Source organism: Pecten maximus, chromosome 12, assembly GCF_902652985.1.
Source record: "Pecten maximus chromosome 12, xPecMax1.1, whole genome shotgun sequence".
NCBI lineage: Eukaryota > Metazoa > Mollusca > Bivalvia > Pectinida > Pectinidae > Pecten > Pecten maximus.
In genome coordinates this window covers 2028758-2150653 of record NC_047026.1, presented here as the reverse complement: position 1 = coordinate 2150653, position 121896 = coordinate 2028758, and the positions used below count along the sequence as shown (strand labels likewise).

Below are 121896 nucleotides of genomic sequence, written 5' to 3'. Positions count from 1 at the left end.
AATCGGCTATGTTGAAAACCTGGGAGGGTGGTCTCGATCCGAGAGACGAAAAGCAATGGAACTATACCTAATATATATACCAGGCCAAAATCTGGAACCAAACCAGACCAAAAGACGGGACTAGAAAAGACCAATACCTGAGACCAAACTAGACCAAAATTTGAGATTAGGACAATTAGACCAGACCAAGTCTTGTTTTAAAGCATGCCCTAAAGATCATAGCTTGGTCAAAGTGATAACGCTCAGACAGTTTGCAATATCGGCTTTTGAGACGCCCCCTTAAAATCCCGTTCGGTCTCCCTGAAGTCGAGATTATAGCAGGCTAAGGGAACACTGTTAGCCTATAGCTATATGATATTATGTTAGGTGTGTCACAAATGACCAATGGCGATTCAGGGGCTAAACACAACTCCCACGTGCGCACGAGAGGTCGGATCTGTATTTATAGGACATGGTGGTAAGTGTTTCGTAACTTAATTTTACGTTACGCTGTCAGCATTATGCATCTCTTAATTACCTGTATGAAATTATAGTGTGTGTATCAAATCTGAAGCTCACGTGTGTTGTTATATACATATATATATCATTTACATATTGTCTGTACCTACATCGGCTATTTATTACATCTTAGCTTCCAGGTCAGTAACCCCGGGCTATACATGTATCTGTGTTGGTGCCCGCGCCATTTATTTTGCCTTCTGCGTAGGCGTGAGTTTGTTTTTGTGTTTAGAGAACACAAATAATACAATTATGATGTCATTGAATTTAATTTCATATATACAATTAATATACATAAATTTCAGAGTGATTATCTCCCCTTTCCCTTTCATGCACCATTAAAGCAAGGTGTCTTAATTAATTTGAGGCGTACATGTATATTATATAAATATATATAATTCTCGAATTTATTTTGACACTTATCTTCTAACTATGGAGACTTTTCATGTTGTTTAAACTCTTGGGATTTTTTGTTGTTTTATTTTTCTGTTTATGTTTTTGTCTGTTCCGTATATAGGGATAGCTTGACATAAGGTTGTAAATAAAATTGATGTTTATTGTTTTGTTTTCGAGAATACAGTTGATTATTACGGGAGTGCATTAGGACTATGTATAAAAAAACCACTTCTTTTTCGTGTTAATTACTCAAAATGTCGAGACAATAACTCGAAATTTCCACTAAATAACTCGAAATGTCGACTTAGTTTGTAACATTAGACGAGGCACAGGAACAAAAGAATAACTATCCCCATATTGTCAATAATCAGGTGTTGGCAGTGAGGTTTCATATCGTTTACTTAAATTTCTAGTAAGAATGATAATATATTATACAACATTTGTATTAATCATCAGATATATATTACTATAATACATATTCAGAATTAAAAGGACGTTTATTTAAGGGGTGTATTTTTAGGTCGGTAGATATATTCAAGGGGTGTATTTTTTAGGTCGGTAGATATATTTAAGGGGTGTATTTTTAGGTCGGTAGATATATGTAAGGGGTGTATATATTTTAGGTCGGTAGATCGTCTTTACAGTGTATGTATCAGGAATCATATATATGTAGGATGAGTTCACTTAAAAACCGTAATTCCAAAGTACGATTCATGAAATGCGCGAGCACACACATGTGGGTTTTTAGAGCACTTTTAAACATCTGTTCATTGTGAGGTTATACTTTGCATCAAATTCTTTTGTGCTATAATGACTTGGTGAATATTCATGAGTCATTGATGTCTATGGCTATAATACAATATATATATATATACATATATATATATATATATATCTGTATTGATGAAGTTATGATTTATCGTCCAACAACAGCAAATCAACGTGTGTGTATAGGGGATGTGACAAAAATAGTTAATAGCAAATATCCTAACAATGTTTAGGGTAAACATGTATGATGGCAGAAGTCAAAACTAGGTGTAACTTCATAGTGTAGTTAGTAACATATTAACCAACATAGTATAAAGTGTGTGTTACTTCAGAGTGTAGTTAGTAACACATTAACCAACATAGTATAAAGTGTGTTACTACAGAGTGTAGTTAGTAACACATTAACAAAGTATAAAGTGTGTTACTACAGAGTGTAGTTAGTAACACATTAACCAACATAGTATAAAGTGTGTTACTTCAGAGTGTAGTTAGTAACACATTAACCAACATAGTATAAAGTGTGTGTTACTACAGAGTGTAGTTAGTAACATATTAACCAACATAGTATAAAGTGTGTGTTACTACAGAGTGTAGTTAGTAACACATTAACCAACATAGTATAAAGTGTGTTACTACAGAGTGTAGTTAGTAACACATTAACCAACATAGTATAAAGTGTGTTACTACAGAGTGTAGTTAGTAACACATTAACCAACATAGTATAAAGTGTGTGTTACTACAGAGTGTAGTTAATAACACATTAACCAACACAGTATAAAGTGTGTTACTACAGAGTGTAGTTAATAACACATTAACCAACATAGTATAAAGTGTGTTACTACAGAGTGTAGTTAGTAACACATTAACCAACTTAGTATAAAGTGTGTTACTCAGTGTAGTTAGTAACACATTAACCAACATAGTATAAAGTGTGTGTTACTACAGAGTGTAGTTAGTAACACATTAACCAACATAGTATAAAGTGTGTGTTACTACAGAGTGTAGTTAGTAACACATTAACCAACATAGTATAAAGTGTGTTACTTCAGAGTGTAGTTAGTAACACATTAACCAACAAAGTTTAAAGTGTGTTACTACAGAGTGTAGTTAGTAACACATTAACCAACAAAGTATAAAGTGTGTTACTACAGAGTGTAGTTAGTAACACATTAACCAACAAAGTATAAAGTGTGTTACTACAGAGTGTAGTTAGTAACACATTAACCAACATAGTATAAAGTGTGTTACTACAGAATGTAGTTAGTAACATATTAACCAACATAGTATAAAGTGTGTGTTACTACAGAGTGTAGTTAATAATACATTAACCAACACAGTATAAAGTGTGTTACTACAGAATGTAGTTAGTAACATATTAACCAACATAGTATAAAGTGTGTGTTACTACAGAATGTAGTTAGTAACACATTAACCAACATAGTATAAAGTGTGTGTTACTACAGAGTGTAGTTAATAATACATTAACCAACACAGTATAAAGTGTGTTACTACAGAATGTAGTTAGTAACATATTAACCAACATAGTATAAAGTGTGTGTTACTACAGAATGTAGTTAGTAACACATTAACCAACATAGTATAAAGTGTGTGTTACTACAGAGTGTAGTTAATAACACATTAACCAACATAGTATAAAGTGTGTTACTACAGAGTGTAGTTAATAACACATTAACCAACATAGTATAAAGTGTGTTACTACAGAGTGTAGTTAATAACACATTAACCAACATAGTATAAAGTGTGTTACTACAGAGTGTAGTTAGTAACACATTAACCAACATAGTATAAAGTGTGTTACTACAGAATGTAGTTAGTAACACATTAACCAACATGGTATAAAGTGTGTTACTACAGAGTGTAGTTAGTAACACATTAACCAACATAGTATAAAGTGTGTTACTACAGAGTGTAGTTAGTAACACATTCACCAACACAGTATAAAGTGTGTGTTACTACAGAGTGTAGTTAGTAACACATTAACCAACATAGTATAAAGTGTGTTACTACAGAATGTAGTTAGTAACACATTAACCAACATAGTATAAAGTGTGTGTTACTACAGAGTGTAGTTAGTAACACATTAACCAACATAGTATAAAGTGTGTTACTACAGAGTGTAGTTAGTAACACATTAACCAACATAGTATAAAGTGTGTTACTACAGAGTGTAGTTAGTAACACATTAACCAACATAGTATAAAGTGTGTGTTACTTCAGAGAGTAGTTAGTAACACATTAACCAACATAGTATAAAGTGTGTTACTACAGAGTGTAGTTAGTAACACATTAACCAACATAGTATAAAGTGTGTGTTACTTCAGAGTGTAGTTAGTAATACATTAACCAACATAGTATAAAGTGTGTTACTACAGAGTGTAGTTAGTAACACATTAACCAACATAGTATAAAGTGTGTTACTACAGAGTGTAGTTAGTAACACATTAACCAACATAGTATAAAGTGTGTTACTACAGAGTGAAGTAAGTAACATATTAACCAACATAGTATAAAGTGTGTTACTACAGAGTGTAGTTAGTAACACATTAACCAACATAGTATAAAGTGTGTGTTACTTCAGAGTGTAGTTAGTAACACATTAACCAACATAGTATAAAGTGTGTGTTACTTCAGAGTGTAGTTAGTAACACATTAACCAGCACAGTATAAAGTTTGTGTTACTACAGAGTGTAATCACCAACAAAGTGTAAACTGTGAACGTGACGAAAGTGTTGTGAATTATGTTGAAATTGGAGTAATTTGGTCGAAATATTTCGAGTGAGTAAGTCAAACTTTCAACTCGCTATCACGAAAAAACAAAAAAGAAATTAATTTTCAATCTATATGGCCCTTTTGCTCTTCCATACATTCTAGAGGGGGATCCGGTAGTTTAAGAATCGTGCTGATTCTTTTTTTTACACACTCGCTGGCAGCTGGTCTGTGTCTTAACCTCGTGTAATAGTTTGAGTTACCAGCACTCGGCATACCTACATATGTTGCCTATGACCAACACAACTCTTACAATCGGGTTAAACCACGAAACATGCCCTAGATTTTGTAACGAGCTTAATTTCCCGCTTGCTTGACAATTAGGGTTAGAACATCCATGACAAAAAATTATAAAGGTCAGTCTTTTTTGTAATTCTAATATTAAATGACAGAGGCCAATATAAACAGACAAATGTGAAATGCTATTATATTGATTCGAGGACTAGAAATAGGATGTTGGAGAGTGGCGAGGGTAAGCGGCAACGACCCTTTATAAACATCTGGGCCAAAATGGTTGAAATTGAGTGGCATATTATATACATCATGCACGTGCTACAGGGCAGTAGGTCAACGTCCGTCACAGACATAAGCTTTCCGGAAATAGCCGCAACTGTTTTGAGCATGCGCAACCAAGGCAACCTGCACACAGGGACCTGGCACAATTTTCAATCCACGTCTGAATATATATATATGAACAATTTGTGTTTGTATATATAGTACATGTAATAATCTGAGTCTACGATTGTACATAAGGGCTTGGCACAATTTCTCAACACAAGTCTATATATAAATTCATGTACAGTCCTTGACGAAATATTTTTTACGTGGGCGTGGGATTTGTGCCAAGTCATTGTGCACTGTGCATATCATGGTTCCAACCAAAAACTTATAGGTCATACAACGTGAACTGTATGTTAATCATTTACAAATAACGAAAACAGTAAATGTCTTTAAAAAAGATAAACGGCATAGTTTTAATGCTGGTGGTTATAATGTAAAACTGCTGGTGAAATAAATCAACGAACTAATGCATTTCAGCCCGGATAACAAAATCATATCAGTTTACATCATTTTTGGTGATAATAAGACTGCATTTGAATCAGGAATATAATATTATCCATATGTCATTTGAAAAGATACATCCACTTATTCAGCTTGCATTCAATCTTAACTTTGGTTCGTTTTTAACTGCATATCTGCATTTTGCATTTACCGCTACATTGACCAATCACATACTTCATCTTGACCAGTAACGCCACCTGTCGCATCATATCCGGGGCCAAAAGAATATCATACGGCTATGCCAAAAAATCGTCAAATTTAACGGACACTTAGTATTCCATGCTGTGATACAGCCCCCCTGCGACCTTGTACAGAGCCGGACGTTCAGCGAGGTATTAAATTACAAACCCATTAGGAAGTTAACACGCCGACACTTTTGCTACAACTGTCTTGAAGACTAATATCGGTTGTTTAGATAGCCGTAGACTAGAGGCCAGTTCTGAAAATGAGGTACATGTTTTAGAAATGTAAACATAGCCATGATCATACATTTTATACCGACATGCGGATACAGTTACTGCATAATCCGATTAGATATTTTGTAAATTTTATAATATAGGTAAATTTTGAAATTTTTCGTCATCATTTTATCTTTTAAAAAGAGATTTATGGTCAAATGAATATTTGATTATGTATGTTTTACTGGGGAAGACGGGTCATAACTTTATAAACGTGTGTCTGATCCCATTTGTATAAAAAAACGTAGCCAGTTAACGCAGCATATTACCTGTACAAAAGTAAAGTATACCCTGTAATTGAAATATAGTTGTGAAGGATAAGTAAACTTTTTTCCCTGTTTTTCAGACCTGTGAATATTATCCAAATCAATAGACAACAAAATGCTTAATATTCTAATGTTTGGCCCAAAATGACGGAATATTCCATACACAATTTCTTTTCTGAAACCTGCCTGTATTTGAAATGATGTCAGAATCAATCTTGTTTAAACATACACATTTAATTCATCATTAGGATTTTCTGCTATTTCATCTCGTCTGCTAGGTATAATAAAGTGATCTTTTCCTGTGTAAACACACTTACGAAAATCCGGAAAATTGTAATCTCGAACCCATTTGTTATTATTATCTAAAAAAAGTGAATCCTATAAAATATGCACTATGCATATACATGTACTTCATATTGAATATACCAATTATGTTTTTTCCTACATATCATAATACAGGTGTTGTTTGCTGAACACAAAAATATCGTCATTTTTTAAAGTTACGAGGCTGCTTGTGAAATAAATATATAGACTAAATGTTTTGATGTGACATCTTGGTATCATTTTCAAGTCAAATATCTCTATTTTAAATAAAAACTTTCACAATTGAAAAAAGATATTGCCTAATGAAATGTTGGCTGCCTGATGAAATGTTGGCCATGCTTTGAATGAAATTATCCAATTTTGCACAATGGCGAAGTTCGTTGCCTCTCTCTATATCCAATGTAGGATGTCATCATCGGATAATTTGACTAACGAGCGTATTAAAGACCTTTGCTTAAACTACTAAAAAAAGACCTGCAACTTGTAAAGTAATGTTTTCATATGAATATAGAGTTGAAAATATTTGTCAGAGGAAAAATAATTAGCGAATACATAAATAAGTTAAGCCTTATGACGAGATGGTATACCTAACAGGCAAACTAGTTAAAGGGTGTGCATAAATGACGGGTTAATCCTCCTTAAAAGGACAAATGTATACGAGGAAAATATTGGGACATTCTTCCTTAAAAATAGAAATATTATCTTGAATTTGGCTAGTACCGAGAAAACAGTTGTTATAATGTTCCGTAATCCATGTGATATCAGTAAAGCTCCGTTTCCTTTTTTAGACAAGCGGATTGGCTAATCATTGTATCACTAAAGTAGCGTCCGGAGAATTGTTTCCTCATAAGTTTAACTTGTGTATTGGCTAACTATAATTTAGCAACCCAAATATTCCACGCCAGTTTATTGATGCCCCAGTACTCATTAAAAATGAAGCCAGTATATGAATTCAAGACCACATTTGTTCGGGTAAGTTTTATTATTAGTAAATATTTGACCAAGCCTTCACGACTGGAGGTTGTCATACACTTAATAATCTTTTATTTACGTCCTCCACTGTCGCTGGCAAAACTGCTTCACAGACATAAAGATCATAACGTCTCGTATCGTTCAACCAAACTTGCTTTCAGTGCAATACACTTTGTTATACCTTTAACATTTTAAAGCAGATATCATTTTTTATTGTATAGACATGAAATGTATTTAACTCAACTATACTTGGTCTGATTGTGAATTTATGATTTCCTTTAACATTTTAAAGCAGATATCAATTTTATTGTATAGACAGGAAATTTAGTTAACTCAACTATATTTGGTCTCATTGTGAATTTATGATTGAATAATTTGATACAACTGTAGCGGGACTGGACTGGGTCGATCATCGGTGACCAGGTAGCTCAATTGGTAGAGCATCCGGCTAGTGTTCGGAGGTCCCGGGTTCGAACCCCGGTCTGGCCGCTACATTTTCTCCTCTCCTGTTACAAAATTGGCGCCCAACTAAAATACCCGCGGTGGTGGTATAAGGGTCTCGTGTGTCTTCGAGGGCGAAGACTTGGAAAAAAGGAGGGAGGTGTGTAGCGGGACTGGACTGGGTCGATCATCGGTGACCAGGTAGCTCAATTGGTAGAGCATCCGGCTAGTGTTCGGAGGTCCCGGGTTCGAACCCCGGTCTGGCCGCTACATTTTCTCCTCTCCTGTTACACAACTTTCATTTGTTTAATGTTCATCCGTATCGCACCGATCCGTATTTTAGTGTGTCCCATCCTCGATTGCTACGTCATAGTTCAAATACGTCACAAGTAGGCTAATGTTGCCATGTTGTGATCAATGAAACGGTAACTGCACGATGGAAATCTCTTGGGGAATGTGTCTGTCAGCGAAGAGGTAGGCCTTATGTTACATTACGAAACGTTAAGCACAGGGACCTGAAAAATCTTAGAAGCTAGTATATTCAACCACATGGTTTATTCAGACACAAGTAAGTCGTTTTAAAGATGACAACTAACGTTACTTCAGAAGGCTATCGGATCAAAAAGGGCCTAAAACAGTAGCTAGATCTGCTATGTACATCACGGGAAAGTTCTGAATGTGGCCATTTCAACAAGAAGTGCTCGAAACGTAGCGTCTATGCACATGGGTACGTTACAATAATAATGTATACATGAAATGATTAGAAATGTATGTGGGCCAGTGTAAACTTAACACTTCTAATCCTCATCTACTGGTACATTTATTATTGTAACGCGCCCCTGTGGTCTATGTAAGGGTCAACTTAAATGCTACCTCGGACAGAACCAAATGTGTGCACTGATGTGTATCATGCATTGCAAGAGGTATTTTTCATGTTTAAAATTATTAGAATCTAATATTTTATTAATATTATCAAAGGTTTGCTACTTTGCTGTCAGTTTGGAAGCGACAACATTTAATTACAATTTCAAAATCGGTTTTATCTCTTGACTTAGTATGGCCGTGGTGGCCGAGTGGTTAAGGTGTCCCGACACTTTAACACTAGCCCTCCACCTCTGGGTTGCGAGTTCGAAACCAACGTGGGGCAGTTGCCAGGTACTGACCGTAGGCCGGTGGTTTTTCTCCGGGTACTCCGGCTTTCCTCCACCCCCAAAACCTGGCACATCCTTAAATGACCCTGGCTGTTAATAGGACGTTAAACAAAAACAAACAAACCAAAGTTTGTGATAGGCTCACTTATTAAATATGCTGAAATATTTATTTATTTATTTATTTACAGTAAAGACGTCTACATCTAAAATAAACATTCATTTCTTTTTTAAATTAAATATTTTTTTTTTATTTATATTTGATTATTATCTAAAATTTATGTAGTAGTTTATTTATTTGTCTTTTTAAAGTATAGTCTAACCTTTTGGTTGGGAACATTATTTTAACTTTTGCTTCTAAGACTGAAACAAATTCTCGGGTCCTGTAAGTTGAGGATAACGTCCATGTTCATAGGCCCGGCATTAAAGAATCGTGTTAGCTCATTATAGTAATTATAGTACAGAACAATCATTTGTTATATTCTACATACAAAATGTATATATAAAGTTTTGTGTAATCTCCATAACGCATAACATGGGCCAAAACAAAGAATACAATTTTTTTCTTTCGACAGCTGACTTACAACTACAAATGTAATATGTCTTCGGTTTTAAAATTGTTTTCTTCTCTCTCTTTCTGAATGGACGGTTGGTTGTGATTTTTTTATTGTATTTGTTTGTTTGTTTGTTTGTTTGTTTGTTTTTTTAATTCACTTATTTTTATAATAGCAAGGATTTACACACGAAATTAAACCCCGACCCCAATTGCAATCATCTGTGAATATAAAAGTGTGCATGTAACGCGAACAGGAAAATAACTATATGTCAGATAAAAAAAAATGACTGGGCATTCTACCTTAAAATGCTATATACTGTGCCAACTACACGTCACTTGTTTTTTTTATTTCCCGTTGTCTGATAGTGGCATCTCATTGTTATGTTCTACTTCCTCATTTTAGATAAGTGACGCGGCCAAGCAGTGTATGTCGAAAGCTGTTTTCTATGGTAGCTGATTACTGCCATCTCGGGTTGGTGTTTGGCGGCGCGTTCTCAAACCGCGCCAAAGCGAGATTTAAGAGATAAAATGTGGTCTTGTCGCGCTCTAAAAGGTGCCAACACGTTAAAGCGACATTTTACCGCGCCAACACGCGTACGCCAAAGCGCATTTTACCGCGCCAAAGCGCGAACGCGAGATGGCTTAAATCAGCCCCCACAGTAGAGTACACAAAGACAAAATTATTGTTTCTGGACAAAGTTTTCGTTTGGATTGATTCTTTTATTTTATTTTTCAGATATCATTATTTGAATGACATGCGTACCATCCCGACTCCACTTCCGCTAGTCCAGTTCCGGTTTTCCGAAAGCACTCATCCCTGTCTTCGTCTCTAACCCTGCCGGCCATTTCCGGTATCCCCATGATGCAAACTTCATCTAACGGGTATTTCTTCCTCGAAATCCCTCACGTAATTCTCCTTGCCACCTACAGTATTTGGATTTTTACCTACGACAGTATGCTATCAATAATGAAGGGAAAACGGAAGTCACAAAAACAAAACCGGAAGTTGATCATGCTTGCAGTCTCTACATTGTTTGTAATGTATATGATGTCGAAATATACACTGACACCAAGATTCACTTTCACAAATGAAAACGTGTATGGAAAGTGCATAATACCAAATCTTAATCCTTTTGACGAATCTATCAAGAAATTTGAATGGCACCCGAATAAGATTAAATGTGAAAGTAGTCCGACATTTGTATTTGTGGATGACGATGGATTTCTCCAGTATAATGAATCAGCCGTCCATCAGGGGAATTTGGCGAAAGTCACTTGTGTATATAGCGTCGTTAGTAGACAGAAGGGTAACGACGACTACGTGGACTTTGGACCGGAAGTAGTACTCAAAGAACCAACAAGGGTCATCGGGGATTATTTCCGGGTTAAATGTAAAGATTCTAGTTCTAGAAACGTTTACGATGTCATGCATTACCAAATTGATTCAAAGACTGTGCAAGACAGTAGAAACATACAACGCGAAACCGATGAAAAGTTCAGCATTTTAATTCTTGGTGTTGATGCTGTTTCGAGGTTGGCAGCTATAAGGAAGCTGCCGAAAACATTCGCCTACCTCCGTGATGAAATGGGTGCATTCGAGTTCAAAGGTCATATGAAGGTAGCTGACAACACATTTCCAAATGTCGTACCGATGCTAACTGGGAAAAAGGCGTACTCGAACGAGCTTCCTTCTGATGACGTCAGCTCGGTGAAATTTGACCGTTACCCATTCGTGTGGTATCCCCTGGCCAAAGCTGGGTACGCTACGCTTTTCTCAGAAGACTATGCAGACATCAATATGTTTAACCTTGGCAAGGCAGGCTTTAACACCCAACCAACTGACCATTATATGCGGCCCTACTGGCGGGGAATAAAGAAAATGGACCTACTGGGCACTATCATCAACTCCGCTTTAATGGGGTTCGAAGATCAGAAATTAAGTCTGAAAAAGACTTCAACACTGTGCTACGGAAATACACCAAAACACGTCTTGTCTTTGAATCACAATAAAGAATTCATCAAACGTTATAGTCAAAAGTTGCGGTTCAGTTTCACGTGGCTTAACGAGATAAGTCACGATTATGTTAATTTCCTAGAATTAGGGGATGACGATTTTAAAAACTTCTTTCAGTGGATCAATGAGAATGGACATTTCGATAATTCATTTGTGATATTTCTAAGTGATCACGGATCTCGAATAGATTCCATTCGGAACACTTACATCGGTCGTATAGAAGAGAGAATGCCATTACTACAAATCGCAGTCCCGCGTAAACTTCGGGAAAAATATCCATCACTAGTAGAAAATATGCAAGATAACACGCAACGTTTAACCACACATTTTGACTTCCATGAAACATTACTTGATATCATGAATTCCAATTTCGGTTCTAATTATGTGGCACCGGAATCAGCAAGGGGTATAAGCCTCTTTTCACCAATTCCAGAATCCCGGTCCTGCGCACAGGCTGGAGTTCCAGAACACTACTGCGCATGCTATGGATCTGAAGAAATACCCGTTGCATTGCCAATAGTGAACAAAATAGCTTTATTTGTAGTTGATGAAATCAACACCCTTTTGAGCGTACATAGTGATTTATGTGAAAAATTAGCATTAAAAGAAATTAAACACGCCGAAAGGATCGAACTAGGCCTGAAAGCGAATGGCGATGTTGAGTTTTTCTCGTTTCGGCAGTTTTTTGAGGAGCCTGAGAAACGAAAGGATGAGAGATACTTAGTTCTAATAGAAACCTTTCCTGGAAACGCTCTTCTGGAAGCAACAGTTCTTGTTCGAAATCACAAACGATTTCAGTTACTAGGACAAGTGAGTAGAACAAATAAATACGGTAAACAGTCGCATTGTGTGAAGGAAGATTCTCTTAGGCTGTACTGTCTCTGTAAACAGGCCGCAACATGAGCTAGTATGAGCCTCGATATGAGCTAGTATGAACCTCGATATGAGCTAGTAGGAGCCTCGATATTAGCTAGTAGGAACCTCGATATGAGCTAGTAGGAACCTCGATATGAGCTAGTAGGAGCCTCGATAGGAGCTAGTAGGAGCCTCGATAGGAGCTAGTAGGAGCCTCGATAGGAGCTAGTAGGAGCCTCGATAGGAGCTTGTAGCAGTGTTCTGTGGCGGTCTGACACGATTTGTAGAACCTAATCTTCCTTGGCGGATTTAGCTGATCCTTCTAGATGAGGAAATCTCACAGACTGCAGACTATATAGATTGGAGTATTTAATGCTTTAGAATGTGTATAATAATCGAGATTTGTTAAACATGGAAATCTTTCTTCGACGGAGTCACATCCTAACGATTTTCATATATATAGTTAGATTATATATTTTCTACATTCTAGCTGAAAGATTTTTTGCTGAACACATGAGAAGAAATCTCAACAGTTTAACTCGAGCATTGTCCTCACTCACAAGCCCATGTGAGTATTTGAAGCATTGTAATGCTTTAGACTGTAATAATCTTGATTCGATGCAATAATATTCATTTCTTTCATGCGTCGAATATTCAATTATCATTGCATTCTTCTACCGGAAGTTAAATATTGTTAACCGGAAGTTTGATCATTATTGCAATTTTCTACCCAAAGTCGAATCCTCGTTTCACTGTTCTGCCGGAAGTTGAATAATCAGTTTATTGTTCCACAGGAAGTTGGAACTGGAATTCGTTGATGCATAATTTTATTTTGTTTCCTAGGTACAAAGAGTATCGAAGTTAAATGTGATTAGCTTATTTTGTATGAATCGCACTGTAATTATTGTTAATACAACGCCGACATTCCTCTCGTTTATTTGTTTGTTTGTTTGGGATTTTGTTTTGTTTGTTTGTTTGCTTTTTGTTTTAGTATTAATGATATTCTGTTGACGAACTCTCATCCATCTCGATCGTGTGTTTATATGATTTAGGTGCGTCATTTAGCATTTAATAGTATATATTTTATTAAGATTTTTCAATAAGTTTGATCCTTTGTGGTGCTGAGCCGGCGTGTATTTTAAGCATAAGTCTTGTATTGCTAGTCCGTGGTTTTGTGTGGAAAGTTTGTGTCCGTACATGCGTTTCTTTGGTTCTTCGAGGCCAGTGTGTGTCCGTGTGATACTTATGTCCAACCATACAGTTCGTGTGTAATTGAAAACATACGGACTGTGGTGTCGGGAATGTGTACCAAGTCAATGAGACTGGTCCGACGTACATTGTATGGAGTCTGTGCTGAAATCATTACTTTTATCATCATTTAATCAAGATCGTTTTTTTATTTTTTTGTAATTGTTTTAATTGGAAGATTGTACTACGGTATTCTGTGTGCATTCATCAAATTAATTATGTCGTCTGATAAAAATATTTTATTAAGCTCGGTTATATTTCCATCAGAGTTACCTCCCCTCGTTTGATTTTCGCTTTAAATGGGACCATTTGATATTTTTTTATTCGATACTGGAAACACTTTATTAAATACAAATTAAATATTTGGCATCATTTCATACATTTAAATATCTAAATGGCCTGGTGTATTTAAATAGTTTAGATAAAAGTATTGGGCGATACGACCTAAAAGTAGGTGGGAGTTTGAAAATCCATCTGTTGTAGTTTTTAATAATTATTAATGTACAGCATTATTTTCTACTTTGTATTGAAGCTGTTGTTACATGTTTACAGATATGTTTACAGATATGTATGTTTCTCATTGTTTTTGTTTGATAAAGTTTTATAATTGGCTTGGAAGATTATTTTGTAATTTAAATAAAAGATCATAATTATGTCACACATTCAGTATCCAGTAATAAATGAATATGTCAATTCAATGTTGACCTGGATCAGATGTTATGACGTCAGTTTTCGCTGATCTACGTTACGCCAACAATTAGAATGTCACCTCAGACAATAGGTTATGGCTTAACATCAATCATTTATTTCCTAGAAATAAACAAGCTATCCATAAAAATATGTCGCATGTCAACCTCACGTGCTGTCTGTCTGTATATCGCCCCGGTTAATACCATAGTGTAGTGTTTGTAAGCAGAGGGTTATGAAGGTTAGCACAGGGACTCGAGAATTATTCAGTCTTGGTGCAGTAAGCACAGGGACCTGGGAATTATTTAGTCTTGGTGCAGTAAGCACAGGGACCCGATAATTATTTAGTCTTGGTGCAGTAAGCACAGGAACCCGAAAATTATTTAATCTTGGTGCAGTAAGCACAGGGACATGGGAATTATTTAGTCTTGGTGCAGTAAGCATAGGGACCCGATACTTATTTAGTCTTGGTGCAGTAAGCACAGGGAGCCGAGAATTATTTAGTCTTGGTGCAGTAAGCACAGGGACCTGAAAATTATTTAGTCTTTGTGCAGTAAGCACAGGCACCTGGGAATTATTTAGTCTTGGTGCAGTAAGCACAGGGACCTGAAAATTATTTAGTCTTTGTGCAGTAAGCACAGGCACCTGGGAATTATTTAGTCTTGGTGCAGTAAGCACAGGCACCTGGGAATTATTCAGTCTTGGTATATTTGGACAAATCCTAGTGTGTAGCACATTTTACTCGTTTAAGACGGCTAGGTCAGTATTCGATTAAAACTATATCCCTCGATTTTCATGTTACCCCTTATACATGTAAAACTGTGATGGACACTATAGGATATGTCCAAATACACAAAGACTGGCTGTAACAATCCCAGGTCTCTGTTTCTGTAATTGTGATTTTATAACAATAAAGATTAAATTGCATATGAGATTACTTTAATAAATTCTTGTTTTTAAATGTGTGCGAGTTGTTTTGTATATGTATATGTATTACATGTTTCTATATTTCATTAGGCTTATCCAAAAATGACACTGGTTTGCTTATAGTCCCATGTGACAGAAATTTCTTTGTGATATTTTTTTTTTTCATATGGAAATGTGAATAGGTCACTGAATATGAAAACCGGTCACAATTACAATTAAAAATTGTGAGCTTCGATTTTTTTATGTGAACTATTCTATTCTGTATCCTTATCAACCGAAAACAGAAAATATTACGGATATGTCATTTTCTTCCGTGAGCTATTTTTTCATGTAAAAAAATAAATTTGATAGCTGTTGAAGTCACGATTTACACTTGTGGACAGGAGTGTGATTTTTATTAAATAAGGCGAGATATGATTTTAAGGACACTAGTCTATAAGGATTGTGTTATAAACTTTTAAAACTAAGCATCTAATTGCTTTAAAACGATTATTCCATCTCACTCACCATATTTAATGAAAAAATACACTCCTGTTCACAAGTACTCAGGACAATATATACATAAATTTACAATTTTATTTGGTACAAGTTTGATCCGTATTGTGTTGATCCGTATTTTAGTATGTCCTTCCGTCCTCGATTGTTAGGCACCTACGTCATAGTTCATAAAACACTGAGAAGGATCTACGTCACTAGGTAATGTTGTGGAGAAAGAAACTGTACGGTCGAAATCTCTAGACAAAAGTGTCCGCCAACAGAGAGATTATTTCATTGTCAAGGTAAATTTATTGTCTATGAGCCGTGATATATTTGTATCTAAACCGATTTTTGTGTAGTCTACTCGACTAGGCCTACTTAACTGGAAATTGTTTTCCAGCCGTTTCCATCAAGACGGTATTCTTGCTGCTGAATAGTAGTACAGCTAACCTAATCTCTTGAGAAAGGCTTACAAGATATATGTAATCGTTTTTGAGTTCTCTCAGTAACTAGGGCATATAGAACTAGGCCAAGTGGTAAGGAAAGTTCTGCCGGTGGCCTTTTTCAAAAACCATTTAAATCTACTCGAAATTTGAAATGTGCTTACTACACTATTTTAACAACAGGTATCCGCGTATGTACTGAAAGTTACAGATTGAATACCTGTGACAAACCAAATGCAGCCATATGCAGTGCTTTAAAAAAAAAAGAGTACATTTCCACCGCTTGGAAACCCGTTACAATTTCAACTTCCGGTCATTTTAATATTTGAAACGTTACCAAAGTTTCCGGGTCAATTCAAAGGAGGTTGGAGATTATTTCGTGAAATATTTAATTTTGAATTTTCCATTTGAAGTTGTGAACTTTCAAAATTATTACAACTTGGATAAGTTATTTATTATCAAATGATTGACAATATGAAATATTTAATATTAGATCATGACCAGTTTACTAAAAAAAAAATTAATGCAAGACATACCAAGGGAAGTAACTCGTCTAGCTTTTATCTCCAGTTTTGATTTGGCAGATGACACCATACCCACTAGGATAACATACAGTCATGCCGAATGACATTTATCTAGCAGAATAATGTTTTTTGTTACATTAATTTTAATAAATTTTCCACACATGTACAGTAATAATTATATTACACTAAATTTTGTGGAAATTTAATATTTCTAGATTTTAGATTATCCGCTGCGATGCTACCCACAGTGAGTACTGTCCGGTATCTACTTTAAGGTTTCTGAGCATATTGAGAACAATGTTTATAAATTTTTTTTTAAAGCAATGTAACAGGGATCAAATATGCTAAACTCTTTTAATTTCTCCTGTGTAGCTATGGTCGTTTTCATTAATCGCTGTTGGACAAGAGTTCTGCCATTTTGGGCTAGTAGCGATTTAAGAATGTCCCCCTATTTCTCCAAGTTGGCCCTGGCCCTCCCGCCCCGATGAACCACACCCTCAATTTAAATACAACACCAGGTTTCTTCACTAAACAACGCTTTAGATCTTTGATCAAAATCTATTCACAGGGATCACTTTGGGCAGAGATTTGGGGGATTTTTACCCATGTTTTTCAAAAAAATCTCATTAAAAATTCAAAATTGTACCTCTTTATACAAACAAATCTCATAGGAATTTTGCTAATCTCATAAAATCTCCCATAGGTTTTAAGGGCCAGAGTTACTAGTATCCCTGATTATTCATTCGTTTAGGACGAAAAGTTGACGGACGGTAGACGCTGCATGTGCCATGGCATAAACTCACCGTTTCTCCTTTTTGTCCTCATAATAGAACAGGCCACCTGCTTCACGCGTGTATTTCAGTTGTGAAACATTCTGATAGTCACAGAAGTTGTTTCTTTTTTGTTTCTGTAATCAATGAAATGTATGTAATCCACTGTCTATTGCTGTACATGCAAGTCGATCTTGATTTTCTTTCTTTCTTTTTCCCCCCAACAGTTTGGCTATGATATCTGAAGCACAGGCGCTTGCATAGAAAATGTTAATTTTAAAAAATGATATGACAGCAGTAACTTGTAACATGTACTGAAGAAATCACAAACCTTCACTTTTACACAGTATACATACCACTGCTACCATTTTTTTTAAAGTCACACATTTTCTATGCAAGCGCCTCTGATATTTTTTTTCTAATCACATTTATCTATGCAAGCGCCTGTGATAATTTTTTTAAAATCACATTTTCGATGCAAGCGCCTGTGATCTATGAATGTGATCTGTGAATTACTGTTTACACTGCCAGGCGAGTTTAGCCGACACTTCACTTCAGTAGAAGTGTTGTGTGGTTACCACTCCAGAACCCGGGCCCGATCAATTTTATCTTATTTGTCTGCTGAGAAATACAATCCCAAAGTCCTGCCTCCATATTTAAAAAAACAATATCAATGATCCTTGATCCTTGATGAAAATAAGAAGTAAACATTTAAAAGCAACATATTCGCTTAAAACTTTGTCGTACTTGGACATCGAAAGCTTTGGGACGACATTCTAGTTGCGGGCACACGTTTCACACATAAGCCTTAACTATGCTTACGTCAAAATAAACACAACGATCTGATTTCTGGTGCATTCTTTTGTATACATGAACATTTGCGAAAAAAAAAAGACAAGAAGGGCTATATATAACTCTTAAAAATTCTGTAAGCCCTCATACATCAGATTGTCATAGGGAGGGCGGGGGAGGGGGGGGGGGGGGGGGGGGGCAATGTTGACAGGATCAGGATACAACTGCCGATTTCTTCTGAAGTTTTGAACCCAGAAAATAGAAATTCCAAACCAATTTCTGATATTTAGTTCTGATTGGTCGGATGGCACAGTGATAATACTGTATCTTAGGTGATCAGGGTTCGATTTCTCGATCGTAAAAAGAAAACAACTATTTATATATTGGTAGTGGTGGTGGTGGTGGGGGTGGGGGGGCGTCACCTCCCCGACCACGTGACTTTCTTTTCCCCCTGGTATTCCTGTTCTCTCCCACAGTAAGACATCTGACGCGCTTCCATCCGGGCCAACAAGCGTGATTAACATAAGCTGATAAACACATTGTTTGAAAAATTAAATTAAAAAAATTAAGTACAGTTTACATACCTAGTTTTACAGATAGCTGGTAATAGTTGGCGACAAATTACAATGCTGGTTTACTAGTAAGAACTTCATAATGCCTGTCGACTGCCACGCATATTAACTTAAACAAATTCTGCATCAGGTAAACACAGCCAACGGGATATGTGATTTCGGATATTGTGTACCGAGTGTTGCCTCTAACATTACACACAGGGTCGACATACGCATTAAAAAATACTTACTTTCGGTAGTTACATGGAGACCCAACAAATTTTCGAATTTCTCAATCGAAACAAAATCTCGAAAATGCATGGTTGATTGATAATGATGTGTTGACACGTCACACATATGATTTTATGATAATTGATAGAAGTTGTATCAATCATTCGCAAGATTTATAGCCAATGTAAATTTTAAACACATGTGTACCACAATTACGTGTCCTGTTTCTAAACCTTCTGCTTCCGTTTTTCCAATACATGTATATTTACAATGTATACTTGTAATTAACACCTATATGTCCGGACCGTACCTACCTTTAAATTGTTTCAACCCTAGTATTAGTAAGGACTATTATATAAAGAAACAATATTTCTGTGCGTTTAATTATGCCTCGTCGATACGGGTTACAATGGATGTATTAAAGTATTCAATTGTCATGCCAGAAAACCGATATGTATCAGGCAAACTCTATTCATTACAACGCTATTATCTTTACCGCGCTACTGCCTCTATCTATCTGAAAAGACCACGAACAATATGTCTTAAACACAACCAACCTGTCCGGGATTGAGGTAAGACATCAACAAATTAATATTTATTTTCATTTAACGGTCTATAATACAATAAAAATGGAAAAGACATCTTTTCTCAATACACGTATTTCATAAAATGTTAATAACTTCAATTCATGGCGTCTTTTGAGTACTTGGCAAGACCTGGCGCGGTGATTTAATTCAATGTCCCGTTAACCCATGCGGACATTCGACCGTACACCGGCTCGAGTGACATACCTGCTTTAAACAAATTATAGGTATTGGTTCTGGCAGGTAAATAATCTTTATCGAAGTCGATTGGTCTAAATTCTTTGATGTAGAATCACCTGGTAACCGACGATTTATCTTCTTTATTATAAGGACAGGATTATAGTACTGTAATACCTGTGTAGAATACAGGTAAATCCAGGCGTATACAGGATTAACTTTATATAATATACCTCAATCTACCATGCATTGGATACACTGTGTGCCTTGAGTTTTGTTAAATTGATTTTTGACTGCGGAATTTTTTGTTGTGATTTTTTCACCTGAGGATATTGTGAAATTTTGTGTTCCAGAAGTTGATGACATGTGACCTTAACTGGGGCTTGCTGTTTGGATTTTAATCATCATTCACACATTTGTTTTTCTCGGAGTCAAAGGATAGTACAGTGAACATGTCGAAACGTGGAAAGGTAACGTAGGGTTGATATGTACTTTTTTTAGAGGGCCGCTATGCCGAGGACGTGATCGTTCAAATGAAATGTTTAATTTACTAAATTAATGATTTAATAATAGTGGATCACAGGCTTTCGACATATGAATTAATGATTTAATAGTACAGTGGATCACAAGCTTTCGACATATGAATTAATGATTTAATAGTACAGTGGATCACAGGCTTTCGACATATGAATTAATGATTTAATAGTACAGTGGATCACAGGCTTTCGACATATGAATTAATGATTTAATAGTACAGTGGATCACAGGCTTTCGACATATGAATTAATAATTAATTTAAATAGTACAGTGGATAACAGGTCTTCGATATGTATCTATGTATATGTATTTACTGGTCGCTCGATAATTTTTTTTTTTTTTTTTTTTTTATTCAGACTGATTACAGACTGAAATTAGTAATGTGAAACGCGATTGTGAATAGTTACATTTTATCTGATCTTATAATCTTAAAATGTTTTTAAATGATACAATTCAATTCAATTTATTTTCAAATGCTACATAGCTTATAGGATTCCAAGATACATATATATACATATATCATGTAACAATTCATGCATACAATATGGCGGAGAACACGGTCGAATTAATTCTGACTAATACAGAACCACACAAAAATTATAAAATACACGTAACATGTCTATAATATGCTAATTACACTATGACTTTGTTGGCATTATATACATATCTTGCTAACTTACGAGTTTTGCCAATATTATTAACGCACAGTAATTGGATAAGTTTATACGTTGACGGTTTGCCCCAGTAAAATGGTTTGATGTACTTTTTTTTTCTTAAATCATGAAGACTTTTGCATACTAGAATAAAATGATACTCGTCTTCAATATCTTGTTGACATTTAGTACAAAGTCTTTGTTCTCTTGGTAAGTGAACATATCTACCTGTCTCGATAGCTAAATTATGAGCAGATAAACGTAATTTCGTTAAATAGGATCTATATTTTACGGGTATATTTTGTTATGGTCATAATGACATGATAGCACGTGCGTAATATATGATAATCTCATTTTGTTACACAGTGCATTTATTTATTTATTTATTTATTTATTTATTTATTTATTTAATTATTTAATTAAATCGTGCAACTTTTACACTAGATGGAATCGTATACATCTGGAAAAATTATATTTGAAAATCGTAAGCTATAATACGATACCAATTGGAATAGATAGGCTTAAACGTTTTGTGAGGGATAAATGTGAATGCTGTCTAATATTATAAATCTTATTTACGAAATGATTCAAAAGCTTGCTAACACTTCTTCATAAAGGAATTCTTACGGAAATTTGATGATAGCACAACCATATTACGCGCAGTCTTAATTATCATAGGTTCAAATATGCATACGGGATGTCATATGCAAAAATAGCCCGAGTTTCCTCACCAGACATGGTGTCAGGGCCAGAGGAAACTCGGGCTAATGCAAAAATTACGTGCATCTGATCATTTGACTTCGTTTAACCAAGATGAAATAAAATTTACATTACCAAAAAAAAGGAGTATCAAATGATCATTAATTAACAGCGTTCTAATTTCTATAACCTATATATTATTCTGAAATCACTAGTAAATTCTAACATCAATATAAGTAAAAGAGAAAGAATGACCTCATTATATGTATAATTCATATATTATAATTTAAAAAAAATCCGATAAGACAGCATAGGTACTCTTGGCTTACTATGTCGGAGGTTTGGTGATATATATACTTGTACATGATCTATAAAAATATGTTGTCTAATCTCTTTGATCAACAACAATTAATTGGATTATCTACGAAAATATAGCCCCCAATTTGTTATTATTGTTCGTTTAACCAAGACCACATAAGTCTTTATATAAACATACAGATAAATGTATTATATCATTTTATTTATAATATACATACAACTTGTAGAATGTACACAGGTTATTTTGCTTTCTGGTTTTCAGTCGCGAGGAAAAGACAAGGGAAAGAAGCAGGTAAGAACTTTTTAGAACTCTTCAGTGTAGAGAGTAGGAAAGTGAAACCGTACATAGCAACAACAATGGCGGCGAAAGGCCAAAAAGTTGGTGGAAAGGGAAGCAGAAGCACCCTTTCTAACTCATCACAGGCGAAAGGCGATCCTAAAAATAAGAAAAAAGTTACCCTCGAAGGAGTAAGCACTGCATAGTTTATAAATGGATTGTTTATCTCTAATGAACTCAGTGCTGTCAGTATTTGTAAACATGACCCCGAATGATTCTGCATTGCACTCGAGCACAGTGTCAATAACATACTGACAGGTGCTTGTTCATGATCTTAATATGGTCGTTAATTAAAAAAATAAATCTTCATTAGAAGTAAAATGTATCCTGATATAATAACTATTGATATTTACGAAAATATAATCTTTGAAAACCAAAAAGTCATCCCGTCATTCGGGCAACATATGGACGCTTGTTTACAATACTTCAAGTTCAAAAAAGATTCTAGGGTGGAAGAGAGCCAGGTGAAACTCATAAAACAGAGCTTGCTATTATGTGTAGGGTGCTATGTTAATTGTCATAGGGATATTTATAACTATATTATAACTAGCCAGAATTTCCTCTGGCACTGACATCAGACTTGAGAGACAGTTTGTACTTTTGTATGTGTTTTGTTGGTAATTTTTTGCCTATTAAAGATACAGCGTTTAAAATATGGCAATTGTTTTGCAGTATTTAAGTTAAACATGACACGAGGCTACCAGGTTGTCATTTTAACTGTCCAGTATAATAGATATAAAAGAAATTGTATATATGCACAATATATACACAACAACATGTTGCAAACATGTATGAAATCAAATCATTAGCTGTTTATTCATTGTGTGACAACCATCAACATCATGTTAAAATTGTCATTCAGTAATTACTTTTTTTTGTATCCAAATTTATTTGTTCTGTATAATGTAAATGTACTACAATGACTGTATGACAGGTATTCAGCCAGAAGTCAAAAAAAAATTAATAATTTATACATTCTTATCAAGTCATTGTCTATGCACCTTTTGTTATTGTTTTTTTGTTTCTGTGATACCCATACATTGTTCCTGTTTGAATGAAGGCAATTTTTTTAAACTGTTCATCCCAGATGTATCATATTTTCCTCTAACTTACAAATAATGCATGATCAATTGTTTTAAAAGAAAAGGTAGTTTGAATGTAGCATGTTCATCATAATGATTAATCAATACTGGTAGCTACTCATTCAATGTTTGCGATAGTCATTGTAAAAAGGTTATTGTTGACTTGGACATTATGCTGTGTGTATGAAAATCAGTAGGGATTCACAACATACTCAGAGACTAAGTACATGCAGTGCTAGACTAGAATAAGACTTATAAGTTGCTGCATACATATTATAAGTTGTGTTTAAAAGTTGTTGCTGTGATGTACAGTACTAAATAACTGTGATTCGACATTATATCACGAACTGTTTTTAACAGTGACAGTGTTGACTGTGGTGTAGCATCAGCAGATAACATTATGGACTTAGAATATTCCGGTGACTTTTGTGTAAGATCAGTTCAGATACTATTATTGGGAAACAGGGGCTTTTTGAATTAAGGCACTTATGTTTCTGGATAAGCATATCAAATAGTGGAATTACAAATATATATATGTACATGTGTAAAAGAATTGACAAAAATTACCCATAACTTCTGTTTGTGATTTGTAATACAAAACTGTGAAGTATCTGAATAATACAAATTTTCATTTTTAGGATGACGAAACTGATGAGAAAGAAGGAAGCTTAGCGTATAAAGTTCTGTCTGAAGATCAATGTAAAACACTTCTCGGTCAAGATGTTGTCGAAATGCAGACGTAAGTTGTTTATTTTTTATAGGATGGTATCAAAATGAACCATTTTTGGTGTATGGAAATTTAACTAGGAAATTTTATAATAATTTCTGGCTAAAAAGGTGATGTATATCATTTAGATGAGGTTTAAAAGTTGCCACCATTTTACAAGATTTTTTAACCTGGATTTATAATAGTAATAGTAATTAATAACATTTGTTTAAATATATTTTTCAGAACGTTATGTGATATTTTTAAACTACACAACTACACCACAGACCTGCGTGATGCAGGAGTACTGGATTATTATACAGGGGCAGTTTGGTGGGGAAAGGAACAGGGTTTCCAGCCTCAGCAACTGTCTGGCTTCTTCACCGTCATACACACACTATTGGATAATGTAAAAGGTAGGTGTCAAATGATCTTTTACTCGGGTGATAGAATGTACTAATTATCTCTCCTGTCACATTGTAATGTAATAATGGTGTCAAGTTTCCTTCTTAAGTCATGCTGGATTGTAATAATGGTGTCAAGTTTCCCTCTCATGTTATGTTGGATTGTAATAATGGTGTCAAGTTTCCCTCTCATGTCGTGTTGGATTGTAATAATGGTGTCAAGTTTCCCTCTCATGTTATGTTGGATTGTAATAATGGTGTCAAGTTTCCCTCTCATGTCATGTTGGATTGTAATAATGGTATCAAGTTTCCCTCTCATGTTATGTTGGATTGTAATAATGGTGTCAAGTTTCCCTCTCATGTCGTGTTGGATTGTAATAATGGTGTCAAGTTTCCCTCTCATGTCGTGTTGGATTGTAATAATGGTATCCAAGTTTCCCTCTCATGTCATGTTGGATTGTAATAATGGTATCAAGTTTTCCTCTCATGTTATGTTGGATTGTAATAATGGTGTCAAGTTTCCCTCTCATGTCGTGTTGGATTGTAATAATGGTGTCAAGTTTCCCTCTCATGTCACATTGGATTGTAATAATGGTGTCAAGTTTTCCTCTCATGTTATGTTGGATTGTAATAATGGTGTCAATTTACCCTCTCATGTTATGTTGGATTGTAATAATGGTGTCAAGTTTCCCTCTCATGTCACGTTGGATTGTAATAATGGTGTCAAGTTTCCCTCTCATGTCGTGTTGGATTGTAATAATGGTGTCAAGTTTCCCTCTCATGTTGTGTTGGATTGTAATAATGGTGTAAAGTTTCCCTCTCATGTTGTGTTGGATTGTAATAATGGTGTCAAGTTTCCCTCTGATGTTATATTGGATTGTAATAATGGTGTCAAGTTTCCCTCTCATGTCGTGTTGGATTGTAATAATGGTGTCAAGTTTCCATCTCACGTCGTGTTGGATTGTAATAATGGTGTCAAGTTTCCATCTCACGTCGTGTTGGATTGTAATAATGGTGTCAAGTTTCCATCTCATGTCGTGTTGGATTGTAATAGTGGTGTCCAAGTTTCCATCTCATGTCTCTTTTGATTGTAATAATGGTGTCAAGTTTCCCTCTCATGTTGTGTTGGATTGTAATAATGGTGTCAAGTTTCCCTCTCATGTTATGTTGGATTGTAATAATGGTGTCAAGTTTCCATCTCATGTCGTGTTGGATTGTAATAATGGTGTCAAGTTTCCATCTCACGTCGTGTTGGATTGTAATAATGGTGTCAAGTTTCCCTCTCATGTCACATTGGATTGTAATAATGGTGTCAAGTTTCCCTCTCATGTTGTGTTGGATTGTAATAATGGTGTCAAGTTTCCCTCTCATGTTGTGTTGGATTGTAATAATGGTGTCAAGTTTCCCTCTCATGTCTCTTTTGATTGTAATAATGGTGTCCAAGTTTCCCTCTCATGTCACATTGGATTGTAATAATGGTGTCAAGTTTCCCTCTCATGTCGTGTTGGATTGTAATAATGGTGTCAAGTTTCCCTCTCATGTCTCTTTTGATTGTAATAATGGTGTCCAAGTTTCCCTCTCATGTCACGTTGGATTGTAATAATGGTGTCAAGTTTCCCTCTCATGTCTCTTTGGATTGTAATAATGGTGTCAAGTTTCCCTCTCATGTTGTGTTAGATTGTAATAATGGTGTCAAGTTTCCCTCTCATGTCACATTGGATTGTAATAATGGTGTCAAGTTTCCCTCTCATGTCGTGTTGAATTGTAATAATGGTGTCAAGTTTCCCTCTCATGTCTCTTTGGATTGTAATAATGGTGTCAAGTTTCCCTCTCATGTTGTGTTAGATTGTAATAATGGTATCAAAGTTTCCCTCTCATGTGATGTTAGATTGTAATAATGGTGTCAAGTTTCAGTGTTTGAAAGTATGTATGAAAATTCCTTAGACAATTGGTCTACAGAAAAGTCATTTTTCCATTGACCCATTTTGTAAACACATTGTTTAAAGTAACATAACTGCATCACGCAAAAGCTTGCATCATCAAGTTCATACTCACTTAAATGTTTGAAGCCAATAACGCGATATTCTCAGTAAAAACATCTTGATTGTAAACTCCGATTTCTTATGATCGTTTGTCAGAAAATATAGGAATGTTGTTTACATAAATTGAAATGTATGTCAGGACCAAAACCTTTCATAGCCAATCGGGCCAACATTTGGAAATTTTACATAGACCGTCCAGGTCATCGGACCACCTTTATTTTCGAACACTGAAGTTTCCCTCTCATGTCGTGTAAATGATTGTAGTAATGGTATTGATTTTTCCTCTCGTTTTGTGTTTGATAGTTATAATGGTGCAAAATTTCCCTCCCAAGTTTATCTACAAGCTTTAAATTTTAAATTGATAAACTGAACTGCCTACGTTCTCTTCATTTATTGCTTCGTGGTTATTAAGCTACATACATAATATGTACATGGTTTATTCCATTTTTTATGATATCTAATTCTTTATCATGTGGAATAGAATTGAAGTTAATCCTTAAATGAAATTTGAGAATCAATGTTCAGACTCTAATTGACTATTAATTTAAATGAGGTTCTAATACTCGCTTGGGCATTACAGAACTTTCAATTAATTTTCTGTAAAGTACCATTAACAATATAATTAAGACTCTGAATGGATGGTGGACATTTTGTTGGCCAGCACACAAGTAGACTTTAAGTTGTATTCATGAGATAATTACAAAATCTTTTGTACTCGTTCATGATCAGTATGTGAAAGACTATCATACTACATGTAATACCAAACAGACTGGTACTCAAACTAATAATATGTAAATTTATTAATCCCCTGTCGGTGAAACTCTCACGTATCCTCCTGAAACTTCTGTAGATAAACCCCAGCACAAATGAACTTGACAGGACAAATTAGGTTCTTTGAGAATTTCTTCATTTGGAGATTTTTCTCTTCTGGTTAAATGAGATGTGTTTAGGTAAAAAAGATAATACAAATTTAATTATTTACCATACAAAGTACAATTCACGTATACTGTATATATAATGTGTGTTGTAAGTTGCTGTAGGGGCCGCGGTGGCAGAGTGGTTAAGGTGTCCCGACACTTTAACACTAGTTGCTGTCAATCTGACTTTGACTAACCATGAAATTTTTAAAGTTTTTTTTTTGTTGTACTAGCTAGCTGTGTTGAAAATGAATGTATACATATGTAAATTTGTCAGTGCTATTTTCAGAATCTTCTATTTAATTTCTTGAGCCAAGCATTTTAGGTTTTTAAGCTTGCTCAGTACATAATAAGGATTTGGTACAAAGTTAGTGGTAGAAAGTCACGATAACATAAAAAAGGGTTAAATGGTTGATAACACTAAGAATCAATTTAAACCCACTTAGGAGATTCAGCGCTTCATTTAATATTCAATGTATAATTGAAATGTATATTATCAGTGTTTAAATTTTACCAGCTTTCCACAAACTGTACTAGATGAACATACAACAAAGTTAAGGAAATCCTGTAATAGATTTGTTTAATTTATCTCCGTGGCTATATCTACAATTTAATTTACCCGGTAAATGTCTGTCTGAGGGTAATTATAGACGGGTAAACTGATCTATCACAGTCACTTTAAATGTATTAAATTAATTCTATTTTTACCGTGTAATATAATACTGCCTGTCATGACCGTGCTAGTTTAAACAAGAGGCCCAATGGGCATGTAACACTCGCCAGCTTCTAATGAAGCTTTGATTACCACTTTATTCGAATATAAGGGTAGGTTATGTTTATTCATTTGAATACCATTTGTGGCCCTTGGTTACAGCATACAAGTGGCCCAATATCAAGCCTCTGGGTGACTCTTGATCATTATGAAAGCATAGGTTAAAATGTTTTAACACATTTGACCACTATGATATTTGAACAAACTAGGTAGCTTATTTAATCAATGTGACCTTGAAAGTATTACCGTAGTAGGTCAAGTTCATTCATTTCAACAAACCCGAGAACCCTTCACCCCAGCATACTACAGGCCCAATATCAGGTCTCTGGGCTACTTGGCTATTGAGAAGAAATCATTTTGAAGATTTTAGCCTATTCGTCCCCTGTGACCTTGAATGTACAGTAGATCAAGGTTATTCATTTGAACAAACTTAGTAGCCTTTCATCCCAGCATTATACAGGCCCAATATCAGGTTTATAGCCTCTTGGTTATTGAGAAGATAGGTTGTTTAATATAGCAATGTCATATCTCACTTGCCTTTTGGGCAGGTGAGCTATAAATAGAGGCAGAATTATTTGATTTTGATATTTAGCTAGTAAAAATTGTCATTAGACAATTATTTTCATACAAAGGGGTCTAATGCCAAGCAGGCAGAAATACACAATTTACTGTTCTGATATACTCAGGTACCAAGCATGCGCCATTTATATCAATTCCTAATGAACAGTCAGCTGCTTTCCATTTATTTCCATAAAAAATGGTCAGGATAATGTTTAGCTAATTATTTCTGTCTGGTTGAAAATATATTTCTTTCTCCTTTAAATTATCCAATAGGATAAAGATAACAAAAACACGTGAATGTATTTCACAGCGACAGAGGTACCGCATGATTTTAATAAAATCAAACACATATATAATACATATGTATACAGAAGGCAATATTTAATGCCTGCTCAACGAGATGTACATACTCAAGATCAATTACATACTTTTTAACATCACCCTAACCCACAAAAAAAAAAAAAAAATTTGCACGTGTACACACCGCTACCTGTGTCGCCTGAATGACCAACCCAGGTACGACCACGTGTAGGCCGATATTTGCACCACTCGCACGTGCAAATATACACACAACGCCACCTATTGGCGTAAACATACCAAGGAGAAAATAATTTCATCCTAATACCGTAAACGGATAAAATTATATTTCTCCTTTAAATTATCCAATAGGATAAAGATAACAAAAACACGTGAATGTATTTCACAGCGACAGAGGTACCGCATGAAGAATAAAGAACGGGCAAGAGTCCGATATTGAGAAGCCCCGAAGAAACATGACCTAAATAAAATAAAAAAGTTCCTAGGAAAAACGTTTACAGATTTAAATGCCTAGAAACATTCAACCGCTCGCGAAAATTGTCTTCAATATAGCCATCTTTGGCTGTTTCCGACTTCCATCGTCCATGCCGTTTGAATAATCTATCCGGTATCCCCGCATTAGCTGCGGCTGATGCTCCTCCAGCACGAAGACTATGCAAACCAAACTTCTTAATATCCGGAACCACTGAAGAAAACGTTTCCATAAAAATCTCCCTGAACCTCGAATATGTCATGGGCTTATTTAACTTTCTTAACACATATGTATCTGTATTCAACCTAGTGAGATTCCTGAACACAAACTCCTCGGAATCATCCACTATAGATGCTAACTTCAAATATAATTCGAAATTACCCACCGGACACAATCGGGAACCACATATCCTACTCACAATGATCCACGAACCATCACGATATACATCAGTCTTGGAGTGCTCCACGAAAATCTCCATGTGGGATGCGCGTATCTGTATGTCTGATCTCCTTAACGCGAGTACCTCTGCGCTCCTCATGAAACCTGCATAAGACAATAAACACATAGTAATAGTTCTCTGATTATACAGATTGTTTTTATCAAAAACTTTATCATAAACATTCTGAAGAATTGAAATAGTAACTGCCTGTTTCTTCTTTACCGGTTTAGCTAATAACCTTTTCGCTCCCTCAAACACATTCCTCACTAACAGGGACATCGTAGGAGATATTTTCCCCACTATATCGTGCGCCCATTTAACGCCATACATAGCATCTGACAAAGAACCAATATTTGCATTGTTTTTCACCAAAAACGATAAGTATATACACATATGAAATGGCTTTATGGGAAAGATGTTTTCCTCCTCGAAATGATTCTGATTAGCCCACTTCCGCCAGCGTAAGAATCCGTAGCAATACTTTCTAACCGTACTGTCAGCTTTACAGCTCTGAAGAAGGTCGGGGACCCCCAAAGCTAATTCTTTAAGATGCTCCGGTACCATAGCGTACTCATCCCGCAAGGCATATGAAACTAATCGTATAAAATAAAAAGAAAATCGAATATTAAAATCGTTATATATATGCATGTATATATAATTAACAGAAACAAATGATATACATTATAAGCAAAACCAATGTGGTGATTAAAAGACATTTTGCTGGATGAAAAACATCAGCAACACAATGCTGGAAACAAACAAAAACTGTATAAACATCAGCAACACAGTGCTGGAAATAGACAACAAATGACGTAACAACATCAGCAACACACTACTGGAAATCGACAACCACTGTCATATCAACATCAACAACACAGCTGAAAACCGACAACAAATGCATCAACATCAGCAACACACAGCTAGAAACCGACAACATAAGACGTATCAACATCAGCAACACACTGCTGGAAACCGACAACATAAGACGTGTCAACATCAGCAACACAATGCTTGAAATCGACAACAGATGTCATATCAATATCAGCAACACACAGCTGGAAACTGACAACATATGTCGTAACAACGTCAGCAACACACTGCTGGAAACCGACAACACATGTCGTATCAACATCAGCAACACACAGCTGGAAACCGACAACACATGTCGTATCAACGTCAGCAACACACTGCTGGAAACCGACAACACATGTCGTATCAACATCAGCAACACACAGCTGGAAACCGACAACACATGTGTCGTATCAACATCAGCAACACACAGCTGGAAACCGACAACACATGTCGTATCAACATCAGCAACACACAGCTGGAAACCGACAACAAATGTCATATCAACGTCAGCTGGAAATTTATAACGATGTCATATGAACATCAGTAACACCCTACTAGGAAAAGGCAACAATGTCATAACATCAACAACACAATGCTAGAAACCGACAACAGATATTGTAACAACCTAAACTGACTACGAAATTATGGAATCATCAGCAAACACATTGTTTGAACATAGATAAATAACATACCAACAATAATAAGAAATCAATTTATGAATCGCAAAATAAAAACCAATAATGTAAAAACCAATCAAACTAACCATGAACAACTAATAGCTGACCAAATTTGTACAATGTATACATAACTAATACACGTACATTGTATGTCCATACGTGCAAGATTCTATCGACGAAAATCTAACCGCAAAGCAAGCATTCGGAATTTCAAGTCAACATTCCCAAACATTCCTTTTCCTGAACGAGAGGGAACATAAAATGACTTCCCAGTTTCCAAAAACTTATACTCCTGAATGCCACCCATAAAATGCTTACCATCTGGACAGATACATGGCCAAAATCTCCCAGACTTCCAGAATGGAACAATCAGAGTACCGTAAGCTCCACACATTTGCATATACCTAACAACCCTTGAAATAAGGTATACAGGTGGGTTAAACCACCCATTTTTACCCGACCAATTTGACGAAAATGCGTCAATACCCTCGGATCCCGGATTCCAGTACCTGGAATAAAATGGGTATATTTTTGCATTGTGCCAAGAAGCAAACCAGTCCACCTCATAAGGACCCCAGACTTGATTTAAGTCCCGGAATACACAATCAGCCACAGCCCAATCATCGTAATCTACCAACTTACTTATAAAATCGGCTCTCTGGTTTTCCTCTCTCGGAACCCATTCCATTTCTAAAGAAATATGATTCTGAACCATCAAACGGTAGATATCAAGAGCTATGTCCTGTAAATCAGATTTCATGCTACCTTTTTCTACAATCTTCACAACAGCCTGATTGTCCGAGAACCATTTTACTCTAGATCCTCTTAACACATGCGTTAGAGACAATAAAACTCTATAAACAGCTGTTAACTCCCTAAAAGTTGAACTTTGACCTGCTTCATACGGTGACCAAGACCCGTGCGATACCCCTTCCGGTGACTCTACACAATAACCACCGTACCCAGTCCCACTAGCATCTGAATACACAATCCTATTACACTCAGGTGTGTAACGTATTTCTCTTACATTGATACAAACAAGATGATTCAACCAAAACCTCACTTGAGCAAGACATGCTTGATCTAGCATAATTTTATCATTCCATGACTGTGCCTGTAGCATGCAAATAGATAAACATCTAGTCATCAATTGGGTAATGTTGCCAAGCACAATACCCATCGAAATAATCTGTCCGACAAAACTAGACACTGCTTTCACGTGCACTGCCTTTCCACTGGAAACAAACTTCAACATGTCTGTAATACATGCGCGCGCCTTCTCAATACGGCGCTCGGGTATCCTCAACACTCCTAAAAGAGTATCAATATCGACTCCTAGAATATATTATATAGACACTGAACCGGATCCCACATAGATTTGTCAACTTTCGGAACAAAACCCGACTCGATCAAGTCACCTTTGACCTTTGCACTCTGTAACACTAACTCTGACCTACAGACATTGTGACATAAACCGTCATCTAAATACATTAATATCTGAAAACCCTGACCTCTCCATTTTCCAATTAACGGTCTAGTTACTTTAGTAAAACAGTAAGGAGCAGTTGATAAGCCAAAAGGCAAAACCAAAAATTTAAAATATACCTTTTCTGAACCAAATATCCACGAAAATCCCAAATATTCGGTATGTGGAGAAAAGATATCTATATGATGATAGGCCGAATGAATATCAAATTTAATAAGCCAGCCCTGTCTCTCAATAAAAATCAACGCCGTTCTAAGATCATCGTATTTGACAGACTGCTTCCACAAATGCATATTAACCTGTCTTAAATCTAAAATCAAACGTTTCTTTCCGTTACTTTGTACTGAAACAGTTAATGGATTTACAACCAAAGGCACTGATTGACATCTTTCTACTAAATCACGTTTTTCCAAATCTAAAATAGCTTCCTTAACAAAATCTTGGTTTCTAAGTGCGGATACATTGTTAACCATTTCACTACTAACAGGTTCTGAATAAAAAGGTAACTTATAACCATTATCAATAGTGTCCAATACAAACTGTGAACTTTCTATGGACTTCCAAAACGAAATGTTCCTTTTTAATCGACCCCTCACTTTGATGTCTATTTGACCTTGTTCATATTCGAAATATTCAGAAAATAAACTGTCATCATGGGTATTGATATCATCAGATATAAAATCATACTTATCTTTTACCACCTGTCCGTCTTTGATATCCAGCTTATTAGGAATTTCCGGGCCTGGAGATCTTTGGGCAGTCTCTCCGGATATGGCCGAATTCACCACACCCGAAACATCCTCGTGATCCGAAACTCTGTTGGCCACGAAAAAGCTGCTTCCCACTATCAGAGATAGGACGAACATAACTATCTTGTCCTGCCGAGCCCGTAGCAAAACTGGGTCTCCCATAGTTATACCCGTTTATACGTGTACGTTTAGTGTCCTTTGTCTTTTTCTTCTTATCTTTCAGCCTTTTAACTGCTTTGCTGTCCGCTCTAGCTATTTTCCGGTCGTCATCAGAATCACTCGCTAATGGATTAGCTACATATTCCTTAACCACTCCCCAACCAGCCTCAGAAGTGTCCGCTATCCGGATTAACTTGTTACGCCTAGTCAGCTTACATGTTAACTCCTCAAGAAGTTCAACCGCGTACTCCGTTTTACCGGCATTAACAGCCCATAGAACCTGTTGAACTTCCTCTAAAATTTCTGAATTAAACTTAAACTGTTCTTGTTTCCCTCACGCTTCCAAACTGTGTCTTTTTCCTCCTTCAACTTTTGAACTTGCTTAGAAACATCTCGAGTTTTATCAAGTACTGACAGCCTGGAGTCCAAATAACTTCTAAGCTCCCGTTTCTGGTCCTTCAGCTGACTTAAAATGTCGTTGAGGGAAACCTCCGCTGACTTCTCAGTAGAAACTTCTGTGTCGACTTCCATTAAATTAGATAATTTACACTGTACAAACGGAGACAAAATTTGCACGTGTACACACCGCTACCTGTGTCGCCTGAATGACCAACCCAGGTACGACCACGTGTAGGCCGATATTTGCACCACTCGCACGTGCAAATATACACACAACGCCACCTATTGGCGTAAACATACCAAGGAGAAAATAATTTCATCCTATTACCGTAAACGGATAAAATTATATTTTCACAACCTTTATATTGTAGTACATACAGACCTGTTTATATTAATGAAATGTTCACATGTTTTCACTTTCATGTATGATTTCAGCTATTTAGCATAAGTTTAAAATAATTCCCAAATTTCCAAAGGCTACGTGTCTCAGGGGCATAGCTGGGCACTTGATTTAGTGGATTCATGAGTGTCGTAGGTGGGAGTCCGAAAATTTTGGAAAGTTTTGAAGTTCAAACAAAGTTGATGGTCCGGTTTCCCCCCAGTAAACTTTAATTTTTATTTCTGTTCCCGATGTGTCAGTGTAACTATATGTCTACTATGTATACAAGGTGCATTGACTTCATATTGATACATTTTTTTTTATTTTTTTTTTTTTCATGAAAAAATATGTGGATTCACCTGCGTACCTGCGTACAGGCAGCTATGCGCCTATGTCTACAATAAACAGTAGTTCTAAAGTATCGTGACTATACATTTTAACATCAATTTATTTCCCTTTTTTCTGTTTCACAGAACAACATATGGCAATGATAGACAATCTGAGGGAGTTCAAGAAAATGCTTATTGGCATCGACCCAGAATATCAGGAAATTAAGTCAGCCGGTTTAGATTTCTTCAACACACAACAGGCTAAGGCCTTAACAAACTATGTCACCACTTGGTAAGTTCTGATAGGTAAACCAGTAATTATCAATTCTAATATAAAAAAATATTGTAATATATAATGTATATCATTGTATCTTACTGCCATGACACAGGGACCTGGCACAAATCTCAACCCACAGTCCATATGAATTATTCTATAACATGTATACATATGGACTTATATGGGTTGAAAATTCGCACCTATGTGCAATAACTTGCTACTGATTTTCTATCAAATTAATTGGTTTCTAATTAAAGAAGGTATCTATTATACAAAGTAGATATCTTCTATTAATTGAGCCATATTCAATACATGTAACTGAAATTTGATATTTTTGATTACAGTCCAACCCAGTTATGACGAATTTCTGGGGACCCCTCAAATGTTTTCGTACTATACAGGGTTTTGTACTATATATGTGGGGTCGTATTTCCAATGTGCCACACCATGTATCACATGTACACTTCGTGCATGTTTGTATACACAAGTTTCATGTTACACTTCTCTCACTAAAAATAAACAAAACTGCATTTTAATTTAATTATTTAATATCAAAAATAAAACGTTTAAAACATTGTACATTGTAAGTGTGTGGCGTTCCGTCTTTGGTTATTTACAGTTGGTCTACCAATACACAATGGGCCGTAACAACGGCTACGTAATGTCATATCACGATCGCGCTAATCACGTTTTGCAGCTGCGAAAAAATCACTGACCCGAGTGTTTGTTTGATTCTTTCTGGGCTGACCTTACTTACAAATATATCCAGGTCTGAGAGATTTTTGAAAACACAATCTTGAACATGATAATGACATTTTGATTTCAACTTGTCAAGGTATTCGCGGGCCTCACGATCTTTAACGCATGTATCCGGGTCAGTACCATCATCATCGTCATCAATGCTCTCGTGGAGTTCTGTTCCTTTCACAGAAATGATAATGTCAGCCTCAGTAATCTCCAATGGTGAACATTGCTTAATTGAACACGACTAATTTACCTGTATACCTGCCTACAGCTTTCACTTATACACTCTTTGCATGGGACGGTACAAGACAAAGGTCATGACTCTGACTTTGACACTTCGTATCATGTGGGTTTAAAACAATGCAAACAGTGGTCAAGGGACCCTGGCATGTCTGTGTATTACCCGGGTTTTCGTCGTAATCGATTCATATTAACCCTTGTGGTGCTGAATTGTCTTCCATTAGGATGGCATTAAGTGCTGATTTGTTTCAAAAACAATTTTTTACAAACCGTTTTTTTTTTCTTCCTGCTAAAATATCAAGAATGATCCAAATGATGTATTCCAGACATTCAATGGCGGTTTGAATATCAATTTTATGAAAAAAATTAGCACTTCATCAGCTAAGCCTGAAAAAGTGCAAACTTCACATGAAAAAACAACAAAAGTCCAATAAACACAATTAAAAATATTATTTAATTCTTTAAGATATCTTTTATCTATATGAGTACACAATATATATCTTTTATTTTATCAATAACAATAATTATAACTGAAATGATTAATGGAATCTGAAATGTTATCACTCAAGGGAGATAATTTGAAATTATTTTACTCATGGGAGATAATCTTAAATTTTGTTACTGAAAAGAAATGACCAATGTCCTATCCAGGAAGTTGCATTTCACAGCGTTTTCAGCTACAAGAGCTATTACTCCTCCTCCTGACTCCTCTGACACTTGTAGGCAAGCACAAATTCTGCAGTTGTATGGAATAGCTCAAAGCAGGGTTCAACACACAGAGCTACCTGACACTGCCTGCACTGAAAACATGTCATCCTCCCACAAGATTTCGGCACTGTCTCACCAGGATGCTGGGACCTGAACAAATCGGTCTCTGCTGGACCGCAGACAATACATTTCCTGCTGGCATGGGCTTTCCTTCCTGTTGATGGAGAGTAGCCAATGAAATGCCGCGCTGTCAACCTCTGAAGCACTTCACATTTGTAACACATCAACTTTTTTCAACCCAGTGCTGACTTGGTCAGGCGAAAGTTGGTCAAAATCTCATCAGCTGATTAGGAGGAGTAGTTTTAAAAGGAAAAACTATTGATACATATTTAGATGCATTGCATGATGGTTGAGCTCACATATAGGTTTTCTGGAAATGTACACTCAAAATTGAACTGTGCAAACAGTCTTTTTTTCAGGCTTTGATTATTTGAATTTTATTTCAAATTTTTTCTCAGCAAACTGTTGGGATACAATTGTATGTGTATTTATTCCTATACAGTACTGTTAAATTTTCTTTATTTTTTCCAGTCTATTTCAACACTATAAGCTGTATGAATTAATGTTTACTCAAACCCAAGCTGAGGAAATCATCGGTACCGATGTGAGTATGACAATGATTCATATAACATGTTTATATATCCTGAGATGTATAATTACATTGAAATTAACAAACTAATAGAATTAACAAAAATTTATTCAGATTGTAACTTTGAACAAAATAATGTCAATATATAATGTTGACAAATATTGACCAACCTTTGCACCAAAAATGACCCCTTAATTCAAACACTCGGATAACTCGAAGTTTTCTTGTGGTTCCGTTGAGTTCGAGTTAACGAAGTTCCATCGTATATATATTGCCTAATTTTGACTTTTATTCATTATAATAATTATTTTTCAGCTGGAGATCGAGACAGCTAAGCCCGCCAATGTACCATTCCCCCCGCCACTGGATGAGGGCGTATCGCAGGAGATGTTTGCCTCCTACATAGCTACCCCTCCCCCAACACCCGAACCTGAGGTATTTTCCACTTTACCATATCTAAACATATATATATTACCTGTTACATCTTGTGTGAAAAGCTAAATAGTGTTTACATGTGCAATTCACAACAGCAGGATATATAATATATAAGCATTTCCCACTTAGAACTTAAGACACTGTTACATTGTCAAATTTGGATCATTTCACTTTTACACAGTAAAACGAAATTTCACATTATCATTAATATCACACTACAGAATATCAGGTTGTCTTTTTAACACAAATATCTTAATCTTGGCACAAATTCATTAAAACAAAATGTTATCCTTCAGAAAACAAAAACATTATTTGGATCTTAATAGATTTTAAGCTGAATTAAATTCAGTGTAGTTTTGAATTTTAAATATCCAAATCAGGAAAATATTTGTTTCACCTCACTTCTGGCAATAGAAGTAATAGATCAAGTTATGGATTAAAGATTTACACAAAACGGTCCGATAAACAATTTTTGTGGTTTCTGAAGGATGTACATTCAGTTAGGGTATCACAGATATTGTATGTGTTTGATATAATTTGTATATTTCAGAAATTACAACTAAAATTTTATAACAATAATCTGATAATTCTAAACTCTTAATTATCATTTATTTGTTGTTTTTATTTTGTCACATATTACTGTAGTAGATGTCTCACACTTTTGTATGTTGTCCGTGACGACTAGATAAAATGGAGGAGTGGTGGAGGGAGACACTTATTATGATAATATTGGGTGATGGTGTCTAAAATATCATTTTTCTGAATTTTACAATGTTTAATAGCTAGCGTGGTTCCAAACTAGTATCTCAAAATTATAGCACATCGTTGAACCAACTTCAAGTAAATTTAATTCAAATTTGTGCAAATTATCTGAAAAACTTTTCACAGAAATATTTAAGTAAAATATTTAACAGAGAGTTGGCCTTATAAAGATGTTTGATCTGAATAAGTGTCTCCCTGCACTTTCCTCCAATATGTGTTTAGAACAAGCCTGACTTTGTACATTTTATACTTGTGTATGTGTACAGTAATTGACATGGACCTGTTGTAGTCAATATCTGTAATAATTCTGTATGGTAAGAACTGGGGTGTTGACCTTAGATTGTCTACCTCCTGTGAATGACCCTACGATCAGGCCTTCCAGAAGAATCTTAAAATCAAAACACAAATCCATATTGAAACTATATAATTATATGGACTTTAAATCATTGGTTTTTTTTTTTTTATTTTTTTTTTTTAAATTTATCAATTATTTGATTATTGTACCATGATCTAAAAAAGATTAAGTCTATGTAACTTAATTCATTCATACAGAGATTTAGATTTTAATGTACATGTTTTATCCGTCTTAAAAAAAAATTCCAATGTTAACTCTTTGAGACAAAAATTACCTTTTTGTATATTCTATGTATTAGGATGTGAGTTGGGAATCTTTTTTTTAGTGTTTTTGTTGTTTTTTTTTCTTGTTTTTTTTTTTTTTTTTTTCAAAATTTCAATGGAATGAGAATTTCAACCAAGACTAATGACTAATGAACATGTAGTTTATTTAAATACTTAACAGTGCACTCCTGTCCCCTTTTTTGTCCATGTATTAGTTATACCCTATCACTATCAAGCAGGTAGATAAAAGTGAAGGTGGTTTGGCGGGAGAGGTAAGACGCTTACATAGCTCTACATAGTTCCTGTTGCAAAGCAATTATAGTGTTATCAGCCTGTCCAAATTTCATTAGAATTGAAACTTACATCTCCGCATATATGCGAATAGTGACTTGGTAAAAGAAATAAAAATGTCAGTATCAGTCAGAGTGAATCATTGGCAGCCAGGTACTGATACAAATAAATATTTTCAAAATAATTTTCAACATAATTTGAAATTTCAATATTTCCAAAATTATTTTGTATATCAACTGAATTTGAAGTTTCAATATTTGCTGAAATATATTGTTTTCTGGCAAGAGACAAATTCAAAGGTTTTAATTGTTTCAAACTGACAGTTTCATATTGAAGCGAAATATGGATGGGCTGGTACTTTTAGATTGCATTTTCAGTTTAAATCATCTTGTAGAGAATCCAATCAGAAATTAACAAATTCTTCATGTTTATCAAGACTTATTAAGTTCGTCGGTATTGAGTTATCCCCCCTTATCATAGTAAATAGACCTATAGTTTCCTAATAAGGTGACCTGGCCTCAGTTTCATCATCATTCTCTAACTGAAGGAAATTCCTTAACTCAAAATTTTCTATAGGAAAGCATTATAGGATTTTAAGGTAAAATCTTATTTAGTTCTGTGAATGCTTTCATACGGAAAATTTTATGTTAAAAAATTTCCTTTTAAAGGAACGTTGTTGCGAAAACAAGGGCCAGATTTCCTTCTTCCATACTAATATCCACACTTTTGCTCCTGAAGTGACTTATTTCCCATTTCTATACAAGTACCTACGGAAGCCGAATAGGACCAATGAAAAAAATAAACTTAGTTGGTATCATTAAAAAATAAATAAAAAATCTTGTATATACGAGTTTCTTTCTCGTATATACGAGTTTATTTCTCGTATATACGAGATTATTTCTCGTAATAACGAGATTATTTCTCGTAATAACGAGATTATTTCTCGTATATACGAGTTTATTTCTCGTATATACGAGTTTATTTCTCGTAATAACGAGATTATTTCTCGTATATACGAGTTTCTTTCTCGTATATACGAGATTATTTCTCGTATATACGGGATTATTTCTCGTATATACGGGATTATTTCTCGTATATATGCGAGTTTATTTCTCGTGTAGAATTTTTTCTTGTTTTTTCGAGTTTTTTTTCTTGTTTTTTCGAGATTTTTTTTCTTGTTACGACAATCGCACGGTTTTCGGCACGTAATGGTAAAGGCTGAGAATGACGGAAGACTCGTTTTACGATTATGTGGACTCGCTTGGGGTTGCAAGTGATATATTACGGGATCAGATTATGTACATAGGCCTATTTTATTTTCCCTCTAATGAATAGGTCTAGTGAAATGTCACATGCGGATCATGAGTGATGTAAATGACATAATCATGTAGCTAGGCCTACATCCCGTCATCCCCGAAATGGCGGCGGACCTACACGCTTCAAATGATATATGATGCAGCTACTTTTTATTACTCATTGATTGCCCTCAAAATTCGAAATAAGAAGCACCGAGATATATCTCCGAAAACTGTTAGCACTCGTGTAAACATTATCCACGTGTGTGGCGATGTTATTGTTATTGTATGGCGACGTTAGTCGTTAACTTGAAATGTGTATGTTCAATATACATGTGTGACAATGACAATTGTTTTATTCTCAGTGAACCTAAATTGTATACGTTCACGCGACTTCCGACAGATGGATAATAATAATAATAATAACTAGATTTGGTCAGGATCAAAGCACGAGATTTCCAGCTAGGAAAAGATCGCAGACATGCTTTCGTTCTGACGGACGCTTTTGTACGTTTTACCTACGATTTCTATTCGTTTTCTCTTCGCTTCCCTTCTTTAACTGATCATTTGACTTTTAACCGTACCTGTAACTATTTTTTCATCTCAAAAAATGAAAGAGCATGGACCACTGAGAAGGAGAGTGTAAATATTTTGGTAATCGGATAAAAAATTACGGAGATATGGCACTTTGAAAATTTCAAAGTTTTTCCCGCCAAAATTCAAAATTCAGGCAAAAATGCTTCTCTTCCGTCATCTATACACCTATAGACTTGATTTTTGGCACAACAATAGCATATGCGAGAAAAAAATCTTTCTATCGTTTTTTCCCTTAAACTATCAGTGCATCTTGTAGTTCATAGTCAGGACATACTTTTCTCTCTAACATGCATGTCAATGTCCCAGAAAGAGTTCAAATCGAGGTAAAACTTTTAAAATTCAAAATGAGTTTTTTTTTAATTGCATTTTAAAGTGTGTGATTGATGAAGATGAACTGTGCAAGTTTTATGGTCGTGCGATGAAAAATGAAGAAGAAATAATGGCACTTTGAAAAATTTTTGTTTTCGTTTTTACGAAATACACGGTATTTGGTACGAGCTGCACGGTACGGTATGCATGATACATGATACACGATACACTGTATGGTATACACGATACTTGGTACGAGATACACAGTACAGTATACACAATACACGGTACGGGAGAGACGATACGCTGTATGGAATACAAGATATACGGTTCAGTAAACTCGTATATACGAGAAATAATCTCGTTATTACGAGAAATAATCTCGTATATACGAGAAATAAACTCGTATATACGAGAAAGAAACTCGTATATACGAGAAATAATCTCGTTATTACGAGAAATAATCTCGTATATACGAGAAATAAACTCGTATATACGAGAAAGAAACTCGTATATACGAGAAATAATCTCGTTATTACGAGAAATAAACTCGTATATACGAGAAATAAACTCGTATATACGAGAAATAATCTCGTTATTACGAGAAATAATCTCGTATATACGAGAAATAAACTCGTTATTACGAGAAATAAACTCGTATATACGAGAAATAATATCGTTATTACGAGAAATAAACTCGTATATACGAGAAAGAAACTCGTATATACGAGAAATAATCTCGTTATTACGAGAAATAATCTCGTATATACGAGAAATAAACTCGTTATTACGAGAAATAAACTCGTATATACGAGAAATAAACTCGTATATACGAGAAATAATATCGTTATTACGAGAAATAAACTCGTATATACGAGAAAGAAACTCGTATATACGAGATTTTTTATTTATTTTTTAATGATACCAACTAAGTTTATTTTTTTCATTGGTCCTATTCGGCTTCCGTAAGTACCTGTACCAGTAATTAATTGTAATCTTTTACTGTTATCAGTGTTATACACATATCGTTTTGACATTTATCCTTTTTAAGTGGGATTTCAGATTATGTATATAAATAATCATATAAATCTGGCAGATAACAAGCTTGCCAAAAACATAACCTTAAAGTCCCTAGTATAAACCATTAATTACACATGTGTACACACGAAGCACAGATTTGTACAAATATACCCAGTTAGTTAAAAATCGGTGATTGACATTCGTCAACAGAAAATGATATAATCTTCATGTTGATCAAACAATCAATATTTCAGTGTTGGTGTCTTTGTTTTGTTGGTTCAAAATGAGTGTCAGTCTAATGTTACTAATATATCAGACACAGAAACTAATTTTAGAAGTTCGTTAGATGTGATCATAACCTTGTACTAACAATTTCTCAGCCTTTAACCCTTTCAACCCTAAGAAACTTTAGTGGACTCTACCTTTCTTTCATAATTTGAAGTCCGATATGGTCAGTAGGGGTGAAAGGGTTAACTTTTCAACTTTACCCCATGTTTGTTATTAGAATGACATTATGCCATGTCTGTTATCCGTCCAGCGTCAACTTTTCTCTGGTTAAACAACTTCTCAATAACTGAGAGGCCCAGAGACCTGCTATTAGGCCTAAAGCATATGCTGGGATGAAGGGCAACCAAATTTGTTAAATGAATGACCTTGGCCAACATTCAAGTTCATTTGGGTCAAATATGCCAAAATCTTTTAAACAAATTCTTCTGAAAAACCAAGAGGCCAAGTGACCATTGAATTATTGAGTCTGTACCATGCTAGGTCAACAGGCCATAAAGTTTGTTCAAAAGAATGACCTTGACTCACACTCAAGGTCACTGGGTCAAATATGCTAAGATTTTTAAATGACTTCTTGATAACCAAGAAGCCTAGGGAACAAGTAGTATTCTGGAATGAAGGGCTACAAAATTAATTGAAATGAACACACTTCACCTACTCTTATAGTTGAATTAAGTGGTTATCAGATTAGTCTCTGCATAAATGACCTAAAAAGGTAGATCAATTTCAAATTTGTATAAGAAACAGATGAATGACACAAGCCCATTGGGCCTCTTGTTTACGAAAATTTTATCTACCCTGGTGATTACTTTGACCACCTTAAATTTAAAAGCAAATTAGTAGACTTAATTGTTCTGGAAATAAAGGTTTCTCACCATTTGAGGATTGGTTAAAATGTTTAAATATAAAAAGTAAATTTTACTGTTTGGATAAATTTTAGTTCACTCAGACTTCAGTATATAACGTACATAATGGAATATACATTTTACATGAGAGTAAAATATCGATATTCTGTCATACTATTGAAAAATATTTTATATTCAACAGGAAACCATTCAATGTCATCTGTATTACTGTATGTTCTAATTAAATATTCTAACAAATAATCTCACATATATAATTATACATGTATTGTGTATTCAACATAAGACGTTAATGATATGCTAATTCTGGTGACTAATAAAAGGATTTACTATAAGGATTTAATATATATGTGTAATCCTTAAGCTTGACATTGTGGATTAGAAGGAATTAATACAACTGTTTATTTAGTATAAAACCTAATCTATATTACACAGTTGGAACTGTACAAAGCAGAGATTTTGTTACAAAAAATAATTGTGTACTAACAAATTATACGGTTGAAGATTAACAATGATTATCAACAGCATTGTAGAGACTACTACCTGTCCTCTTACAAAGTATATATGGTTCAGAACCAGGGATTTCTCTACAATAGAAACAGGGTCCATTAAAAGGACCCATTCCCCTGAAAAATTCTTGTGAAAATTCCCAATTTGCCACAGAAAAATTCCCAATTATGAAGTCACTTTTGAATGATTAAGTAAGTTTTATCTACAAAGACCTATACTAAGGTACTTTTGAAAAATAAAACACAGCTATAGATAACAAAATGAAATCAAAAATAATATAAAGTCAATATTCATCAAAGAAAAACTGAAATTTGTATGAATTTCACTATTTTTTATTTTTTCCCAATGTCACATTTTGTCACGTAGAAATTCCCAATTTAATGGACCCTGGACCCAGTTGAAAAATTGTAGGAAAATCCCTGAGAACTCCGGAACCAGGGTTGGTAAAGACTCGTTAAAAGAGATGCTCTTATTTGACAGAACTTTATTTCATACTTGAAGGTGGAAGAGGAAGACAAAGCCAAGGAGGAGCTAGATGCGAAATTAGACACAGACATTTTCTCCGAGCTCACGGTAGATGATGTACGAGAGGTGATAGAGAGTGTCGCTAAGGGCCTGCTAGATCCACTTCAGGTATATATCAAAGAATTCTTCGGGCAATAAGCCCATGCCTTGTAATAAGGCCACCCATATAGCATATAAAATGCTAAAAATGTCATTAAATTGCTTGCAATAATGTCAATCCTTTAAGTTTTAATTGAACATTATGAACTTGGGGGAAATTTCATTATTGCTGGCTGTCAATATTAAAAACTTGCGTGCAAATTAGCACCAAGTTTTGTGATGGTTTTATTCAAATTGGATGAGAATCATAATAAATTGATTACCATAATAAATTTCATGAATATTTATCATAATCATAGTATCAAAACTTCTCAAAATTTCTTAGAAAAAAAAAGCGAAAAAAAAAATATTTAAAATTTTGGTAATGCAAAACATAACCAAATCACTTATTGTCATTTCAGAGTGAAATTGCAGCAAAACTTCGAGAAAAGGAAAATATTCTTATCAGCAGAATCAACAAAGTACATAAAGTAGCTGAAGAAGGTTCACCGTGAAACCGACATTTTTTGTTTTTTGTTGATAAAACACTTTACTTTTTTAACTTGTATCGACAGTGACAAGTGTCAAAAATGCAAAAAGGAAGTTCAAGTTTGTAGGCCAGAATGGTGCAATCCACAAGATGGACTGTTCAAAGGCTAAATGTACGGATTCTGGTTCCAAAGTGCAGTGGATATAGTTGTACAGTTTCATGAACGGTATAAGAATGTTGCGACATACTTAAAAAAAACTTTATAAATTGTGATATAAATGTTGTACAACATGTGTTTGTATGCGATTATTTTACATTTACTGATTAACATTGTAACAATGTATTTAATAAGATGATAAATGTTGACATTAATATATTTATTGTATGAAATAAATTCTTGTACATTTTATAGAAAGGCTTTGTTTTTTAATATGTTAGACATAAATACAAAACAATAGACAATTTTCCACCACAGGTTTATTTAGTAACATCCATTCAGATCTTGCATACTTTTTATGCATCACAATGAAATGTCATTCTATCTTCATACATTTTATGTACCAAGATATGAATACAGGAAAAAAACAAAAAAAATTAAACTGATATCATGTTTGAAGGATGTACAGTGTATATTCTACCTATATCTCCTTGGCCTAATCTCTGATGAATACAAGTCATGATTTCTATAATATATGAAATAACAAGCAAAAATCAGACAATACAACCACCATGTGCATGCATTTGCATTGTCCCACCAACCAACAATTTCTATATAAATTTCTCCAACCATGTCACTTCTGGCTAAAAGGCTGAAAAGTGAGCATGAAAAACCAATGACGGTTTGTTCTTCATCTTGTTTTCGGGACTAAACAAAAAGAATGTATCACACACTGAAGAAAAAGATCTTTGCATCACATGCCAACATCTGGTACAACATCTTGAGGCTGATATTTTATGCCATCATGTTCAATCGTACACTTGTTTTTCGGACATTCCAGTTTTAAATTTTACTTTTTGTATTGGCCAGAGAGAGAACGTTTTCCACCATTTTGCCAATACCATCGAAAATCTCGTGGAGAGCGGTTTCACACATGAAAGCTGGTGTTGTTACAATCTTGTTCTTCTCATCTACATGGAAGTCCTGATCGTAGAGTCAAGGGAATAAAGTCGATTGGTACATGTATACTTAATGATGTACTCTATATCTATATACATAGTACTATTTATATAATTATAGTACAATCATCAAGGGTCCTACAGCCAAATGAAAGTATCTATGAACTTCCTACTCCGTGAAATTTTAAGTTCTGTTACTAACAAACCATTCGGCAAAATTTCTTATTTTTAACATTTTACAAATGTTATACAAAATGTGTACATCTATATGCCGAATTATACTGTAAACATGATTATTTTCGCGGAGGGTTCATTTCATGATTTCAATATGTAAACTATAAGCGTGAGGGTAATTTTCGCGATCTATCCACTTTCGCTTGTAGTTCAAGATTACACAAATTGATATCAAAATAATACACTTGGGGGAAATTTTTGCGAACAGAAGGAGTCTGCATAATTAGCGTAAATTTCCCCCTCACGTAAATTTCAACATTTACAGTAGTATCTGTAAAGTATTTTAACTTGACAGGAATAAGCTTTATAATGCCTGGTAAGTAGGGAAGATGGAAACATATCTTTATCACAGTCCTTTACTGCGGCCAGACTTGAGGTTTACCTACTTTTCAAATGGAACATTTTCATAGAAAAAGCCTGGAAGAACCCCAAATATGAGTACAGACGTCTAAATCTTCTCAAGGATTCCCAAAACCCAACATCAGACCAATGGTTTGGTCCCAATTTTATAATCATTAGAATAACTAGTTGGAAAGTGACCGACAAATTAGTTTAAGTTGCAAAAAAATAAGGTAGACAACTCTTGTGAACGTACAGGTATGATTAGAGTGAAATTTGATTAATTTCAAATGATCTTTTGTTACATTCTGATGTATCCAGAAGGTTTATAGGGCCTAATTATCAAACAGTTACTATAACCGATCTCAACACCAAGATTCACAAATGCTTACTTTGACTGCTTTGACTTTTAGATGTAAACTTTGACCTATTAACACTAATAACATGAATATTCATGAACCATACAGACCAGTTACACTAGAAGGTATATAGCAAGGATACGGTGACGTTTCTCTTGATATGTTTCGATCCCATGGAGTCGATGGCACCGGCTGTCCCTGCGTACGGCCACCGTCCTCCTTCCTCCTCGTTAGATCCTACAGTCACTTCACAACCGGGCACCAGTTTAGCTGCCAGAACTGGTGCAATACAACACAGACTGAAAAATATATACAAAACAGAACACAGGAATAATTAAATTTAAATCACTGTCTCGACTACGGATCAAATCCAGGACCTCTGGCTTACCAGTCTTATGCTCAACTAATCAAGCTTAAAAGAATCCAAGATCTCTGTAGAAAAGCGGTATATTGAGGCCAGTATTACCAGGGTTTTATTTATATACCACAGATTCTAACATGCAGTAGACTCGCAGACAAGTATAGTTTTGTTTGTCTGAAGTTTACATTCTAATCAACAGTGACAGCCATGAGAAGATGCATGGTTTCTTCTCAAAGGCTATTTTTAAATGCAATCTTAAATGTCATAATCTTGACCAGTAGCACCATTCACCAACCAGTCATATTACACTTACAACCCTTTCCCATCCTTACTCCTTATATGATCCATTAAAAGCTCCATTAAAAGCTCCATTAAAATCATTAAAAGCTCCATTAAAATCATTAAAAGCTCCATTAAAAGCTCCATTAAAATCATTAAAAGCTCCATTAAAAATTAAAAACATTAAAAGCACCAACAGAGTGTAGTACTAATCATCACTGGCTTTATGGTGACCATTGGAATTAAGCTTAGTAAAGGGAGACAACCTCAAACTAATTACATACAAATAAATGAAATCCAGGGTAATGCAATTAAAACGAGAAGAAACAGTTCTAAACCATGTTGATCTATAATGTACAACATTCCTAAACCATGTTGATCTATAACGTAATAATTCCTAATCCATGTTGATCTATAACATTCTACATTACTAAACTGTGTTGATCTATAATGTACAACATTCCTAAACCATGTTGATCTATAACGTAATCATTCCTAATCCATGTTGATCTATGACATTCTACATTTAATACTAAACTGTGTTGATCTATAATGTTCTACATTCCTAAACCATGTTGATCTATAACGTAATAATTCCTAATCCATGTTGATCTATAACATTCTACATTACTAAACTGTGTTGATCTATAATGTTCTACATTCCTAATCCATGTTGATCTATAACGGTCTACATTCCTAAACCATGTTGATCTATAACAAGAGATCCCAGAGGGATCTTGGCGCCCACCATTGAATGATCTTTATAGGTTCCATGTCAGATTGATCTTTTCTCTACTTTTCCCTTCCTCTAAGTCTTACTAATCTGTGTAAATTCAGAAACAGCCCTCTAGTACTTTTCAAACAAGGGGAACCTATATATAAAATTTAAGATTTTGCGATAATGGCTGTCTGTTGTTTTCGGATTGGTCCCAAAATGCAACATCAGGGACCAAGGGGAACCTACATATGAAATTTGAGAAAGATCCCTTCAGTACCTTCTGTAAAATAGCGATAACAAACTTCAATTGGACCTAAATACGAAAATTTGAGAAAGATCCCTTCAGTACTTTCTGAGAAATAGCGATAACAAACTTCAATTGTCAAAATCTAAGATGGCTCCTGTCGGCCATGTTGTTTTCTGATAGGTCTCAAAATGTCATATGCATAACTAGGCACCAAGGGGAACCTATATATGAAATTTGAGAAAGATCCCTTCAGTACTTTCTCAGAAATAGCGATAACAAACTTCAATTGTCAAAATCCAAGATGGCTGCCTGTCGGCCATGTTGTTTTCTGATAGGTCTCAAAATGCCATATGCATAACTAGGCACCAAGGGAAACCTACATATGAAATTTGAGAAAGATCCCTTCAGTACTTTCTCAGAAATAGCGATAACAAACTTCAATTGTCAAAATCCAAGATGGCTGCCTGTCGGCCATGTTGTTTTCCGATTGGTCTCAAAATGCAATATGCATAACTAGGCACCAAGGGGAATCTACATATGAAATTTGAGAAAGATCCCTTCAGTACTTTCTGAGAAATAGCGATAACAAACTTCAATTGTCAAAATCCAAGATGGCTGCCTATCGGCCATGTTGTTTTCCGATTAGTCTCAAAATGCAATTTGCATAACTAGGCACCAAGGGGAACCTATATATGAAATTTGAGAAAGATCCCTTCAGTACTTTCTGAGGATTAGCGATAACAAATTTCAACTATCAAAATCCAAGATGGCTGCCTGTCGGCCATGTTGTTTTCCGATTAATCTCAAAATGTAATATGCATAGCTAGGCACCAAGGGGAGCCTACATATGAAATTTGAGAAAGATCCCTTCAGTACTTTCTCAGAAATAGCAATAACAAACTTCAATTATCAAAATCCAAGATGGCTGCCTATCGGCCATGTTGTTTTCCGATTGGTCTCAAAATGCAATATGCATAACTAGGCACCAAGGGGAGCCTTCATATGAAATTTGAGAAAGATCCCTTCAGTACTTTCTCAGAAATAGCGATAACAAACTTCAATTGTCAAAATCCAAGATGGCTGCCTGTCGGCCATGTTGTTTTCCGATTGGTCTCAAAATGCCATATGCATAACTAGGCACCAAGGGGAGCCTACATATGAAATTTGAGAAAGATCTCTTCAGCACTTTCTCAGAAATAGCGATAACAAACTTCAATTGTCAAAATCCAAGATGGCTGCCTGTCGGCCATGTTGTTTTCCGATTGGTCTCAAAATGCAATATGCATAACTAGGCACCAAGGGGAACCCACATATGAAATTTGAGAAAGATCCCTTCAGTACTTTCTGAGGATTAGCGATAACAAGAATTGTTTACGGACGGACGGAGGGACGGAGGGACGGACGGACGGACGACGGACCACGGACGCAGGGCGATTTGAATAGCCCACCATCTGATGATGGTGGGCTAACAATCTACATTACTAAATGTTCTACATTCCTAATCCATATTGATCTATAATGGTCTACATTCCTAAACCATGTTGATCTATAACGGTCTACATTCCTAAACCATGTTGATCTATAACATTCTACATTCCTAAACCATGTTGATCTATAACATTATACATTTCTAAATCCATGTTGATCTATAACATTATACATTTCTAAACAATGTTGATTTATAAAATTCTACATTCCTAAACCGTGTTGATCTATAATGTACTTAATTCCTAAACCATGTTGATCTATAACGGTCTATCCGGGTATCCGAGTGTGCTGTATCTTACCCGATGGGTTTGCTTTCTTTGTGGAAGTCTGTTATCACTCTTTGGACATCCTTCTCAACGGTCATTTTATCAGCTCCATCTGTGGCAAATGTACACCTACAAAATCAACCATAACAACAAAATCAATTACCTACTGTAAAACTCAATCCATGGGTGGGGGTGGGATGAAGTTACGTGATTTTGAGATAGGCAAATCACATAGGTGGGGTTATTTGGTGATTTGTTCCAGAAATACTTCATACCTCATAAAATGATACAGTCCTTTGCATATTCAGAGTAAATTTTCCCCTTGCATAAATTTTGATGTTTATAGATTTCAATCTGTATGAACACTATTGGAGAAGCCGAATCTTTTTACGAGACTGACAGTCTAGTTTACAGAATTGTTCTTCAAAATACAATATAGATTGAATATAACTAAATAAATTAACTTAATAACTGAATTAGTCTATGTCAATTACATTAAAAAAATTTCGTCATATTACCAAATTTCAAACTTCACACAAATGATGATTCTAAAAGGTTAAACTTACAAATTTTTAGCCGCACCAAATCCACCTGGGAAAATGACAGCAGTCAAATTTAGAAGAGTCTAAATTAGACAGAGCGTCAATTTTCCCTCTGGCTATTCTCGCCGACTCCACCAGTACATTTCTGTGGGAGAATAGGTATAAAGTTTAGAAAATATGAACTTCTGCTAACACCAATGAAATCATTTAATTTCAGCATTTCTTTAAAATTCATCATCTTAAGATAAATTTTATTGAAATTGTAAAGTTAGAATCTGTATCTAAGCATCATTTTTCTATTTGAATAAAATTTTCAGCTAGCAGGTTGTTTGTCACTTCACCAAACAAATACCCAGGCAGTGCAACTATAGTACAATGTAGTGTGTTCAGTATTAAAAGTATTGATAACGAACGCTAAGATGTGTAATGAATGTACTTGAGATGTACATAATTTTCTACAAAAGGGCAATTCCCTGCTCAATTTAGAAATCGATTACAATATTTGTAAGGTTGTATTTCTTTTTTTCCTATAATTATTCATTTTTACCAAAATTTTATAAGGAAAAATGGATTTTCTCTGAAATTGTGAAACAGACTATTGTCAAGAATAGTAAGAATTGGAACTCCTTGCTGTTGCAATCAACATTTGATAAATATAGGTTACAAAATGAGTTAGTTATTTCTTAAAATTTACAAAATACATGACCTTTAGCAAGTGTTTTTGTAACTTTAGAAAAATAAATAACGAGTGAAAGAAATACCATTTACAACAACCACGAGTTTGTGTAACATGATTCTACAACAAAGGAAAAGCTAGAAGTATGAAATCTCCCCTGTGTGTTTTGTTTATATCAGTTTGAGGCGTGAGGAAATGACCTGTATAGTGAAATGCCACTAATTAATATGCAAAACTAAAAATTTTTAGAAATCTGTGGAAATAGAATAATTCATTACAAATAAAACAAGTAATTAATGATATGATTATATTCCAAAGCATTAACTTAAATAGAAATTGATATAAAAAATAGTTGTATCAGAAAAACAAGTGCGGATTACTTTCTGTGTGTTATAATATTAGCGACGGTGTGAAACAACCTTTGTGTGTCAGCCAATCAAAATGCCGTGACTCGATCACATGATAAGAAAGTAGTCCCAGTCAAAGTTCACCGAGTCAGCCAATAAAAATACATTTACTGTTTTATTCCACATAGTAATCATTAATTGATGTCTCGTGAGTTAAATATCACCCACCTACTGTAGGTAGAAAATGTGTATACTCTATCATACCTATTGGGTTCCATGGGCTCCCCCTTTAGTATGGTTTACAACATGCATTTGATCAACATCCGGAGCAAACATGGACACCTCTGCTCCTCCACGACTCAAATGGACCAAAGTTCTGAAAAAAAAACATTATTAACATAGTACATGTACATGTATATCTTATTGAAATAGAATCAATATCCATACTGTGTATTCCATCTAGTCTGTACATCTAATAGCTGGTTTCCAGTTAGGACACTAACTTTCAAAGATTTATATTTACAGTAAGTTAAGTAAAAGTTTAGTAAAAATACCAAAAAATAAATCGTTTTTTTTTACAGAAAATAGAATCTAGATCTAGATTAATCAACTAGTTTTCACTACAAATTTTTCTTTTTATTTTGTTATTATTTTTTTTCCATTATGGATTAGACATTCAAAAGTTGGTGTTGGGCTTATTCCCAAATATGCAGAAAAAAGTCAAAAATAGGGGAGTGGGCTTATCCCTGGTAAAATACTGTAGGTAAATTAGCAAAGAAGTTTATTGCTTTGTATTTCATATAAACTAAATTAAGTGGTCTTATATTGTGGAGATGCGACGTATAACAATACTTACGCAGATGCTTCATGAACTTCAGTTCCATCATACACACCACACCCAGACAAAATCTATGAAAGAGATTAAATTTTTATATGTTAATATGATATGATGGTCACCAATCAATTACAATATATTTTGTATTTATTTCTGTACAGGGAATATGTGCCTTGCCAGGCTAAAATTAGATTCTTGAGTTTCAGACGGCCGAACAAATGCTCCAGCTAATGTAGGGTAACATTGTAATTCAAAGAACACTGTCAACAATCTAAGGGAGGTAATCCATCCTGGGTGGTGGCACTAATTTTGACAATCAGGCAATCTCAGCTGACGAGATCCGTTATCTTTTTACACTTCTGATCAACATCATCAACTGAACACATTCAGATCAAACATATTACTTTTAGCAATTTAACCAGCCTGCCACCCGATAACCATCAGCTACAATGGGAGGAACCAAAGTTTTCATTGCAATAATGGAATAAATTTTTAAATAATAATATTGCACAAGATCCTCTACCTTGTAACTGGTATAGGCCCAGAGTGCACTACTATATGAAAACGTAGAATTCTCAGACACCTTGTAACTTCATTTTTTCTTATAACTATGAAGTATTAACAGAGTAAATTAAAAAGGAACTGAGACAACATAGAAAAAATAGGGTCATCAAAAGAAAATTTTATCACGATAGGTTTATAATTACCGCCCAAGTGACTCGTATTGCTAAATTTCGTCTTAACAGGCGTCTGCATTTGGTTAGTATTAATAAAATAAAAATTCTCTTAATCATATATTTTCTATAAATAATAATAAATAACCATATCAAGAAACCTGTGCATAATGTGATTGCAAATTACACATTTACAAACAAACTTAATGACATCACTAATTCAGAATATTTAAGTTCATAGAAAATCAATGGGATCCTTTATTTTTAATCAAGTACCGGTATGCACTTCACCAATTAAACTTCCTGTCTGCAAGGGCATATGAGGACAACACAATTAAACAATTATATGTGATTTGTAGACATTACCACAGCAACTTTGGAACTCATTATTCCAGTAGAATGAAAGTGACACTTCAGAACACTGCTGACAATGCTTGTGTGTTTGGAGAGTAGAGCCTTCCTGATGCTGCACAAAGTCCGAGCCATACCAAACAACATGTGAATACTATAACGAAAGAATCGTCTCCAGTCGGATCTAATATTCATGTTTATATAGCATGAATATATTAAGATAAATACATCCAGTTAATGTAAGAAGTCAAATTACTAAAACTGATATTATTATTTAATTATTATCTTACAAATGATTTGAAATTGATGATGAAATTACTTTTTCATTAAAAAGTTTATCCGGAATTAACACAGCCGGAAAATTACCACCGTGCACACACCTAATTTTAGTTTTATTATAATTCATCTCCGTCAGTCAAATGCTTTGTAAGAATGGTCAGATAATGGTTTGATTATCAAGTCAATATTTGACGTCGAATTTTAGAAACGAAAGTTCTTGTCAGATAACAATCCTTACCAGCTTACTGCTTGTTTGCTGTATGAGGTTGATTTGAATGGTATGTTGTTCCAAATATATTGATTTATATTTATTCACCATCCAGTGTATTGAGATGTCAGATATCGTCGAAGAAGTCGGCACAGTGGTTCGACAAGTGGAGAAGGAGTCTGATGCAAGTGATGACGAATCATTTTCTGACGTTGTCAAAACTGAGGAACAGTTTCACGATTCTTTGGACACGGTAGTTATTTCTGGTGTTCAAGAAACGCACGATAGCAACACACAGAACATCACGATAGCGCACAATGTGGATGAGAAAGAAACAGAGGGAAGGTACGTTGATTTGAGACATTCCAGGACAGATAGGAAATGTGTGCAGGTCGAGGATAATGATGATGTAGAAAAACGTGGCATTCAGGTCACAGACAACAATGATACAGATGACATGGCTGCCAATTTCTCGGATATGAACACGAATGATTCTGTCGAAGTCACTAGTCAAACGCCAGATTCACAAATGCAGAAAAAATCTGATGTATCAAATTGTGCAGATATGAATGAGTTTGATTTTTGTGAAGAACTTTCGAAAGACAATAATGGAAACACAAATAATACAGAAGTGAACTTGGATGAACTTCTTGAAAATGAAGATTCTGAAAGTGAAGAAGATGATAACTATGAATCGGCAGAAGAAGGTGAAGCAAATGAAGAAGAGTTAAAACAACTGGAAGAAAAAATGACAGATGAAGAAAAGGAGGTAATTGAGGTGTTGATGTTTTAATTATATATACATTTTGTAATTGAAAAGCAGCTGCCTACAATGTATCACTGTATATATATATATATATAGCTGACATGGCACAAAATGCCAGTGTGCATATGGGTATGGTGCACTAGTGGGCGTATACAGTCTGTCATTGTCAACTGTCATCCTAGCCCGAATTTCCTTTGGCCCTGACACCATGTCTGGTGTAGGGCCAGAGTGCACTACTATATGAAAACGTAGAATTCTCCGACACTGTTTGGTGTTGCTAAGATTTTGGTGAAAACGCAACAAATTAGATGTGACATAACACCTACCTTACATATTATATGAATGAATGAGATATTTATTTACACCAAAACCCCCATATCAGTGTTGTATTCCGTCCGTGTAGAGACCCTCACTTTACGATTACAACAAATGTTCCCAAAAAACTAAAGACCTTAAAATCATTGGAATGACATACACTACACCGATCTATCAAAGAATTTTTCAAAACTGTTAAAAAATAAAGATTTACTAAAGATATTTAGACAAACTTAACCCCTTAGCAAGCTTTTTTATTTGACCTCTGACCTTTCAACTGGAAATTAAAAAAAGTTATCCCCAGACTTTACCTACCAATAATATAATTTCATGACCTTTGTATGATTAATACTTTTTGAGTTATAGCCGTTTTATACTTTTTAGGTATAATGTCATGGGGGAATTATATATTGGATAATGTGACCTACTTTTAAAAGATTTCTTGAACACCTTCATACTTTGGCCTTTATTGCACACTATAGACATTGGTCATATCTACTTCCGTTTTAGAGATTTAGAGGCCACACATAGCCTTTCCAGAAGAATAATAAGAAAAAGAGGAAACATAAGAAAAACAATAGGTCTTTTCACCATCTGTGAAAAGCCCTAAATAATAATAAACAGAACAAAAACAATAGATCTTTTTGCCATTTGGTGAAAAGCTCTAATAAGATTTCACATGAGTTTGACAATCAAGCCAATTTAATCAGAATTTACAGAGTTATAGCCCTTTGTAGTAATATTGCCATTGACATGATAACGTGAGTAAATATGAATTGATTTTTATCAAACTTGGTATGTAACCGTATATTAAGTAAGATTTTGGATAAGTTCAACAATGGGACCAATTGGATTGTAACTTACAGAGTTATGGCCCTTTGTATTTTTGATATTATATTATGATGCCTCGAGAAGATATGAACGGATTTTCATGAGAATATTGATATGCAGCTTTTTATCAATAATATCTCAGACAATTTTACAATCAGACTGATTCAAGTGAAACTTACAGAGTTATGGCCCTTTGTAATTTTATTGGACTTTGTGAGCATAACAAGGGTAAATATGAATGATTTTAATGAAATTTGGTATACTCTATGCTATATGATATCAATGAGATCTTGAACAATTGCTGAATTGGGAACGATCAGATCGTAATTGTTATGGCCGTTTGCAGTTTAGGTCTAGGGTACCGGTCGATCATGATATTGGCCAAAATATGTAGCAAGATGGGATGAAATTAATTCAAATGAATGGCCTTGGCCTAGCCTGCTTTCATGGTCAAAGGGGTCAAATATCTTCAATCGTAGTTTAAGAAAATTATCTACCCATCTATCAGTATATATATATCTCGGAACTCAGATGACCGAAAAGGCCCATGGGCCTCTTGTATCATTTTAACAGGAGAAGCGGAAAGAAGCACAGTGCTGTAAAGAGGAAGGAAACAAACTTTTTAAGGACCAGATTTTCAAGGAGGCAATACGCTGTTATACTAGAGCCTTGCATATATGTCCCCTGAGCTTTCCAAAAGACAGAGCCATAATGTTTTCCAACAGAGCTGTGTGTAAACTCAAACTGGTAAGTTACTGTTATCTCATAAAGGTCAGATCCATAGCAGGGGTTGACACTAACTTATGCACCTTGATTGACCACTGGGTTGCCAGGTTTTGGAATGAGGCAGCCCATATGCTTCCAAAGGTGATACCCCGTTTGGGGGATTTTGGGGCATTGTCCCTCCAGCCCCTTACCCCAATACTGAAAAAAAATCCAATATTCAAGAAGCAGTTTTCTGCATTCTAGTTCATTCTGAGCATAAAAATATTAGATCTTACACCAAAAGTTTCATGAAAAATAAAAATATTGTAGTAAATGAAGAAAACTTTAGCTGGACTTTATACATTTGACCATGAGATTCCAGGCAGCCCAGGGCTGCTGGGATACAGGCCTCAGACCACAATTATACTTCCGGGTCGTTGTACACGAATGTAGTACATATTGAAATTTCAGGACTGTTGCTAAATATTTTTTCCTGACTTAGCTGTTACAGATATGGACATAATTTTAGCATAGATTTATAGTGCAATATTTAATCTAGTGGCAGAATTTTGTTTTGACACCATTTCCATGTTTGTTTGTGAGGCAGGACATGGGGAGTTATAAGGCTTGAGTAGTAATATTTTGTGATTTTCCGGATTTTCCTACAATATAGTAGGGTGGTTACACTTAAATATAAATATCTTTGTTAAATGCCGGTCATGGGGTACTTTCCAGCTCACTGTATGTTCAGCTTGAATAGTTCTACACGTGATGTAAAAACCAGATTTTTTGCAAACTTCTGAAATATTTTAATTTCGATTTTTCTTTGGTAGAACAAAGAGGGAAATTAATTGTGGTCTGAGGCCTGCATTACTGTTAGTGTCGATCCCTGCATAGCATCTCACACAGATATCCACCTAAAAAAATTCTTTAAGAAGCAATGTTTTGCAGATATCCCCATTCACTCATAACTAGTAAAGAATGATGATATTTTGGGAAGTACCTAATTGTTATGTGCATGCAGTGAAAATGAATTGAAAAATTTCATTATTTTTTTCCAGTTTTTGACATGTGTTAAGCTGTGGATAAGTAATTATGTTAAGCTCCATTTCTCATCAAAGTCAGTGCAGGGACTTACATGTTTTACAAACATGCTCTAGTTCAGAAAAATAATTCTTTCTGAAAACTTGATTTGCATAATAACGTCATATACAAAATTACACAGTACTGTAATTTGTTAATAATTTTGTCTAGGTTTTCTGAGCTTAACTTTGTATTTTTTATTTATTTATTTTTTTTATTTCTTTGTCCTTTAAGAATAAAAAGAATGATTCTATTGTCTGAAGATTTATTCAATCAAGTAAAAATTGTATACATATACATGTACTCAAAACAAAGTATTTATGTAATTTCAAGGACCACAAGGAAGATGCTATCAAGGATTGCACACATGCCCTAAATCTCCACCCACACTACCTTAAGGCCTTGCTGAGGAGAGCCGAACTCTACGAGGGGGAAGATAAACTAGATGAGGCTTTGGTGGACTATCAGAAAGTACTGGAACTTGACCCAGGACAACATTCAGCTCGAGCTGCGTGTATGGTAAATAAACAAATACATCAGAATTTAATTTTATAGAAATATTTGATACCTATTTTGTCGATACAGAGAAAGATGAGGAAAAAAAATTCAGTGGAAAACAACACGTAATTCTGATTTGATTGATAATTCTTGAATAAGGATAAAAAATGCAGGAAGAAACAGTTATGTTTTAGTTGCATTTGACAGAAAAATATATATACATTGGTGCAGTTTAGCATTTTTTTACCAAGACGAAATCCTCTGTTCTCGGACATTCAGAAAACATACATTTAAAAAAAAAAAATGTCTTACCTTAATTAAATATCATTAGAATAATGCCTGTGCTGCAAGACCTCTGCCCTTGTATTACTACCTGTTTAAAGAACCCACCCCTCCATATGTTTACATTGTACTTGTGTAACAAGACCTCTGCCCTTGTATTACTACCTATATAAAGAACCCACCCCTCCATATATTTACATTGTACTTGTGTAACAAGACCTCTGCCCTTGTATTACTACCTATATAAAGAACCCACCCCTCCATATATTTACATTGTACTTGTGTAACAAGACCTCTGCCCTTGTATTACTACCTGTTTAAAGAACCTACCCCTCCATATATTTACATTGTACTTGTGTAACAAGACCTCTCCCTTGTATTACTACCTGTTTAAAGAACCCACCCAACATAAAAGATACCACTTTGAACGACATCTCACCATCCCTCAGTTTTCATTATAAAGTATGACCTGTCAAGAGAGACCACCCTATCAGTAAAGAAAACCTGTCTGCCAATAAGTAAAACCTGTGTAGAGAGACCACTCATTTTGTCTCAAATTGTCTGTAAAGTAATACATGCCTAGAGACCACCCCTATCAGTAAACCATTATGTCAATAAAGAAGAAACTGTTTAGAGGGACCACTCCTTTCTGTCAGTTAATTAAAACCTGTTTAGAGAGACCACACCATCTTTTAATAAAGTAAAATGATCTTGAGAGGCTACTCTTTAAGCCAATAAAGGAAAAACTGTCTAGAGAGACCACTCCTTCTGTCACTAAGGTAAAACTCTCTAGAAAGACCACACCTCTGTCAGTAAAGTAAAAATTTCTAGAGAGTAAAGACCATCTCTCTGTCAATAAAATAAAAACTGTCTAGAGAGACCACCTCTTTTGTCAGTAAAAACTTTCTATTTAGTACCAATTAATATACAGTATTCACCACCCACACATTCATACTGGTTCTCTCCAGAGAGACCACCATTTCTGTCAGTAATTTTGATATAAAGTTAGACCTGTCTTGAAAGGCCACTGTTTCTGTCAACACAGGGAAACTGTATTTTAGAGAAATTACCAGTTTGATTTAGTCTACCTCTTCTGTCTGACAGTAAAAACATGTCTAGCGAGACTAGCCATTAGTAAAATTAAAGTTCTGGTATGATTTTTTATAATCTATTATCTCAAGTAATTACCATACGTGGTAAATCGGGAGACATTCAAAATCATATATTAAGACCTCGGGGATCACTACCTCGATACCACCTCCAAGTATTAATTACAGCAAATCTGGAACATATTAGAATGGATTCAATCAAGAATCATCTGTTATTTTTTTTTTTTTTTTTTTTTATACATTACAAATGTAATGAATAATTTTTATTCATCTTCAAAAGTGAAGAAAGGCCACATTTTTGTGTAGTAGCAGTTTTTGTTTTAAATGAAAAAATCCTTGTTTATTTCATTAATACCGATGTACCTGTTCATTTCATCAATTTATAGATCTATGAAAGACATGCACATTATTTTTCCATTGAATCAGTTTTAATTTTATTATGTGTTTCAGAGGTTACCTGACCAAATCAAGGAAAGAAATGAGAAAATGAAAGAAGAAATGCTAGGTAAGAACTATACCTGGTAATCTAACATTATACAAGATTTTTATGTTGTGTGAGAAATGAACATTACAAAATCTGTATAAAAACATTATCTGCTGTTTTTGTAAAAATTTATGATATTGAAGAAGTGCTCGCATTCATCTAGAGGGAACATCATGTTACTACATCAGTAAAACACTGGACATTTTAGTAACTTGTACTTATACAGCTAGAGGGAGCATCATGTTACTTCATCAATAGACATATTAGTAATTTTTCTGTTCACAAAGACAAAATAAGATAATGAATATTTGTTACCTTGAAACCTTGTAAGTTATGGTCAAAGTCATATCAATGATGAAAAATGCATTCTTCTTGCTTCAAACTTTGTAAAAACTTAAAAATTTAAACTATTAAAAAACCCTTTAAGTCCCTGATTTGTATCATTATAGCACTTGGAGGTTCAAGCTGACATACAGCATTATACTGAATTTGTTCTCTTATCTACAGGTAAACTAAAGGATCTTGGAAACATGATACTTAAACCCTTTGGCTTGTCTACACAGAATTTCCAGCTCAACCAAGACCCAAACACTGGTGGATACTCCGTGAATTTCTCACAGAATGAAAACAAATAATAACATGCATGTATATATATTAGGAAATGAGGACACCACATCAGTTTTATATTGACATGTATCTTATCTTGTATTTCATCTTGTATTTCAAAATGTCCAAATCAACAATCCAGACTGTGTATGTTATCGTGTTAATATCATTGTGGGGTTGATCGTCACCTGTCAATTAATTTATATCTGTAATAAAATCATGATAAAAAAAGTCAAATAAAGTGTTAGATTGGTTAATATTACATGTAGTAAAGATTGATAAAATAAACAGAGATTGGTGAGACCTACAGAGATTGGTGAGACATACAGAGATTGGTGAGACATACAGAGATTGGTGAGACATACGGAGATTGGTGAGGCATATAGAGATTGGTGAGACATACAGAGATTGGTGAGACCTACAGAGATTGGTGAGACCTACAGAGATTGGTGAGACCTACAGAGATTGGCGAGACATACAGAGATTGATGAGACATACAGAGATTGGTGAGACCTACAGACAGAGATTGATGAGATGTACAGTGATTGGTGAGACATACAGAGATTGGTGAGACATACAGAGATTGGTGAGACCTACAGAGATTGGTGAGACCTACAGAGATTGGCGAGACATACAGAGATTGGTGAGACCTCCAGAGATTGGCGAGACATACAGAGATTGGTGAGACCTACAGAGATTGGTGAGACCTACAGAGATTGGCGAGACATACAGAGATTGGTGAGACCTCCAGAGATTGGCGAGACATACAGAGATTGGCGAGACATACAGAGATTGGTAAGACATACAGAGATTGGTGAGACCTACAGAGATTGGTGAGACATGCAGAGATTGGTGAGACATACAGATATTGGTGAGACATACAGAGATTGGTGAGACCTACAGAGATTGGCGAGACATCAGAGATTGGTGAGACATACAGAGATTGGTAAGACATACAGATATTGGTGAGACATACAGAGATTGGTGAGACCTTCAGAGATTGGTGAGACATACAGATATTGGTGAGACATACAGAGATTGGTGAGACCTACAGAGGTTGGTGAGACCTACAGAGATTGGTGAGACCTACAGAGATTGGTGAGACATACAGAGATTGGTGAGACCAACAGATTGGTGAGACCTACAGAGATTGGTGAGATCTACAGAGATTGGTGAGACATACAGAGATTAGTAAGACCTACAGAGATTGGTGAGACATACAGAGATTGGTAAGACCTACAGAGATTGGTGAGACATACAGAGATCGGTGAGACATACAGAGATTGGTGAGACATACAGAGATTGGTGAGACCTACAGAGATTGGTGAGATCTACAGAGATTGGTGAGACCTACAGAGATTGGTGAGACATACAGAGATTGGTGAGACATACAGAGATTGGTGAGACATACAGAGATTGGCGAGACATACAGATATTGGCGAGACCTACAGAGATTGGTGAGACATACAGAGATTGGTGAGACATCAGAGATTGGCGAGACATACAGAGATTGGTGAGACATACAGAGATTGGTGAGACCTACAGAGATTGTTGAGGCATACAGAGATTGTTGAGACCTACAGAGATTGGTGAGACCTACAGAGATTGGTGAGACATACAGAGATTGGTGAGACCTACAGAGATTGGTGAGACATACAGAGATTGGTGAGACATAGAGATTGGTGAGACCTACAGAGATTGGTGAGACATACAGAGATTGGTGAGACATACAGAGATTGGTGAGACATACAGAGATTGGTGAGACCTACAGAGATTGTTGAGGCATACGGAGATTGTTGAGACCTACAGAGATTGGTGATACATACAGAGATTGATGAGACATACAGAGATTGGTGAGACCTACAGAGATTGGTGAGATCTACAGAGATTGATGAGACCTCCAGAGATTGGTGAGACCTACAGAGATTGGTGAGACCTACAGAGATTGGTGAGACCTACAGAGATTGGTGAGACATACAGAGATTGGTGAGACCTACAGAGATTGGTGAGACATACAGAGATTGATGAGACCTCCAGAGATTGGTGATACCTACAGAGATTGGTGAGACATACAGAGATTGGTGAGACCTACAGAGATTGGTGAGACATACAGAGATTGGTGAGACATACAGAGATTGGTGAGACATACAGAGATTGGTGAGACATACAGAGATTGGTGAGACATACGGAGATTGGTGAGACATACAGAGATTGGTGAGACCTACGGAGATTGGTGAGATCTACAGAGATTGGTGAGACATACAGAGATTGGTGAGACATACAGAAATTGGCGAGACATACAGAAATTGGTGAGACATACAGAGATTGGTGACACCTACAGAGATTGGTGAGAAATGCAGAGATTGGTGAGACATACAGAGATTGGTGAGACATACAGAGATTGGTGAGACATACAGAGATTGTTGAGACCTACAGAGATTGGTGAGACATACAGAGATTGGCGAGACATACAGAGATTGGTGAGACATACAGAGATTGGCGAGACATACAGAGATTGGCGAGACATACAGAGATCGGTGAGATCTACAGAGATTGGTGAGACATACAGAGATTGGTGAGACATACAGAGATTGGTGAGACATACAGAGATTGGTGAGACATCAGAGATTGGTGAGATCTACAGAGATTGGTGAGACCTACAGAGATTGGTGATACATACAGAGATTGGTGAGACATACAGAGATTGGTGAGACATCAGAGATTGGCGAGACATACAGAGATTGATGAGACATACAGAGATTGGTGAGACCTACAGAGATTGGTGAGACATACAGAGATTGGTGAGACATACAGATTGGTGAGACATGCAGAGATTGGTGAGACCTAGAGATTGGTGAGACATACAGAGTTTGGTGAGACCTAGAGATTGGTGAGACATACAGAGTTTGGTAAGACATACAGAGATTGGTGAGACCTACAGAGATTGGTGAGACATACAGAGATTGGTGAGACATAGAGATTGGTGAGACCTACAGAAATTGGTGAAGTCTACAGAGATTGGTGAGACATACAGAAATTGGTGAAATCTACAGAGATTGGTGAGACATACAGAGGTTGGTGAGACATACAGAGATTGGTGAGACATACAGAGATTGGTGAGACATACAGAGATTGGTGAGACATACAGAGATTGGTGATACCTACAGAGATTGGTGAGACATACAGAGATTGATGAAATCTACAGAGATTGGTAAAATCTACAGAGATTGGTGAGACATACAGAGATTGGTGAGACCTACAGAGATTGGTGAGACCTACAGAGATCGGTGAGACCTACAGACATTGGTGAGACCTACAGAGATCGGTGAGACCTACAGACATTGGTGAGACTTAAACGGTTTGATGAGACTTACAGAATTGGATGAGACATACAGAGATTGCTGAGACCACCATTTTTGTTAAGTACATGTATGCTAGCATTATCTGCCTATAGCCCATTGAAACAAAATGTCCCTTCATGGCCAAATCATTTGTTTTCATAGGAAACTGAATTTGCCATAGAACCTACCAAATAAGTAACAATGACCTTGTAAATTATTCAATTTCATTTTTAGGACATAATAATGTTAAGAAAACTGATTGAATATCAATCCTATTTATGTGTGTACTCATGAACTTGAAATCAAGATCCAGAACAGTAACACTGTTTTGTCGGCTATATAACTCAACATGACTGAGCTTCCCACTAGATAAGCAATATGTTGAATGTGATGGTTTCTCAACTGACCGATACTATTTTGAAATTTCCACTTCTCTTACCAAACATACAGTTGACTCAACATATTCCCGGACTAGAGTGGTTCCTAATACGATTTTTTGAGGACGATGTTGACTGCCGACTGAATATCATACATCATGTACATAGATTCAAAAGAAACGGGTTGTTTAATACTTTGGAGAAGTTTCATGGTTGCAATCATCTCATATTTTATTTCCTTGTGCAATTCTTTGATGTGACTAATGTTCATCACTATTATACATTTACTGATTTTTCCGTTGTTCAACCCATGTTTTTATTGTGGGATATTTAGTCACATGACCTGGGTTTGACCTATATAACGTGTGTCCTCGGGTGATGAAGCAGACGTTGAAGTTACCCTTCCAGAACTTAGTCATATTTTCTTATTGTGCTTTTCTAGAATCTCTGCAAACATCTTTTTTTTCATATTTCCATGTTCTATCTATTTTGAGCTACCTGTAGATAGTTTTGGCTTTTTTACATGTCAGTATTTTTATTATTATTATTATTCAAGCCATCTCGCATCAAAAAGTGACACTTATCTTTCCCAATGATTTTTTTTTTTTTTTTTTTTATATTTGCAGTATACCAATTATGAACATTTAGTAAGATAATGTTCAAGAAGAAAAAACAAATATGCACAATTTCAAATCGGCCTTCAGGCAGTTTTTAATTTCAACTTATATATACATATCTTATACAATCATGTATACGCATCAATTTTATATTAATATAAGCACAGTAAAATGACTTCAGAAATGTAATAACAATATTATAATCGAACTATCTGGCCGCCTTTCCCACCGTATCACAGCTTTCAATATCTCCCCACTCATCTATCAGGTTATAGCATAATTCTTAATTAAATTACATGCTTTAAGCAAAAACTCACCTCGCTTTAAATGCAACACTCTAATCATAACGCATCTGTCAAATGATTTCATCAAAAGCTCAACTCATCATCTAATTCAAACTCAACTGAAAAATAACTTCTTTCAATCGAAACCTTATAAACTGGATATATTTTTTTTGTAAAACAAATCAAGAATTCAACTGATTGAGAAATACATGTACATTTTTATAAGAAATTCATCAATACTTTACTCTGTCGCATTGGCATTTAATAAAATCAACCATTTGAAACATTTCTTTACTTTCATCAAGGAGCACCCAATCAATTTTTTTATACAATATAAATGTAACGTATTTGTATACCTTTCAGTTTGTGATATCTTAAAACATCATGTGATCGTGTTTTTTTTGTTTTTTTTTGAGGAGTGATTTTTTAAACATCTTTGTAACAGAAATAATTTAGTTCACCCCTATCTTGTCTCCCTCATGTCCAACAAGACCACTTGGAACAATCAACCTCTGAATTCAGACACTATCGCCTTGGTATATATGTATCATTTGAACAAGAAAAACATGTGAAAAATTCTTGTGGATACCAATTCTTTAACATGTATACCGGTAACAGGTTCTTAAAATATTCATGTGTCAAAAAATGAAGATAAATATTTGTCATTAATACCTGCACTGCTTGGCGCATAGTGTTTTATTAACATTTCATCTTTCCCCCCGAATATACTAATTTGGGTATTAATTGTTACCATTAATTAATTAACAGCCATTCCCACAGAGAAACATTGTCAACAATTAATGTTTCAAAAATATTGGCCCGACAATATTTCCCAGTATGCATTGAATAATTTCAAAAAGCAAAGTAATATTCAAGACTAAAATGAGACTTACGATCCTATTAAATAAACAAGAGGCCCAGAGGGCCTGTATCGCTCACCTGGATTTCATGAGATATGAAACAAGAATGATGATTAAGTATATTGTCACTGGTATTGCTATGTCAATATATCATAGGCATTTTATATGGGTACGTGAGGTTTTTCTGCCAAAAATGCATTAATCCATGAAATGAAATTGACATTTGGCGCAACCCCAGATGCTACCACACAAATGTGAGCGATATCCATTGTTTAGTTTCAGAAAAGAAGTTGTTTAAACCAATTGACCCCTTTTGACCCCGCCCTCTGCACCCTGGGGTCAGTTCCTTCCGTTATAAAATTTTGAATCCCTAACCAAAAGGATGCTACCAGTCAAATATGAGCTGTTTCATAGAAGTTGTTCATATCAATTTAGCCAAATTGACCCTTTTTGGCCCCACCCCTAAGTCCCCTGGGGGGGGGGGGGGGGGGGGGGGGGGGGGGGGGGGGGGGGGGGGTCAACCCCAAAATTTGTACAATTTTGAATCCCCACCCCATGACCATGCTACCATACAAATGTGAGTGATATATCCATTGCTTAGTTTCAGAGAAGAAGTTGTTTATATCAATTCTGCCAAAATGACCCCTTTTGGCCCCGCCTCTTAGCTCCCCGGGGGTCAGCTCTGTCATTTATACAGTTTTGAATCCCTACCCCGGGGGTTGAAGCAGGCAAATATGAGCGATATCCATAGCTTAGTTTCAGAGAAGAAGTTGTTTATATCAATTTAGCCAAATTGACCCCTTTTGGCCCCGCCCCTCAGGCCCCAGGTAGGTCGGCCCCACCATTTGTACAATTTTGAATCCTGGCCCCAAAGGGATGCTCACAGTCAAATACGAGCAATATCTATTGCATGATTTCAGAGGAGAAGTTGTTCATATCAATATAGCCAAATTGACCCTTCTTGACCCCGCCCCTCAGGCCCCCGTGGGGTCAGCCTTACCATTTGTACAATTTTGAATCCCCACCCCATACTGATGCTACCAGGCAAATATGAGCAATATCCATTGCTCGGTTTCAGAGGAGAAGTCGTTTATATCAATATAGCCCAATTGACCACATTTGGCCCCGCCCCTCAGGCCCCCGTGGGGTCAGCCTCACCATTTGTACAATTTTGAATCCCCATCTCATAGTGATGCTACCAGGCAAATATGAGCAATATCCATAGCTTGGTTTCAGAGAAGAAGTTGTTGATATAAATATAGGTATATTGACCCATTTTGGCCCCGCCCTCAGGCCCCCAGGGGGTCAGCCCCACCATTTGTACAATTTTGAATCCTCACCCCATAGTGATGCTACCAGGCAAATAGGAGCGATATCCTTTGCTTGGTTTCAGAGAAGAAGTCGTTTATATTAATATAGCCAAATTGACCCCTTTTGGCCCCGCCCCTCCGACCCCTGGGGTTCAGCCCCACCATTTGTACAATTTTGAGTCCACACCCCATAGGGATGCTTCTGACAAAATTTCGTCAAATTCTGATCAGTGGTTATGAAGAAGAAGTCAATTGTTGACGGACGGACGGACGACGGACGACGGACGGACGGACGACGGACGACGGACGCAACGGTATGGCATAAGCTCACCTTGGTCCTTCGGACCAGGTGAGCTAAAAATACATATTTCAAGTCACAAATCTTTCAAATGGATCATCCGCTATCCAAGCTGGTAGGGTATACTAATCATGGTATCTCTTCAGGATGTGGAATTTTTACCTTTAATATCTAAACATGAAATATATATTTCGTGTGCAAGTGAAATCTGTATTATAGTAAAAGAATCAATTATAGCATCTTCAAAATCCAAGGGTTCCACCTGATGTACTGTGGAACATTCTTCTCTACACTCTCAGAATGTGTCGGACTGAATGGCTGTATAAACCATCTTGGGCTACTGTCTAAGTAATCTGAAAACTTCAGAAATCTCACAAACTTTATATTTTGAAAAAGAAGAGGTAAAATTGACAACATTTAAATTTTTGAACGTCTCGCTCAGCTTTTTTGGTATCTTCATAGAAAACAATTTTAACACAGGAAAAATCGAGTTATAAATAAAAGGCTGGTCTGTATTTCTAGTAATAAAGGTAAAATATCCCACCACGAGCATTCGATTAAGTGTGCAGATCAGAAGATCAGTATGTTGAGTGCGGAACCCTTGGATTCTGAAGGTGTAATTTAATTATTACAATGGTATTACACAAGACAGTAAGTATATACTACCCACAATGAATAATAAAATGATAAAACTCCAACTGATCTATCATTGGAAAAACCTGCAACAAATATCAGTAGTAATGTGCCCCATCCATGCCTACGATACCCATTTGGCACTCCATACCCTGTATATATTCAGGGACAAAACATTTCTTTCTTTGTGCAGATTTTTCCAATCTGCCATAAACATAAATAACTTTCAAAATGCTACTAATTTGTTATTAAACTTTCATTAAATCTTGAAATCTGAAGTATAATTTCAATATTAATAACCTAAACTTTAACCGTAGTAAAGGAAAGAACAAATTTGTACAAGTGAAAATTGGCACCAAAATTGTATATATCAAATTAAAAGACAGCAAAATCTAGTACTGGAGTTGTAATTTCCCTGTCAGAGGTATGGGATCAGAAATCCAACATTCTATCATCTTTTGGCAACAAATCACATGTACAAAACAACCACAAATCTAAATTTCACAATTTGCCCTATGTATACAGCATTAGTATCTTTGAATTGACATTTTGTTGGAATAAGCCTGAACACAGATGGCAAGAGGTTATATTACAAAGAAGAAATTTTATAATCAAAGTAATCATATAAGAAATGTATCAAATAATTTCATTCAAAATCTATACATATCTATATAATTATATACTGTAAGATATCATCCAAATTTTTCAATTAATTTGGTTCATCAATCTTTCAGCATTTTAAAGACGGAACAAAATGTGTACATAATTACCATATTTCCTGGTGTGTATTGCACTTCAATGCCAGACGTATTTGTATACTAAGTATGTGGATACAGCGATGAATTGAGTCACATGTTGTCTTGAAATTCATCGATAAGCAATATAATCAATATTACAGCTATACCAACAGTACTGAATACTGTATTTCATATCTTCCAAAAAAATGCATGAAAGTTCAGCCAATTGGTGAACTGTATTCTTTATAGTTGGTTTTCTCAGCAAAAAAAAATTTATTAGGGAAAAAATTGCGAAAGAAGAATTAATATTTGTTACCATATCTATCCAGTAATGAACACAGGGACAAACAAGTAGTTTGTTTTTGTTTAACGTCCTATTAACAGCCAGGGTCATTTAAGGACGTGCCAGGTTTTGGAGGTGGAGGAAAGCAGGAGTACCCGGAGAAAAACCACCGGCCTACAGTCAGTACCTGGCAACTGCCCCACGTAGGTTTCGAACTCGCAACCCAGAGGTGGAGGGCTAGTGATAAAGTGTCAAGACACCTTAACCACTCGGCCACTGCGGTTCCGTGTTGTAATAATTTCACCGAACTGAAACAGACATGGTGGGCTTAAATTACTACCCCGCATCAGCTTATTGTTAGATAAATATAAAACCTTTATCCTTCGACGACTAGTCAGTTTTAACTCCAAATCTACAAATGAAGAAATTACAAATTATCGTTAACTACAGCATTCATCCTGTAATAAGCCCAGGGGACCAGCACATTAACCGATCCAAAGGTGAGTGTCGGCTTATTGCATGGCAGGTGGAGCATTGGTTAAAATTTTAATGGACAGCAACAGGGCTTATTACCAGATACAGTAGTAATTAACAATGAATTACAAAAACAAAAGCTATTATAAGTGTTCATCAAATGATGTAACAAACAATGTAAAGAAGTAATTCTTCAAATAAATATCAAAAACATCAGAAAGAAATATCTTATGTCTATACTTGATTTTGAAGAATTGTTCAGTTACATTTCCACATGACTAGATATATAGCTGAACCGGAAAACAATAACACGGAATCTTCCGAAACATTGCAATCTGCAAAATTAATCAAAGACGAGTTTAGGAAAATAGGTTCATATATTTCCCATATTCCATGTAATACAAATCTACTATTATAACAAACCATTAAATTGCCAAAAAGTCACCCATCAAAATAAACGAAGACAGATACATGTACACGAAGATAATGTACCGTAAACTGCAACAGGATACGTATATACGAGAATTGACCTGTTCCTTTAACACAGCGGATCAAAACGTGAGTCGCTTTATAATCTCACCTATCACAACATCTTAAGGCAGTAACTGGAGCATAATCAGCGGGGCCTGTCTACAGGGGACAGGAGCTGAACCGTGGAGGGGTTACTATGGACATTCAGTTCAACAGACCGCGGCCAGCAAACCATAAGGAAGTAAAGCACTTTTCAACAACTTTCATCAAAGAGATATATGAGGACAATTGCACTGCTGTTCTTTGGATAACTAATCAAGAAACTTTTGTGAAGTTTATAGATTCAATGCTATCTTATAAAACATAATTACCATTAATCATCAACCTATTTCCCTCATGATACACTGATTTCGATTACAGGTATGTTATTTTGAGCATTTTAAGAAAATTTGAAGGTATTACAAACAATAGCTGTGTATTATGTTTGTGACCTAGACATAATTTCATATTCATTGAACATGCAATATAATATATATTTAGATAATTTCAATAACAGCACTTTGAAAGTCACTCAAAGATAACATTCTGATCTACATATAGAAGACTGCCAAATATTATAATGTATATTCAAAATAGAAATATATAAATGTAGATATATATAGTCAACCAGAATCTTAATATCAAAAGCAACGGTTATCCATGTACATTTGTTTAGTAGATTAAATCAAAACAATGAATTATTTACCGATTCATTAATATTACAGGAACAAATTTTTAACTTGGGTACAGCATTCTGTGATGTGTATACATGATTATCAAGATAAATGCCCAGTTTTCAGACATTTAACATCGTTGGTTTATATTTTTTTTTTAAACAAAATATGCTCAAGATTACAAAATTCATAAAATCAAGACAGGAAATTTTTAAAATAGCTTCATACTTCATTCATTGAAATGTAGTTTAATAGTATTCTTAGAAATTTTATAAATATAGTTTCTTTTTAAATTACAAATGAACACTGTCACATAGATTGAATTTAATGACCATCTGTAATTATAAGTGCCACAATAAACTTAATTTAAATTTAGGATCTTTTTTCCTTTAAAGGGAAAATCAAATTGACAGCAAAATTTGAAGTTAATAATCAACTCTCTGTGTATTTAACTTTAAAGTTCCAAAAAGAGCCAAGAAAAAACTATCGTATTTTGATAACATTCTTGGTGTTAAAATCCAAATAAAAAAAAATCAACATTTCGGAAAAAAAAAAATACATTAAACATATAAATTTACATAAAAATTACTACTTATCATGATGGTGAAAATTCATTTAAGCAGCGTTGAGTACACGCACATCGATAATATTCAGGAGTTTGAAGGAAGCAACAACATTAACTATCACATACATGTAATTAACATACAACGGTACATGTACAGCTGTCATAAAATTCACAAGTCTCTATAATGATGAATGATTTCTATACAATCACATGACAGTGATAAAATTTACAATTAAGATGTCGAACATACAGTTGTTTAATTTATAATAATTTTCTTATAACAAAGTGCCATTTTATATGTATAGATATATATACTCATTTTGAAACATCCCATATATATTTCAATCTGGTATACAGGTTGGAGAGGTTTGAATGAAATTGAAAGAACCAAAAGAATCATTTTGATCAAACAACATTATCTTTATACTGGCCTATAATATATAACCTTATAATCTAACATAAAGTGAAAATTAGGTATACTGAATTTGATTGATTCATCCACAAATAAAAATTATTGTTAATCAGGATATTGTAATTTAAGATAAAATGCAGTACAAATGAAAATAAAATGTACAATATTTCAATAGACAAGAGTATAGTACATTCTATTGCCATGGTAATACATTGATTTCATTCATAAAAAAAAAGTTTTTAAATCCTACATCCACAATATACATGTACTAGTATGCAAAATGAGGCATGTATATGCATGTAACTTATGAATGTATTCAATAAATTCAATGGTTGAACTGAAAAAAAAAAAAATAAAAAATCCTAAAGTGTACACTTGATTAATTTAGAGCTATCATTTTATAGCAGCAAAAGAAAAACAATTCCTTAATTCACATGTACTGTTTAAGTTTCCTTTTTCTGTGGTCGCGGAAAGCTCTAGATCCGTTTTGTCTGGCTTCACCATTATATTCCACTGTTGCTGTATGTGCCTTGCTATGATCATGACAAATAGGCCAACCCTGGCACTTCCCCAGTCATCTGTCCCTATAGCTAGTGTCCAAAATATCTGCAGTTAAAAACATTAATTATAGTTAACGGAAAAAATACTCATGATTTATAGAAATAATATAAAGTGTTCTCCAATTCTACCAACTGGTAATTACTGTAATTAGGATTATAAATTTATACAGTGTAATTACTTATATATTCAAGAGTAATATCACATTTGTAACTAGCTTCCATTGGAAAATAAAAAGAAATTGTCAAATCATCAAAAATGCAAGTTGTATTTTTAAAATTACCATGTATATATACTTACTGTCATAATAAAATTTACCATGTATACTTACTGTCATAAGTCAAACTCTGTGAATACCATGTATACTTACTGTCATAAGTCAAACTCTGTGAAGTCTATATGATGGGTATTTGTGATACTCTGAGCAGCTATGGTGGCCTGCTTTGATGGCCATCTTGTAAGGACCACGTTTCTTCCTGTTAAACCGCAGTTTAAAGTCTTCGAGGAATGGGTAGAGGTCTGAGCACTGTATGTGGGACATAGTCGATGACCCAAACCAAGAAACGTGAGCCAGCTGTCGAATCATGGTTCCGTTATCCCGCTGACTAACAGTGATGGATAGAACACGACCGGGCCACCAGGGAAACCCTTGAATCTTACCCCATACAATGTCCCCTACGTGTATACTCCTACCATCTGTAGCTACACACTTGGTAACGTCATGAGTCTGAATTTTCATCATTAGAGGACGCAAGGACTCTATATTTGTGTCCCCAGGAGGCCCCTCCTCGTCCTCCGTCCCCGAACACTCCTCCGATTTAGCACTACGATCATCCTCACTGTCAGGAACAGTCTGTACTGTAAACCCATCACCTAACATATTGTCATCATCGCCACACGAATCCTCCGAATCGTCTGTTATGATAGAGTCTACCGATTCAGATTCGGTGCTATTCCTTTCTCGACTTCTGAGTCGATATTCCTTCTTCTGAACCTGAACACTTTCGTTGGATTTAATTTGAGGAGACAAAGATCTGTCAACGTTACTAAACGTGTTGTCCTGCCTCGGTGATATTTTAGGAGACATGGATTTGTCAATATTAGTAAATGATGTATTTTCCTGTCGCGGTGACAACCCTTTGTTAATATCGCGTCTAGGCGACAGGCCTTTATTAACATCTCGTCTGGGAGAAAGACCTTTGTTTTGTCGCCATGTGTACAGTAGCCGGGGACGTTGCGAGATAACTTCTGTCTGTGTGGTTTCTGAATGCGTTTCACCATTTTCATCAAACATGTCCAACATATCGCCTTCCGACTGAAACACGTCATTATCATTGCTATGACTCCCATGACGGTGGCGATGTTTCCGTTTGTGCTTTTTGTGATGACTAGAAACAAGATAAGACATTTGAATTCCAGAGGTATTGTTTTCTGAATCCTTTTTGTCCTTTGGTTTTTTAAACGTCCTTTTAAGCTTTTTGTAAGGTGACATTTCATCAGAACTACTTGCTTGGTCATTAGAATCCGTCTCCTGTACTTTCACTGGACTCTGTCCCTCCCCGTCCACCTCATCACCATGGATACGAGGAGGGATCTTGATAACTGTCCCTTCCCCGATTGTAATTTTTATTAACGGACTGGCCTTAGTATTAGCTGCTGCTGCAGCTGATTTGTCGACTTTCTGTATCTTATTGTCATTTACAAGTGCAGTTAATAATTTTGTTTCCCCATTTGAATCTTTTCGCACTGGTAAGGGTTTAGTATCGGGGTTAGAATCTCTACGAGTTGTCACAGGTTTGCTTTCTGAGTTCGAGTCTTTACGAGCTGACAGTAATTTGTCTGTAAGAGATTCCCTACGTGTTAACACTATCCTACTCTCAGGTAGGCCGTCCCTACGCGACAACATAGCCCGAAGTTCAGAAGAATCTCTTCGAGTGGACACAGTCTTCGATTCCGTAAGTGAAACTCTTCTTGATAACACAACCCTACTCTCCGGGAGAGAATCACTGCGAGTTAATACAGTCCTGGATGAAATTCTTGATGATACTGGTTTGCTTTGAATGAGAGATTTCCTTCGTGAGGAATAAGTTTGAGGCTGTGTGTCTTGTGGAGCTGGTCGTTTCCTCAACCCTTCCTTGAGAGTCCTGCGCGTGATCGGCGCAGGAGATGGTTGGTTCACTGGCGTCGGCTTTTGCTGTTTCGTTACGGCAGTAACAGGTACAATACCTTTCTCTGTCTCTGTACACACAGCCTTACATTTGTTACACAGTGTCTGTCTGGGACGTAATCGAATCCGCCGAACATTTTTGTCTTTGTACAGTGCCCGTGTGAGGGTCACTGGGTGCGGAGGTGCCTGGTTGTTGTTGTTTTGACTAGACTCTTGTTGGTATGTATATCTGTTTGACGTGGCAGCTACCTCTGGCTGTGAGCCAGTGTCACCTTCACTAACTGGTTGAGCATCTTTACCGTTGTTTGATCCACTCTGGTCAAATTGCCAAGGGACACCATGTGGTAAATTTCTGAAAAGCAATAAGTAAAACAATATTAAAATATTTTCTGCTGAACTTGAAAGTACTCTTCTGACAGAAATCTGATTTTTTCCCAATTTTGCTGGGTGGAGTTGGGTTTTTAAAATCTTAATACTTTTTTTTTTGTTATGAATGAACATGTATTATCATGCTAGCTATGATACAATACAATAGTTTGGTCTAGTTCTCACATGTACACTAACCAAGGAAAATTTCTATTGTGTATCAATTTGTTCATTGCCATGATACATCTTACTAGAAACTACCATAGTAAAGTAATAAAAAAAAGATTTGTCCCAAAATTTGATACTTAACTCAACTGAACACTAGGGGATTTGGTTGGGTGGTATTTGAGGATAACTTTGATACTAGCTATAGCCAGCCTGTCAAATTTCATGCTGTCCACCACTGAAAGAACATACACTATAGGAGAATGACAGCCTTTGTTGGAGCAAGAGAACACAAGTTGATGTGGTGTAAACATGGTGACAGTACAGGTGTGTGGGAATCGTGTCGCAAATTTTCTAATATTGTGCATAGAATTATATGGTTAATGTTTGGTTGCCTTCCAGATTCTCTTTAGCTTGATGAGCAATTAGTAGGATGGAAACCTAGGGTGGGATGTCCAATTTAAATTCCTTATGGAAACCAGAGACATATATACAGAGATTGGCAGCTCTCTATTTGCCCTTGTGTTTACATAGTGGCCCCTGACCTTCCCACAATCCTTTGCGGTCGCTCTGTTCAGTCTTCACTAGACGCCATATTGGAGAAAACTTGAAAACCAGACACATAATTATCGATAATTTCTATTTGAAATCATCACCAAGATCCAATTATGTGATTTAATTTTATTAATATCAAAGTGCAGAAGTGTCATCAATATGAAATATATCACAATTTGCTGTCCAAGTGTTTGTATTTTGAGTATGAAAGTCAAGCACAACGCAGGAAAGATCGGCGGGAATCTCCAATTTTCGAAAAGTCTCTATGGGGTTTTCGAGAATACGGATAAATGACAACAATGTGCATGATAATCAAGACCACATTCCATAAGTATGATAGTTTTTGGTTAATGTGGTAACTTTTGTAGTGGCCTAGATAAAACAATGTGCTTTTTGTGTGCGTTTAAAATTGACGATGTTTTGGTCGGACGTAATGGCTGCTTAATTACAAAACTTGGACATGTCGAATAGGACCCAATGGATTTGAGAAAATACGGATAAATGGCAACAATGTGCATGATCAATAAGACTATATCCCTTAAGTATGATAGTTTTTGGTTAATGTGGTAACTTTTGTAGTGGCCTAAATAAAACGATGTGCTTTTTGTGTGCGTTTAAAATTGACGATGTTTTGGTCTGACGTAATGGCGGCTTGATTACAAACTTGGACATGTCGAATAGGACCCAATGGATTTTAGAAAATACGGATAAATGGCAACAATGTGCATGATCAATAATACTATATCCCATAAGTATGATAGTTTTTGGTTAATGTGGTAACTTTTGTAGTGGCCTAAATAAAACAATGTGCTTTTTGTGTGCGTTTAAAATTGACGATGTTTTGGTCTGACGTAATGGCGGCTATTTACAAACTTGGACATGTCGAATAGGACCCAATGGATTTTAGAAAATACGAATAAATGGCAACAATGTGCATGATCAATAAGACTATATCCCATAAGTATGATAGTTTTTGGTTAATGTGGTAACTTTTGTAGTGGCCTAAATAAAACGATGTGCTTTTTGTGTGCGTTTAAAATTGACGATGTTTTGGTCTGACGTAATGGCGGCTTAATTACAAACTTGGACATGTCGAATAGGACCCAATGGATTTTCGAAAATACGGATAAATGACAACAGTATGCATGATCAATAAGACTATATCCCATAAGTTTGATAGTTTTTGGTTAATGTGGTAACTTTTGTAGTGGCCAAAATAAAACGATGTGCTTTCTTTGTGTATTTAAAATGACGATGTTTTCACTGTTTTGGTCTGACGTAATGGCGGATTAACCAGAACATGTCGAATAAGTTCCAATACTACGATACACACATGCGCATAGCCCGATTTACCTGCGCTCGCGTGTGTTTGATAGGAGACAGGACGCTCTCGATAAGGGATATGCTTGAGTGGTCACGAATAAAGGGAGCCACTATGTGTACGGGGAAATAGCGATGTTACTAATCTCTCTGTATATATGTCTCTGTGGAAACACATTACTTGCCCTCCACCTATTGCACATAAAGTTAGGATTTTTGTAGAGAGTTGCTTAAAGATATTACTAATAATAAATAAGACTGTATGTTCAGGACAATTTCCATTGGCATTGATATCCTTCGATTTTCTACTACAATTACAATGATTTAGGTATTGCATCAAATGAAATACACCTTCTTTAAAATAGAATATCGACCAAAGCAGATTGAACTCATCACATATATAAACATTTCAATTTGACCACAGGGACACGTTACAATTATTGTAACGTGTCTCTGTGATTTGACTCAAAAATGTATCTCATACCCTAAACTCTGAAACTGTACTAAATTTTGCAAGATTTGGGCACAAAAAAAGTAGGTTTTTGTACAATCAGCAAGATGCAAACATTGTTTCAACAAGTATAATGTTAATTTAGACGAGACATTCAATTTTCATTCTTGCAATACATGCATAGGCTTGTGACCATGTTAGGACTTACGGTCATTGGAAAATATTAGGATTGAATGGGGCGGGGGGGGGGGGGGGGGGGGGAAGAGAAGGGTTTGAGCAACAATAACTGCATTTGTAAAATATGCATCAATGATCATGTCGCTTACACGTGGTAGTGGACGCCAGAACACATATACTAACAGTTATTTCACTAAAAAATACCAAACGTGTCAATCGAAGATGTGGCATGAGAAAGTCTTGATGAATGACAGATGTAAACGCAAGAAAAAAACAGAAATCGGCTCGAAGTTTCGACGCAATATTCCATTACCTCTTCTTCATATCTAATAAAATACCACGGAAAACTTTGCTCCCGGTTTCTAAGGATACGACGAGCACATCATTGAGGGCTTCCTCTATCGTAACGGGCAATTTCATGCCCTTCGAAAGTAGCCCGTTTCGCCTTTTTTGCTCCGCCATTTTCATGGCCTCTCCATTACAGTACCTTCTTTCAGTGCGCATGCGTACAAGTAGGGAAAATATCGGAAGAAAATGATAAAATATGGCTTTGTAAGAAGATTGTTTTACTCGTATCAACATAATTGATGACAATGAAACTGATAACAACAGCGTGGACCATCTTTCAATGCGAAAATGACAGACATGAAAGCAATTCCATGCGTGGCAAAACTGCAGTTTTCATAATGATCAAAGGGAAACAACTCGTATCAAAATATCCAGATCAAATCCACCTCCAATTTTTCTGGCAGAGAGCCAAAAATGTAGTTAACACCAGAAACTGATATTAGATTTTTTGATATATTTATTAAAATAAATTATTCATAGGTAATTGACAGTTTAGAACAAAACTTGTTATACTCTTTATATTCAGTATCAAAGGCCACATTTCAATTATTGTTACTCCTAAAACATGTCAATCATTTCTTACATTTCATCAGAGACATGTATATATGTCTCTGATTTCATTAACAATATGGTACATGTATTTTTCCATACAGAAAAAAGACTTAAATCAACGATATGAACGAAACATACCCTTTTGAAACAAATAATGGATTGTAAAAAAACAGCAATGAGTACAACTCTTCGCCTTACTGAAGAAAAAATGGTAAACGTCTGATACAACCGCGTTTAACCAGGATTTACAGAGTAAACGTTTCATCGTTGTAGCCCGTGTAACTCTAACGTAAAGGCGGAGTCTAAACGAAACAACAGACTCACTTTTTTCAGAAATCTCAAATTCCGTGTCAATAAATCGAAAATTGAAAATCCACGTGAAATCTGAGAAAAAAAAATCTACATATTTATTTCTTTCCTTGCCAGATCTATTCCTTCTATGGAATACTCAGTTAATAGTTGTTTAAAAGTGACATAGTGGCCAAGATAAAGTTGAAGTTCTTATAATGATAAGAAATAAGGTCAGTCACCGTATGTTAAAAGCTACAACAAGGAAAAAAATCACGGCCTCTTTATATGTGGTTCAATAGATCTATCAAATAAGCTGTTTTCCTTTTCGAATGGAAAAAGCTCATATCTTGTCATTATCTGAAAAAGGAGACGCACAAATTTCTTTAAAAAAAATAATGACATATTTCTTTACTTAGTTGTCTGTCAAAGATTATGGAAATATTTGTTTTTAAGTTTACTTTTAACTTTGCATGAGAGAATTACTTTTTTTTTTATAAATATAAATCTGAATTCATTGCTGCTCATTCCACCGTTTACCAATTAATAGAACTGTACCATAATACTGTCACTGATGCTTATAGAAACGAACTTGTGTTGTGTTCTGTGACTCACTATATATATAGTCAAATGCCTGATAAGGTCTAGCATATACATTTGAGTGTAAGCCAAACCTTATACTACTTGCACTACGTTTAAACTGGTAGTGCATTACACACTAAGAGGCGATGAACAGCAAAACCCCCATACAGGTAATGGGCAGTACCCAAGGTTACCTGTCATTTTTACCTGCATTGACTATCTAGCTATCTAGCAGTTATATTCAAAGAGTTATTGAAAAGGTTTTGGAAGTTTAGTTTGATGTTATATTTTAACCTTTCTATTCTTGTTAATTATACACTGTAACTAAGTTAAGACAGATATACTTTATAAATCCGTAAATAAGTTAAATTGTTCAAGCCAGCTTTCATTTATCTTTTGGTAATTTTGTTTTCACCACATGAAAGTATATATAATAAAACATTTGAAAACAATTTTCGTTACTTGAACATTTTCAATTTGATACATTTGATTTAAATTGAAGTTTAATTTTAGATTAAATTAAGTAGCATATTCATAATTTCACCTTTTATCTGATATTACGCTTATTGAAACCTAATTCAGTCCATAATATATGTTGTAATTTTTAGCCAATGATTAAAGCAGAAACCTGAACACACAAAGAAATTAATTAAACATTGATTTAACATGTAAAGAAAGAGATTCTTTGAATGTACTGGTAATTAAGTGATCATAACAGTTCTACATTTCAAAATTTTAAGTTTATAAAAGGTATATGTTACTTGTAATACACCTTCCATCTTCATTTACTGAACTAGTTGAAATTTCTGTACATGTACCCGTGTGCAGGTATCTAATACTTTGAAGATCTAACATATTGGATCTGATTCCAGGTACATGTATCAGTTACAGGTAACACAGCATGAGATAATGGCCTAAGGGAACGATTAATGTCATTTTTTTATGAAATACATGTACTGGCAATCTTGGGGGGGGGGGGGGGGGGGGGGGGGGGGCGGGGCATCAGTTTAAAGCTTATATAGCACACATACATGTTCATGTATCTGGAGCTGTACTTGTCATATACAACTCTTGAATTATACAACACTTGTATTTGTAATTTCATAACTTTCTTCTATATAGTTACCTGCTAACAAATATATTGTGATTTTGCAATATTGTTTAAAAACAAAATTTTGTGATACATTTTGATCAGCATTTAAATGTTTCCCTATTGCATTAAGACTAATTATTAATTATTAATGATTAATTGTTCTTTACCTTGAAATGTATAACTGATGGGGATTTTACATCTACTTGTAATTAAAGAAAATCAGCATGTAAACTATATTTATTGAATATCTTTATTGTGAAGAAAAATGTATATAAAAATGAATCATTTTTTATGATTCGCCAAAAAAAATCCTATCAATTTTTAAGAAACATCCACAGGTAGATTTTATATATGGGTAGTGTTAGATTCTAATTACAGGTAGGTAAGGCAGAGGAGCCTGGCACAGCATGCTATAATTGGACCCCTGGGGAGGTAATTGGGGACTTGACAAAACTATAGCCAGGTGTTCAATTTCTTTATTGACTGTAGGCCATACGGCCCATAAGTACAAGTGTTAAAACAGGCACACCTTAAGACTGATCCTCATCTGATACATATACATATGTATATAGGTAAGGTGTTATGAAGGTCCAAGTTGATGGTGAGGTGGGGTTTGGGCCCTGGGGCCCAGGTGGCCATGACAACAGGCATGTCCTGAGAGTAGCAATTATACATACAGGTACATGTACATAACTTGTTGTGTAGATATCATATGTCTCTTACAGAACATAAATGAGAATATACAAAACTTCTGACTCTTGATTATGTACTATGAAATGATTTCATGGTTGAATTAACAGATATTAGTGAAGTAACAATACATTGAATTTAAAAATATTTTTGTCTGATAAAATGATAAATATTAAAATATATGTACATATACAGTGTACATGAGAAAAAAAAATCTATAAACAGTCATCAAGGCCTAAGCCTATAGTAAGGTAGAATTAATCATTTATATAAAATGCATATTTATTACATTTGAAAATAAAACGAAAAGCATCAAAATTTTGAAATCAGGAAGATAAACTTTAATTTTACATTATAATGAAATTAAAAAAAAAAAAAAAAGTGATAAAAATCCAGTTGATAGAGTTTTAATTCCTCTTGTGCAATACATCATATATGAACCCCAGCCAATTTTATTTTGAGTTGATATTAGATAAAATTTTATCAACATTTTGATATACCTGGTAAAGTCAGGATGAAAAGGAGAAGACTTACATAAGCTGTAAGCTTGCTGTCAAATCCCTTTTCATTTGGAATTATATGTATATGTTTATTGATGTTTCCACCGAATAAAAATACTGTTTAAACTAAAGTCAGGATGACAGATATAATGCAGTCAATTACAGGTTTCTAACACAGGTGCCCTACTCTTCACACTTCGTCAGTATGGCATAGGGGGTGGACTGTTATCGTGGTAGCGGCCGCGGTGGCCGAGTGGTTAAGGTGTCCCGACACTTCATCCACCTCTGGGTTGCGAGTTCGAAACCTACGCGGGGCAGTTGCCAGGTACTGACTGTAGGCCGGTGGTTTTTTCTCCGGGTGCTCCGGCTTTCCTCCACCTCTAAAACCTGGCACGTCCTTAAATGACCCTGGCTGTTAATAGGACGTTAAACAAAAACAAATCAAATCTATCGTGGTTGTCAAACTATTAAAGTAACAGACAACAATCAGTTGTATATGACAATAAAAAACAAAAACGAAAACAAAAAAACTGTTTCCAAGGGGGGTTCTCCAGGGTTCTGTAATTGGGTCCCTGTTATTTCTTTTTTTTTATATTATATTAATGATCTCGCTGATACTATGGAAATGTTTATTTGATTTTTGCAGACGATTCATCTCTTCATAAATCTTCCTCCTATCTATTTTGAATTAAACCAGCAATAAATCAAGATTTACAATGTCTACATAGTTAGTGCTACTGAAGTAATCCTTTTCTCTTCTAGAAATGTCCTAAGCAAACCAAACTTGGTATGCAAAGGTGACCCTATAGAGTTCATCGATTCGCATCGTCATTTAGGAGTTACGTATATTTAGTTGTAATTACAAACGGACTGACAATGCAAACAAATTAAAAAAAGTTTTCTCCTCAAAAAGTTACTGTTAAAAAAAATATATATATATATAAAAAGTAAGCAAAACTGCTCTTAATACTCCATATATTTCATGTATTCGACCTGCTCTAGAATATGCTTCCTGTGTTTGGGACATAGGAACGGCTGCTCTGAATAGTTGACCGATTCCATAGAAAAAGTTCAATTGGAAGTAGCCTTACGCGAGTCGTTATACTTTGAAACTGGCGGGAAACCTCTCAAACAGAGAAGGGTAGAATATAAACGGTATACTTTTTTTTTATAATATTCACAATAATCGTGCCCCAGTTTACCAACAATATTTAATACCAAAAAATGGAGGTGATTTAAACAGGGAGTTTAGGAACTCGGACAATTATCATGCACCCGCGTAGTCGTCTTGTCATTACGAAAAATATCTTTCTAATACACACAGTTCTCCGGAAATATTGGGCGTCACATCTAATGGAGCATGGTTATTTTTCAGTTTCAATGGCTTGTCTTTAGGAGTGTATACTTATTATACCCTTTTCATAACTCAAATTACCAAAAGTCGATGTTTCCAACAAATACATAAACAATGATATTTTGTGCACGAACAACAAATACAAGAATATATTTCTAAATTAAAATTAGACAAATCACCGCGATTTGATGAAATACACACAGAATGCCATTAAATAAATCCAGCCAATTCTGTTTCTAAACCATTAACAATACTTTCCAGACTTTCACTGTCCACCATAGACTTACCACAGGACAAGAACAAAGCTGAAGTGTGCGCCATTGTCAAGAAAAGCGACAAATGTGATTCAGGAGAATTATCGCCCTGTCTGTCTAACGTCAATAGCGTCAAGGAATATATCATAAGTGGAAAACATAAGTTAAGACAAAGGATTAAATATATATTCATCAGGAAAGTGATATATCTGAAAGTTCAACTTACCTGCAACTTTTTTAAGTTTAAGTTTTAAAATTGAGGAATTGACACTCTTGATAAAGGGTACACTATTTATAGCATTTATATGGATAATAAGAAAGCATTGGACACGGTTCCTCATTAACGTCTCATCAAGCTAACCTCATGTTTCTTACAAGAAACAATTTGGATTTCAAACTTTTTAACAGGTACACAACTGAAAATAATCGTGAATGATGAGGATTCAGAGTGGCAACTTGTTATTTCCGGGATACGGCAAGGATCTGTCTTGGGTCCACTCCTTTTGTCATTTTTATTAATTTCTAGTATCGATGGGCAGGTATATGTACGACTTAAAAAAATAATCCAACTACAGAAATGGACACTGTATCTTTATCAATCCAATGGTGACTGTTTCAGTACCAATCTAATTAAGATTGGTCTTGTAATTTCCGCTCCTCTATGATACTCTACGATACACTACATTACATTTGTATTGCAGTGTATAGTAGAGGAGCGGAAATCACTAGTCTAATTTTTAATTACATGGTTCCAGTACTGTATTTGATTAATAGTCCAACAACATTTAGATAAAATATCACATCATGAGCAAACATTTTTCAATATTAACATTGATTTTGATACCCCCAGACTCGAAGTTCATTTCTGTGCTCCCTCTATGTTTTCGCTTTTCTTTATGTGAATTTTAACACTGTTATGACGTCAGACTGCTTGTATAGCATTTGAGCGATGGCCAGTTTTCTCGGAAATCTGCTGTTCGTGGATACAGCCGTAGCGCGGAGAGAGTGGTTTGTAAAGAAATCTTGGAATTCAGCTTTTTAACAGTTTGGTTTGGTTTATTTTGTTTAACGTCCTATTAACAGCCAGGGTCGTTTAAGGACGTGCCAGGTTTTGAAGGTGGAGGAAAGCCGGAGTACCCGAAGAAAAACCACCAGCCTACAGTCAGTACCTGGCAACTGCCCTACGTAAGTTTCGAACTCGCAACCCAGAGGTGGAGGGCTAGTGATAAAGTGTCGGGACACCTTAACCACTCGGCCACCGCGGCCCCTACTTGTCCACATAGGCAGTTCACTGTTTGTTGGAGTTTGTGAACTCCAACTGGTATTTCTTGATACCAAACATTTCCATTTGGGGTATTTTCTTGGTCTTACGTAAAAAGCATCAGTTTTGCAGTTATCAGATAAACAAACAATAGGTAAATGTATTTCTATTGCATTGTATACGTTCACTTTTATTTACATTTTAAGTTAAACAACAACAACAACAACAACATCTTTTTGTGCAGGAGGAGGTGTTCATACTTCATTATGTTCTTATTTAGATAATATTTACAGCTAATGCATTTGTTTATAGAGTTATTTGAAGTTGAATTGGATTCAGGAGGAGAGATGGGAATGGTTTACACTCATCTGGCTTCAATATAGTTTAGTGCAGGGTTTCACAATGCATCTCGCTAGCTGATTTTAATTTTCATTGGCACGTATAATTTTAGAGTCCAGTTTTCGATGAAGGATACCTCCACTACTTTCATCCGCATAATACTCAACATATTTACCATTTTCAATGTCCACTTAATTGACACAGATTGGCGAATGTCCTGACCTGCTCCAATAGTTCTTGAGTAGTATCCGACTCAATGATATTTTGTCTCCACATTTCCTTCTCTTGTTCTTCGCTGTTTACATCTACTTGGCGTCGCTGTATTCCACAACCCTTCTTCGGTAACGCCTTCATATTTGAATCCTACACAGCTTTCATTCCTGAGAAAATTTGATCATCTAGAAAACTTATGAATCGTCCATTGGTCCTGAAATGGTTTTGGGCTGACATTACTAGTTTATAGGTGTTTGGTCTGTACTTAGGGCTTCATTCAGGAGGGAATCTGACATTTCAGAAATTGGACTGGAATACTTTTTGTTCGTCGTTGTTTCTGCCATTCACCAGACAGGTTTATTGCCCAACTTGTCATGTTCGCAGTTTTTATAGATTTGCCATTTTTTACCATCTGATGTAAATCTTCAGCTTTTAAGGGAATTCGGAAACGATCATCCATTCTCTCCAAATCCACAGAGCATTGGACAAGATTTTCACAGAAGAAATAACCGAAAAAAGACTGTTTTACAATTGTAGCGGGACTGGACTGGGTCGATCATCGGTGACCAGGTAACTCAATTGGTAGAGCATCCGGCTAGTGTTCGGAGGTCCCGGGTTCGAAACCCGGTCTGGCCGCTACATTTTCTCCTCTCCTGTTACACAATTCAAAATTTGGTCTGATGTTTCCTGCATACCTTCTGCATCACTAACAACAGTATTAGTATCAGAACCTGCAGTCGATCGTTCGTCAAAAGTCGACTGTGTTATAAAAATTGGATCGGAATCAGGCATGTTGTCGCTTCAAAGTTCAGCTCAGAAATGGGCACTTGAGAATTAGACTCTGATTTTCGATGTCTAAAGCGAGTTTGCTCAAATGGTCGTGCAATGTCTATGTAAAGGAAAATGTCCGAAAGCTTTCTTGATGAACTTCTCCTACTGAAAACATATCCCCTGTTGTACTAACCTTTAATGAAAACTGATATTATTTGAAAACTAACAATGCGTTACTTAAAGAAAGAAATTAAGCCTTGCTATCCTGAAAAAGTTCATGAATGGAAGGCACTGGAAAGTATGTTCAATCAACCTTGAATGCTATTGGACTAGTACAGGGAATGCTAGGATCAAAGTGTGTTTACTCAACCATGAACAGCTTAGACAGCTTTCGGACATTCTCGTTTTCCTAAAGGTATTATGCGTGTGATACTGTGTTCTGAGATCAGTGTATAAGTACTAGTATATGTAATAGATTATGTTGTATGTGACCTCTAAGGGTACCCTGCATCCATGATCACTTATGGGTACAATAATTTGATATCATATTCCATAGCTTGAATAAACAACGGTACTTCCCGTAAGTAAACAACATACCAGGGCATTAGTATTGACCTTTGTACGACCACAGGTATACCGCTGAGGTATTAGACAGAAGCATAGTTAGGGAGGGACGGTTGTACCACAGGTGCCTGTGGTTGTACCCGCTCTTTGAGGATCACCAACAATACAATGTTAGTTCTGTAGAATGTGACACATTCGTGGAAGCATTTTCCTTGGTTTGGTACCCAATTGTGTATATTTAATTATGTAAAATCACCCCTTCAATGTACCGAACCGGTGGCAGGTCACTGTTGGTACACACCGCCAACATGGCGGACGCCGATCCAAGTAAGCTAACAACGTCTCTTTGGTACGGTTTATTATCAATGCCTCCATTTCTATTTGGCAATAAGCTTAAATATTTGAAGCGTAACGCACATGTAAACATCTATTGATGAGACAAGCCAGCTACCACAAATAATGGCATCGTCGTAGGTAACTACGTAACTATGTAAAAAGAATAAAATGGAGCTTAACTGACTGAAAAAGTGCGAACATGTAACCGAAGCGACACTTCTAAAAGCATACTAGACCTTTATTTTGATTTCTTTCATTTTAGGTAAATCCACGTGTTATGACTACGTTATGGCTATAGTTAAGCCATCTTCGCTAGCCAAGACTTCTGATTACGTTACACTCCACGAACTTCGCGGAGTTTAACGATGCAGTTAAGCTGGATCAATTGACAGACCATGAAGAATGGTTGCCGTTTATTTTCACTTAATTTTTCATTTTGTTCTCCATGAAAATATTAAATATTTTCTATTTTCCCCACATTGCCTAAAATAGTTATGAGCTTTGCTTTGATATTAAATTTGTAAAGTAAAACACTTAAATAATAGTTTGAAAATACTTTTCCACGTGTTATTCGTTCCGACCAGTATTAAAAACTGTGTATATGATTTTTCAGCGTTCAGGTCAGAAAAACACACTATATTTGGAAGTAAACAGACAATGGCGAGACAGAATGATATCCTTGATGCAAAATGCATTTCCCGATCCAAACAAGGTAGTTAACGGCACGTGCACCGTTTTTATTTTGATTTAAACATTTTTATTGTTAAGCTTATTACAACATATCCACGCTTTCTCCCAACATATATTAACATATAGAAGACAAGTCATACAATGAAAACATGCAGATTTCTCTAAATAGTATCCCTTTTATCACCGTTTTACTATGTTTACACAAGCTTGTGTAGTTTTGGCATCATTCACGATGTTCTTGCCACCAAAGGGCCATAATTAACAGCGACAAAATCCAGTTTAATAGCAATTCCTTCTAAGGAACTCTCACAAAATGGTAGTAGCACCTGAAGATACTATGGTGGTTTTTAAGTGTCGAGGACACATGGACACGTGGTTTTCGCGAGACCTCGATTGTCCTCATTTGTATGATGTTTACACTGGAGATGACAAGTTCCTATATTCCAGAATGAAAATAATAAGTGATCCAGAGGTCGGACCTTTGTTTGTTATGATCATGGGTTTCATTGATTAATATTTCAATTTCTACTCAAGTTGGACTCAATAAAACTACCAAACTTAATCTGTTTCATTTGCTCATGAATTTGACCAGATTAACATTGATCAGTGCGTATGAATACCTAGACAAAATCCTTCCGCGAAATGATTTCACTTTTTCTACATTGTTGTTATAAACATGGAATAATTATTAAAATTATCAAATTTATAATGTATTCTTGTATTTTATGAAAGACCAGATATGCTAAATACTTCTATTTTGACAAAATAATGCTTTTTTAATCCTAAAATGGCGGACTATTTAACTCGACCGACTAGACATGCACAATCCGGAACTCCTCGGACTTTTCCGCATTTGGACTTGCACAAGCTTCGAGACATTAATGTCTAGCGACTTTTTTATTCGAAAAAAAAACAAACAAATAAAATATAAGGATTGAATCTTGATTTGGTCGATTTCATGGGGTCATGAATTGAGTTGTTCTTGAGACAAATTCAACATGAACTGCTTCGCAGTTCATTAAATTTGTCTCAAGAGCAACTCAATTCATGACCCCATGAAATCGACCAAATCAACATTCAATCCTTAATTGAATTGAACGTACAAACAGTCAGAACTTCTAAACGCATGATCTTATATGTACATCGATACATTCGAATTAAAACGACACTTGGTAGATATTTTGTTTTAATATAATTTACTTCACACGCACATGTAATATGAGTCTGAAACAAAAACGTAACGGTGAATAGAAATGTTAACCTTTGGTGGGGCCCGAAAATTGCACAAAGCACGTGTTTTTATATCGAACATGCATGTATGTACGCACGTAAAACGGTGCACGTGTACTTCTTTACTTCATTCTTGCGACTAGTAGGATCGGAAAAGCGCATTATAAGTAGCATTTTGTCACGTGATATTGTATATTTACTTCCTGATATACAAATACTAATTGTCACCACCTGCGCACTAGTTCCGAACGATCACGTGACATTCCGTTATCAACACTTACAAAGCGAAAATGACTGTAAACGAGTGACGATTCTCTACGAAGGCAATAACATAATAAGTCTTTGATAACCCTAACCTTTTTATCATAAACATCGTGTTGTTGTTGTTTTTGTTGTTTTCACATTTGTAGGACGTTCATCTTAAACTTCAATCAACCTGGTAATTGGTTATATAGACCGAGAAAGATGCGCAGATTGGTTAATCGGAAAGCTTTTACACATCCAAAAACATTTGCACGATTTATCATCATATCAATGCCGTCGTTATGTATTTATAATGTACTTCAAATTTCAGTTACCCACATTTCGAGACTAATTTACCTACTTTCGCTTTCAAAACATGTTTTCAGTTACCTACGACATGTCGAAATGTCTCCTCTTTAGACACCTAAGCTAAATGCCACGATTCAAAAATATCATTTATCATTACATGAACACGTGTGCCTAACGGTGCTGTCAGCACCCGTTCAAGTATGAGAATACAATAAATTGGCGTCATCTATGTTTGCGTTGGGTAAATATAGTTACCTAGCTACGGTACAGAGTACATGTAGGTTTCCGGTTATACTCAAAATCATGTATTTTACCCGTTAGCAGTCGACAATCATGATGTTGTAGCAAGCCCTAAAACACATGAATATCGAGCAATTTATGACATTTAAACTTCGTAGGATGGAGGAAGCAGGGATGTTACAATACAGAAATAGAAATTTACAATTGAATTGGAGGTTATGTGATAAACGAGGTAAATATATGTTTATATCAGAAATTATTTTTGGTGTTGCATTGGAATCTTGCTTTCGTATTATTGGTTTAGTTTTTGCCACTTTTAAGTAAAGCCTTGCATGAGATAACCTGTGTTTTGGGGGGGGGGGGGGGGGGTTTATGGCCTCAATAAAATGAGATGGTTTTAGCACAATATGAGGGTTAAATCAATACTTTTTAGCTCATATTAATATATCTGATAAAGTAAATAACTTAATAAAGCCTTCCCGGAACGCCTGGTCGCTTGTCATTGTATTTTGGTAAGGGTCTCCATGAAAATCCCTATTTTGTTTGATTGTCGATGTCGAGTTCGAACTATGATTTCGTTGACGTTTGCATTTTGGTTCATTTGTCGTAAACATTTCTCATATTAAGAATTTTATTGACGCAACTATTACTTGTATCGATTTAGGTAAGAAGCCAGGTAGTTGGAAGGAATGGATGACAAAACAATGCAGGGCTGGCTTGGCTGTTGGGAGAAGAAAACTCTACCCTGGCACAATGATGATGTTCACGAAGCCATAGAGAAACATCACGAGATACTGATGACGTCACTCACAACCAAGAACAAAATCTTCATACCTCTTTGTGGGAAGACTGTCGACATAAAATGGCTGGCAGACCGTGGGAACGAGGTTGTTGGATTGGAAGCATCAGAAATAGCAGTTAAAGATTTTTTTACTGAACAAAACATAAAATACACTTCCGAGGACGCCCCCGCTGTGAAAGGCAAACTATACCGGTCGACTGATAACAAGATCAAAGTCTATTGCTGTGACTTGTTTTTATTTTCAGCTGAAATAGAATCTGGATTTAGTGGGATCTGGGATCGAGGCTCCTTGGTTGCCATTTCGCCTGCAGACCAGAAAAGGTATTTTGAGCTAATGAAAACACTTGTACACCCAGGAATTGGTTACTTGCTCGAAATGCCAGATCGCGACCCTGGCAAAGGAGATCCTAACAAAGGACCGTTTTGTATTTCATTTGAAAACCTTCAAGAAGGATTTGGGCCAGACTGTAGTGTTACTAAGCTATGTGCTGTGGAAAAACTGCCACCTAAGATTATACAGAATGTGCCGGGCATGAAGGAAATGAATGTCTTACGACTAACGTTTAAAGGGACATCACGGTAAAAACGTTGTAATTTTCAATGAATGTACGTGTTTTGTTCCTTTCCAGTTATGTTTCTGTGCTGTCCCAATGTTCACAGTCGATCCGCATGTCCAGTTTGACCACTTGATTTAGTTGGGAATCCCCCTCTAAATTTAGCGCGGAAATTATTTTTAAATCATTACGTAACTGTTTTGAAATCGAGGCAACACAAACACACGATAGTTTACAAGGCGAATTGGATTAGTTGGACAACGATATTATACAGTGGTTTAAATGTTAAATAACACGTTCTGTATATATTCCGGCACATATATTTATGTGTAAGTAAGTGTAAACACCGTACATATAGTATAGTGACAGTAGCGATGTACTGGTACAGACTGTATAAATATTACCGAGTTGGTGTAAATATTACCGAGATTGTCATGACCTACTATCCAGCAATCAAGCAGAATACGAGCAGCGTCCGTATTACTGCTGTTTTCATGTTTGAACTGTATTGTACTGCTTCCCCAGTTTAATTCTAGGATTGTGTTTGACCCATTTTCCAATTATTCTCTTCATTGCGGAAGCTGTTATCGTTTTCAACCGCAGTCGATTCACATTGGAAGCCATTTTTGTTTTCAGGTGTTTTAGTGTGTTGTGCGCATGCGTGTTATCGTATAATAACGTATATGTCACAAAATTTGCATATTCAGACTATTGATCAACGAATTGTGATAACCTTTTTATAATTAATAATTGATGTTTTTTATATACATATATCATCAAATTCGAATGGTTATTGTTCATAAGGATATTTTTTTAAAGATATACCCAATAATATGAAAAAATACAAAATAGAAATTGGTTTACCGTGATGTCCCTTTAAATGAAATATTTGAATCAACGTTGCCAGAACTGAACTAACAAAACTGACCTCCCTTGTAAATTGTATCATGTTTATACTTAAATAAATTGAATATTCATAGCTTTTTGCACTTATGATGTCCTTGCAGTACCACAGGATGATTAAACAAGATGATGTTCAACTGAAATAAATCGATACAATAAACACGGAAAATTAAAATAAGAATTTGGAAGTGTTTAGACCATTTCTTAAAGAGGCTTACCCGCAGACGGACCGGTAAACGGCACATCTCCGATCACTAAATAAACTTCAGTACACGTTTCTATGTGACAAAATTAGAGGCTTTCCGACTTTATTTCTTGAAAACAATTACAGAATATGTATTTAAAAGACGTTTTAAAACTCAACCTGAGAGGGAAATGTATGGAATATAACGGCAAATCTTCTTTGTAAATCGCCGCTGCACTGTGCACGTGCTTGTTTCTTTGATGTGTCAATCAAATTAGACTTATTGCGGGTTGCGATTAGATAACTAATATTTAAAAATGAGGTTTTAATATCACTTTTCAGCGTTTTATAAGGAAAATAAAATGAAAAACTCAACAATTCCAACAATCTGTCATGTGTAAAAAATCTTTTTCTATTAGACAATTTTTCTGATCTCTCTGCGGGCAAGCCTCTTTAATGATGTTTGTTTAAAATCGTTTCACCTTTTTGATTTCAGAATATTTTATTGTCAAGATGGTACAGACAAAGGGAATTGGGCAACAGGACAAGCCTATAAAAGCCCTCTCCTGATGATATATACAGTATATATACAACATAATGTACATAAAAAATAAAAAATAAATATGAATGCTATAACTAATAACTGCAAAGAGATTCCAATACATGTATATTACATCGTTTCACCTTCAAAGCATTGGCATTTTGGTGAAAAGGCTGTTGTTTGTATCGATATTCCTACGCAGCGAGACGTGGAGTGCATCTAGATCTGGATAATGAATGGACAAATATTTAATGATTGTTTGTGAAGAAATGCCATATCTGAAAATTTATTAATTAATTGTCGGGCCTACGTAACAGGCTATTTTGTACAATATCTGCGATACATCCCCAGATATTTCTTTTTTTCTCCAATTTCTTATTGTTTATTAGTCAACCGTTGTAGTGAAGAACGAACTCTAAGTGCAGAAACGCGACCAAAAATACATTCAATGATAGTTCGCAATATTTATTTAAAGCCACATGCGTTTGCAGCTGGTAAGCATTTATAGAAAAAAATGCCAAAACTTGTATATTTAATAGAAGGGCTACATACATACTAGTTTGTAAAATGCTATTTATTATTTGGAATTATTTATTCGGAATTTGTCATTTGGTATTTGGAATAAGTATTTGGAATGTGTTATTTGGAGTTTTTTTTTCTTATTGGGAATTTGTGATTTGTTATTGGCAATTTGTTCTTTATTATTAGGAATTTGTAATTTTTTATTGGGAATTTATTATTTGTTATTGGGAATTTGCTATTGGGAATTTGTAATTTGTTATTGGGAATTTGTTATTTGTTATTGGGAATTTGTAATTTGTTACTGGGTATTGTTATGTCATTTGAAATTAGTCATTTGTTTTTTGGGAATTTAAAGGGCATTTCTCAAATTAAATATGTAGGTTCCCCCTAACCCGTAGCTACGCACTATCAAACTTTAAACTGGTCTTCCAAAATGGCCAACAGGCAACCATACATGTATTTGATTTCGACAGTTAAAATTCGTTATGGCTGTTTCTCTATGATTCTATGAAATAGTATTTATTTATTATGGGGTTTGGACTGACTTGAAGAAGAATTTCTGTATTTTGTGAATATAACATGTCGATACAACAGATAAATATTAAGAGGAAATATGGAAAGAGAAAAGAAAGTTTAGACTTGACTTACATAGAACCAATGAAAATCATAGAAATATATAAAGCCAAGATTCCCCTCGAGAGGTTTCTGGATCTCTGTTTTCAAGGAGTAAAATCGTGATCTGTGAATACCATTGGATTCAAAGAGTCCTTTTTTCCCCACGATATCTTACATTAAACCATGGAAATTGAAACGAAGATCAACCCACAGTACCCGGTACCCTAATCAAGGAAATTGAAACGTTGATCAACCTAGTACCCGCGTTACACTATACAAGGAAATTGAAACGTAAATCAATTCAACCCACAGTACCCGGTACCCTATTCAATAATGTTAAGTTATAGTTATATTTCGTGTGTATTTTGGAAAGGTCAAATCAGAATAACTTCATTCCAAATTATATGTAGGTTCAAAAGGAAGAAACAGAAGTTATTTTGTTATATTGGCGAGGCATTTTTTAATCTATTAAACTTAATATACACTTGTACAAAAGATATTTGAGGTCAATTTTCTTATCTTTATACACCGTCACATATATTGACATTAAAAAAAAAGTTCTCGCCGTTCATATCCAGTGAAAAATAGTACACATATCCATAAAAAATGTACCTGCCTATTTATCAAGTTTATAGACCCATACGTCTGAAGCCCCTGTGGAATTTATACTTAATATTTCGAGAAATCAGTCAACCCCCGATTTGTCTATTATTGATTGATCATAATAATACCTTTACGGTTTTCAGATGACACTGCTACAGGTGGGTATTAATGGGGCCGGTGTGACGTCGAAAATGGACCCTCGTTGAAAATTGACCCTGGGCCAGTTTTCAACGTTGAATATTGATCGTGAATGCCGTTGAATATTGAACCATACGCGTATTCTTCACTCTGACCCATGGAATATGGACCCCATTGAAAACTGTCCCAATTACAATCGGTTTACCGTTTCGTAACTAAACTCGCCCTGCTAACACGATTAATATGACCGAATCGAACACACCAATTATCAAGGACACTAGGATTTTCATTGGTCGATTTCTTTTATGTAAGACATGGTTAATATGTTTTCACCAGCCAACGAGGGAACATTTGAATATCGTATAGCTAGACATACGGCATGCAATATTCAAAAAATTAATGTTGTTCAGCTCGACATTCGACATTCAAAATTCAAATATAATCTCTGGCCAACGAGGGGACTTTTAAATGCCTTGCAGCTCGACATACGACACATAACATTCAGATTTTGAATGTTGTGCATCTCGAGATTCAACATTCAAATGTAATCTCTGGCCAACGAGAGAACTTTTGAACTCTTGAATGCAGCTCGACATACGAAATTTCGTATTTTGGTATAAACATAAATGGCCACATTAAGGGGATGCTTTCTGATCTTTCAGAATTCATAATCATCATAATATCAAGAATCGTACAATTAATTCTTATGTCCCTGTGAATTCAAGACCATTCATATTCAACTAATTAGTAAAATGATGCAAAAGGGCGTGGTTGGAGTACGATTCTGCCGGATTGTCCCACCTTCCGGTGATTGTGAAATGATATTTTGATGAGAATATCGTACTCAAACCACGTCATTTTACGTCATTTTCACTATCTCGAAACTCCCGCATCAAACAACTAAGTCCGAATATTCTCTGACCTGAGAGTGTACTTAAGCAAAATTAAAATTATCCAAAAAACTAAAATATTAAATATCGGAAATCTTAGATTTTTTGGGAATTTTTTGGAATTTGTTTATCTTTCCTGTTCAAAGTTCCAAAAACTCTAAAGTACAAAACGTTTTGGATTTCAGATATTTTCGAATGTTCGTCAAAAATCTAAAAAAAAATCAAAAATCTTAAAATCTAAAATTTCGAAATGTTTTAGAATTTTTAATTGTAAAAGTGTTTGACGGACGTCGGTGAAGCATGTGTTGAAAAGTCAATTTTCAACAGACCATCCGTTGAGAATCGACCTTTTAGAGACCAACCAACCAATTGTTTTCCCATAGACCTTAGTGTTAACGTTTTGGATTATTTCATTCAAATTCTTGAATTGAATATGACGATTATGGTTTATAACAAAAGTTTAGGGTCTGATATAACACCTAATCAAAAAAAAAAGTTGGGTCCTTCAGCTCAAATTTTCTCCAGGGTAGCCATTTTGAAAATAGGTGAATTTCGCAGTAAAAATTCTCAAAAATCTTAAATGTTTACCTGTCTACTATTATTACGTGAACTTTTGGGAAAAAAACCAATCGGACTTAAGAAATTTATATCAACATTTCTTATCGATAGTTACCTATCAGGCTACATATCTATTTTCTCACTTCATAACATACTGGCCAATCAGTGGCTGCCAGACATTTTATCCTTGGCTCAACGTTCTATACACAGGGACCGTTTCAAAAATATATTTTTTCAATTGGTTGGTTGTTCCTTATAGGCTGTCATTTTTCAACGACATGAATCATTTTCCACGGCATTAAGGGTCCATTTTTAACGTTGAAAATGACCCAGGGTCCATATTGAACTGACTAAGGGTCAATTTTCAACGAGGTTCCATTTTCAACGTTACACCGGCGGAGCCGGTCGGGTTATATTTTGTGACCTGAAGGGTACATGGTATTCATTATCACTTATACGGGTACAATGTCTTGACTCCCATAGTTTGAATAACACTAACAAAGTAATTAAACAAAGGCACTTCCACTGTTTACTTACTGTGGTCCTCGCGCTGTAAACAAAATACGTGACCTGCCGTATGGTAAACAAAAAACGTGACCTAGTTATACCCAGCCGGATATTATGTAATCACTTTGTACGAATACAGGGTTCGCGGTACACGCACCAGACAAGACTATAGTTAGGGAGGGACGGTTGTACTCGCTCTTAGAGGATCACCAACAATACAAGGTTAGTTCTGTATAACATGACACATTCGAGGAAGCATTATCTGTGGTTTGGCACTCAATGGTGTACATGTATTTGTACAAGATCACCAGTGTAAAACGGCGAATCTGGGCCGTACAAAATTATTTAGTAGTAAATGTTGTATAGGCTATCAGTTCTAGATGTGTTGATCACTGAAGCGTGAAGTCACAGAGTTACCTTTCTACCGGTCATATACAGCAATAGTATGAGGTAGTGTCTGAGCTACTTATTCAATTACCTGTTTTGTTAAATACACTAGCCAAATGTCTCGTATTTGTGTGTTATGATATACCTACAGAACGTAATTATATAGGTTCAGAGTCATTTCTGTTTATATCATATCATATAAAATGCATAGTCGGACCTGACCATATACGCAAACACGTATACTGTGCATTACATTCAAATCCGGGCTGGGTTCGTTTTCGAATTCCCTCCCAGATAAATACTGTAATAAATAAGTAAGTCGAGAATGCTCAAAGGTGAGTACCATTTAACGATGTTTGGTGTGGTGTGATTCAACACTCCTGTGTAGTCTTGAAAAAGTCGATACCATCTTGAAAATCTATGTAGCATACCTGTAGATATGTGTTTGCATTATCTAGATGTAAGCCCGAGTTTCCTCTGGCCCTGACACCATGTCTGTCACCAGACATGGTGTCAGGGCCAGTGGAAATTGGGACTATCTAGATATGTGTACTTTTACCCAATCAAAAACACACTCTCTGCACAAAAGTACTGACTTCTCTTTGTAATACAAATACAAATAGGGAATAACACAATTTTGAGAATATTTTCCGTCATTCTAAGCATCATCGGATACCCAGGGTTGATCGCACTACGTTATGCTATAATGATAAGTGTAGCATAGCTTAGTGCAATCAACCCTGGGTATCCGACGTTGGCCGAGTGGTTAAGGTGTCCCGACACTTTATCACTAGCCCTCCACCTCTGGGTTGCGAGTTCGAAACCCACGTGGGGAAGTTGCAGTTGCCGAGTACTGACCGTCGGCCGGTGGTTTTTCTCCAGGTATTCCGGCTTTCCTCCACCTCCACCACCTCCAAAACATGGCACGTCCTTAAATGACCCTGGCTGTTAATAGAACGTTAAACAAAAACAAACAAAGTATCCGACGATGCATTCAAAACTAACCATTGCAAACCAACCAGACAAACGACACTGCAGATTAGGTTTCATACGAGGCTCAAAATTATGTATACTAGTAATATGTTTGTATGCTTACCAGTTAGCAGTCGACAATCGTGATGTTTGAACAAGCCCTCGAACACATGAATATCGAACCAATTATGACGCGTAGGATGAGGAAGCAGGAATGCTACAATCTAGAAATAGAAATTACAATATTCGAGTCTTACTTTCTTGTTATTGCTTTAGGTTTGTGCCAGTTTTAAGTAAGGCATTCAATGGGTTAGTTCTGTGTATTTTTCTTTTGTTGTTTGAAGATAAGAAGACGATTGAAATGAAAACGTTTGTGCACCATTGCAGAGTTAAATCAATACATTTAAACTTATATTAATAATTCGACGACACGTTTGAAAATATATACTTTTAAACAAAGCAACACCGAAGTAATTTTTTCTTATAAAGTACATAAATTGAGTAAAGCCTTCTTCCCATTCCGGAACATCTGGTTTTGTTATCTTTATACTTCTGTAAGGGTCTCCACGCAAATTAATTTCTTGTTAAATATTCCAAACGTTCGGTTTAGTTTGAATGTTGGTATTCTCTCTTCGTTTTTGGTTGATTTGTTGTCAACAAGGTTTCAGTTGTAAGAATTTCTCATATTAAGAATTTTATTGACTCAACTATTACTTGTATTGATTTAGGTAAGAGGCCAGGCATTTGGAAGGAATGGATGACAAAACGATGCAGGGCTGGCTTGGCTTTTGGGAGAAGAAAACTTTACCCTGGCACAATGATGATGTACATGAAGCCATAGAGAAACATCACGAGATACTGATGACGTCACCCACAGCCAAGAACAAAATCTTCATACCTCTTTGTGGGAAGACTGTCGACATAAAATGGCTGGCAGACCGTGGGAACGAGGTTGTTGGATTGGAAGCATCAGAAATAGCAGTGAAAGATTTTTTTACTGAACAAAACATTGAATACACTTCCGAGGACGCCCCCGCTGTGAAAGGCAAACTATACCGGTCGACTGATAACAAGATCAAAGTCTATTGCTGTGACTTGTTTTTATTTTCCGCTGAAATAGAATCTGGATTTAGTGGGATCTGGGACCGAGGTTCCTTGGTTGCCATTTCGCCTGCAAACCAGAAAAGATATATTGAGTTAATAAAAACTCTTATACACCCAGGGATTGGTTACTTGCTCGAAATGCCAGATCGCGATCCTAGCAAAGGAGATCCTAACAAAGGGCCGTTTTGTATTTCATTTGGAAACCTTCAAGAAGGATTTGGACCAGACTGTAGTGTTACTAAGCTATGTGCTGTAGAAAAACTGCTACCTAAGATGATACAGCATGCACCAAGCATAAAGGGGATAAATGTCTTACGGCTAACGTTTAGATAAAAGTTTTGAATCAACGTTGTAAGAACTGAATTAACAAAACTGACCTCTCTTGTAAATTGTATCATGTTTATACTTAAATAAATTGAATATTCATAGCTTTTTACACTGATGATGTCCTTGCAGTACCACAGGATGATTAAACTAGATGATGTTCAACTCAAATAAACCGATGCAATAAACACGGAAAATTAATTTAAGAATATGGAAGTGTTTAGACCATTTCTTAATGATGTTAGTTTAAAATCGTTTCACATTCAAAGCATTGGCATTTTGGTGAAAAGGCTGTTGTTTGTATCGATATTCCTACGCAGCGAGACGTGAAGTGCATCTAGAACTTCCGTTCATCTGGATAATGAATGGACAAATATCTAATGATTGTTTGTGAAGAAATGCCATATCTGAAAATGTGTAACATTAATTGTCGAGCCTACGTAACAGGCTACTTGGTACAATATCTGCGATACATCCCCAGATATTTTTTCTCCAATTGCTTATTGTCTATTAGTGAACCGTTGTAGTGAAGAGCGAACTCTGAGTGTGAAAACGCCACCAAAAATACATTCAATGATAGCTCGCAATATTTATTTAAAGCCACATGCGTTTGCAGCTGGTAAGCATTTATAGAAAAAAATGCCAAAACTTGTTGATTTAATATTAGGGGCTAACACATATATACTAAATTGTAATGTGTTATTTGTTATTTGGAATTAGTATTTGGAATGTGTTATTTGTTTTGTTTTTTTCTTATTTGGAATTTGTACTTTGTTATTTGAATTTGGTTATTGGGAATTAGGAATTAGAAATTTGGAATTTGCTATTGGGAATTTAAAATTTGTAATTGTTATTAGGAATTTGGAAATTCGGAATTTGTTATTGGGAATTTGTAATTTGTTCTTGGGAATTTGAAATTTGTTATTTGGAATTTATTATTTGGAATTTGGAATTGTTATTTGGGAATTTGTAATTTGTTATTTGGAATTTGAAATTTGTAATATGTTACTGTTAATGGATTTGTTCTTGGGAATTTGTGTTTGGGAATTTCTAATTTGTTATTTGTACTTTGTTATGGGAATTTGTAATTGGTTATTGGGGATTTGTAATTTGTTATAGGAAATTTGCTATTGGGAATTTGTAATTTATTATTGGGAATTTGTAATTTGTTATTGGGAATTTGTGATTTGTTATTGGGAATTTGTGATTTGTTATTGGGAATTTGTGATTTGTTATTGGGAATTTGTGATTTGTTATTGGGAAGTGTTATGTCATTTAAAAGTAGTCATTTGTTTTTGGGAATTTAAAGGGCATTTCTCAAATTAAATATGTAGGTTCCCCCTCACCCGTAGCTACGCACTATCAAACTTTAAATTGGTCTTCGAAAATGGCCAACAGGCAACCATATTTGATTTCGACAGTTAAAATTCGTTATGGCTGTTTCTCTATGATTCTATGAAATAGTATTTATTTATTATGGGGGTTGGACTGACTTGAAGAAGAAAAATTGCTGTAGTTTGTGAATATAACATGTCGATACAACAGATAAATATTAAGAGGAAATATGAAAAGAGAAAAGAAAGTTTAGACTTGACTTACATAGAACCAATGAAAATCATTGAAATATATAAAGCCAAGATCCCCCTCGAGAGGTTTCTGGATCTCTGTTTTCAAGCAGTAAAATCGTGATCTGTGAATACCTTTGGATTCAAAGAGTCCTTTTTCCCCCACGATATCTTACATTAAACCATGTAAATTGAAACGAAGATCAACCCACAGTACCCGGTACCCTAATCAAGGAAATTGAAACATTGATCAACCCATAGTACTCGGTACCCTATTCAAAGAATTGAAACGTTGATCAACCTAGTACCCGCGTTACACTATACAAGGAAATTGAAACGTAAATCAATTCAACCCACAGTACAGGGTACCCTATTCAATAATGTTCAGCTATAGTTACATTTCGTGTGTATTTTGGAAAGGTCAAATCAGAATAACTTCATTCCATATTATATGTAGGTTCAAAAGGAAGAAACAGAAGTTATTTTGTTATATTGGCGAGGCATTTTGTAATCTATTAAACTTAATATACACTTGTACAAAAGATATTTGAGGTCAATTATCTTATCTTTATACACCGTCACATATATTGACATTAAAAAAAAAGTTCTCGCCGTTCATATATCCAGTTAAAAATAGTACACATATCCATAAAAAATGTACCTGCCTATTTATAAGTTTATAGACCCATAAGTCTGAAGCCCCTGAGGAATTTACACTTAATATTTCGAGAAATCAGTCAACCCCCGATTTGCATATCATTGATTGATCATAATAATACCTTTACGGTTTTCAGATGACACTGCTACAGGTGGATGTTAATGGGGCCGGTGTGACGTCGAAAATGGACCCTCGTTGAAAATTGACCCTGGGTCAGTTTTCAAAGTTGAATATTGATCGTGAATGCCGTTGAATATTGAACCATCAGCGCAATCTTCACTCGGACCCGTGGAATAGAGAAAACTGACCCCATTACAATCGGTTTACTATTTCGTAACTAAACCCGCCCTGCTGACCAATTAATATGGCCGAATCGACCACACCAATTAACAAGGACACTAGGATTAAGTTAAAGGTCAAGTGGTCAAGAGATATTCATTGGTGGATTTCTTTTATGTGAGACATGGTCAATGTGTTTTCACCAGCCAACGAGGGAATGTTTGAATATCGTGTAGCTAGACATATGGCATTCAATATTCAAACATTGAATGTTGTTCAGCTCGACATACGACATTCAAAATTCAAATAGAATCTCTGGCCAACGAGGAGACTTTTGAATGCCTTGCATCTCGACATACGACAAATGACATTCGGATTTTGAATGTTGTGTAGCTCGAGATTCAACATTCAAATGTAATCTCTAGCCAACGAGGGAACTTTTGAACTCTTGAATGCAGCTCGTCATACGATATTTCGTATTTTGACATAAACATAAATGGCCACATTAAGGGGGTCCTTTCTGATCTTTCAGAATTCATAATCATCATAATATCAAGAATCGTATAACTGATTCATATGTCTACGTGAATTCAAGACCATTCATATTCAACTAATTAGTAAAATGACGCAAAAGGGCGTGGTTGGAGTACGATTCTGCCGGATTGTCCCACCTTCCGGTGATTGTGAAATGATATTTTGATGAGAATATCTTACTCAAACCACGTAATTTTACGTCATTTTCACTATCTCGAAACTCTCGTATTAACAACTAAGTCCGAATATCATATGACCTGATAGTGTACTTAAACAATATTAAAATTATCAAAAAAAAAACTAAAATATCAAATATCGAAAATCTTGTTAACGGTTTGATATTTTGGATTTTTTGGAATTTATTTATCTTTCCCGATCAAAGTTCCAAAAACTCAAAAGTCCAAAACGTTTTGGATTTCAGATATTTTCGTAAAAAATCTAAAAACTCGAAAATCTTAAAAATTGAAATTCCGAAATGTTTTAGAATTTTTAATTGTAAAGTGTTAGCCTTACCGTCGGTGACACAGGGGCTTGGCACGATTTTCCAAATGATAGTCTATATATATATGTATATAGTATCCGATACTATATACATATATATATAGACTATCATTTGGAAAATCGTGCCAAGCCCCTGTGGTCGGTGAAGCTTGTGTTGAACAGTCAATTTTCAACAGTCAATTTTCAACAGACCATCCGTTGAGAATCGACCTTTTAAGCTGTCATTTTTTCAACGACACGAACCATCTTCCACGGCATCAGAGTCCATTTTCAACGTTGAAAACTGGCCTTAGGGTCAGTTTTCAACGGGGGTCCATTTTTAACGTTACACCGGCGGAGCCGGTCGGATTCTATTTTGTGACCCTTAAGGGTACATGGTATTCATTATCACTTATACAGGTACAATGTCTTGACTCCCATAGTTTTAAAAAAACTAACAAAGTAATATTCTATATAAACAACAGTACTTCCACTGTTTACTTAAAATGTGGTCCTCGCGATGCCGTATGGTAAACAAAATATGTGACCTGGTTATACCCGGCCGGGATAATGTAATCACTTAGTACGAATACAGGGTTCGCGGTACACGCACCAGACAAGACTATAGTTAGGTAGGGGCAGTTGTACTCGCTCTTAGAGGATCACCAACACTACAAGGTTAGTTCTGTAAAACATGGCACATTCGAGGAAGCGAATCAGGGCCGTACGAAATTATTTAGTAGTAAATGTTGCATGGGCTATCATTTCTAGATGTGTTGATCACTGAAGCGTGAAGTCACAGAGTTACCTTTCTAACGGTCATATACATCAATTATTCAATTACCTGTGAAAGTTATATCTATATGTTTTGTTAAATACACTAGCCAAATGTCTCGTATTTATGTGTTATGATATACCTACAGAACGTAATTATAAGGTTCAGAGTCATTTCTGTTTATATAATATCATATCAAATACATAGTCGGACCTGTCCATATACGCAAACACATATACTGTACATTATATTCAAATCCGTGCTGGGTCCCTCCCAGATAAATACTGTAATAAATAAGTAAGTCGAGAATGCTCAAAGGTGAGTACCATTTAACGATGTTTGGTGTGGTGTGAGGCAACACTCCTGTGTAGTCTTGAAAAAGTCTATACCATCTTGAAAATCTATGTAGCATACCTGTAGATATGTGTTTGCATTATCTAGATGTAAGCCCGAGTTTCCTCTGGCCCTGACACCATGTCTGTCACCAGACATAGGGCCAGTGGAAATTGGGACTATCTAGATATGTGTACCTTTCCCCAATCAAAAACACACTCTCTGCACAAAACTACTGACTTCTCTTTGTACAAATACAAAAAGGGAAAAAAACAATTTTGAGAATATTTTTCGTCATTCTAAGCATCATCGGATACCCTTGGTTGATCGCTCTACGTTACGCTATAATGATAAGTGTAGCATAGCTTAATGCAATCAGCCCTAGGTATCCGACAGTGGCAGAGTGATTAAGGTGTCCTGACACTTTATCACTAGCCCTCCATATCTGGGTTGCGAGTTCGAAACTTACGTGGGGCAGTTGCCAGGTACTGACCGTAGGCCGGTGGTTTTTCTCCGGCTTTCCTCCACCTCCAAAACCTGGCACGTCCTTAAATGACCCTGGCTGTCAGTTAATAGGACGTAAAATAAACAAACAAAGTATCCGACGATGCATTCAAAACTAACCACTGCAAACCAACCAGACAAACGACACTGCAGGTTAGGTTTCCGACGAGGCTCAAAATTATGTATACAAGTAGTATTTGTATGTTTACCAGCTAGCAGTCGACAATCGTGATGTTTGAACAAGCCCTCGAACACATGATTATGATGGATGGAGGAAGCAGGAATGCTACAATCTAGAAATAGAAATTTACAATATTCGACTCTTACTTTCTTGTTATTGCTTTATGTTTGTGCCAATTTTAAGTAAGACATTCAATGGGTTAGTTCTGTGCATTTTTCTTTCGTTGCTTGGAGATAAGAAGACGATTGAAATGAAAACGTTTGTGCACCATTGCAGAGTTAAATCAATACATTTAAACTTATATTAATAGTTCGACGGCACGTTCGGCAATATATACTTAAATATTCCAAACGTTCGGTTTAGTTTGCATGTCGGTATTCTCTCTTCGTTTTGGTTCTCAAAATTAAGAATTTTATTGACTCAACTATTGCTTGTATCGATTTAGGTAAGAGGCCAGGCAGTTGGAAGGAATGGATGACAAAACAATGCAGGGCTGGCTTGGCTGTTGGGAGAAGAAAACTTCACCCTGGCATCACGATGACGTCCATGAAGCCATAGAGAAACATCACGAGATACTAATGACGTCACTCACAGCCAAGAACAAAATCTTCATACCTCTTTGTGGGAAGACTGTCGACATAAAATGGCTGGCAGACCGTGGGAACGAGGTTGTCGGATTGGAAGCATCAGAAATAGCAGTGAAAGAAGTGTTCACTGAACAAAATATCGAATACACTTCCGAGGACGCCCCCGCTGTGAAAGGCAAACTATACCGGTCGACTGATAACAAGATCAAAGTTTATTGCTGTGACTTGTTTTTATTTTCCGCTGAAATAGAATCTGAATTTAGTGGGATCTGGGACCGAGGTTCCTTGGTTGCCCTTTCGCCTGCAGACCAGAAACGATATATTGAGTTAATAAAAACTCTTATACACCCAGGGATTGGTTACTTGCTCGAAATACCAGACCGAGACCCCAACAATGGGCCTCCATTTTTTATTTCACTTGAAAACGTTCAAGAGGGATTTGGGCCAAACTGTAGTGTAACTAAGCTATGTGCTGTAGAAAAACTGCCACCTACGGCAGATATTAAGAGTATGCCGGACATGAAAGGGATGAATGTCTTTCGGCTAACGTTTGGATAAAAGTTTTGAATCAATTCATTGTCGGAGACCCACGGCTACGCTAAAGGGCAATCAGTCGATGGTCTCCGACGATGGAATCAATACTGTAAGCATTTAATCAAACTGACTTCTATTGTAGTGTGTCATGTTTAAACTTTAATAAATATTATTGAATTCCATTGCCTGTTGAACTTATAATATTCTCGCGGTGCCACAGGATAAATTAAACAATACATGTGACATTCAACTCGAATACCGATACAATAAACAATACAATATATAGTACATATTATAGAAGGATCTTCTTACCGTTGCTACCGATGGGAAAGAAGTCTGTACTGTATTCTTAGATGTTTCAAAAGCTTTTGATAAGGTATGGCACGAAGGATTAATATACAAACTAGAAAACATTGGTATCGGTGGAAATCTACTTAAATGGCTTAAAAGTTATCTTACCAACAGAAATCAATTTGTTGTTTTAAATGGACAATCATCAGAACGCATGTACATCAATGCGGGTGTCCCTCAAGGCTCTATACTAGGCCCTCTTTTATTTCTAATATATGTTAATGATATCAACATTGGAATTCTTTCTGACATTAATTTATTTGCAGATGACACATCTCTCTCTTCTGAAATTAATAACCGTGGCTCTATCGACAATCTAAATAACGACCTATCTACTCTATCAAGCTGGGCTAAACGATGGTTGATAACTTTTAATGCAGCTAAAACAGAACTAGTTTTATTCTCCAAAAAACGTGTCTTAAACTACCCCGATATTACACTCAATGATGTTCCTATTCAGTACTTCAACACGCATAAACACCTTGGCATATCATTATCTGGAGATTTGAGCTGGTATGTGCATATATCTGACATTGTTGCTAGGGCAAATAAAATACTAAACATGTTACAGTCATTAGCATACTTAATCCCTCGGGTCGGTTTAGTGAAACTCTATAAATCATTGGTTAGGTCTATTCTAGAATATGGCAGTATACTCTTTGATAATTGCAACCAATACGAATCCGACCTTATTGAAAGTGTCCAGCGAAGGGCAGCTCTAATTTGCACAGGAAGTTACCAAATATACTAAACTTCTATCTGAACTAGGTTGGGAGTTACTTAGTGACAGAAGGAAAAATTCTCGATTAAAAATGATTTTCAAAATCGAACATAATATAGGTCCTTCATATTTGGAAAACATCTGTCCACTTCTCTGTCATCGCACACAAAATTACAACTTCAGAAATTCAAACACAATTCTACATATTCCTTCCAGAAAGTCGTTCTATCACCAATATTTCTTTCCCAGAACTATAAGAGACTGGAACAACCTACCTGAACATATTCGGAACAAACCAACGCTTGAATCTTTTTCACAAGCCCTATCACAACTCTCTACTCCAGTCTCAAATGATTTGTATATTTATGGCCATGAGAAAGGAAAAATCAATCATTGTAGACTAAGAATGGGTCTTAGCGCCCTGAACAAACAAAGATTCTTATACCGATTAACACCCAATAAATATTGTGACGACTGTACGGATTCCCCCGAAGACGAAAAACATTTCTTTTTTACCTGTCCAAAATATAACAACTTGCGTATGAAATTGTTAAGAAAAACTTGCAACGAATTGGCTCCAAATGTAAATCCAGATCTCATTGTAAATCTTATGCCTGATCTCCTTTTAAACATTATATTGCATGGCTCTGACAACAATACCGATTCCTCAAACAAAAATATTTTTGACTTTGTATTTGAATATATTGTTGATTCAAAAAGGTTCTAATTTCATCTTTAACACCCCCCTCCCCCCCCCCCCCCCCCCCCCCTTCCCATACCTTCACTCTCTTTGCTTTACCACTTTCCCTCTATCCTCATCCTTCCTCTCCACCTCATCTTCTTTATGTTATGGAATGTATGTGTGCGTGAGAGAGCGTGTGTTATGATTACGTCTTGTACATACTGTATTGTTTTATGTGTTGAGGAGAGCATCTCGTAGCCCTAGGGCTGTTTGTGATCCTCATTAAACAAATAAAGAATTAGAACCGTTGCTATGGCAACTGGTCACTATAAACAGGTTTTCCGATAAGAACCATAACTTTAAGTTTGTCCGGACAACTCCTCATAAACCGAAGGGCCGATTTCAATGAAACTTCACACAAATATAGAGGACCATTTGTAGATGTGCATGCCACTTTCTTTTTCTCAAAAGTATGGTTGCTATGGCAACTGGTCACTATAAACAGGTTTTCCGATAAGAACCATAACTTTAAGTTTGTCCGGACAACTCCTCCTAAACCGAAGGGCCGATTTCAATGAAACTTCACACAAATATAGAGGACCATGTGAAGATGTGCATACTAATTTCGTTTTCTCAAAATTATGGTTGCTATGGCAACTGGCCACTATATAAATGTTTTCCGATAAAAAACATACCTTTAAGATTGTCCGGAAAACTCCTCCTAAACCGAAGGGCCGATTTCAATGAAACTTCACACAAATATAGAGGACCATATGCAGATGTGCATTTCACTTTCTTTTCCTCATAAGTATGGTTGCTATGGCAACTGGTCACTATATTACTGGGTTATCTTAGCCTCTAATTAAGAGTTCCAATTCACCATTGACTCGTGCAGATTGCGGGGGTATTAGTCAGCCATCCTGGCGACAGTTCTAATTCAAATTGTCTGAGCTTTTCATTAAGGGTCTGAAATACTTCAAGAAGAAAATGAATTGGCTACCATTTTACCAACCTTTGGTAATTACATGTCGCACATGATGAAACCTCAATGGTCAACTACCAGTTTAGAGTTGGACAGTCGGGTGTTTCAGTCCTAGTCAGGTTGCTACCCAACTTTCTCATTTCCAATTACAAACAAGAGGCCCAATGGGCCTGTATCGTTCACCTGGCTCTACAGCAACTTTGAAGTTGATTTAGGTTATTTCGGCAGATACTCATCTTCGCTAGCCAAGGCTTCTGATTACGTTACACTCCACGAACCCTTGGCAGATATAGGCGTCAGTTCTGGCCCTCTAGCGGTGATTCGAAATTACCACCCTTCACGCATGAAATTTTCGACCAATCAAAACAAGCGTTACCGATTTACTTCATCGGTGATGTTTACAAACACACATCGAGGTTTGGTGTCATTTCGATGAGATATGTGATCAATGACTTATATGAATTTATCAAACACTGCGAATGTTCTCCCAAAGATTGTGATTTTTGTATTTAGGTAAAATGCCATGACATAGTCGGCAATGTAGCTCTGTACTGGGTGTCGCATTTTTTGTTTACTGCGAAACCAAGCCAGAATGTAAAACGCGATTTGATTGGGTGCCCTGGGATTCCAGGGCGCGACGGTTTGAACACGACTATATCCGCCAAGGGTTCGTGGAGTGTAACGTAATCAGAAGCCTTGGCTAGCGAAGATGGCAGATACTATGCTGATAACAATTTTATTCAGTGAGGCTAGGTTTATTCATGTCAATACATTTTCTAGTCCTTCCTTCCAGTACACAACTGGCCTCATATCAGGTCTCTGGTCTTGTGCCGAAAATAATCTTCTTCTTTTTTTGCGATCCATTTCGAATTGCTATAGTAAAAGTAAGAGCTAATATTTTTTCTATAAATACTAACCATATTTAGATGAGTGTGTAAAAACTTACAGCACAAAGTTGAGAGAGATGTAGGCTGTGACCATGGGAAAGTTTAATGATTGCCTTTTCATCGGAAAGTACTCTATTATCTTGTGCGATATGAAGATTAGCGTGTACAATGCTTGTCAATATGCCAAGAGCTTCCGTCGTCATTCCTCTTGTTATTATTTTGAAAATGCAATATCACCTAAATTCGGCGTAGACGCAGAAAGTGCCTCCCATTCCGGAATACTAGTTCTTATTCTCATTGTACATAGTCCGAGTTTCCTCTGGCCCCTGACACTAGTTTTAGACATCCCGCTAACCAGATAAAGGCTTGTACAGAACGCATATGACTACGCAATTTGTTATTCAACATCTAAATCGATTCTTTGGTAAAGATGGTTCGTGCCCGAATTAGGGATATGTGCGAAATGGCATCTCAAGATTAAATTTGGTTTAGATTGTCAGCAAGTTCTAAGATAGATATGAAGACAGTATCGATGAATGCTGTCACTTAATGATGAAGAGTTGTGGAAAAGTAAACTCGACAGCAGAAATGAAGTAACGGGTTTTATGCATCTGTTCCATGCATGTTTTACATTTGTTTGGACCCCATTTTTATTATTCTAAGATCCCTTCGAGATTTTCACATTCTGCGCCAAATGTCACTGACGGGACCGAGAAGGACGAAACAGCTACATGGAAGTGTTTTATCATGCTGTCTCAAACCGATAAGATGTTATTCACTAGCCCGAGTTTCCTCTGGCCCCGACACCAGACATGGTGTCGGGGCAAGAGGAAACTCGGGCTAGTTATTCACACGAGTTTTGAACAATCCTTTCATATTACAACAGCAGTATATTACCCCCGATGGATTACACCGACGTGTTCATTGTAATAGTGATCATGATGGTAGGGCTATCGTGATGGTGGGCGCGTTTGGATGCAATGTTAACAACTAGATTATATACTTCAAAAACACTTCCGGCGACAATATTGAAATTAGTTCCGTTTTTTAAGAGACAAGCAAAACTTTCAATGTGGCAGATCTTTTCCTGTTGTTTCACTTTGTGCGAGATTCAATGTATGGTACCGACAATGAAAATCCAGCTACGAAGGGTGGTGATGTCATCAATGAACAAAAATACAGTGTATACATTGACCTTCTTGTTATTTTGAATTTGATTGTTGTTGTCCTCAAATTAAATGCGGTTTCATTTGTTTCCTTGTTTGTTTGTTTTTTTTGTTTTTGTTTTTTTTTTATTATCTCAGGGCGTTCACTAGTTTGATTCTGTGTTTACAAGAGCCTGTATATGTACACGTGTGACTTATGCTTTGACCTCTATTTTGTTTTCATTTGACTTCTGAAATTACTAAACGTCAATGGTCATCTGACAGTGTAATTTGTTTCCATATCTTAAAATGTCCACCAACCAAATTTAAATTATTTTCATTTGAAAGTAAAAGAATTATATCCATCTAGAACTGTTGCAAGGTGGCAGATTAATATCCAAGCCCTCATCAATATCCACCGACTTTTCTCTCCTTGTCAAATATGTTGGGAACAAAAATTACAGCAAACAAAGCAATTTTTATAATCACACTGGATGAGCTTTGCCAGGGAACACTGAATCGGCCGAACAAAATTTTGTCAAGAATTTCAACGAAGGGGAATAACTCTTGTCAAAATAGAAAATCTTGCCAAGGGGTGCAAATCATTGATTTAAGGTCAGATTTCAACAAAGTACTGAAATTATTTGCTGAAAAATAAGTGTTTTCATAGACAATATCCCATAAACAGATCATCTTAAAAGTTGATTGCAGTATACCCCTTTAACTTCTTTGCACAGATCTAGATCTAGAGTATAATAAACTACCATGCAATATATACCCATTCCAAGTAGAGAGATTGAAATCAGCATATAAAAAAAAATTAATTAAATACACAACTCAGATAGCACTTCGACTGTTCCATCCAAAAAAGATTAATTGTAATTCTGAGTCTGAAGAAGAATGTTGACAAACTTTATCACATCTGGCCCTACCATGCTCTCTCCCTCTGAGACAAAGGAGGCTGCATCCATATAACACAACTTTTGGTTCATTTTTGGCCATTGAAGATTTATTTTTTTATTGAATCTTTCCTGTTAAAACATAAAATATCTGTTTTCTGATGGACGGTACATTGTGAAGAAGATGGACAAATTGAAACTTCAATAGATTTCTGTATTCCGTTAAAAGATATTTCAATAGATCTCTGTATTCTGTTAAAAGATGACGATGGACAGAGCCACATGCCTAAGCTCACAGGTGACAGACGAAATAAAATCAGAAGGCATTAGTAAATAATAACCAATTTACTTCTTCACTTTCTTTCTATGTTCAGTCACAAAAAAAAATATCAAACATTCATTTCTCTAATCAGGCAATCATTTGATCGAATCCATAAGTTCTTGTGGGGCATCTTTGCCATTTGCTTCTTTGTAAAGAGTTCTCATTCCCTCTGTAAAAAAGACAGAAAAACAAACTGAGAATTCTGAAGTTATCACTGGTTATTTGTTAAATCCTGTACATGTATACACTTAGTATGTCATTAAGACCTTCAAAAAGCATAATCTTTACAATTTAATCAAGGCATAATTAATTAATTCTAAGTTAGACAGAATATGAATTTTAAATCTAATGATGTCATTCAAGTTTTTCACATTAGCTCTTGAGATGTAAGCCAAGCCTCCCCCCAACAACAACAACCACCTCCACCCCACCAAGTTAAGAACACAATCTCTTCTCTGATTTGAAGTCATTGTTCTGAATTAGACTTTTAGTAAAGGGAAAGTGTTGACTGTAATGCGTAGTATTCAAGTGGTATGTCCCAAATTGGGAAAAGCACTTTTGATGCGACTTAAATGAGATGGGTCTATGTGAGCAATACAGGACCTCTGGGCCTTTGTCCCATTAGTAGAGACCTACTGCCAGTAAGCATCATTGTTCTAATATTAATTTTAAGATCTATTTCTCAAATAAATAATGCAGACATTAGATATAAACAAAGTGAGTATGGACTGTCATAGATCTAGAGGTAACACCCATCCCGCTCACCAATAAAAATAAATCTGCCGTGGCATTGATGGTACACATTTCATTATCTTTAAAGAGCTGGGTCCAGTTGTTCAGAAAGTGATTAGGCTAATAAAATTTAACGACAATTTTAAAATCCTGATAAAATCATTTCTGGTAAAACTAACTGGACTAAATTTCACAAAACTCTAGCCTTTTTCAATCTCTTACTTCCTGCTTATGAAGTAAAGGAGAAATGTAATTTTAACTAATCGAGCGATTAAGCTAATCACATTTTGAACAATTGGGCCCTTAGGTGTAACTTTTGACCTTTCCCTTAATTTTCAATTACCAAAATCCATTCATGTATAGAACTTTCCTCACTAATTTACACTGTGGGCTGGCATCATATTAATAATGTCACAATCTGATGTTCTTTTAATGAAATGAACTGTTAAATCTGTTTTATTAAGAGGAATTTAAATTAGTGGTATTCATTGAACTAAATATAATAGATACATTGATTGTTTTATGAAAATATATGAAAAGAGTGATTTTCAAAGCCATGGTTTCTAGTCGTTGAGAAAATACAAATCCTGGTGTAATATCAATTACACAGTCAAACTTACCTTTGTAGTCAACAAATTTCATATATGCTTCCTTTTCTGCTAATTTCACCTTCAGAGGTGCCTGTTGTAACACAAAGTCCTTTTCAATCTGTGTGTATTTTCCTGAAAGAATTCCAATAAACCACTGTGAACCACCATGCATGAAATACCTGAACTTTCACTTAACCCTAAAAAGTATGTTTTTGAATTCAATGAATTAGTTTTGATTTTTGATTGCAAGGACCATGACACGTTTAACTGACATGCTTCAACTCTATGCCTTGCCTTTGATTTCTGACATTGCTAAATGTCAAGAGTCAACAAAAGCCCTAATAACTTAACCATTGTATTTTTCAGATGACTGAAATTGCATTGTTTTGTTACTGTTAACAAATTACTCCAGAACAGCGGCTGTTCTTAACTATTTGTATTTGTTCCATGACAAGAAAAGAAGTTTACTCCTTCTCCAACTATGACAATGACATTAACTGTAAGAATTTCTGCAATGTTTGGATAAAACCAACATGAATATTCAATACTCGTATATAAAATTTTAACAAGATTTGCTAACAATCAGGATGACAATCTTTTATTTTCATCCAAAAAGATTATTTTGCACATCCAGGTCCAATGGGAATATGTATGCACATGCTTTCTGATAAACAGTCACCTAAAAAGTGAAGAGGATTATACAGTGTTCCAGCTAGGATTTGAAAAGGGCAGGGCGCTGCCTAAAAAAAGGGCATTTTTGTGCGCGACATTTTTTCCAGGCCTATCTATCTTCTACCTTATTTTACAGGACAATTCAAGTACATTCATGCATTACATATGACCTGATTCATAGAGACAAATAGAAATATGTTGATTTTTTTTATTATTTCGTTTGTGTGTAAAAATATCTTCTTTCTTCTCTTTATTCTTCAAATATTGTTTTAAATTTTGATGGTAAAAGTAATGACCTAGAGTAATTCAAAAATAAAATGATATTAGCATTATTTCAATTTAAGGGTGTATTGATAGAATCTATATACGATAATTACGTCCAATCAATAAGTTACTATCAGATATAGTCAACAGAGCGATATTTTCAACAAGAAGTTGGTCTGTCCATATACCTACATATATATATACTAACTAATTAATATAGGTCTCTGGTCTGTCCGTTTTGATTGTAAGACGACTAATTGTAAGTGAAGATATTATGGAGCAAAGGAGAAAATGTGGTCAAGCATATACGAGAAAAATTGATTAAGTAAAAGAAATTCTATTATTTAATATCTGAATAAACTTCGTCCAAATAACTACGATGCATCTTGTAAGCGGCGGTACATTTCTACTTTCACTTTAGACTCTTTAGAAATAACGGTAAACTAAAATCAGGAAATTATAGCAAGTTAACATTTTCTTGAATTACTTATAAGAAATGGTAAACGAATTAGAGCCGGTTATGATTCGCAAGTTTCTGATCAAACATTTGTTCCGTTGCTCTCGTAAACAAACGGTCCCCGCGTGTTGTTAGAAATGTAATCACTTGGCTATCACATGACCCGCAGTTAATGCAGAGTCGGCATTTCTGGTACGAAAATAACACAATATAAACTAAACTTTTGCAACCATTATTCACATGAGAAGATATTTTTATATGTCCTTTATTTATTTATGAAAAATAAACATTTTGTATAGAAATCCGCAATCCAACAAGGAATTTGCGACATCTGCATTTACAACGAACCATTTCCGGTGTCCCGCCAAACTTCATCAAATAAAATCAACCGAAAGCTAATTTTGATTACTGGAAAATCACTGGAAAGTGATCTCATGATCATTTACCTAAAAGTTGCTTGGTTAAAACCAGAAGGATTTCGTGTTGTCACGTGAAGAAAATTTCAAAGTTAGATAGATCGATCGCCAATGCACACGTGCTCATGGGATAACTTTACGACAAACGTGCGGCTCTTTTCGGTCTTGTCAAAAGTTGTTTACATAAGTAAAACAACATTTCCATCCATTATCATTACTTTGTCCATCTTCAAAAAGCCGTCGTGATTATGATTTAATTGGATTACCAACCGATCCTATCGACTCGTCACGGTTAAATGAATCTATTAAAACACCAGCTCGATCCCCAGCTGACCGATCACTGCCTCGGGCAGCGTACATCAGTACCGTGGATAAGGGTCTAACACAGGTAAGGGGACTAGTGTTACAGGTGGCCAATTAGTGACTGACTGACTGCATATTGCATGGCTTCAGCAAATCGGATTTAGAGTATACGAGGCAAAATGAGCATCACTGACACTTAGAAAAGGGCAGTACTACAGGAAAAGGGGCGGGGCGCATTTCTAACTTTGAATTAGGGGCAGGGCGCCGCGCCCTGCTAACCCGACCTAGCTGGAACACTGTTATAGATACCAATTGTTCTTCAACAGACCAAGAGTAAACCTAACAAAAATTAAATACAAGACAACTCTCAGATCAGGACTCCTTGCCCTGTCAGTTGCCATCAGCACACATTACTTACTGATGTAAATAAAAGGTTATTTTGATTCATGACACACCACCTCACCTCATCTAGGTGAATTCACGCTGTTCTGACTCCCAAAATGAGATAGAGTCTCAAAAGCTATCTCTTTCTTAGGAAGTCAAAAGAAAATTACACAAGAGAGTACTCTGATTTCAAGGTTTCAAATCTTCAATCAAATTCTGCATGAAAACAATGTAGCTTTTTTCTTGGTACTATTTTTGTGCAAGATGACATAATATTCAATGTTATATACTCAATATTTATATTGCCGACAATGGCAGGTGTAGTCTACGATCACGCGAGTGAGGTACGTAAATACGTCCGTGTAAAAGCTTGACCAGGTGTAGACTACGCCGATAGTGGTTACGCACGGCCGACCATCAACTCTGATACGAGTTGTCATAAATATCTTCGCTTAGAAAAGTCAGCTCGTCACGTAGATTCACAACACTATAATACTGTTCACATTGAATCTGAAATACTTCTTCCTAACTTCCAAACAACACAGTTTTAAACTTTTGTACGTTCCTTGCAGAATTGTTAGTTGACACTAAACATAGTTAAGTTCAAGACACCCTCTTTGTTTAAAGTGATGCTACTATTGTAATAATCTGAGCTGCCAAGGAACCAATACACTGTCAGTCCATACCATGAACCAAAGCATAACACAATTGCGGAGCACCGAGAACCTCTGTGAATCGTTTCAACCCTAATTCAACTTAGTAATTTGTCAAATTGAATACAAAACATCATCATGATGCAAGACTGATACTTACTCAACTGGTAAATACCAACATATACACCAGATAAGAAGGCCACCCATCTGGAAGCCTGAAAAAAACAAAAGGTACATGTGAAATTTAGCACTTAACACAAAATAAAACGAAACATAAACTATTATCGTGATCCTATTGGGACACACCTGGTATATGGACAAATGGAGAACTTATGATCTATCGACATTCGTCAAGTAGGCTTACTGCAGCAGGTGTTATGTAGCCTAGGCCTACTGGAGAATTTTCAAATTTTGTCAGAGCACAAATATTAACGACACCATTGACCAAACATTATCTGTTAACCACCATTCACCGTGTGGTCATGATCACACATGTACAAGAGCCTCCACTGCATCTGGTTGTATAACTTCCAACAAGAAGCTAAGTGAAGTAACTTATCTGACCTGTTCAGCTGTCGTTGTCTTTCTCGTGTTTATTTTGTTATTTATGCTGGTTAAGTAGTAAAACAGATTTAATTTCATGATGAAAACATTCCTTTTTTAGAAGGCCTCGTTTTCAAGGACAAGTGCGCGAAGCCGGCTCGAATGAAATCAGTTTACAATTAAGTATTCGCGCTAAAAATTACATGAAACTACATCATTAAGCATTGATAATGCTTAGAAAGCAGTAATCCATTCGCACTGGCATACAAAAGCAAACAAACCCTTATTAATGGACTAGGTGCCCTTGGTACAGAAATATCCATCTTCGGCGCCATCTTGGAAGTCACCCGGATGTAGTACTGTAATATCCGGAGACGAACGACGGACGGAAATTGTCATGGATTTGTTTGATTTCCGAAATATTTGATAATTTATGTGAACATTCTTTATAACGTGTTACCCACCTATATGCCCTACAATAATATATTGAAAAAAAGAGATATAGAACAAAAGAAACAGGCGGACCCTACTATACAGAATATTCACAATAACGATTATCTAACTAAAGTTTAAAATGTCCCTTACCTACCAATTATTCAATTATTAAAATATATTTTCTGAATTTTGAAAAAAATATCCTTCTGTATATTAAAATTCGAATTCCTGTTATCAAAAATTATTTATCAAAAATGATTTTTTTTCGTATAAGAAAATTGCGAAAACGAGGCGCCATTTTACAATTTATTAATTATTCTATCATATTTTTTTTATATAAAAAAATGAGTTTTTGATATGAAGAAATTGCATTTTGATACGAAGAATTGATTTATTGATATCAGAAAAAGATTTTTTTTATGAAAAAAAAAAATGAATTCTTGATATCAAAAAATTTAACCATTGATTTTGAAAAATCGAATTATCGACATCAAAAAATATTGTCCGACATCAAAAATACTGGATAAATAGTAAAAAGCCGCAGCATCACTGCCGAGTCATAGAAGGACCAAACAGCTGTATGATGCCCCAAGCATCATTGACGAGTCTTAGAAGGATGATACAGCTATATGATGTCCCCAGCATCATTGACGAGTCTTAGAAGGATGATACAGCTGTTTGATGTGCCTAGCATCACTGACGAGTCATAGAAGGACGAAATAGCTGTACGATGTCCCTAGCATCACTGACGAGTCTTAGAAGGATGATACAGCTGTTTGATGTGCCTAGCATCACTGACGAGTCATAGAAGGACGAAATAGCTGTACGATGTCCCTAGCATCACTGACGAGTCCTAGAAGGACCAAACAGCTGTATGATGTCCCCAGCATCACTGCCGAGTCATAGAAGGACCAAACAGCTGTATGATGCCCCCAGCATCATTGACGAGTTTTAGAAGGACGATACAGCTGTATGATGTCCCCAGCATCATTGACGAGTCCTAGAAGGACGATACAGCTGTATGATGTCCCCAGCATCATTGACGAGTCTTAGAAGGATGATACAGCTGTTTGATGTGCCTAGCATCACTGACAAGTCCTAGAAGGACCAAACAGCTGTATGATGTCCCAGCATCACTGACGAGTCCTAGAAGGACCAAATATCTGTATGATGTCCCTAGCATCACTGTCGAGTCCTAGAAGGACCAAATATCTGTATGATGTCCCTAGCATCACTGTCGAGTCCTAGAAGGACCAAACAGCTGTATGATGTCCCCAGCATCACTGCCGAGTCCTAGAAGGACCAAAGAGCTGTATGATGTCCCCAGCATCACTGCCGAGTCCTAGAAGGACCAAAGAGCTGTATGATGTCCCCAGCATCACTGCCGAGTCCTAGAAGGACCAAAGAGCTGTATGATGTCCCCAGCATCACTGCCGAGTCCTAGAAGGACCAAAGAGCTGTATGATATCGATAGCATCACTGACGAGTCTAAGGAAGACGAAACAGCTTTATAATGTACTGTACGTATCTATAACTAAACTTGCGCATTCTGTCAATCCTCGGACGGTAAAGGGTGCTTCAATGTATGGACATTTTCAAAAATCATTGTACTTTTTGTGTTATTTTCATTATTATGAATGTTTTTAAAATCACGCAAATGTCTCGAGGACGATAACAGACACGATTTTTTAGTTTTTTCTTTAAAAGTAAGATTGTCATCCATGGCCGAAGAGTATGAGAGCAAAGATGAGCAAGTTAGATGGATGGATGGATGGATGGATGGATGTGCGAAATCAATGTGCGAGATGCAATCAAGTGAGTGACATAATAATTAAATATGTATATATGGTGAGTGAAATTATTTAGGAAGTAATGAATCCAGTGTATGAATGTGTGTAATACATTGAAAGAAAATAAAGGAACGAAATGTGTAAATGAATGTAAAGTGATGAATGAGAGCCCTCTTGTATGAGGATATATTTGTCAGGATACTGAATCCAGGGCCTCAACCCTGGCAGCAGTCCAAATTGTTAAATGTTCTGGGGCATTAAAGTTTCTTGTACCTTAAAAAAAAAAAAAAAAAAAACCTCATTCATTTTTATTCTTTGTAACCCAGCCCATCCATTTTTTATTCTTTGTAACCCAGTCGTCTTAATATTTTGTCTGGCCTAAAATGACCATTGCTGTCAACAGGCCATTATACATAACCGTCTTGCAACTACTGCTGGGTGTCGGATCCTTGAATAAGAATCCATGTTGTATGTAGAATATTCTTACTTTTAAATGAATAACTTTATCTTTTATGTTATTCATGAACTGTGATACGTGACATTTTTTTCTTTACTCCCCCCCCCCCCCCTTTTTTTACAGGTTTTTTTTTACAAAAAAGAAAGTTTTTATTATAAATAAGTCCTAGTACCAAATTAACAGGGCTATACTCTTAGACTTGATGTGTTAAGTATACGAAATTATATCTACCAGTTTTCGATAGAGATGTGCTACCATTTATTTTTATTAAACATTCTGTTGAAATAATAATAATAAAAAAAAATCTAGCGGTAAATGCAAAATGCAGCATGCAGTTAAAAACGAAACAAAGAATAAGTAGATGTATCTTTTCAAATGACACATTAATAGAATTATATTCCTGATTCAAATGCACTCTTATTATCACTAAAATGATTCAAACTGATATAATCCTTGCTGAAACGCGTTAGTTCGTTAATTTATTTCACCAGCAGTTTTATATATATACATACTTATAACCACTAGTATTAAATCTATGTCGTTTATCTTTTTTAAAGATATTTATTGTTCATGCTGATGCTGCCGTCATAGAAAAGCCAATACACGCCTATTGAAAAATGTGAACTCCAGCTAACGCTTCAATACATTAGTACGACTGTGGTGAAATGTCATCCTTTTGAAAAAAAATATTACTAAGCATGTTTAAATATCCATGAAAGTTGGTTTTAGTTTGAAAAAAAACACTTAAAACACAAGCTGTGCGTTACCATATTTTGTATATGTATAATCATATTCCGACATAGATCATTGTTTTAACTTTAGAGGTGTAACATGTTTTCTAGAACACGTTACACCTGTGATGAAATAGACAACAGAGGTAATAGAAGACAACGTATACCTTGTAATAATTGCTGTATTGTAAAACATCAGTGCTGTAAGAGTGCGTGATCTTGTAACACAGACCTATATTGTTCTACTTTACAATAAAACTTTGTCAAGGCAAAAAAAAAAGAAAAAAAGATGTGGACACACACTAATATAATATAATATAATATAATATAATATAATATAATATAATATAATATAATATAATATAATATAATAGCTGTTGTATCTGCGTCTGAAAATTCGGCGTAATCGATGGCTTAACTGAACCTTGATTCTAAAACACGAAACAAACGAAACAAACTAAATGGTTTCTTATTTTTATTTAAAATGTATGAACGTAAAACCATATACAATACACACT

The 121896-nt window shown here is 35.6% G+C and overlaps 8 protein-coding genes and 1 non-coding gene across 18 annotated transcripts in view; 6 read left to right on the top strand and 3 right to left on the bottom strand.

Moving 5' to 3' along the window:
* Window positions 1–305: 305 nt before the first annotated feature.
* Window positions 306–13472, top strand: LOC117339542. 2 transcript variants are annotated; one of them, XM_033901215.1, is made up of 2 exons: window positions 306–457; window positions 10413–13472. In XM_033901215.1, the coding sequence occupies exon 2, from the start codon at window positions 10536–10538 to the stop codon at window positions 12591–12593; it is 2058 nt and encodes a 685-aa protein (XP_033757106.1). In that variant the 5' UTR covers window positions 306–457; window positions 10413–10535; the 3' UTR covers window positions 12594–13472. The 2 variants fall into 2 exon arrangements, with proteins under 2 accessions (XP_033757106.1, XP_033757107.1); XM_033901216.1 differs by lacking the exon at window positions 306–457 and adding an exon at window positions 8380–8446.
* On the top strand, window positions 8168–8239 carry Trnat-agu. The gene has a single exon. It is a non-coding gene; the product is annotated as a tRNA-Thr (tRNA).
* A 2609-nt stretch (window positions 13473–16081) lies between the features above and the next one.
* Window positions 16082–46348, top strand: LOC117340109 (ciliary-associated calcium-binding coiled-coil protein 1-like). 5 transcript variants are annotated; one of them, XM_033901904.1, is made up of 11 exons: window positions 16082–16186; window positions 20310–20426; window positions 22426–22455; window positions 24221–24321; window positions 24535–24704; window positions 35388–35535; window positions 37804–37876; window positions 38177–38296; window positions 39913–39948; window positions 45348–45479; window positions 45872–46348. In XM_033901904.1, the coding sequence occupies exons 2-11, from the start codon at window positions 20409–20411 to the stop codon at window positions 45962–45964; spliced, it is 921 nt and encodes a 306-aa protein (XP_033757795.1). In that variant the 5' UTR covers window positions 16082–16186; window positions 20310–20408; the 3' UTR covers window positions 45965–46348. The 5 variants fall into 5 exon arrangements, with proteins under 5 accessions (XP_033757795.1, XP_033757793.1, XP_033757791.1 ...); XM_033901902.1 differs by lacking the exon at window positions 16082–16186 and having other exon boundaries at window positions 20194–20426; XM_033901900.1 differs by lacking the exons at window positions 16082–16186; window positions 20310–20426; window positions 22426–22455 and adding an exon at window positions 22493–22631 and having other exon boundaries at window positions 39916–39948.
* Window positions 46349–46399: 51 nt separating this feature from the next.
* LOC117340110 (glutamine amidotransferase-like class 1 domain-containing protein 3A, mitochondrial) lies at window positions 46400–54933 on the bottom strand. The gene is given in 9 exon segments (XM_033901905.1): window positions 46400–47080; window positions 48130–48286; window positions 51380–51475; window positions 51913–51953; window positions 51955–52033; window positions 53176–53201; window positions 53203–53287; window positions 53768–53820; window positions 54787–54933. Coding segments are annotated over 9 exon segments (810 nt in total). The 5' UTR covers window positions 54919–54933; the 3' UTR covers window positions 46400–46939.
* A 291-nt stretch (window positions 54934–55224) lies between these two features.
* Window positions 55225–62178, top strand: LOC117340107 (tetratricopeptide repeat protein 1-like). Its single transcript, XM_033901898.1, has 5 exons — window positions 55225–56027; window positions 57744–57917; window positions 59292–59477; window positions 61298–61352; window positions 61839–62178. Exons 1-5 carry the CDS (start codon window positions 55326–55328, stop codon window positions 61964–61966), a joined length of 1245 nt encoding a protein of 414 aa, XP_033757789.1. The 5' UTR covers window positions 55225–55325; the 3' UTR covers window positions 61967–62178.
* Window positions 62179–69087: 6909 nt separating this feature from the next.
* LOC117340106 (PWWP domain-containing protein 2A-like) lies at window positions 69088–79547 on the bottom strand. The gene is made up of 3 exons (XM_033901897.1): window positions 79385–79547; window positions 74241–76389; window positions 69088–73918 (listed from the first exon to the last, which is right to left on the bottom strand). Exons 1-2 carry the CDS (start codon window positions 79537–79539, stop codon window positions 74250–74252), a joined length of 2295 nt encoding a protein of 764 aa, XP_033757788.1. The 5' UTR covers window positions 79540–79547; the 3' UTR covers window positions 69088–73918; window positions 74241–74249.
* Window positions 79548–87923: 8376 nt separating this feature from the next.
* LOC117340105 (probable thiopurine S-methyltransferase) lies at window positions 87924–93262 on the top strand. 3 transcript variants are annotated; one of them, XM_033901895.1, is made up of 4 exons: window positions 87935–88050; window positions 88830–88928; window positions 91593–92292; window positions 93160–93262. In XM_033901895.1, exons 3-4 carry the CDS (start codon window positions 91618–91620, stop codon window positions 93166–93168), a joined length of 684 nt encoding a protein of 227 aa, XP_033757786.1. In that variant the 5' UTR covers window positions 87935–88050; window positions 88830–88928; window positions 91593–91617; the 3' UTR covers window positions 93169–93262. The 3 variants fall into 3 exon arrangements, with proteins under 3 accessions (XP_033757785.1, XP_033757786.1, XP_033757787.1); XM_033901894.1 differs by lacking the exon at window positions 88830–88928 and having other exon boundaries at window positions 87924–88050; XM_033901896.1 differs by lacking the exon at window positions 88830–88928 and having other exon boundaries at window positions 87936–88046; window positions 91589–92292.
* A 4349-nt stretch (window positions 93263–97611) lies between these two features.
* On the top strand, window positions 97612–107141 carry LOC117340104 (probable thiopurine S-methyltransferase). 3 transcript variants are annotated; one of them, XM_033901893.1, is made up of 2 exons: window positions 97612–97967; window positions 106287–107141. In XM_033901893.1, exon 2 carries the CDS (start codon window positions 106312–106314, stop codon window positions 106984–106986), a length of 675 nt encoding a protein of 224 aa, XP_033757784.1. In that variant the 5' UTR covers window positions 97612–97967; window positions 106287–106311; the 3' UTR covers window positions 106987–107141. The 3 variants fall into 3 exon arrangements, with proteins under 3 accessions (XP_033757784.1, XP_033757782.1, XP_033757783.1); XM_033901891.1 differs by lacking the exon at window positions 106287–107141 and adding an exon at window positions 99833–100741 and having other exon boundaries at window positions 97688–97967; XM_033901892.1 differs by lacking the exon at window positions 97612–97967 and adding an exon at window positions 104618–104726.
* Window positions 107142–121840: 14699 nt separating this feature from the next.
* Window positions 121841–121896, bottom strand: part of LOC117340103 (macrophage mannose receptor 1-like) — an 11489-nt gene continuing 11433 nt past the window's right edge. The window contains exon 14 of the mRNA XM_033901889.1: window positions 121841–121896. This exon is cut by the window's right edge and continues 744 nt beyond it. The gene's annotated coding sequence lies outside the window, so the exon portion shown is untranslated.

Bases quoted from the DNA above. Each gene is read 5' to 3' on its own strand.
- LOC117339542 (XM_033901215.1), top strand. From the start codon at position 10,536: ATGATGCAAACTTCATCTAACGGGTATTTCTTCCTCGAAATCCCTCAC.
- LOC117340109 (XM_033901899.1), top strand. From the start codon at position 22,521: ATGGCGGCGAAAGGCCAAAAAGTTGGTGGAAAGGGAAGCAGAAGCACC. The intron at 37,877-38,176 runs GTGAGTATGACA...ATTATTTTTCAG, and splicing joins AGGAAATCATCGGTACCGAT to CTGGAGATCGAGACAGCTAA. The intron at 39,949-45,347 runs GTAAGACGCTTA...TCATACTTGAAG, and splicing joins AAGGTGGTTTGGCGGGAGAG to GTGGAAGAGGAAGACAAAGC.
- LOC117340107 (XM_033901898.1), top strand. From the start codon at position 55,326: ATGGTATGTTGTTCCAAATATATTGATTTATATTTATTCACCATCCAG. The intron at 57,918-59,291 runs GTAAGTTACTGT...TGTAATTTCAAG, and splicing joins CTGTGTGTAAACTCAAACTG to GACCACAAGGAAGATGCTAT. The intron at 61,353-61,838 runs GTAAGAACTATA...TCTTATCTACAG, and splicing joins AATGAAAGAAGAAATGCTAG to GTAAACTAAAGGATCTTGGA.
- LOC117340106 (XM_033901897.1), bottom strand. From the start codon at position 79,539: ATGAAAATGGCGGAGCAAAAAAGGCGAAACGGGCTACTTTCGAAGGGC. The intron at 76,390-79,384 runs GTAATGGAATAT...ATTGCTTTTCAG, and splicing joins TTATTAGATATGAAGAAGAG to AAATTTACCACATGGTGTCC.
- LOC117340105 (XM_033901894.1), top strand. From the start codon at position 91,618: ATGGATGACAAAACAATGCAGGGCTGGCTTGGCTGTTGGGAGAAGAAA.
- LOC117340104 (XM_033901891.1), top strand. From the start codon at position 99,858: ATGGATGACAAAACGATGCAGGGCTGGCTTGGCTTTTGGGAGAAGAAA.